The 103,644-nt window shown below is 26.6% G+C and overlaps 8 protein-coding genes across 15 annotated transcripts; 4 read left to right on the top strand and 4 right to left on the bottom strand.

The window, feature by feature from the left end:
- The first annotated feature begins 755 nt into the window (after positions 1-755).
- LOC113553925 (tyrosine--tRNA ligase, mitochondrial) lies at positions 756-4,121 on the top strand. Its single transcript, XM_026957520.1, has 10 exons — positions 756-919; positions 1,046-1,193; positions 1,262-1,437; positions 1,617-1,830; positions 1,898-1,976; positions 2,325-2,533; positions 2,590-2,656; positions 2,722-2,910; positions 2,983-3,108; positions 3,988-4,121. The coding sequence occupies exons 1-10, from the start codon at positions 756-758 to the stop codon at positions 4,023-4,025; spliced, it is 1,410 nt and encodes a 469-aa protein (XP_026813321.1). The 3' UTR covers positions 4,026-4,121.
- LOC113553926 (serine-threonine kinase receptor-associated protein) lies at positions 4,089-14,956 on the bottom strand. Its single transcript, XM_026957521.1, has 7 exons — positions 14,842-14,956; positions 14,638-14,777; positions 8,121-8,268; positions 5,540-5,667; positions 5,360-5,472; positions 5,154-5,290; positions 4,089-5,089 (listed from the first exon to the last, which is right to left on the bottom strand). Exons 1-7 carry the CDS (start codon positions 14,954-14,956, stop codon positions 4,893-4,895), a joined length of 978 nt encoding a protein of 325 aa, XP_026813322.1. The 3' UTR covers positions 4,089-4,892.
- A 6,618-nt stretch (positions 14,957-21,574) lies between these two features.
- On the bottom strand, positions 21,575-42,925 carry LOC113550983 (kinesin-like protein unc-104). Of its 3 annotated transcripts, none has more exons than XM_026952960.1 (37): positions 42,648-42,925; positions 42,400-42,577; positions 31,922-32,167; positions 31,665-31,788; positions 30,780-30,862; positions 30,640-30,718; positions 30,384-30,553; positions 30,144-30,322; positions 29,772-30,027; positions 29,485-29,487; positions 29,264-29,421; positions 29,058-29,197; positions 28,929-28,964; positions 28,618-28,731; positions 28,415-28,548; positions 28,047-28,357; positions 27,927-27,988; positions 27,659-27,861; positions 27,470-27,584; positions 27,234-27,406; positions 27,000-27,169; positions 26,783-26,926; positions 26,327-26,583; positions 26,095-26,244; positions 25,862-26,033; positions 25,701-25,791; positions 25,524-25,645; positions 25,312-25,463; positions 24,870-25,255; positions 24,614-24,803; positions 24,262-24,485; positions 24,020-24,199; positions 23,837-23,940; positions 23,553-23,775; positions 23,294-23,430; positions 22,182-22,283; positions 21,575-22,111 (listed from the first exon to the last, which is right to left on the bottom strand). In XM_026952960.1, exons 4-37 carry the CDS (start codon positions 31,762-31,764, stop codon positions 22,030-22,032), a joined length of 5,202 nt encoding a protein of 1,733 aa, XP_026808761.1. In that variant the 5' UTR covers positions 31,765-31,788; positions 31,922-32,167; positions 42,400-42,577; positions 42,648-42,925; the 3' UTR covers positions 21,575-22,029. The 3 variants fall into 3 exon arrangements, with proteins under 3 accessions (XP_026808761.1, XP_026808762.1, XP_026808763.1); XM_026952961.1 differs by having other exon boundaries at positions 24,623-24,803; XM_026952962.1 differs by lacking the exon at positions 26,783-26,926 and having other exon boundaries at positions 21,576-22,111; positions 24,623-24,803; positions 42,648-42,924.
- A 226-nt stretch (positions 42,926-43,151) lies between these two features.
- Positions 43,152-47,015, top strand: LOC113552065 (transmembrane emp24 domain-containing protein bai-like). The gene is made up of 2 exons (XM_026954733.1): positions 43,152-43,502; positions 45,773-47,015. The coding sequence occupies exon 2, from the start codon at positions 45,814-45,816 to the stop codon at positions 46,426-46,428; it is 615 nt and encodes a 204-aa protein (XP_026810534.1). The 5' UTR covers positions 43,152-43,502; positions 45,773-45,813; the 3' UTR covers positions 46,429-47,015.
- Positions 47,016-48,468: 1,453 nt separating this feature from the next.
- Positions 48,469-52,206, bottom strand: LOC113553229 (activating signal cointegrator 1 complex subunit 2-like). The gene is made up of 12 exons (XM_026956444.1): positions 52,014-52,206; positions 51,252-51,403; positions 51,003-51,189; positions 50,751-50,948; positions 50,464-50,681; positions 50,223-50,384; positions 50,020-50,154; positions 49,856-49,955; positions 49,515-49,613; positions 49,297-49,451; positions 48,799-49,184; positions 48,469-48,734 (listed from the first exon to the last, which is right to left on the bottom strand). Exons 1-12 carry the CDS (start codon positions 52,023-52,025, stop codon positions 48,586-48,588), a joined length of 1,953 nt encoding a protein of 650 aa, XP_026812245.1. The 5' UTR covers positions 52,026-52,206; the 3' UTR covers positions 48,469-48,585.
- A 10,962-nt stretch (positions 52,207-63,168) lies between these two features.
- On the top strand, positions 63,169-69,575 carry LOC113551194 (GMP synthase [glutamine-hydrolyzing]). Of its 4 annotated transcripts, none has more exons than XM_026953294.1 (14): positions 63,169-63,414; positions 65,396-65,554; positions 66,196-66,393; positions 66,461-66,555; positions 66,616-66,733; positions 66,790-66,943; positions 67,020-67,329; positions 67,398-67,543; positions 67,600-67,815; positions 67,884-68,063; positions 68,317-68,442; positions 68,505-68,738; positions 68,794-68,985; positions 69,059-69,575. In XM_026953294.1, the coding sequence occupies exons 2-14, from the start codon at positions 65,484-65,486 to the stop codon at positions 69,158-69,160; spliced, it is 2,142 nt and encodes a 713-aa protein (XP_026809095.1). In that variant the 5' UTR covers positions 63,169-63,414; positions 65,396-65,483; the 3' UTR covers positions 69,161-69,575. The 4 variants fall into 4 exon arrangements, with proteins under 4 accessions (XP_026809095.1, XP_026809097.1, XP_026809098.1 ...); XM_026953295.1 differs by lacking the exon at positions 63,169-63,414 and adding an exon at positions 63,567-63,697; XM_026953296.1 differs by lacking the exon at positions 65,396-65,554.
- Positions 69,576-70,696: 1,121 nt separating this feature from the next.
- LOC113552785 (DNA repair protein REV1) lies at positions 70,697-78,861 on the bottom strand. Of its 2 annotated transcripts, none has more exons than XM_026955712.1 (10): positions 78,588-78,861; positions 78,392-78,518; positions 76,356-77,259; positions 75,475-75,595; positions 75,247-75,400; positions 74,563-74,689; positions 72,509-72,704; positions 72,329-72,447; positions 71,082-71,735; positions 70,697-71,016 (listed from the first exon to the last, which is right to left on the bottom strand). In XM_026955712.1, exons 2-10 carry the CDS (start codon positions 78,507-78,509, stop codon positions 70,962-70,964), a joined length of 2,448 nt encoding a protein of 815 aa, XP_026811513.1. In that variant the 5' UTR covers positions 78,510-78,518; positions 78,588-78,861; the 3' UTR covers positions 70,697-70,961. The 2 variants fall into 2 exon arrangements, with proteins under 2 accessions (XP_026811513.1, XP_026811511.1); XM_026955710.1 differs by having other exon boundaries at positions 78,584-78,859.
- A 199-nt stretch (positions 78,862-79,060) lies between these two features.
- On the top strand, positions 79,061-87,140 carry LOC113554572 (cap-specific mRNA (nucleoside-2'-O-)-methyltransferase 2-like). 2 transcript variants are annotated; one of them, XM_026958473.1, is made up of 3 exons: positions 79,061-79,321; positions 79,728-79,799; positions 83,951-87,140. In XM_026958473.1, exon 3 carries the CDS (start codon positions 84,065-84,067, stop codon positions 86,213-86,215), a length of 2,151 nt encoding a protein of 716 aa, XP_026814274.1. In that variant the 5' UTR covers positions 79,061-79,321; positions 79,728-79,799; positions 83,951-84,064; the 3' UTR covers positions 86,216-87,140. The 2 variants fall into 2 exon arrangements, with proteins under 2 accessions (XP_026814274.1, XP_026814273.1); XM_026958472.1 differs by lacking the exon at positions 79,728-79,799.
- Positions 87,141-103,644: the final 16,504 nt, after the last annotated feature.

Genomic DNA, 103,644 nt, shown 5'->3' with positions numbered 1-103,644 from the left:
TATATTCAATAAATGAAATTTGAATCTGACTTTCCTAATAGGTTTCAACGGATTGAGATTTTCTGTAGTTTATGGTCGTACCTAATTATAAAGATCACCAACAGCATGGACAAAAAATTAATATACGTGGTATACACAAAATTAGTTGATGATGGTGTATAAATAATAAAGTGTCGACTTGGATTATTAAATTTTTATATGTTTAGTTAGGTATGTTGCTGATAGTAATCTATAAATACAAGTATTAACTTCTGGCTGTCAATGGTTGTTTTACATAAAAATGTTGAGATAAAGTAGTTGTTCAATTAGTCAGGTATATTCTTTGGTAAAACACGTGGCCCGACATTAGGACTACTGTGTGTGTTCCGTTTTGACAATTATAATGCATACAATTATTTCTTATTTGGTCATGCCTTTGTAGCTGTGCCTATAATTAAAATACATTATACAAATGCAAATACTGGCATAAGTTACTGCCAAGTAAGTACCTATCAATATTAAATTTATAAATTATTTTAATTACTTTACATTACATTATGAATCCTATGTATTTGATCGTAAATTGTTATCATACTCTATGCACGCTATCTTTGCTATTATCTGTCGGCAAGTTAATGATGATAATAACAATAATAGAATAATCCATTTACCGTTTCGTTACTTCGGTACGATTTCTACGATTTCCAAAAACGTATGTTTAAGAAATCCATTGGCGTTTTATCATTCAATCTTTTTGTTTTAAATTCTTTCAAAAAATGTGCCGTTGTCTGTTGTCCAAGCGTCGTTTTTTGGTCGTCGTCGGCCGCACTTATGACGTTTTAAACAGCCATCATCGTCTCCAACGATTCTACTCGAACAGGAACGTGTTGAAATTATATGAACGACAAATCTTACAAAACATGTTTCCTGATAATTCTAGGTATTAATCAATTGAAGAATTAAATGTGTATTGATGATTTTTAAAATTATAATCACTGCAAATGTCACCTGTGTGTACTGAATTCTGTCTTTTAGCAATTAATGTATCCTTATTATTATATTTCAGCAATGAAATAATTGATGTATTGACAAAAAAAAAACAATGTGTTTATGCTGGATTTGACCCAACAGCGGACAGTTTACATATAGGAAACTTACTTGTCATTATAAACCTATTACATTGGCAACGTGCTAATCATAAAGTTATAGCATTGGTCAGTCATTAATTATTTTGTTTATAGATGGTTTTATAAATTGTTCACAGTTATATTATAATTTATAGATTGGTGGAGCTACAGCCCAAATAGGTGATCCAAGTGGAAAATCAAAGGATCGAGATAAACAGTCTTCACAGACGCTGTCCCATAATATTAAAGGCATTACCCGTAGTTTACAATCCATATTTGACAATCATGCCAAATACTTTTGGAAACATAAAGATCCTCTGCCAGAACCAATGTGAGCATTTTGAGGTATTCTTGTTGCTTGGCTAGATTTTTTCATTACAATATTTTTAAATTTATAGTTAAAACTGTGCACAATTTAAGATGTATATTAGATATTTTATTAAAAAAATATTAAATAATAAACATTTATTCATTTAGTATGATTGGTTATGATAATTTGATGTTTTTTAGTATAGTCAATAACATGGAATGGTATAAAGGAATTGGTGTCATTGACTTTATGAACAATATTGGTCGAAATTTCAGAATGGGTACCATGTTGTCTAGGGACAGTGTTAAAACTCGTTTATCTGGTAGTGGGATGAGTTTTACAGAGTTTACTTACCAGGCTTTTCAAGCTTATGATTGGCTACATTTGTTTAATGAATACAAATGTTCATTTCAAGTAAGTACGAGTATGACAATATAAACATTTTAAAATTGTATAAAATAATATCTTTATTTAATTTTAGATAGGAGGAAATGATCAAATGGGTAACATTATGTCTGGTCAAGAACTAATTAGTCGAAAAAAAAATGCCAAAGTTTATGGTAAACTATAATTGTTTTTCATTAGTTAAAATTGTTATAAACTATTCTCATTGTCACGTTTTTTTATATTTATTATTTAACCATTTAATAATCAACCTTTATATTGTTGTATTTTAATTGTTATAATGTACTATTATGTTTTTGTATGTGATATTAAAATTGACATAATTTAAAAAATTTGTTTTCATGAATAAAAGTAAATATATCTTTTAACATTTAATAATTTATTATATGGTGGAAGTATATACATACAAGTTGCAAATTTTCTAGCTCTGAATCGATATAAAGCTAAACCATGTTATTTATAAGTGTGAAATATTTATTTTTATAAATATATTTTATTTACAGGACTTACAGTACCACTAATAACTACGGACTCTGGTGACAAGTATGGTAAATCAGCTCAAAATGCTGTATGGCTGAATTCAGATCGAACTTCACCTTTTGAACTATACCAGTTTATGATACGAACAGTAGATGCTGATGTAGAAAAACTATTAAAAATGTTTACATTCCTTTCATTACCTGAAATAGCTGAACTGATGAGAAAACATAAAGTAAATAATAATAAAATATCAAAAAAAATTATCTCTTTTAAAAAATTGTATTTCAGGAAACACCCGATAAACGAATTCCTCATGAATCATTGGCTCGTCAAGTTACCACATTAGTGCACGGAGGTAAAAATTATAGTATAATATAAATTTTTAAATTTTGTTAATTAATAATATCTGTATGTTTTTAGAAGCGGGTCTTCAAGAAGCATTAGTAGCTACATCAGCATTATATGATAACAGCATTGAAACCCTTAGCACATTAAGTGTTAATGATATTTTAAAAATATTTAATGGTGCAACTGTTGTTGAATTAATGCTTGAACCTGGCATAACTGTATTGAAAATGGCAATGAAAGCAAAATGTTTTTTAACAGAAAGTAATATTCTAAATTGATTGTTTAAAATTAATAAAATAATAATTAAAATTTATTATGTTTTTTTATTTTCAGGGGATGCATATCGAATAATTTTAGCCGGTGGATTTTATGTTAATCACCAGAGAATAACCAATATAGATGAAATTGTTACTTTGTCTGTACACATTTTACCGAATAACATTTCTATAGTGAGAGTTGGTTAGTAAAAATATTTATAAAATATGACCTGCCATTTGTTATATTTTATGTTTAAAAAATTGATAGGTAAAAAAGATTCCTGTGATATACAGGATGTCCTGTGAGGATTTACCCATTGTAAAATCTCCTGAAATAATGGAGATATCATAATTCTGGTTTTTTAATAAGATTCACATAGACAAAAATTACAAATTTTTCATGTTTTAATTTATTTTAATGGTTTTGTAAAAAAGTTAAAAAATATAATTTTTTATTTATTTTCAAAAAAATTAAAGATAACCATTTTGTTGAGTTCATTTTTCTGAAAATATTAACGTTTCAGCATTTTAATTCATTAATCTCGTGATTTTTAATATTTTTTCTAGTTTTTAAAAAAACTGCAAATTATTTAATATGATAGTGGTATCATTATATCAAACATGTAGTCCGCATGTTAGTATGGCCTTCTCAAAATAATTAAAAATATAGAATTCTATATTTTTGAAAATAATTAAATAAAAAAAATATATTTTTTAGCTTTTTTACCAAAACATTAAAATAAATTATAACATGAAATATTTGTAGTTTTTGTCTCTGTGATTCTTATTAAAAACCAGAATTATGATATCTTCATTTTTTCAGGGGAAATCGCTATGGGTAAATTCTCACAGGATACCTTGTATAACACAAGATACTAAAAAAAAAATATTTTAGTATATTGTAATGTATCCAAAAATTATAATTTTTAAAATAAAATTAAGTTTTGAACTTTTATTGAAGCAACTAATGTGTAATACAATATGAATTGTATTTATTACCATAATATTTTACCTTCTTGATGTTTCACATTTAAAAAAATTATTTCAGAATAATGTGTTATATTATTATTTTTAATTTTAGGTAAACGAAACTATTGGATTGTCAAGTGGATAATGTAAAATAAAAAGTATAAATTTAGATTACTGAAAAAGAAGAATTGATGTACTAGATAATAAAATACATTTTTGAAAAACATAAATAAATTGTTTATTTCAAAGTCCTTTCTCATAATATTAAGATCTTAAGTCTTGCGGTATAAATAAACATATTAATAAATAAAAAAATTATTATCAAGTTGTAAAAAATTTTAGTTACTTGGAAAATAACTTAAACCGCATATTAGACATAATCTGTATCCATAAAATTGGAACACAGTAGATACAGTCTTGTTCCAAGCAATAGTAAGTAAATAACAATATTTCACAATAATTACAATTTTTAACAATTTGTTTGGAAATAAATATAATTACAAACATTTTCGTATCCCACAGTAAAATGATAGTAAAATCAGCTTAGCTTTTAGTTGATTTTTTTTTAACTTGGTATTTTTACATAATACGACATTAACATTGCAAATGGAAACACAAAGTATTCTAATACGTTATGTTTTAATGTCAAAAGGGCAAAAGATTTATTAATTTTAAATTATAGCACATAAATGTGAGAATAAAAAAATTAAATCTTGTGGTATATTTAATTCATAATGAGAAAAATATTTTATGTTAGGGTACACAATTGATAAGCAATATTATCATGTTTTACCAAGTATATGATTCTTTTTAAATTATTAAAAGTTGAAAATATAATCATCAACTGCTATTGATTTGAAATATTAATTGAATTAGATTTTAGAATGATAAATATTTTTTTTTAACTGGTAATGTTTTGGTCATTCATTATGTGATTTATAAAAACGAAAACTACATTTTCAATAACATAAATAAATTGGCTTTGGATGAAGTGTATGCTGCATTTGATTTAAAACATTAGATGGCTGTTATTTCTTGATGGTGTAAATCTTGAGGTGAGCCAACTTTGTCTACACACTTCCACAGGCCATATGTCTTTCCAATGGTTGTCTGCCACAAACGTAGAGTTCCATCTTCAGAGCCAGAAGCATATAGCTCACCATCTGGTGAGAAACGGACACAGTGCACAGGCCCAAAGTGACCTTTGAATGATTCTAAAAATAAAATTAATTATACATATGTTTATATTCAGTTGACATTCAAAATCATCACCCTTACCAATTTCTTTTCCAGTGGTATAATCAAATTTATACATCTTAAGATCTTCCCCCCCACATACAAACATAGTCTTGTCCCTGTGCAATGATGCCGTGTTCACAAGTGTCGGTACAGTGACTTCATTGACTTTTGATAAACTATAGATGACCATAAATATTAATTAAACTTAATACTATTTAAACTATAAAAACTGGAATAATTATTACCTTTCAGCATTCCAAAAACTGACACAATTTCCATGTGCGATTGTCACAATAGATTCGTCTCTAGACACTTCTAAACTGGTTGGAATAGCACTGAATTCCATCTTGTGAATTTCCTAAATCAAATAACAAATATAGATATTTCAATAAAAAATAAAGCACTAAAAGAGCTTTTTTATGTACTTGTCCAGACAGGGGATCCCAAATTCTAACTGTCTTGTCATCAGCACATGAAATTATTCTCCTATCATTTTGAAAGAACATGACATGTTTTATACCAGATGTATGCCCGTTGAATGTAGTAACAGCTTCTATAAAAATCATTTAAATAATTCAATCAACTAAACAATTTTTGTTACAATAAAATATACCATATAAAAATATTTTTATATACAGTATATCCATGGGGTGTTATTATATTTATTTGAATATGTATAACTAAAATGAAATTAAATATATTATGAAACCTTAAAAATGCATTTAAATTTTTAAATTCATTTAATTTTCCTTCTTACTATAATACAAAAAATTATATTCCATAGTATATTATTTTTAATTATTGTGAAAATGGGATATACTTAATTATTAACTTTATTGTACATTTTATAATTGGTCTTTTATTATAATAAAATAGATTATTATAGTACTTTTTAATTTATACATAATATACATGTTATAAGCTTAAAAAATATTAAAAAGTATAGAGTATAATTTTCATGTTCATAATTAGTTAAAACAAATTCTTTATTTTATTTTTAATAATGTGCCCAATAAACAATTTATTACTAATACAATAATTACAACAAAAATTAAAGTAAAAAATGTTTAATTGTAATTCAAACATGAATACCTAACTGTTAAAATCATATTATATTTTTTCCGCAAATATATTATATATTAGCATACTTTATCAAATAAAATTTTCATAAGATTGGACTCTTTGTACTATATATATATAAAAAGTTATAATCAAGAAAATCAGTAAATAATTTTATAGTTGAGGATTAATGACATTTTTAATTTTAACACTTAAGTAATATGCATTTTATATTCACAGCACCTTTTCATTCATTACATTTATTAAGAAATGCTGTGTTTTTGTATTTAACCTTACACGGTAAAATAAACGGCTTTGAACAAAATATTATATCTTAAACTTTATTTTTTTTTTAAATTTTTTAGTTTTTTTTTTTTAAGTAATTTTTATTGAAACCTACAAATCTCAATATAATTAAATACAATATTTTTCTATTAACATTTCAAGTTCGAATTTTAGCAAAATTGATTATCTATTTATATCAAAAATTACGGTTTTTACTATAATGAAATCAATTACTAATTGTAATATAAATAAATTAAAAATCTGAATTTTTTTTTTTTATAATTTAACTTCAACTTAACATACTCAATGATAAGTTATACTTTAATTGATATTGGGAAATTTTTTTCAAGTTGCTTTTGATTACCATTTTTAAATTAATTTAAAATACTAAACACTAAATATACTACTTTTGAAAATAGATTTTAAATCAATGTACGGTGTTGTAATGAAGTTTAATTTTTCATCTTCCAAACAAAAAATTATTGAAATCTGGCAGTTTAAAAAATCATGAAAGATCTTCCTATTAGATAAGACATAATACAAAGATGTACTATAAACAAAAAAAATAGGTTATGTCCATTTCACTAATTTAAAAAAATTAATTTGATCGTAAATTCATAGCCATTATGTTAATAATATAATATTAAATTAATAATGTGTAAATAGTATAAACTATCATTATTTTATCCATAATTATAAATATAATAAAATATTAGTTATTTACTATAATTTTGTTTAGATTTTTTAGAACCTAATTGTTTTAAAAAGACTTTTTGTCTGAAGATATATTGTAACATATCTCATAAATCAACATAAGTACATTTTATTACCAAAAATAAAATATTTTGAAAATTTGAGAAAATTATCATAACATATAGATAAATTAGAATCTAATTAAAAGATTTTAAATTTGTATTTAGTATTTATTTAAATAACCTATTCCAAATTTGTAATGTAATTTCTGAAAAAACTAATTAAGTACAAATTGTACTTGCTTAAATTTTTTTTAATACATTGTACAATATTATATTACAACTTAAAACTGTAACATATCCACATTTTACAATTGAATACAAAATTACCATACTCCTATAATATTTCAAAATGCAAGTCAATAGTTAAAAATCACTTTCAAATGTAATATGATGTTACTACCTAATCTAAAATATCTAAAAGTTAAATTTTCATAATTAAATGTGTATTGGAATAAAAAAACAAATTCTTTTTAATAAGTAATATATAAAAGCCTTAGGGAAAAGAAATATATAACAATTACCTACCTCAAACCCTATATAATTACTCTTGTTTTCATAAAACTATTATATTATTTAGGTTGGGGTGGGATATGAAAACAGCTCGATGTTTTAAAATAATCCAAGGCCAATAGGCCAGTGACAGATCGACCATGTAAAGTTTATTGGCTTGAGCTACTGTTACAAACATTAGAAGTGGAGGGCCTTGAATAAAAATCACGTATACAGATAATAGTGTTGTTTAAATGCATGAGAAAACAGTTCCTGATAAGACTGGATAGTAATATATTAGAAAAAAATAACAAAGGTATATTGTCACTAAAACTCATATGCCCATATATAATTAATTTCGCTCAAATAAATAATGTTCATTAAAAATTATATAACTTTTCCTGTATAGAATACTAACCAGCTGATTTGTTGAGATCAAATATTCTGAGCAATTTTTCATTGGAGCCAGTTGCAAGGAAAACACTGTCTCTTGAGAAATTTACACTTTTTACAATGTGTTTATGTTGAAAAGATTGTACTTCACCACCAGTTTTTGCATCCCAAATCTGAAAATTTAAAATATATTAATTGCAAAATATACAAATCATATTAGACAATATTTATATTAATACAACTTATCTAATAAGCATACTTTGTTCTTATAGAATGTATTTAATAGTTATTATTTATAACTTAGATATAACTTTCAAAAATATATACTTAAAATGTTTGATTACTTTTAATTATAATGTTTATCAAAGTAATGTATTATTTTAAGATATATCTATGATCAAATAATTTAATGACTAAGAAATTATATTTAAATGATAACAGATAACAATAATTATTCATGGGTATTAAATAAAAAATATAATTGATATGTATTATTTTTTAAACAATTTTTATGCACAAAATTCTGCCCATAGTTCATAAAGTTTAAAGAAAATAATTTTGTACTTTAATTTTTTATGTTTAATTACAGGATGTATCACTGATTTTCAATTAAAATACATATAAATTATATTTATAACTTGTTTTTATATATTTTGTAGAAAGATTTCTTTTAGTTTATATTTTCAAATTCAAAATATTTTTTAATGAGCAATATTATATTCAAAAGATTTAATTCATGGGTAGTTTAGATTTCAAATGCAATACATGTTTACAAATATTTTTTAATATTAATAAAATGATAATTAATCAACGATTAATCATTAGATTGCTTATTCTTATAGTCAATCAATTTCTGAACTTAAAGATATGCTTAAATAAATGGTTAATGAAACAAACAGTGAACTTTATGAAAATATTATCATAATTTTAGAATTTAATATTTAATATTAATGTTCAATGCTATATTATTTTAACTGTATGTTTATCATCTTGATATTTGTGATAGTTTGTTTTTCTATATCCATGTAAATATCATATTAATATTAAAAAAAACATTTATTAGATAAGTCTTTATGAGCCACCACATGAGTATTCTCGTGGGAGCATTATTCTATTGAAATAAATAAATAATATAATGTTTTTTTTTTATTGCAATAACTTAATCTGCCTTGCATAATATGTTATACCCACTTTACTATGTTATTTGCATTTTAAGCTTATAACTGTAGATTATGCACCAGAGATAATATAGATAATGATGTATACATTTCTTCTGAAAATCATAACTACAAAAATATAAAAAATAAACTGATATTATTTTAAGTTATTTTCAATTCATTGGGAAATCAGATATAAATAATATACCAGAATATGATTATCAATTACAAATTTCCATTTTAAATGCATTAAATCGAATATAAAAATATAGAATTATAGAAAATAATAATTTAAATTAATACAAATGTTTTCACTTCTTACATAATAGGACTAAACACTAAACAACTTGAAAATCAACAAACAGATAATTTAATAATTATTATTATATTTTAGAAATAACTGTATAATAGAATAATTAATTTTTAATTTTTTTTTTTAATGACAAATCAGATTTTTGGATTCAAATGAAAGAAACAAATTACCTTATAATGGATTTTCAAAAAAAAAATTTTGGACAGTAAATTTTATGATTTTAATAATAAAGTTTAGTTGATTTACATCATAAGTATTTTTTAAATTTTGAAGAAAATATAAAAAAAAAAAACATGGAAAACTTATAAATTATTTAAATATAATTTTTTAATATAACATCTCAGATGATGAACTTTAGATCGTTTTTTAAATGTATGATTTTTTATTGATTTGAAATATAAATTAATAATGCATAATAATCTTGCCTTAAGGACAAAAAGGCAAGACAAGTGCAATCATTGATTTCTGATTGATTTTTCTAGGCCAAGTTATAATTTAATAAATAGATAAACTATTTTTTATGTAAATTTAGATTTTTGAAATTAAATTTGATAAAAAAAAAAAAAAATTGATTATGGTTTATATCAGGTTGATCCACTTTCAAAGTCCTTTTCCATCGCCCAGAAGATACTACACTAAAAACAGCAAAAATTGGCTTTTGTAAAACAATGCCAATGTTTAGCAAATCTTTCGTTTAACACTGCAAAGATTTCAGTATAACATCGTTAATACAAGTATTCATCAAATTTTTGTTATGTTTATATATAAGTAATTTAGTTTTTTCGACCTTTTTCAGATAATACTGTTATTGTTATTATTGCCATACCTATCATACATAGGTACCATTTTAATTTATTGTAAGTAATATGTAATTTAATATAAACAATTAATAATGTATAAATAAAATAACTATAATAATACATAAATACATTTTTATTTATTGGCAGGAGTTCATTATAATAAAGTATATTTCACGTTTTTTTGGTTAACGTTGTGTTTTCCAAAAACCTAACCTTAAAGTTAAAAACGAGGACTTAATGTATTATTGTATGCACTTAATGCAAGTATAAGCATTTACTTCAAGTAATCTATTTAAAAATGACTAAATAATTTATTCTTTCATTGTGAAAATTATGTAATTTCATAATAAAATAAAATCAAGGTTTAGAATCTATTTAATAAAAACCTGAATTTATTATTAGTTGTTTACTGTTATATAAATTATTTAAGTCATAAAATAATAAAAGTATTGTATGTTATTAAAATAAACAAAATTATATCCTGTTCTACAAACATTTATCCTTGATGAATATGAAATACCTTGCATGAACAGACTACTAATATAAAATAATATTGATTTAAAACAACACTTATTTTATTTATACATTAATTTTTAGATAATATATTATAATCACATCTAAGAATATTTCTTCTGAACTTTTTTAATTAGGTATTTAGCATTAAATATAAAAAACAATGAAACGGAATATATATAATATTTATCAAACTCCAAACACAAAATTATTCAAGTTAAAAAATATTATAAACTTAACTTTATATTATTAATTAATAAAATAATCTCCTCGTTATATAAAAAAAGAAAAAGACATAATATCTATGGATATCAACATAAATGTCATAAGCTACGGTTAAGAGAACGCTATACCCAAATGTGTTGTCTTCGTTTTCAAACTGTTTTGTGCAAGAAAAAATCACTTAGACTGTAGTGATAGTTACAACTACAAATTTATATATAATTTAGTCGAGAACATTATCTGTAAAATATTTTTTTTATTTTTTAGATATCACTGGTACAAAAAAAAAAAAATTATTATTGTTTCATTTTTGAACTTGGAATTACTTTTTTTTGTAATTCCAATATCGGAAAAATAAAAACAATATTTTACAGTAAAAGTTTTTATTTCTTAGTTATGAGTGTTATGACTATAGCCTTATTGGTTCTTTCTCACGCAAAAAACTTTTTACTATGTTTTACACTTGTAAGACGAAGACAACACATGCAGATATAGCAGGGGTGGCTAACATTTTTTGGCCGCGATCTACTAAAAATATACTTCACCTTTGAAGATTGACTTCCATAAAAAACCTAACCACCATGATTAATTTTTGTGCGCGTAACTTAAAAATAAATTCTAACACGATCAACTGTTTAGCCGCCCCTGAGGTATAGCATCCTCTTGAATAAGAAAAAATACATTAAAAACTGCAAAATATAGTTATTTCTGCTTTAAATAACAAAATTAAAACTGTCAATCAGTAATTTCTAAGAACAGCCTTTCTATAATAGTTGCGGTACCCTTCTATATCTCAAACATCCTTTAATTAAATGCTATTCTTATAATATATTTATACTGGAAACTAAGATATCCCAAATCTTTAACCAGTACAGCACTGAATCAATAATATTAAAGTAAATATTCCTTATTATTGGAACTGGGCAGTGGACCATATAATATTAATATTATTAATGTATATATTTTAAATAATATTATATATTATATATATACAGAGTAATTCTTTTATCATGAACCACTCATTATTTCAAAAAGTATTCATGTTTTTGAAAAAAATTTTTTTGCATGGTTTCAAGTTGTTAAAAAATCAACGTTTTTATTAAAAAGTTATTTTTTTAAATATTTAATTCAGCTTTTTACTTTTTTGAATGACAACATAGTTATAATTCTATATTTCAAAGCAGAATATTTTTCTAAGTATTTTGATATTAAAAATTGAATTTAGGACGAGTAGTTTATGAGAAGACAAGCGAAGTGGACAAACATTTTGGGGGAGTATACCCGTACCACCCACTCCACTCCGCGCATCAAAACTTTAAAAACTTATAACGCATAAACTACTCGCCCTAATTTCGATTTATATGTATCAAAATACTCAGAAAAATATTCTGCTTTGGAATATATGAAATTAAAACTGTTGTCATTTACAAAAGTAAAAAACTTAAAAAAATATTTAAAAATATAATTTTTTTAACAACTTGAAACTATGTAGTAAATTTGTTTTTCAAAAACATGAATTCTTTTTGAAATAATGAGTGGTTCTTCATGATAAAAGAATCATTCTGTATAGGTACGCTATTAGTCATTAATAGGTCTCAAAGATTTTTTTTACAAAATTTGTGGTCTGCTCAACTAAAAATGTTAGGAACCGCTGTTATATAATATAAAATAGTAAAATATGCTATAAAAATATAATACATTTTACAGTGAATTTACCAATATTTATAAAATTTTCATTAAGTAAAAGAGCAGAAAAATCTTATAATTCTGAAACAAATTAAACAGTCATTTTTTTGTAAACTAAATCATTTTTGTTAGTATTACTTTTAAATAAACCATTGTATTTTCAATGTATTTTTAAATTGTTATTGTCAAACTTAAAATCACTGATGAAATTATATTAATTTGATACACACAGGCTAGAGCCTTTTTTTACATTATTTTTGTTTTAATATACCATAATATAAAATACAGTAATACTCTAATAACCCAGGATTATGGAAAAATAAATTTTAATTGAATCCTAGTATGCCATTGAATTCGATAAGCAATACATACCATTTTTTAGAAAACCAACAAGTATTTAAAAACCAAAAACCTTAAAAAATTAAGGTTAGAAATTTAAAAATGTTTAGTATTTAAAAAGATGTAATTTTTTTTTCAATTTATTACTTATTTTATAATTGTTTTAACAATTGAACAGAATAAAGATATTTTCCAAAAAATATCAATAGTTGAATTTAAAATCAATCAAACAATTTTAATTATATTATTTGAAAATAAAGAAACTAATTTATATTTTCAATAATTTTAACATTATATTAACCCCAAGCCATGAAATTTTTTTTAAGTTTTATCATGACAAATAATAAATACATTTTTAATTTTTTTTATGGCATTTTATCTTATAAACCAGGGGTTGATAAGTAATTTCTGCTGGAGTTTAGAAATTAAAATAATAAATGAATAAGGCCCAAAGAAAAAAAATTTATTGTCAAATCTCATTAATAAATTATAATTGTTTTTTTCCATTTATATTCGCATTTTGAATAATAACATCTAGGTATATGTCTTCTTAATTTACTCATCAAATGATCAATAACATTTAATTTAGGCATAAGTATTATAAATTATAATACATTTTAATAAGTACTTTTGTATTTTGATGGAGTTTATTATTATTATTTAGTTGAGAATTTTATGAAAGATAACTATTAACCTATACTATATACAAAATATTACTAATATTAATTGTGGGTGATGGATGAGAATATTACGTATGTATGTTTAAGTGGCCTAAACTAGTCAGTTTTAAAAACATATTTTATAGAATTTCAGATGATATAAAGGTAGGTAGTAGGAGATATGAAGATATTATAATTATAATTGAATAAGTATATTAAACATTCCTGGCTAAGTATTTATTAAATTATTTATTTAAGAGACACAATTATTAAATATAACCATCAACATGATAAGTATGTACCATCTGTGTGTATTTAACAAAAGAGATTAAATAAGCTTTAGAAATATTTTTATAGGTAAACTTATATCAGTTTTCTTAAGCACTAATATAAGTACATTATTATTCAATAATCAACTGAGTAGCTAAAATAATAATTATAATTAAGAGGTATAGACTATGTAGATATTGAAAAAAAAATTAATGTTATAATATGTATAGTCTATAATAACTTTTTAGTCCAAGTAAACTAACAAATATGTTATTAATTACAGATGGATATCTTATTATTTATATGCTAGATATTATCAAAATGTTTGATATAATGATATTAATAGTATATAAATATACTATAAGTACAAATATAATTATTGTTACTACTTGAGTAATTACTTATATTTTAATAAAAAAAAAAAATGAATTGATTTTTGTTTAGAACTATCATCATTTTTAAATAAATAATGAAACAATGTCCATATACAATGATCTAGGAAGCAAATAAACAATAACACACAAGGAAGTTAAACTCAAGGCTGAAGCTAGTTATTTATTTCATTAAAAAATTGTATTCATACCTTAGCTTCAAAATCTGCAGCACCACTTGCAGCTACTGTCGCTTCTTTGTTCAAGGCTACCCCCCAAACGGCACCTTTGTGGCCTTCAAATGTACCAATCCAATCACCAGTATCTCCTTGTCTCAACATGGGTTTTCCATCTGAATCAACGACAAAAGTAAATAAATAAGCACATTAAATGCACACAGCGCTAAAGGATTTTACCTTTGCACGCAGATATTAAGAAATATCCATAGTCGGTGTTGTCGCTGAAATCCAAGTGTACGACAGGCCTGGTGTGTCCGCTACAGGTTAATGGTGTTTGCTTAAAACTCGACATTCTTCACATAAAATAAAAACAGTTAAATACAATAATAATTTCCGATGTGTATATGTATTTAGGACTTTCAATTAAATAGAAAGAACTCTATAAATTAAATATAAAACTTTACTGGAGGATACATTAATGGCAACACGTTACACGAACGCTACGCTAAGTCGCAAACGAGTTACTGAAGTTGTAAATAAATGTAAAAAACAGGTTGATAAAAGATTGTATCACACAGTGTGGCCGAATTGGTAAAACGGAATTCCCCTATCGTCACCTTCAAAAACAGTATGTATAATATGACTACATACATCTATGAATATGACTGAAAATAAATACCCAATAATTTTAAATTAAAATAAAACTTCAAAATTCTCGATTTTCAAAAAATCGTGTTTTTGAGTTTAAAATACTAAAAATGTATGTTTTTTGGAAATTTTTTTCCATTTAATGTGTAATAAAATAACTTGAATAATATAAAGAAGTTTTTAGTAAAACCAGAACTAATTAATATTTTTTGGTTTGAAAGAAATTTAGAAATATGTTAAAATAATAAGCAATAAAAAACAAAAATATATAATTATATATAAAGGAATCTAGGAAAAAAAGCCCCGTACCAACTAAATACATTATTCGTTATTTTATTATGATTTACATAATTAAATGTAATCATTATATTTTTCTATATATAATTGTCATTTGTATGGCTCTTTTTTAAATTTTTTAATATTGTTTTAATTATACAATGCAAATGAAAAATAACAATTAATTTATATTAACAATTTATAATGACAATTATACATAGATGCATGTAATAATTATATTTAATTATGTAAAACATAATAAAATAACAAATAATGTATTTTGTTTGTACGGGGCTTTTTTTCCGAAAACCATATAAAGATTGCGACTTATGGAAAAATGTATCTTTTCTTATGGACACATAAACATCACATTTTACCTTTGAAGAAATAGTTTATATTATATAGGTGTGAGTCATTAGGAGACCTCAAATATTTTTTTACAAAATTGGTGGTTCGCAAATCTAAAAAGTTTGGGAACTGCAACTGCTGCTCTACACAATAATATGTATTTTTCAGTAGGCTGGAGGCTGGAATGATGGACTCATTTCAATTGACAAGTAATTTTTCCTACATAATAGATACTGATAATTAATAATCAGATTTTTTATGTATTTATTGTTTACTAAAATTATAATATAGAATGTCATAGAATTAAATTTTTTTAAATAAAGGAATTTATTTTAGGTGTGTTTTTAAAGTAGCCACTCATGATTATTTTTTTGAATACATATTAAACACTAATAGTATTAGTACATACATTTTTAGGACTAAAAAAAGGTCTTGCTTTCAGGACGGAGTATAGAAAAATACGAGACTTTAACCTTAGCACCCCCCATAAAAAAATCCAAGATTCGCCAATGTCACAATTTAGTACAATAATCATATACAAGTCTACTAACTACTAAGTAGATACTTATTACAGTACAAATATGAACTGTTCAAAAATAATTCTAAAATTCTGATTTATACATTACATATACATAATGTTTGTACATGTAAATTTAGTACATAATATGTACATAGGTAAATATATATCTTTATCTCACAACAACCACAACAGCTATGAGTAGAATTTTAACCAGATTTATGAAATTGTTATTGCAATAGACTGAATCGAATATTCAACAATTAAATTCTATACATTATATGTAATATGTATAATTAAATTAGTAAATAACATTATTGAATTATTGAGAAAATATAAAATTAGCTACAATTATTTTGTTATAATTATATTAACACAGAAGCTATGTTGCTTTAAAATTGGGAAGCTATAACATTTAAATCAAAAGCTTTCATATCAATCATATATTCCTTAATTCCATATTTATAATAAATATTGTTATATTTATTATAATAATTTACATTAATTTATTTATATTATAGGTCAAGGATAGGCAAAATATTTTAGTTTTAGTATTTTATATATTAAATCATTCGATGTCCCGCACTCGTAATGTGTGCATCTATATTAATCGTTAATTACCATTTTATTAAAAATCAAACCAAATACTTAACTGTTTTTGATGTAAAAAGTGTTAAAAAAAAAAAATTCATAAGTGCTTTCTAACAAAAATCACCGTCCGTCTGGGACTCAAAACCCCAAGTCAAGATTTTTGCAAGTATTTTAATTACTCAAACCTATACGTAAAACGAACCGTCTTTTCATCCACGTATCACTTACGTAACATCACCCAATTAAAAATGAATACTACTTTAACTAAGACTATCTCCCCAATTAAAATTATCAACCGAAATACTGTATAAAAAAAAAGGGACAATAACAGCCCACCAAGCGAGCCTGATAACAATGTTTTCAATTACGACTGGATCGAGGTCGTCTCTCCCAAATCTCATAAGCAATTAAACTCTGATAAACATAGTTCGTTATCAAAAGCAACTAAAACCACGACCAACACACAATTTTCCACTCATAATAATTACAGTAAGTGCTCTATCACAGAATGAAGACACGGAAATGGAAACTAATGAAATAAACGAAATCGTCTTAAAATTACCCCCGCTAATATTTATTAAAACAAAAATCCAAAATTATCAAACATTTTGTGAAAAAATAAAAAATATAATAGATCCAACCGACGATTTTATTTGTAAAAGCTCCACCGAGTCACTAAAACTTAACATTACCTCGTCAAATGCATACAGGACTATAATAAAATTTCTAAAAGAAAAGTTGAATTTTTCACATACCAATTGAAAGAAAATAGACCATACCGGATCGTTATTAGAAATTTACATTCTACCTCTGAACCCGATTTCATATAAGAAGAACTTGAAAAAGACGGATTTCAAGCGAGAAATGTCACTAACGCTCTCCATAGAGTCACAAAAATACCACTACCCCTATTTTTTGTAGACCTGGAACCAGCGCTCAACAATAAAAATATATTCGATCTCAAAACTTTATGCCATACCAAAGTTAAAATCGAAGCACCTCGAACCAACAACTTAGCACCACAATACTTAAATTACCAAAACTACGGCCACACTAGAACCTACTACAACAACCATCCAAGATGTGTCAGTTACGGTGAAATCACAGAACAGACTCATGTACCAAAAGTCAAAACCTCCCCGCTAATGTGCGTTATGTAATAGAAATTACCTAGCAAACTATCGCGGATGTCTTGTCTTCAAAAACCTGCAACAACTCCGAAAAAAAACAACACAAACAAAATTAAAGAAAACACAAATTGTAAAAACTCCACCTTGTACAACCCACCTCTCAACAGTACCTCACACCCAAAGAATTCAAATAATAATCAAACCTACTCACAGACCACCCTACAAAATAAAAATCCGATACACACAAATAACGAATATCAAAATCAACAAAATAAAAACATAACAACCCAATTGATCTCCTTTTTACACGAATTCAAAACTCTCATTAACCCACTTATTTCACTAGGTCATCGACAAAATGCCAATTGATTACAATCAAATTCCTCCCTTATTAATATTACTTTGGAACGCAAATGGAATAACCAACAACAAAAATGAGCTACAATACTCACTCTATGACAAAAAAATAAATATCACCCTAATTACAGAAACACACCTTACACCAAATAAACATTTCAACATACTAGGTATATAACACATCGAACAGATCACCCCGATAATACTGGACACGCCGGTACTGCGATTTTAATATCCTCTACTGCTATCACACTATGTATTACCGACATACCAAAAAACCTATATACAAGCCACAAATATTCAAATAATACTTGACCATATCCCCATTACAATATCATCAGTTTATTGCCTCCCTCATCAAAAAATCACCCCTACCCGACTTCAAACATTCCTAAGAACACTAAAAAATGCATTCATTATTGGCGGTGACTTTAATGCAAAGCATACCGCATTTGGATGTAGATCAACTAACACCAGAGGACAAACATTTTACAATGCAATTTTAAATAATCACCTTTCCTTCATTTCACCCAATGTCCCAACTTACTGGCCATCCCATACAAATCGCTATCTCGACATACTCGATTTTTTCATAACCTCATTATTTACATAACAATATTAAAAACCTTGACGAACTGTCCAGCGACCACTACCCAATTCTGCTTCTCCTAGGTGGTAATCAGAAAATATTAACAACACTCTAAACTCTGGACCGATTAACTTTAATTCATTTTAAAAAAATTAGACGAACACATTTCACTGAAAGTCCGATTAAAATCTCGCGAAGACATAGACAGCGCTTCGCAATTCCTTATTACAACTATCCAAGAAGCAGTAACGAACTCAACCCTTACACCACCACCAAATACAAATATACCGATAAAAACCTACCCCAGAATTTAAAAGAATTAATTAACAAAAAACGTCAAGCTAGAAAAATGTGGCAACAAACCTAATACCCAGACCACAAACACGAATTTAACAAACCAACAAATAAATTGATAAAAGAACTACAAACCTTTAAAACCAATCAATTTCATTCGTTTTTATCATTACTTTCACCAGTCAATGGTTTCTTATGGAAATCAATCAAAAACAAAACAAAAAAAAAAAGAAATAGTTCCCCCTTCAATAAACCCTAACAACACTTTAGCCATAACCGACAACTAAAAAGCAAATTTATTCGGAAACCACCTATCCGAAATTGTTCAACCACACTCAGATATAAGTGCTAATATAACAACACAAATAGAAAATGTTCATACTTTTCTAGACAGTCCACTACTTATGTCACTACCGGCCAAACCAATTACACCACAAGAAATAAAATCATATATTACAAAACTAAGCAACAACAAATCTCCAGGATATGATTTAATTAATAACAAAATACTCAAAAAACTAACAAACAAAACCATCCTTCTTTTGACTCACATATACAACACAATGCTCAGGTTATTATACATTCCCACAATATGGAAATTTTCTACAATAATATTAATTCCCAAGCCAGAAAAACCAAAGCATTTAGTAACTTCATATCGCCAGATAAGTTTACTACCGACGTTAGGGAAACTTTTCGAAAAATTACTTCTTAAAAGTAACCCCTATTATCAAAGAAAAAAATATCATAGCAAATAACAAATTTGGATTCTGATCATATCATTCTACAATTTATCAAATACATAGAATTACCCTCAAAATATCAGCATCATTCGAAAGAAAAAAACATTGTCCAGGGGTATTCCTTGATATCGAGCAAGCATTCAATCGTGTTTGGCATGATGGACTATTGTTCAAATTAAAATCGTTTCTACCTGCTCAATATTTCCTCATTCTAAAATCTTATCTCGAAGACCGATATTTCACTGTTAAACATAATAATTCTTACTCTCCTTACTATAAAATTAAAGCGGGAGTACCCCAAGGAAGTGACTTATCACCTCTACTCTATAATATTTACACATCAGATATCCCCAAAACAAACTATACAACTCTAGCGACATATGCAGACGATACCGCTATATTAGCATCAAACAAAGATCCTAACATTGCCACCTACAATATACAATATCATTTAAATCGAATTTCCAACTGGACTCAAAAATGGAAAATTAAGATTAATAAATCTAAATCGGTTTAAATAAATTTTTCTCTTTATAAAAACGAATGCCCACAACTGTCGCTCAATTATGTATCAATTCCTATCCAAAATGCAACTAAATACCTAGGAGTTCATCTAGAAAAAATACTTACTTAGGCCCAACACACTAAACACAAAAGAAAATAATCAAACTCACGCCTACATCTCCTTTGTCCTTTATTGTTTCCTTCAATGAGCTTAAAAAACAAAATATTAATATACAAGACAATTATTATCCCCTTTTGGTCATATGGCATTCAAATCTGGGACCAAGCCAAACCATCTAACATAAGACCCATTCAAGCTTTCCAGTCTATATGTCTTAGACAAATAACTGGAGCCTCATGGTATATGACCAACGACGCACTTCACAAGGATTTTCAAATGCCAACAGTAAATAAAATAGCAACTTGACACTACAAAAAATTCCATTCTAAATTCTATTCAAACCAAAACCCTCTTATTTCCAGCATGTCCTCTAAAACCATCCCCAGCAACCCTCCAAGGAGATTAAAAAGAAAATGGCCGAGAGACGCGTTTACCTAACAAAATTTGTTATTAAAAAAAAAAAAATAACGGCTCTCCACAAACCCATCAAATTAAATAGGAGGTACTATTGATGGACGGTTTCCCCTCTCAATTCTATTCAAGATATATGTATTACTAATTTTATTATCAAATTTACTTATTGTACTTTTTTTGTACAGATTGTAAATATAGCTTTTATAAATAATAATAAAAAAAATATATTAAATAAGTACTAGATAATAGAAACAATAATTGGTTTTTATTTCACTGGCTGTAAAATAAAAAATATTTTGTTCTTAAATTATTATGGTTTTTTAGATTGAATGATATTAATTATAGTTCAACAAACAAAACTTATTAATTTTTTTCAACCTTTATTTCATAAATAATTTAATAGTATGCATTTAAACATAATATATAATAATATAATATATATTTGACTAGAGCAAAGGATTAATCTTATTTTGCATTTACTTACAAACAAAAACATGATTAATATGTATACAGCAAATGTTACAAAACAAAATATCACAATAATGATTGACAAAATCATAAAAATAGTATATTTGATCATTTATGCTTCTAACTTTGTATCGGTATAAAAAATAAGAGATAAGAAAGACCGATAATTATACAATATTGAATCAACTAATTCACAACCTTTGTTTTAAAATTTAAAATGTATTAAACCTTTTTTTAAGCAATCATACGTGTTTGGCAGCATAATAAAATAAAGCGCAACAATTCAATGGCACATTACTAAATGGTATATCGCAAAACAACAGTGCTGGTATTTAAATGTGATTAAATTTAACATTTAAGGACATACACAAACAAATATACACTTAGGTATAATAAAAAGTATGCATAAACTTTTGATATTCTTTTTAATGTGTGTCAATTGGATTGGACACAAATGCAGGCTTTTGATTTTGTCCATTTGGCATTATTTGCCGTGATGTTTTTGATCTAAAAAAAATTTGAGTGAACATTATAATATTGCGCATAAAACTATTAACAATACCTACTAACAACATACCGAATTTGACCGGCTAAAAGAGGATTTATGGCATACAGCCATTCATACACTTCTTTGTCTAATAATGTTTGCATTAAATAGCCCCTATGTTTGGTGACAACACTGAATGTAAAATAAAATATTCTTGTTAACATATTTTTCAACATAAAAAAATTATAATGTACCTACTTAATTTTTTACCTTATTGTTTTCTATATTAAAGTCGAATAAGTAAATATTCAGAATATAATATTTGTATTTATTAGTTAATAACTCTAAGAAATTACCATTATAAAATTAGATTTTAATATTATTATAAATAAGAAATGAGAATTTTTGTACTTCTTTTTTCTTTTATTGGTATAAAATATATTATGAACTGCAATATTATAATTAGGGCTGGGATTTATATGTAATGAAAAAAATGTAAAATTATGTTAAAGTATAAAACTAAAATTAAATTCTAAATAATTTTTGAATAATATACATACAAAATTGATTGTTTTTAATTTCTAATCAATTTAGTTTAAAAAATATAAAATACAAAGATATTTCTACAACCACGCGAATGCAAGTACTGACACTGTTGAAAATTGTTAAATATATTTTAATCTAATAATTGTTGAATATTAAGAAGTACAAATGTACAATCTAAGATCATTAATTTATAGTTATCGAACAGAAACAAAAAAGATAAACTATAATCAAGTTTAACTAATACTTTCATATACTTATTTTCTGTATGCATTATTCACTTACAATTTTTACGAGTACTCTAATTATCAAAGTCTAAATGTAGAATACTACTAAATCATCCAAATTGTTGAAATTTGTAAAAAAAAAAAATTAAGAATTTTACAAATAATGTTATATAATTATATATAATTTATGACAAAATATGTAAAAATATGTAAAATAAAATATATCTTATTTTATTGCAAATCACATGAAATTAATTTATCAATTTGCAATACTTAAATTATTATGTTTTAATAAAAATATGTATTTACATACAAATCCCAGCCCTAATTATAATTAATAAATACTTCTATATTTTTGTATTATTAGCACTATTTTTAATTTAAGATAAAAAAATATTATATATTAAATGAACTGAAATGTAAATACACTACCTGAATGAATTTGGTACTTTAACCATGGCTAATTGATCTTCAGAATATTCAACTTGAGCTGTAGTTAAGTTGATCAATGCCCTTTCTACGGGATCTTTTTCATCTCTAAATATAAATACATATGGGCGTCTTACTGTCTGAAAATTAATAAACATTACAATTATATAGCAACAAAACGTTAACATCAATCGATTACTTTTTACTACGAGAAATGTTTTTTTATATTTAAATTTGTTCAATTATTAGAAAAAATATTTACCACCCATCGTTTTTTCCATCCATTAGTTTTATGTTCTAATATGTTCAAATAACCTTTTCTCGAAACTACTGGACTAATTCTTATCTCTTCAACTTCTGGCACATAAAGCACGAGTTGTGGTTCAGATGATGATGAATGAGAAGAAACCATAATATCTTGATTAAGATACATAGAGTCACTCATATTTGAACCACGTTGAAAACAACGGTCCGGGGAGAATAATCTAAAATCAAAAATGATAATAAATAAAATAAAATTCAATAAAAATAACTTGGTTATCATACTCATGATTTGAAATGGTAACACAGCTTGATGAATGACTAATATTTGAATCAGGTTTATCATCAGTTGGAGTTAGTACATTAGTGTAAGATGGTAACAAATTTTCCTAAAAAAGGATAGCTTATTATTTTATTATATTACTTAATAAATTCAAAATATAATAGTATTTCACTATATCCATATACTTTAGATGGTATTCTTCCTTGAATAAGCTTGATACATTTGGTAGCCAAAAATCGTTCTCTCTCATTCATCTGCCAAGGCTCATAAACACTAGGGTCGATATTGCGCAGTGCCACAGGGCTAGGGGGTCTCATTATATCTTTAGTGGAACTTGATGCTTTGGCTATTATGTTACACACCTCCTATGATATATATGATTAATAATATTAAATATAAGCTAATATGGACAAGTACAGATAAAAACCTTTTCAGATTTGGTGATTGGTACTTTGTCAAGACCTAGTCGTTCTCTAAGAAGAATCATGTGTCGTGTACGGCCAACTTCTTCAAGTCTGGTAAGTTTCTCCAGTTCCCATTGGTGATCAAATATTAAACTGTCACCACGTGGTTTCCAACCTTCGAGATTTTCTTCACCTCGGACATATGTAGAACTTGTATCCAAAACACGTCTTTGGCGTCTTTGGACACCTGAACAAAATGTTACAATCAACATCTACCATGAAACATTACTAAAATTGAAGAAACTTTAACTACAACATCTACAAGCCAACAACTCTTGTGGTTTCTACTGCATTTTCTTTTGTCACGAAAACTACCTGGACTACCTGCTTCTGAAGCTCTTTTCAGCACAAGTTCGTAAATTCCAGATAACCGATTTGCTTCACTGTTTTTGTAATTGCCACTGAATAGATGTTTCAAAGATCTTGGTCCCGTACGCGCATCTCTACCATAAATAACCATGCTTAAGTCCTTGGTAATTATTGCTGGACATCCACAGTTTTCCAACTAAAATGTATTATTAATTAATTAATTTTAATTAAATTCTTAATCTATTAAATTCTTAATTATTGCCTCTAAATAAGCTGATATAGTCATGAAGATATGTTCTCCTCCAGTAGATATTCTATTAAGAAGTACAGAATTGTGTAAAGAACTGTCCCATGCTGCTTCAAAACGAAACATGCAACGATCTTCACCAGGTATTTCAAGGTATTCTCCTGGGAATAAACCAAGTGAAAGTACTGAATTGTCTGTATCATCATCTTCTGATTGAGGTATATTGCGAATACGACCCACAACAAGTTCCCGTATTTCTTTCCAACGCAATTCTGGAGCAGTTTCATGTACTACTGTAATACGTATGCGGCGTTGTAAACCTTGATGTAGCATAAACAGTCCACGACAAGGTAGATCTTCACTATGATCAACCACACAAGGTACATAATCCCCATCAGGACCTAATACATATATTTTATTTTATTAAAACAATAGATTAATTAATTAAATATCTTACCGAGTTCACATATTTCAAACCAAACCAATAAATCATACTTAGCATGTATGTGTGATGTGCACAATGAAGGTAATACTCCAAACTTTGGAGAACGTACTGGTAAACTAATTGGTATTGATGGAGGTAACATTCTTCTTGGAGGTTGTCGAACACTAGAATATTTATAAAATAATAATTACTCTAATTTTAACTAAATATTTAATTAAACATACAAAGTACTATCTTGTTTAGCATCATTGTGAAGAGGATGTTTTTGATAATGTCCAAAAACTTCAAACACAATTGGTTGTGTCTTTATGTATTCTATGAATGATTTTGTAACAGGAACTGTAATCTATATAAAAAATAAAATTGTATTTTATGAAATATTTTACAGATTAAATACTTACATTTTGTACATGATAAAATCCAACTGGTGTACCTTTACCACAATTTTTTACAGGTTCGGTAGAAAATGCATCATCATGTCTATGCAAGAAACTAAAAATAAAAATACATAATTTATGAAATATTTTTAACATATTAGATAACTATTTAAACTTTGAATTACTTGAATTGACAAAAAATATCAGCATATTCGTCAGGGACACCAACAGCTTGTAATAATGTAACTCTAAACGTAAAATCTTTACTAATCAACAGATGACTTGGAAGTTCTTCATCTTTGATTTCAGAGGATATAGAACTATCTCCATGACCACTATCTCCATCAGCTTCAATTTCTAAAATAATATTTGATCAATTAAAATTTCAAATAGATAACATAAAAACTATATTTAATACCATCGCCTTTATTGCTACTTTTCCCAGTGACAATTCTTTCAATAATTTCAGTATTTTTTTTTCCAGACAAACGACCTAATAAATCTTTGTCATTAAAAGAAATCTTTGCAAATTGTCTTACTCCACAAGAGTTATCAGAAGTCTCATCTTCTACAATTATATATAATATTTTATAAATTATTATTTGAATTTAACTAAGAATTATTATATTATAATACTTAATATTATATACCCGAAACTGCTTGTATAGCAACACGTAGGTAACCCTTGACATCACCTTTTTCATTAACAATAGATACTTTATGTATTAGAGGTACAGGATACATAAGATTGCTTAAGTAGATAAACGCTCTGCCAATAAGTCTAAACCATGGAAATCTATCATAAAATGGATCTCCACCTGTAATTGCTTCTATATTAAAATCTGGTGATGTAGGTGATATTTCAGCTTCGTTTTGATACATTTCTCTCATAAGTTCTAATCTTTGTCTGCAAATAAACAAAATAAATAAATAAAAGTGTTTAATAGTATAGAGTAATATATCAATAATTTAGATGTCATAAAATATTTATGGAGAAATTGACAATATATAGTGGGATAATAAATTAGCCTAATATATTCTCGAAATAAGCATGTCTGACAAACCACTTAAACATTATGCATAGGACTTATATAGGGAACACTAACCTTGAGGGTATCAAATAGGAGAAAGACTTGTTAGGGGTGCAGGCAGTTAGACATTGGAAAAAATCATCCTTGAACTCACAAGGTGATTTTTGGGGACTTTCAATATTCCCATTATATATTTGGCGCATAAGATCCAACCTTGTTCTAACACAAAGACAAGCGTTAGAATTACCCTACCTTATAACCTAATAAATATGAGTAACTCACAAATACTCACTTCAATTTATCTAAGGTCCAATAATGAGTAGCACCATTCTTTGTATCGAGTACTTCAATTGCAACATATGTACGAGGGAATGGTCTATCTATATCATCATCATCAGCCAAGAAGTCCAAGGGTAATGGAGAATACAAAGTATCTGTTAATAACGTAAATTGAAATTGAACCTGAAAATAAAATAAATAAATAAAATAAATAAATTATATTATTAAATTTATCAAAATATTATACTTTTTTCTTTAATTCGACTGATATAGCATTAGCTTCTTTTAAAAAGACAGCATTTCCCCATAAATCATCTCTCAATGATGTAAATTGATGATATTTCCATTTACGACAAGTTGTTAAAACCAATTGGTATTCTTTGTCAGTCCAATTGCATTCAGCATCAAACAATGGGTTAACTAAAATTCAAATTTAAAATAATTGATCATACTAAAACATTAATACTAAACTATATTATGTACCAAAAATATCTTCTTCTTGAACAAAATCATCTGGAGTATAAGAGCTATACATTGACATAGTCATACTTTGTTCTTCAACTTGTTTCTGTAATGCATCTATTCTGGCCTCATAATTCTATAGTTAGGAATGTCAAAATGAAAACATTAGAATTTTTATTAACTATTTATTAAATTTTATATTTTTATCACTTTGCGTTGTTCTTCAAATATTTGATCTGCCGTTTCTTTATCTTTTTTGAACTGTTCTTCAAGAGCATTTAGCTTAAGTTTCATATCTTGTTTCAGATCTATTCCTTGTTTTTCTAATAATTCAATTTGTGCAAAGTTCCAATCGACATACTCATTATTAATTGGAGTTTCGGCAGGAGAACTCTTTTCTGGTTTAGTTGCGACTAAAACATAAATGTATATACAGTTAGCCCAAAATACTTTAACTAAAAATTAATATTTCAATTACTTTCTTTAACGTTTTCAGCTGTTACTTCTGTCTTGTTCTTATGTTCTCTTCGTTCTCTAACTAAACATAATTAATGAAAATTATTTTGTTAAATAAATGATTTATTTATCAATTTACCTTTGTTCTGGATGATTAAATCGGAAAACATGATTTTTTCCAAGAATCACTCTTGAACCTGTTTTTAATACAATAGGATCTGTGAGTTCTCGTCCATTTACATAACATAATGCACCTTTTATCGGTATTAAAGTAACAACACCATTAGAATTTTCAAACCGACAATGTTCACGTTGTATATATGAACCACACAATCGAATATCTTGAGTAATTTTAGATTCTGCAGATCCAACACGTGTTACACCCTCTTTGATGTAATATATAAGACATTCAGACATAAATGGATCTTCATTTAGATTGACTAAATGTGGAGTCTTAACAAATGATAAACGATATTAATTAATTAACAAACAAAAGTTGAGTAATTTTACTTTTTGTGGAGAAAATACTCCAACTGTATCACCATCTTCTTTAACCGCTACTCCCATTTCAGCAAATACAGCTTCCCTTTGAATTCGTATTTCTTCTGTACGTTTTAATTTTTCTTCCCATGTTTCATTAAGTTCTTTTACAACAAATAAAATACAACAGTTAAATTAAATACGTTATTGAGTAATAGAAATTTTTTTTATACCAGCAATCAATTTTTCGCTAGCTTGAAGTTGGTCAACAGCTTCTTCAGCAATCATAGATGAAGGAATATTGGGTTTTTCATCACCATCCTTAAGCATTTTGACTCCGTCATCTCCTGTAAATAAATTAAAAATCATTATAAATTAACAATTAAATGTCTATTTAAAATGATGCAGATAATGGTAGCTAAGCGCAATTATTATTAATATAGTTGTTTATAGAGAATATAAGTATAATGTATTATATATGTCAAAGCCAAGCGAGCTTTATGGAAACAGAACACTGAAAGCATGAGAGGCGACCCCTACTTACGGTTTTCTTTTAGTTTCCCATAAACCATTTTACCACCTGATGTTCATAAAAATAAAAACCACTGTCACCAAACTAATTAAGTTAAATACTTAATTTGGTACTTTTAATAACAAATATTAAAACATATACCTTCTTGTACTACAATTCCTTCAGCCTTTAATAAATCTCGAAGTCTTTGAATTTCTTCTTTGAGTTCACGGATAAGTTTTGCATTAGCATCTTCATTAACAATAGCTTTGCATACTATTTGTTTTGCTCGATCAGCATATCTATAATAAAATAAAATAACATAAATTAATAAAAATTATTACAAGTTAATATTATTAATAGCTTGCCGTAAAGTAGATAATGTTTCATCATAATTAATATCTGCAGGACTAATAGCAGCAATCATTGCAGTCTTAGAGTTTCCACCAAGATTCTCTCTTAAAAGCCAAGTTAGAACAGAGTCACGGTATGGAATAAAATCTCCTTTTTTCTTTTTTTTAGAAGCCTATAATTTAATGAAATAAAAATATATAAAAAATGTCAAGTAAATATCAACAAAAATACTTACTGACTATTACCCATTTGAAAGTGAAAAGCATGAAAAACAAAATACAAAGATAAATTAAATTCATAATTTTAGGAAAATTAAAATTATTCAATTCAAATATTTTTAAACACATTTTAGTGCGTGAGTACTACAAGTAGTTTGGTTTTTTAAAAATAAATTACTTTTTTGTATTGGTAAAATTATTGTAAAATAAAATAAATTAGGTAGATAATTTATTGTAGTCACTAAAATATATTTAATTATAAGTATATATATCTATATAGAGTATAAACCATTGGCATACATACCATTTCAGCTAATCCAGATATAACTTTTCCTAAAGTAGTCAAACTTTTGTTAATATTAGCACCTTCTTTAAGTCTAGTTCCTTTTGCACCAGTTGAATCTGCTCTTTCTGAACCAGCCAAATCGACCAGTGATATTTTACTAACTTTTTCAGTAGTTAACTGAGTCATTTCATCTAATCGTTTTTGAGTAAAGAATATGGTAAAAACTGCATGGGAACGACTAGATGTTTCATTCATATTTGTTGCTGCAACTGTTCTGATAGAAAAATATAAAAAAATATATTTTTAAACATTAATAAAAAAAGACATAAACAAAATTAATTATTAGTACTTTAGATCTTTTAAAATGTTTAAACATATGAAAATGTTTACCTGGCTTTGTTGCCTTCGTCAATGAGATCATGAATATTTTGGTAAGTAGTAACAGCAAGTTTTGATAAATCTTCTACATAAGGTCCTAATAAAGGATGTTCACGAACTCGAAGATTACCTTTATTTTTAGGATTTAACAGATCGCGAACACGTTCACAGTATATTTCCATATAACTAACCTAAAATTAAAATAAAGATATTTAGTTATAAATAAAATTTTTTTAATTTTGCATGTTTAACCTCAACAGAGTATTGTAATTCATCACTAGTAGTTGATCTAATCCTGTGAAATAAATCTTTGCAAATTAATGGTATTATGCCTTCTTGACCTTCTTCTTCTTGTCGTCCCATCATAGTGTATGATTTTCCAGCTCCTGTTTGACCATATGCAAATATGCATACATTGTAACCTTAAATAATTCAAACAACTATAGATTAGCAAAAGATTTGATAATAGTAACATTAATATTTAAAAGTAAAACAATACTAAATATACCTTCAAAAGCATGCTGTAACATTTCTTCACCAATGTCTCTATACACCATAGTCTGGGATGCAAAATTTGGATCTGAAGGCTAAAATAAAAAAAACATGGAATTTTATTTAGCTGGCAATAGAGATAAATGTAATACTTACATTTTGAGACCAATAAGAATAATCGAAATTAAAGCTTTTTGTTGCATCCTTAACATTAGGTGGGAGTTTTGGATTTGTTATAGCTGCAAAAATAAAAAACATACAAACAAATATTGATTGGATCATTGATTGCTATATATTAGTTTATATAAATTCTATGAAGATAAAAATTAAAAATGTAATGATTTTAAAAAGTTTATTTCTTTATTTTTTTTACACATATAGAGTATTATAATATGGCATTACAAATAATAATAAATTAATAATTTTTTTAAAAATATATCTAAAAGAATGGATGTCAAATGTTTAAAAAATTTTTATATATAATTCATTTAAAAATTAAAGGTTACACAGAAATAAATATTATATATTTTTAACTAAATATACTTTTTATGTAATTTTACAATTATTAAAATATATACTCCCACAAAATATGGGATCAATTTAAAATTCATATTTTACTATTAAACTATAAATTTGATTTGTGTATATATCTACTTATTAATATTTACATACATATAACGGTGTGTTTGCCCCTCCCCCCATAACAAAAATATTTTTTACTTATATATTAAAACTTTGAGTTTGCAATTTATATTGGTTATGATTTTAACCCTTATTTTTATGATATACCTATCTACTTGTAAACTAATTGTTTATATTAATATAATATTGATTATTTATATTTATATAATATAATATTTGATAAATAAAAGCATGTAGTTCGTAGATTTTTTTTAATCGTTTGAGTGATAACAATTTGTGATTGAAATTTAATATTCATAGATAATATAACAAATCGTTTTTTACTTATTGTATAATATTTAGGGAGGGGCTAAATTTTTTTATCTTAACATTTTAAAAATTTTGAAAAATGAAACTTACATGTAGTGTACCCAGCCATTTCTATAATGCATTTACAATCTCTTGATGTCTCTCGATTGTTAAAAGGCCGTACTCGAACGGCTACTTTCACAGAAGACATAATTGACGCCTTTTTAAATCGTACCTATAAAATGTGAGATTATTTAAATAATATATTTTTTTACCCTAGAAGGCTATTAAACAGATTGGTATACATTACATATAAAATATAAAAATGTTTAATTAAAACAAGATTGAGTACATGAATAATAAATTACCTGTAATTTAAATATCACAACATAGGTAGTGACAATTTCCGACCTACAAACACGAACTCATCAGCATCCACTAGTAGACTACTTGTGTATACCCCTTAAGTTGCGCCTGTGCATGGCCGAAGAAAGCAAGGGTGAAAATCAATAACAGGGATGTCGGGTGGAGGTTGAAGGGTGACGTCATTTCTAGGCTTCCGCCCACTCAATATGTAGGTTGCAGGACTAGGGCAATGGATTAATGTCAAAACTCTATATAAAAACATAGACGTAAAAATATATTAAAAAATTTTAAGTATTAGAAGTGCATTAAAAAGTAACTTTGATACACAAATTATTTTTATTTCGATAACATTATTAGGTATTGAAGAATATTTATTTTATAAAACCCTTTGTTAAATATCAAGGACAGAGGTTGTAAAAATAAAGTTGGGGAGGCAATCGTATTAAAGAAGAGGTCGATACCAGTCTGTGTGGCGCCCAGGAAATGGCTTACTGCTTGTCCATAAGACTTACCCACCACATAAAATGTTATCATGATTTCTGCACATGCACCGGAGACTGTTAAATTTGATAAATTTTAAAGTTTTAGCGGTTTTATCTTTTATAAAAGAGTTATGTTCGAATGAATGAAAAAAATATGATATAATAATTTGCCACAAATATATACACAACAATATATGCCCTGCACATATCCGATATTGTATGTACTATGTAATATTATTGATTTATGAATTATAATTCATTCATATACAGGATAATTCTTTTATCGAACTACGCTCATTATTTTATTTTAAAATTTATGATCGTTTTTGAAATTTTTTTTTTTTTACATAATTTCCCGTCAAAATAAAACAACATGAAAAAATAATATTTTTTTATCATTGTAATTTTTTAAGTTGCTTACTATTTTGAATGATTACGAGTACATACATTTTGTATTTCATTTTCGGAAGCGGAATATTTTTTTGATGTATTTTAATACATAAAAATCAAAACTCGGAAGAGTAGTTTTTGAATTATACATTTATAGTTTATTAAGTGGGTGAAGTAGTAGACCAGCATTTTGCGAGGCATTATATCACTCCGCTAACCTAAACTTTAAATACTTATAATTCAAAAACTACTCATTCAAATTTTGATTTTTGTGTATCGAAATACTTAAAAAAAAAATGTTTCTGCTTCTGAAATTGAAAATATCAAAAAGTAAGAAATCTAAAATATTATAAGGATAAATGAAAAAATATTAAAAAAATATACATATTTTTTTTTAAATGTCGTTTTTTCAACTGGAAATTATATAAAAATATATTTTTATAAACGTTAATATATTTTGAAATAATGAGTGTTATTGTCTGATAAAATAATCACTCTGTGTAATATAATAGATATTATATTATTATTATAAATAAGTATATATATTAAAATATAGAATACTATCAATTAGAATTAGTTATAGTCTTATAGAGTATAATTATTTCTATAATCCTATTTTGTTTTAGGATATAATTAACCAACCAAATAACATTTGTGATATTAGAAATTCATTCAGGTTTGAACTTGATATTTTTAAAATTGTGTTAAAACATTAAATTAATTATTTTATTTTTCTTTTCATTAGCCCACTAAAAAAACTAAAAACATGTCTTTGCAATACCCAGCACACTTTAAATGGATTAACTTTAATATACATTCATAATGATGTGATTAAAAACTAAAAATCTATGGTAACGGAGGAAACAATAAAATTATTCTGCATGGAGCTTGGAAGGGTTCAATCATTTTTAAATAACTAACAATTGACAATTATATTCTGTAAATACTATTAAAACTTTTAATAATTTTTATATATTTTATGTTAAATTTTTAAATTTGTTGATTTTTCTATTTTACCTATTATATAAAATATTATTAATATTAATTTAATTAAAAATTTAAATTAATATTATTTAAAGTATATATTCTATGTTAGTTGTATGTATAAATATACTATCTGATAGGTATACATCATTTTATTTTATTTCAGTTTGTATTAAGATTCAATGGAAGTACAATAATTTTGATAAAATTATACTATTTTGTATATTATATTTCTGCGGGCGCCCTTGTATAATATGTAATTAATAAATATATATTTGTTTTTTTAGCGTTATGAACCAATCATTAACTTGGTCATTTATGTTTGTCAAACAAAAATTGTTTTTACATGGATTAAACTTCGGCGCCGATCAATGGTTAAAGCCCTAGGTAATTAACAGATTGAGATGATGGTATAGATATGTCATCTAAGGAAACTTCAGGGCACAGAACAAAGTGAAGAGTAAAGGTAGTGTGTAGTGATTTAGATGGATTTTCTTTAACTCTCCAATTATCGTACCAGTTAGACCAGTGATGCCAAACCTTTTTTGTTCGGCATGCCACTTTGGTAAACAATCATCTTTAAACCAAATGGGCCACCAAATAAAAAAGTACAATAATCAGTATATCAACATATGAAAAAAAACTGATTTTTAAATTTGTGACGGGCCACACAGAATACCTTCGCGGGCCACATGTGGCCCGTGAGTCGCGGATTGGGCACCACTGAGTTAGACCAAAGGCGTGCGCAGTCTCCGGTTTCAGGTACAGCAAGAGATTAATTCGGCCTATTCTTCAAATTCACCATTAAACCCGGCCTATAGTTTTATTTTTTTTTACTATTGAGTATTGGGTTTGGGTATCAAAATTAAAATTGTATTAATTATTTGTTTTTTTGGATAAAAAATTGTACAGTTAGGTATTAAGCCACTAAAGGTGTATTTTTCTACAAGCTTATAGTTAATATTTATTATATTTTATAATATGATAAATATTTACGATTAAAAATCATGGCTATTTCTTTTTATAGTAGACAGGTCTATTAGTTTTATACTGGTAAATTCTATAATCATAAAATATTTATCCATACTTTATCAAAAAAAATCATTTGTGAAAATATAATTTTACCGAGGCCCATTATTGAATATTTGTCAGCCCCGGTAGCCCCAAACAAAGTCCAGAGGCAGCATATTAGCACATTTGCTATGCATTTCTCAACTTACTAAAGACGTTTTTTCCTTTTAAAATATATCCTAGGAGCTCAAATTATTCTAATTAAAAATAATAATAACCCATTATACAAGCGATACAGGTGTTCCATACATGCTATTATTGCTATTACATCATAGTATTACATTGTAACCAATAAAACCACAGTTTAAAATATCAAAACGACAAAATAATTCAGGTGATTATATTTTATCACAAACCACTAATTATTTCAAAAACTATTAACATTTTTAAAAATATTTCTTTTATTTAATTTACAGTCTAGATAAAACAACATTTTTTTTTTAATTTTTTAAACAAATATTTACAATCGGTATGAAAAAAATCAATATGTAATAAATATAGGTAATACAATTTACAAGGTTTGAGTGAAAGGGGCGTTCAGTAATACTACTTCATCTTGAAAGGGTTTAAGAAAAAAGATTTGATACTACGGGATTTGGGTAAGCTTGAATGAAATTTTTTATAGTGAGTGCCGAGTGGAAGCAAGTACAGAATGGAAGCAATTTTGAGATATACAAGTCGAGTCTTGTTGCTAACATACTACGGAGATTTGGTTAATAAACGTAAGTTTATAGACTGGAAAAGTGGAAAGATTAAAAAAATGTTAGATTTGAGACTCCTTAGATTTAGATATCATAATTATTAATTCATTGCAGAACGAATTAGTTGTTTGTAGATAAAAATGTTATTATTGAGCATGGAGATGTCGGAGCGTAAAGTTGTCTATTAAACTATGAAGTTTTAATTTTAGGGATAATTTTAGTTTTGATGTGAGATCAAGGTGAAATTAAGGTGATATGTGATGATTTATTTTTATTTTTTATTGTTATAATTTTTTTTTAATTTGATACTATTTTGAATGATAACATACATTTATTTCATATTTTGAAGCAGAATATTTTTCGGAGTAAATTGATACATGCATATTGTAATTTGGACGAGTAGTTTTTGAGTTATAAGTATTTGAAGTTTAGGTAAGTGGAGTGATGTGGTAACCCGCAAAATATTGTCTACTTTTTTGTGTATATATATCATAAAATAATGTTTAATATTATATAAGTATTTAAAAATTTCAATAAATTACAAATTTTTTTCAACAGATCCCTAAAATAATTGGATCTCATGTGCTCTAGGGTCAGGCTAAGAGGGACACTCTTCCGTGGGACCCTGTTTGTGATATAATAATAAACCTACTATATCACATAAAATTATTAATTTTGATTAAAAACAAAACTTTTAACTAAAATTACTCCAAACTACACAAAAAAACATTTGTTTGTATACATAAATAAACGATAAATGGAAGAAAATAGGTCATAATTAGAAAGCTAGATTACCAAATCCAGATAGTATCATAGATTTAAAAATTAAATACTATTTACAAATATCAAGTCATTCGTAATTTATTCAATTCAATTATAACATTATTGTAACATTTAAAAATTATAGTCAATTAAAAACAAAATCTTCAAATTTATAATAAAAGTTTATAAGGTAGGTATTATAAGTTTAATGTTAAACAAATATATTTATTAGATATTTTATCTTTTTATGTTAATTTTTTACATCTGACCTTCCTTCCTCTTTCCAAGACTTTTTATCGAAAGACCACATATACAACATAAAACATAATATTGAATTGTACAATAATGATTCATTGGTACAACAATTGGTATTTGAAAGTGCTATAGCAACACCAAGTTAATTAAATTTAACATTTTAGGTTGGCAAATTTCAAATTTAAAAAATGACAGAATTTTTATTCTTTTTTAATTATCATAATATTACCGTTAAATCTAAATCTAATCTCGACACGTCAAAAATCACGAGTGTTCTGAAACTAATTAAAACGATTTGTCATATCTTTTATGTTTGTGAAGGCAACAGGTGAGAAGTAACAATTGGTATAGTGTACAGTTGATGTAGTGGAATGCTATAAACTGAATACTACTTACTAGTTACTAGAATAGACTATAGAGTGTATAGTAGTTATTAGTAGTTATTTACTAAATAACAATAAACGCAATACAGCTATTATAAACTGACAAATGATAGAATTTAAGTCCAGATAAATACCATAAATAAAAATTAAAAGTTACATTGAAAACAATTAAATAATTTATAAAATATAAAAGTAGGCGTCAACATTAAATACAATTTTGTAACATATGTAATGATAGAGTTACAAAATATCTGGGAAAACGGGAATTTTTCACGCAAATCTTCTTGACAAAATTAATTTTTTTTTTTTTTTGTGTGTGTAACTAGAAAACAAATAACCACAAATACTTGGACATTTTAACAAATATTCATGAGATAATTTTCTATACAAAATATAATTTCAACATATTTTCTCGTCTTGTGAACTATTTATAGACATTTGATATTTATCATATTTTTTTTTAGCATAAATGTCGATAAAAAAATTAATTGTTGGGTAAAAATATTTAAAAACTGAATATAAGGTGAAATAAAATTAGGTTAGATTCAAGATGCAACCTATATTTAAAAAAAAAAAATCCTATTGCAAAGAATAAAGTCAAATTCTTTATAAACGATTGAAGTTCGCATATTCACTTGTATAATCAATTAATAACTATCATTTATTCTCATCAATTTTTATTATTTCTTTGTAATTTAAGAATAAATAATTGCAACTATTTGAAATTTTTACTAAATGGTTATCTTATCATTTTCTATGATAGAATTTCAAAAATATTTCTATTCTTTTTGAATTTTTTATTGACATTTGAAATTTAAATTGTTTTAGTTTTTTTTTGTAAACATCAATAAAATTGTTTTCACTTATTTAATAAAATAAAAATTGAATACAATATCCTACTAAAGTTGTTTTCAAAACTGCATAAAAATATTATAAATGTATAGAAACAATTTATTTTTTTTAAGTATTTAGATTTAAAATTTTGATACGTATTTATCTTTGCTAAAATTATGAAAATTTGCAAATAGTTTTGCAGTAAAATAATTATAAAATGTGTAATTTTTTATAGTTAAGGCTTAAAAATTGAATACAATTTTTATCACAAGTATAGCTCGTATTGAAACTAAAAAAATCTAAAAATAAATTATTTATTTTAAATATTTTAAGTTAAAATTTGGTTTTAATTTAAACTATGGTTAAGGATTTATTATTTTATTTTTATTTGAAAATATTATTCGAGGGGACTTGAAGCTTTTCCGTGTATAATTTTATTTTATACACGAAATGGCAGTATGCTAATGCATTGTTTTCAGTAAAAATTAATTCAATCTACAATATAAGTAGTAGTAGTATAACACATATTGAAATAAATTACTTTACCTAGTAATACAAAAAAACATAACATGAAACGATGAAACATACTTAATGATATAGGTGACATTCACCGCTCAGAATTGTTTTTCGTATATAATGATATATCAAATATTGCATTTAAATTTAAAACAGTCATCCACTCGATACTTACTGTACAGCACAGGTGCACGGCGGTACATATTGTGGTTATTTTCTCACATTGTTTTTTATTAATTGTACTTGTGATTTATGATCAGAACTAAGCATTTATGTGCCACCACAATTTTAAGTAAATAGATAGCAAATTCAAAAATGTACATTGAATTTTTTCAAGATTTACAATAAGACATAAGTCCTAGATAAATTATGGTTCTAGAAGACACGGCTAAATTTTAATATTGATCTGACGAACGCACAATATTAAGCCTTCAGAAGTGTTGATAATTTAAACTTATTTGCTGCTTAGCTTATGTAAAGCTTTCAAGCTACTCAAGGTTTTGAGAATTTTGCAGTAAGCATTTTTAATGTATACAGGTTGATCGTGTACAAAAATTTAAATAGGTTTTTAATATAAAATACCTTAAGCTGATCACGTTTAATTGGGAGTGGGCATTATAAGTCTTAAGGTATTAGTCTTAGACAACCTAAAATAATAGATCCAAATAACTTGAAACGTAAGATAAGATAGATATAAGCCAGTATTTTACGGCTAGAATAATATAAAAGTTTCATAGATCAGGGAATACGCCAACCATTAATGAATATCAAAAGAGAAGCAATATAGGGGAAAATCTAGAGTATATCTTAAATTATAGAGAAATAGACAAGATAATTCATCTGAACCAATATACTTATATGTAGTACCTACCTCCCATAGCGGATATACTATAAAAATACATCATTAACAGAGAAGGAGCAAATATTAGGGAAACGGAAGGAAAAAATATGTAAGTATTTAGTTGGTAAACTTAAAAGCACTGATTATCTGCATAAAATATATGGAATTAGAGTACATAAAAAACATATTAACGTTATTAACAAAATCATGTTTATCTCCACAATGAATACTGTTACACTTAAAAAGTTTAAGAATGCAACTTTTGTATCAGTTTTTCTCTAATCAAGTCCAAATACTTTCGAGGTCCTTTATTAAGAAAGTTTTCAAAACGTTCTAGAAAAAAGAGTTAATTGTAGGAAACACATACACTCACAAACCACACCGTTTATAGTTTTATACAGAAAATGTAGTTAATGGAATGTAGTAACATTAACAAGTAGAAACAGGAAGTTAATTAGGCTCTCGAAAAGAAAAATATGAATAGTTGTTGTGTGCAAGAACTCAAATGGAGGTAGAGAAAATAAAAGAAATATAGAGGAGTATGAGATTAATACACTCAAGCAAGACTACTACAAAGAGTGGAGTGGGTGTGATAATAGATGAAAAAAGGAAAGTTTCTGTGGTAGGAGCTGTGAAAAAAAGTGATAAAATAATAAGTATGAAATTAATTTTGGGGAATAATAATCTCAACATCTAGGATGTGAGTAAAGTTCTAAAAATAAGAGCTTTAGCAAAATATATAAGAGATAATGCAAGGAATAGTATGAAATGAAAACGTTGTGATTTTTGTAAAATAAATGGACTTTTAGAAAACAATAGAAGAGGGCATGTATGAAAGAGTACATGTAGGTTATAATTTTGGAGGAGGACTAAGAAGGAGAATAAAAGTACTGGGGTTTGCACAGGCGTATAAGTTAGAAATTATAAATACTTTTTATAGGAATAAAACATTTTAAACATTATATAACTTTTAAGAGTGAAAGGAATAAGTTACAATTATTATTTTTTACATGGAGAAGTAAAAATTCCATTTTTCCTTAATTTTTTGATTGTTTTTTCCAATTATAAAAATAAATAATGTGTAAGTAATAAGTCATTTTTCAAAAATTAAAAATAAAAAGAAAAATTTTTAGTACATTTCTTACTATAAAATAATATTATTTAAATTGTTCTACTTTTTCATAATTTATATTGTTTTTCTTGATTATTTTGAAAAGTTCGAGGATTTTTTAGATTGGCCTCTTTAAAGTACAAACTAAGACCAATTTGATATCCAAAACTACCTCCATTTTTGAAAATCGGAGCATTTTATCAAGAACTTATAGTGCTCATACAAAAAAAAAAAAAAAAGATCATAATGAAATTAATACATTCAATGTTCCTCTAAGAATCTAAGATGAAATCAAGTTAGAAGAATGTATAATTGGTTGAAGTTATAAAGAGTAAATAAAAAGGCAAAAATGCAGTTAAAGAAGAACAATTTAAGAAGTATGATAACTATATGAAAGACTGTGTACAAAAGAAGGAAAAAAGAATACATGGGCTAAGATTTGAGAAGAAAAGTCCAAAGATTTTCAGAATGTATAGTGTATGACGGGGATATTAGATATGAAAGTAATGTGAAAAAAATTTTACTTATTAAATAAAAAACTTAACAAGGATGTAATTAAAGAAGTATTATGTAATTTAGGAATGGTTAACTTAATTAATGAAAAGGAAGTGTGGATTGCAGTTAGGAAGATTGAAAATAAGGAACAGTAGGATCTAATAGAGTACCAATAGAGGAATAGACGATATTAAGCAACTTAATACAGACATAATATAGTTAACAGGTTTTTTAAATTTTAGTGGAATATTTCAAAGAATGGAGGAAGTATTTTGATAGTCCAAGTTTGAAAGCAGGATGTATAAAAGTGTGGGCATTATGAAATTAATATCAATGACAGAGCTGATACTTTGTAAGAAGCATATTGTAGAAAAAAAAAATATTTGCGTATGCTGTTTATAGATTTGAATGATGAGTATAATAATAGAGTTCTGAGAAATGTATTGTGGCAGACATTGATAAGAAATGGAGTACTAAAAGATGATGAGTTATAAAAGTGTGAAAAGCAAAGGTGGAAAAATAGAATTATTTTTTAAGAGGTGTGTACCAGGGTCTTGTGTTAATTATCCTTAGTAATGGGTAAAAAATTAAAAATGTTATTAGTAGGTATCATGGTTCTTGATCTTTACAAGTTATGTTGTTTGCAAGTGAAAGTCCGAAAATGAAGGAAAGATTGGAAGAGGAATTGGTCCTCCTTTTTTTGTTTATATTTATATAGTTTTAATTGTGATTATTCCATTAATAACTTTATCAGTAAATAATAAATTTCTTGAACATTTGGTTTAGACAATTTTAGTCATATCTCCTTCTGCAAAGGAATTCTAGATACACTACTAGGAGGATGTCAATGATAACTGATAAGCATGAAAATTTCAGTTATTATCTGAACAGCTTTTAAGTGTAATATTTTTATAAATAAGTTAATTATTAGATTTTTCTAACTCTTTTTCATCTTAGAACTAATTCGATAAAATGTTTATCTAATTAGTTCTAAGAACTTAAATAACAAGTTAGATTGCATATTTACATACCAAAGAAACTAAAGTTAGTATTACTATAACATAACTGTATTGATTTGGTTCAATTTAAAGTTATAAGTAATTCTAATATTTAATGTTGTATTTTCTTACATCTAGTTGACTTGGGAACGCTTTAATGGAACATTTTTTAGCACATCACAGAAATCTACATCTATTAGAGTAACAGTATCAACGCTATTTATAGTTTCTGTAAAAGAAAGTAATAAAATAAAATATTTAAGTAATTCTAAAATTTATTTTATAAAATTGAATAGGTGGATTCTTAAAACGATACCAAAATATTTATACATTATTTCATTATTGGCGGATAGGACTGAATAGGAATAAAACTAAGACTGTTAAATAAATAAATATATATAATATACAACGTCGAATTGACAAGCAATTTCTAATGTTTGATTACAGCTACATCAACTGTACGGTTAAAATAATTCAAATCAATAATATTTTCTACCAATTGTACTAATTTATCAAAAAAAAAAAAAAAATACGACTTAGAATACTCAAAACCAGCCCATATTTTGAGCTCACCGAGTTTTCTTCGGTAGTTCACCAGACCAATCCCAGATAAAATATATATAAATACATATACTGCTAATATAATAAAAATGTTACCTTTTGTAAAAAAATTTGAACTGCAATAATACTGTTTTGTCTAATAATCAAGGAATTGTTGTAGGTACTTGCATAAGGTTTACTAGACAATAAAAATGTGTGATATGTCATTATTGTTCATTACTGATGATGCTCCCACAAACTTAAATGTTTTATGTTTTTGTAAATCTATTTCCAACTAAAATAATAAATAAAATGTATATACTATAAAAGAGCATAAGCAAAATATTTTTTTTTTTAATAGGTACCATATTTCACAGAAATTAAAATAAAATGATCTTCACAAATACATCAATCATGGTATTTTAGATTTTGCAGAACCATTACATCTATAACTTCTTGAAACCACATTTGTCTAGATAATTATCCATGGATGAGTATCATAGCGGCTATTACCTGTTATTTGGTGGTTGTAATCGTGCTATTGTCTAGATTATTATGTATAGTAATTATAAGAAATAAGAATCTGTCGTGTGTCGTACAAAGTACCTACTACCGATTTGTAATATTTTTATTGTGATTTGTGAATAAAAATGTAATACAATTTTTATAATATAATCAGTAATCACTAAAATCTGTGATAAAGCCACAATATCGGAATCAGTAAATATTTTCATGATAGGAATCAATGTTATTTATATTTTTTGTGCAGTGGGGATATATCTATTTAAATATCTTTTACCGTGGTTATTGTCGACGTCTACAAACTGTTGTGTGTGAAACTGTAAACATCATCAAAAATATTTTGTGATAACACTAGAATGCAATATTATTATGCATATGTGTAACTGTGTACTCTAGTACGAGTTACAAGTTACAACTCACGAGTCATAAAAACTCACAAACATGATTAGCATGATTTGAGACATTATACATATTTTTATAGTTATATACTACTCACGAATGATATGAATTCTTATTAAAATATGACAGTTTGTCAATAAATCCAAACGTAATTTTCGGTTTCACGTTACATTTGAAATTAACATTTTATTTTAAATACACGAAAAAATGATTACCACCATCCATACAAAAATACAATAGCCGAGCACAACAAATACAATTGAAGAACAAATCATTATTAACAGATAGCGAATTAAAAGGTAAAATTTATTTTGAATTTATATTATTTATTGTTTATCATTCAACTGTTTAAGAGCTTATGACATGGTACACCATTCCGTTGACACTTGACACCCTTTATATTGTAAAGCATCATGCATATTTAATCGTTATAAACCGTCAGTTTTATCTAAAGTTAATAGGTCTCTGGTCATCTCCTTAAATACATATGCCTATAATCCACCTGTTAGGTTATTTAATTGCTGTGTAAATGGGTAAAGTTGATCTAAACTATCATACATTTTTTACTACAAATTGTACATATTTTTTTAAATAAAATTGTGTATATTCACTTATAATATTTTATAAGTATCATTATGATACTTTATTATATAGGAGGTTAGGTCTTTTTATTTTCTTGTTCTACCTAAAAATTTACTGAGTACAGATGTTGTATTATATTCCCCATACAAAATACCTATTTGTACCTATTATTTATTGTTTATTAAACATTTTATTTATCTTTGAAATTAATTACTCTCACTTAAAAAAAATATCAATAAAATTCTTACCAGTTAAACAGATATTTTGACTCTTTGTACTACTATTAAATTATACATTTCATTACCACTCATTTTCTACATAGTATAAAACATGATATTATTGAAACCAGAAAACTTAAGTGATACCACTACCTAGTAATGTATCAATAGATATATTACATATTCCTATGTAATAGTTTTGTAAAATAAAATGTAACCACCTGTTTTTAGACATTTTTACCTTAAAAATATACTTAGAGTAAATTATATATATTTTTATCAAGAATCAGCGTAAAGATGTTTAAAATTTATTAAATGTGACATTATATTTTATAAAGTTATTACTTATATGTTTGGAACAAAAAGTTGTATTCATGTATTTTTGATAATTTCAAATTGCTTATAAAATGATTTTATTCGTAGTATTACATTCTCAAAATTTTTGGTTGAGAAAAAAATCTTTCATCAAAAATCCAGAATCCTAGCTATACTACTGATTACAGACACTAATTATAGTTAAAATTTAAAATTATTTAGATTGTATCGTTATATCTATATAAATAATTTAAACATCATTGTGTACATATATATACAGTGGAACACTGAAATTATTAATTACTAAACTTTGGAATTATCCAAATGTCAATCAATTGGACATCTAATTATCCAGACTAGTATCAGGCAAAAAAATAATTTACAAATCGTAAATATAGATATCCTTCTACTGTATAGTCAAGTCGCGATAACTTGAAAAACTTGACAACTCAAATTTTTTTTTATTCCCCTAGAAATATAAATTAATATAAATTTAAGTTAGATATCTTAAATAATACATATCTCAATGCAAATTTTTATCTCCCTTTAACTTTGAGTTATCATGACTCAACTGTATTTATTACAATTATTAGTCATAATTCCAAATTGTAGATTAGATATCCACCATTTTATGTATTTGTATAGATAAAGATGATTCCTTACAATTATCGAACGCTGATTATTAGGGCTTGGATATAAATGCCTTTAAAAATACCGAAAAATGTCCTTTCAAAAAATGCATTTATGACCTAAAAACTCTAAAAGATCTCCTAAACATATAAAAAAATGAATAAAAATTTAAATTGCATTTGCATTACCTTGTACTATAAGATCAATTTACAATTTCAGCCTTGTCTAATTTAAAACTGGATTACCTGATGTCAAGTTCAAAATGAAAATAATTTATATTACCTATAGTACTTATATTTCAATAAAGTCAACTTATTTAGTCATAATATGAGAAATAGGTCAAAAGTGTATTAAAATAAAATCTGCTAAAATATAAAAAGTGCCCCAAAAAAATGTTATCGTTAAATCACTGAGTATTTGAAACACATTTGTAGCTTGGTAAACATCATATAATAAAACATTCCAAAAAAAAATATGCAAATGCATTGAAATCTAAGCCTTATTGATTATTATTGGCTATTGCTATTATCACTGTTATTATTTATTCTTACTAATTCAGTTTTTGTCTAATGTCGTGCAATTTAGTGTGTCAATTGTTATAACGAGTGAATTTCTGTGTTACAATGTTTATTGTTAAAAATTTTAAATTATTTATATATAAAAAATAAATATAATATAATATATACCTATATACTCATACAATTATATAACTTTTGATGTGTTTTATATCAATCATCAGGATATTTGCTTATCCAGATCACCTTTGACATTAATTAGTCTAAATAATCGACGTTCAATTATAATTATTATTTTGGTTTTTACAGAGTTTAATAAGAAAATTAAACGGTTCTATTCATCAATAAATATGGATGTTAAATTGAGTTTAATCCTTATGCTAACATTTCCATTAGTAACACCAATCCGTTGGCTTATGCATCCAAATACTCAAAAATGTTTACGTGAAGAACTCAGACAAAATGTATTGGTAAAAGGTGATTATGAAATCGCACCAATTGATGGTCAGTTTATGGATTATATGGTACGGGATTCTAAAGGACACATCTTAGCTAATAAACAAGACATTACTAAAGGAAAGTTTACATTTAGTACTGAAAATTATGATATGTTTGAAATTTGCTTTAATTCCCGTGTACCTGGATATCAAAGAGGAACTTTGCAAGAAGTTTCATTAAATATTAAAACGGGTGTTGAAGCAAAAACATATGAAGGAATTGGAGAGGTGGCTAAATTGAAACCTTTGGAATTAGATTTGAAAATGTTGGAAGATTTATCATCATCTATTGTTCAAGATTTTTCTGACATGAAGCATCGGGCCGAAGAAATGCGAAATACAAACGAATCAACAAGCAGAAGAGTTCATTGGTTCAGTATGTTCAGCATTATTTGTTTATTTGGATTGAGTGTATGGCAGATCTTGTACTTAAGGAGATATTTTAAAGCTAAGAAACTCATTGAGTAATACTAATTTGTATCTATTTAAAATTACATTTTTTTCCTCTTACAGTCTTACAGTAAAATATAAAACATCAATTGTAATTACAATTTAATTTGTCTTAATGTATTTACATATTTTAATAAAAAAATTCAATAAATTATGTTTTATCATTCTTAAAGTTGTATAAAAAATTATTATTTCATTTTTGGAGGTTGAGCAGCAGACTCCCAATGAATAATTTAACATTATATCAGTGGTTAATGCTGACTCCAATGTATAAGGCATGCTCATTGATAAGTATTATACATTCATACTTGGTATAGCCAATTATTAATAATACAGCAGTTCATAATTAGGAAATGCAACAACTGAATAAGTATTGAGGATGCTTTGGGTAGTTAAGACAAACAGTACATACCACATCAGTCAGTAATAAATTTCTATGAATAGCAATATGTTAACAAGTCAATTCATTCTAACAGTGGTGATGGGGCGATCGCCCCCCTTCTAAAATTATCATTTATTACTAATTTATAAGTTTAATATCAAATTTATATTGTAGTATAGGTAATATTGTCAAAAATAAAAATTGTGTTTTCTGTATGGCTAATTTACCCAAAATATATTAAATCTACTTGTTCTACAATTTTATCGTCCTTAAATTTTATTCTTGTTTTTATGTTATTGTCTCTACTACATACAATGACTTTAGTCTTTTTTGCGTATAAATCCTTTTCCATCACCTGTTACAGGCACTATACCTCCCTCTCACCACCAAAAAAAAAAATTTATTTTTTGTATATGTGCCTGACCTGTTCTAATTATTCTAAAATCTTTCATTTTTCACTATTATTGCAATGTCATCCGTGAATCTCAGCATATCTATTCTGTGACCATTTATCTCTATTCCTAGCTGTGTCCTCTCTCTCATACTACAGAAAACTGTATAAGTATCTGTGAAATATAAAATACTTTTTAAATTTGAATTATTATTCAGAATTATGTTAACATGTACAATAGGTAAATTTATTTATCATTATTGATAACCAATTTCACTAAATGATTAGGATCAATGACAAATTTAGCTATTTATGAGTAATATCAAATAGAGAATCAATATAAGTTTTTATTACTTCTCATTATGCTGAATATGTATATATTCAACAAACTATACTAAAAAAAAGAAAATGTTTGTGTTTAAATAAGCAATATTTCACATTTATATTATTTAAAGATATAAAACTGTTACCCAATGTGGTTTAGTGATTTTTTATGTACTACTTTACTATAACTGTTGATAAAGTATGCAGTGTATAAAAATTTTATATTCTTATAGTTTATTATGTTCTTATAACTGAAATTATTAATACTATTGTATATTGTATTGTATTATTTTAAACTACTAAATTTAACAACTTATATAGATTTTAGTTTTAACTCCTAGTTTCATAAATAAATATATATATATTCTGGTATTATAAAATCAATGATAAATAACAACAAATATTTTGAATTGTTAGTGGTGTATTATAGCAAATTACTCCAATTAGTATAGATAGCTACAGTTTAGTAAATAATAAGCAACTTCTAAAATTGCTTGCGAAAAAAAATGTTTTAACAATTTTTAACTGAAGAACCCTCAATTTAATTACATAGCTATAAACAATAATTAATATGTAAATAATTATTTTATATTATAGTATAATAGTTTTTATCTATAAGCCAACAATAGATATTTTACTTCATTTTTGATTATTTTAATAAAATGTGAATTGTAGACCAACAGTGTGACTATACTATCATTTAGCTGGACCAAGTATTTTTTTTTAATAGTTCACATAATAGGAGATAGCTAAATAAAAAACAGTATTTAAAACGTAAAATATGTATAAAAAGTTATTATTTTTAATTTTTATGAATTTAAATTGATTATTAATAGTGTATAAAAGAAAATATTTATATGTAGTTTACTTAATGATATATTTATGAACTGAATATTTGATTTTAGATATTATAATATAAAAATATTTTTTAAACACCTATAAGTAAAAATGTTACGTGAAATAAGGTTTAGAATAAAACTAAAATAGAAGACATAATTTAATAAAAAAAAAAAAATAGCTTGTATTACAATTTATATTTATAAGTATTTTTATAAGGAAATATAAAAAATAAAAAATATCAAAACATTCCTCTTTGCTGTTTATTTCTTGCAGCATTTCTTCTATTATGGTTCCCACTGAATGCTTTGTTCTCATTTTTTCTTTGTCTTTCCAACTCAACATTTGACCCAGATGGGATAGCTGATGAAGAAGCTACTTGTAGTTTACCTTATATAATAAGACATGTTTAAAAAAAAATGTTGGTCCTTTTGTTTTTAGTAACAATACTTACTCCGATTGGATCTATTAGATTGCTTTGCAGCATATCTCCTAGCTTGCCGTTCTCGAACTTCTTCAGGATTTTCACAGAATGGTTGAAAATTCAATACTTGCTGCGGTTCATCATCTGAAAATTCTTCTTCTACAGATTCAGTTATAGCTTTTTTCTCTATTAAAACCCTTGGTATAACATCTGGTCTTCTCTTTTCATTTTCATCTGCTGGTTCTGGTATGACATATTCAACTTCATCATATGTGTCATCATATTCATCATTATAATATGACTCTAATTCAGCACACGTAATTTCAGTAAAATTATATTTTTCATAAAATGGTCGCATTTCATTTCGGAAAGATTTATCATCTAAGACTGCTTTAAGTTTTTTAAGTTTCTTATTTCTTAATAAAAATTAAACACAATATTATTACAAATTAATTACTATCTGTCAATAAATATCATATTTTTATATTTATTTTTATTCCTTTAAGTAATAAAGCCTACCCAACTTACCCTTTAATTGAAGGATCATAACCAGTAGCATTATCTTCATACTCTGACATCAGAGGAAGATTTAAATCATATTGAGTAAGTTCTGACGGAAGACTATCTTCTAAGACCATATTTATAACTTTTTCAGAATCCATGTCATAATATTCTAAACATTTCTAAACCAAAATAAAATATCAATTATAAGTAAATGTTATAATATAAAATACAAATTAACTAACCTTAATAAATCCATCTCCTAAATGGGGCAATAAATCTTTAACGTTATTTATAAGAGACTGCAATTTTGCATTTTCTATATTTGTACTACTGGATTGCAGCTTAAAATATAAATTCATAATTATTATCTTATATTGATATGGAACAGTGTTTCCTAAACTTTTTGTAATGGTGACTCAAAAATTTAATGCAACCCTAACTAAAAAAAAAAGTTGCCTAGGTTTTTTTTTATATGTATTATCGATTTAGTTGCCTAATTAATTTACAAATATCACGAGTCGTATCCCATAGATTGGGAAACACTGATATAGAATTATAAAAAAAAACTTGATAAAATAATTACCTCTAACTGTTGTTCTTCTAATTCTTTTTGTTCAAATTCAGCATATGGTTTATTAATTAATTCTAATGATTTTAATAAATAATCAAATCTTGTTGAGTCTCTAAAAGATTTTTATTTTTATTAAAATATTTTCAAACAAAATATAAATCATTCAAAAGTCTTACATTTCTTTGTTAAATTTTTGACATTTCTTTATATCTTTAGTTAAATTATACACAGCATTATAGTCAATAACAAATTCATTATATGATAATAACTCACTAATAACTTCTAAATATTCTTCTACTGCATTCTCTGATCTTTAAAAAGCAATAAATATAAAATTTATCGTTTTTAGAAATATAATTTACTCAAGATATATATTTACTTATTTGTAGTTTGGGTAGATATATGAATTAAACATTGTCGAACACACTTCACAAGTAATAATCTTGATGCGTGTAGTTTTTCTTGGAATTTTTCCAATTTATTCATAGAAATTATTTTCTTATAAATTAGTGGTTTTATACTATGATAGAACGAAGCTATTCTAAACAAATATGATAAAAAAATAAAATTTAAAAGTTAATTATAAATACTTAGTTAGGTTTTATATTTGTCATACATACTTAAGGTGCAATTTCTCTTGATAGAAAAAACTAGAGGCTATTGGATAAATTTCCAAAAAATTTGAAATACTATATGATGTGTCTAATAAAAAATTAACTATATCTTCAATCATGCAAAGATTTATTTCTTCTATATCAATAGAAGTTTCATTACTTTGATATTTGTGATTACCGTACTCAATGTCTAATTCAATTTTATCTTGAAACTGACTTAAACACTAGAAATTTTAATATTTAAAATGTTTAATACAAATATTGCATTTAATTAGTTATTTTATGTAACTCACTTTAATTGTAAATTGAATAGAGTTTTTTAAATTTTCTTTGTATAATTTTTGACAAGCAAACAATTCTTTAAAAATTATTTCTAACTCTTTTTTATATAATTGGCCATAAATGGAACATATATCAAACAACATGGGAATACTTATAATATTGTTATTACATAATAAGCTCCACATATGATGAGGTGACATAAAATTCTCCTAATAAAATAAAATAAAATAAAAATATTGTTTAAAAACATAGAAAATAATTACTTCATTCTCTGAGGATGTAGTTAGCCGTTTAAATAATTTATATGCAAAGTAATCAATTTCATTGTAAATGACCAACACATCACTATCTTGAGGAAGTTGATCCATCAAGTGAGGAGGAGCAGCTTCTTGAAGAAATGTACATAATCCCATAGTAGCTTGTTTATTAAAAACAACTGTAGACCAAAATCTATAATGTTAAATTAATATTAATAATAAACTCAAATATGTATTAATTTTAATAATATTTACTCTTTAAATGATAAATTTAGAAGAGTTTTAAAGTCTTGTACCAAATACTTCATCTGTTCTATCCAACATTCTTTTTGATCCAAAGCATTGGTGATAGATTTCAATGGATGAATATATCTCAAAAATTGTCTTTTTATAGCTAACTTTTTATCCTAAATATTTTTATTGAATACATGTAAAATTATTATAATATTTAATGTTTTATAATTATAGCAAATTTAGTTTTATTCCTAATTAATATTTTAATAATTTCTATTAATATTTCTATTTTGTTTATCTAAAAGTATTAAGAGGACATTATACTCATACATGTTTTACAACATAGAATTTTGTGTTAATTGATCTATTATTGGTATGATATGTGATATGTTGACATGTGATAGCACAATTTACTTATTTTAAGTAAACGAATAAGCAATAACTAAAGACGTACAAGACTTGTAATCAAGTTATTGAAAATAATAATTATGATAATAGCTATTAAATTACACAAAGCAAAATATTTTAGGATTATGTTTGATTAAGTTGATATAATTGGGTTAAAATGTTAATTCATATTTTACAGATATCTATATTCCAGTATCAATTAATCAATAAGTTTAGAATTGAGTTAAATTTTATAGTAAAACTGAAATTAGCAATAAATTAGTTTATAAAATATGTATATTATAAATAAAAAAACAATTCAGTTACAATGAGTTCATTATAAGATGATAATTAATAATTATATTAATATTATATAATATTATTTCAAAATTTTACTTCGGCAGCCATTTAGGTGTAAGCTTTGATGTAACCACTGCGATGAAATAAAATTTTTATTACTTTATAATATAGTCATTTATTTCACAGTTTCACACTGTCTTATAACTTAGAAATTTTATTTACTATTAATTATCACAGAACAATACGTTATTATGGAATAAGGACACTTTAAGGAATACAGATTCACTGAACTGACTAGTGATAGTAGTAAACTCTAAATTAACCACTATCATAGATAAAGAATAGATAAAGTAACAGGTAAACACTATCTATCTATTATCAATTAAATTATCATGTATTTTGAATTTTCATATTCGTGCAAATATGCAATGTTTCAAACGTACAAAATACTTGAATACAGCCAAATACCAATGGCTAAGTACCACGAATTAAGATATACCTTAAGGTAAAATAAAAAATCACTTTTGTTGAAAACTGGTTAGCGTAAAAGATTAAGAACAATGATTTTAGAGGAATTGTAGCTTATGGTTAATAAAATCCAAATGTGTATTGTGTACAATCACATATTCACATGCAAACATTTGTATTTTATTATAAGACACAAATACCTACATCACCAATACGTCAGTAAATTATTAAAATATAAAGTTTCAAATTTACATGAAATAAAAATAAAATACACAATAAAATTAGTAAATAAAAATATGTGTAAATTCAATGTTTTAAGTGAAGTAAAAGATACGTACAATATTTCTAGCAATATTAAACTTGACCCGTTTTTGTTAGAGTCTTTGTAAAATAAGAACTAATATAATAACTACTTGGAGTCTTTTTATAACAAGTCAAAGAATATTTTTTTTTTCAAAACTATTTTATTGTAATACTTTATAATACGTTAATATTTCTTGTTTCTTAATATAAATAATTATTTAATTGGTATTTAATAAAAAAATGTATGCAAGGTAACTATAAAATAAAAATAACAGTGTTAGGTAATTTTCCACACCACCTTTATTATTAAACGACACACAATAACATTGTCCGTATTGTTTAATAACTTTATGAGGTATTACACGAGGCGCGTTTTTTTTATTGTGGTGTCCCCAGTAGGCCTAATCCACATCGTAAGTGAGAACGCATCACATGCAGGGGCGTATTTAGGTAGGGGCTTTGGGTACCGTCACAACAAATGTGTGCCATAGAGTTATAGAATACTATAGTATTTATATAACACGGTGTTCTATGGTATTAAAAATTTCACCATTGCGCGGTGTAGAAGTTTTTTAGTTTTTTTTTTCTAGGGGAGAGGCGGCAAAATATGTCTTGCCCTTATTCTAAAATTCCTAAATACGCCACTGATCATATGAATGCATTCAAATAATAAAAAAAAATATACAATAACTTAAACTATGTAGATATCAATAATACTATAAGGAAACCTAAGAATAAAAATATGATGCTACAAAAACGGGTAATGTGTGCAATATGTGTGTTGCCGGCCGGCGATAGTCAATGTGTTGGATGAATGGATGAGAGATGAGCGCTGACGCGTAAGGGGACAACTAAATAAAAATTATTATAATATAATAATATAATAACCTAACTTAACCTATACTATAATACAAACACGTCCTGGCAACACTTGATGAGATGAGATGAGCTGCCAATCTTCCTCCGGGTTGAAACGAAGCAGAGTGCCGACACATTTCCCATCAGCTTGGTGACAAATTCTTCTTCACTAATAAATGACAAATTCTTCTTCACTAATAAATATAAATATTATATATTTATTTACAGTACACTGTACCTACTATGATTCTAAAAATTATTAAATAATACAAACAATTCCTTTCGACAGTTGATTATCAGTTGAATTTCTTTTTGCCACTGCCAAGCGTTCTCCGTGTTGAAACAAAGCCCAATGCCGACACATTTTCCATCAGCTCAATGACAAATTCATCGTCGGTGAGTAGTCCATGATCCAGCTAAATGTTTGGTTCCTATAAAACTACAAACTAATGTGCAGATTAAATGCAATAGAAAAAACAATTTTAATATTTCAGAAATATGTGTTGGTGTTCTTTTATTTTTGAATTTGAATTAATTTTAAATTTTATATTCATAATTTATCAGTTAAAAATGCAAAAAAAAAATTAAGAAGATTATAGTATATTGCCGTTTAACTTTCTGTTCGGTGGCCACCTTTTAAATTCCTCATTCTCTTTTATAAGAAAGTTAAACAGCACAATAACTATAAAAAATATAAATTTAAACTTACACAAAGACGAACTAGCTATGTGATAAGAAAAAAAATTGGTAATTTATCAACGTATTATTAAAATAAAAAGAACACCTAAAACCGTAGTACAGTATGTCATCTGAAGAAAAAAAAAACCATAAAAGTTAAATATAATTTAAGTGAATATTCATAATATACTGTACTACTGTTCGAAAAATTATAATATTAAGCAAACACAGCCTTGCGACACTTGTTATTCAGATGAGCTTCTTATTGATGCTGCCAATCGTCCTCCGGGTTGAAATTAGACAAGGATATAGCGTAATTATTTCAGTTTTTTTGTTTTTCCGATATTATGGCAAGATCTGAAATGTTTTATTTAATTTTACTATTTACCACCCAAAGTACCAAATAGATCATACTTGCTACAAGAATTCATGACAAACAGAAAATATACTACATAATTGTAAAATCATTATACATTTTTCGCTACGACCAGGATCTAAGGTGTACTTAACGACTTTATTTTATTCTTGGCAATTTCATCACTAATGCATGGTCGGTAACCTTTTTGAACTCTCAGGCCACATTCACAAATTAAAAACAGTTTGCGGACCAGATAAAAATAAAAATTTTATTTTCTTAAATTATTTACTATGAAAAAAAAAATTGTCTAGAACTTTAAAATAATAAAATATAAATAAAAAAATAATGTCAGTGTTTTAGAATTTAAAACGGGTCGTATATACAATAACCTGCCGGTTGCCGACCACTTCATTGGATTGGACGATCGGAAATAAAATATAGGTCTGTCATCGGGGTAACAGCTTGTAGAAGTCAATAAACATTTATTTTATTATACGTATAAATAGTAAATTTATTACTACCCCAAAATGATAAGACAATATTAACCTACGTAAGTATCCTTCGACGCTTTTCGGTGAAATCAAGCTGTGCCATATTAATATTCAAACGCGCACCGTCACCAAAGAAACAGTTAGTTTATTTCTTCATTCGCCTTCTTTATGCTTCGGAATGGAATTATTGAAATATTTTATGAAAATAAGAGTACTCGTCATGTACTGAAGGCTGTTGTTTGACGACTGTTCAATAAAATTATTAGAATTGTTAATCGTCTACTACAAATGACAACGATTGTCGTTTGCCATGGATGATAAATATTATGTTTTTTTTTATAGAACTCTTTGTGATTTAATAAGATTCATTATTATATTTCAGCTGCCTTGCATACGAAACTTTTGGTATCTAATTAATTTCATACTTAAAATCATAATAGTTGTATATTATCCTGAATGTTTTTTAAATTATAATTTTATAACGGTTATTAACGGTTTTATACGGTTTGGCTAAACTAAATGATTAATAATTTTAAAATTATCAAATAACTATATTAATTCGTTTTTAATCACGCGCAATGTTTTAACCTAATCTTACATACCTATTACATTAGATGCAATTACCAACTACCTCTGTCTGTAGATATTGTGTCTGATGACACCTATCATAATAGAAAAAAAAATTCATACATTTCGATTATTGTGATTTCTTGTAACAAATAGTACCTAATCACTAGTCAATGCTTTGGGAAATCAATTTACGTTTTAAACTTAAAATAAAATATATTAATTTTTATGAAAAATCCGCTACCCGGATAATGTAATCGATGTAGACGCATAGTTTATTAATTTATGTATAAATTATATAGTACTGAACTTCAAACAGTCATAATATAAGTTTCCAATGAGCATTTTATTTTTGTTTTTGCATAAAAAAAACTAATGAGAATTCCTATAGAACATTTTAAAAATTTGTAATAATAACAAAATAAAGAACATTGTATATAATATATAGTTTGAAATATTTTTAAAATAATAACATAAATAAGAAATATTCTCATAAAAAATTAGTTAAAACTTTAAGTTCTCGGTGTATAAGATTATTTGTTTTTAAACTAAATAGTATATTATAGCCTATAACACAATATAAAAATTGTTTTACAAGAATTAGTTTTTTTTTTGGGATGAAAAATTAATACTCAATAAGTCATAAAATATTGAACTTCAATCATAAAAAAGAATGTGACTTTCCAGTAAACCTTTTATATTTGTTATATTTAAAAAAAACTAATGAGAATTACTATACTAAATTTATATATAAAAGACATTATTATATGAATATCTGATGAAAAAATAATTTGAAAATTGTATAGATTTAGACAAAATTTCACGAAATTTTGATTTTAAACGTTTATAAAATTACTTATTTGAAAATAAAATACAGGTCTAATCGAAGTGGCAGCATGTACAAGTCAATAAATATTTGTTTAAAGTATAAATTTTTTACTACCATAAAATTATAGGAAAATTAACCTGCGCAAGTATCCTTGACTCTTTTTGGCGAAATCAAGCTGTGCCATATTAATGTTCAAACGTGCACCGTTGCCGAAGAAACAGCTAGTTTATTTCTTCATATGCCTTCTTTACGCTTCGGAATGAAATTATTAAAATATTTTATGAAAACGAGAGAACTTGTCATGTACTGAAGGCTGTTGTTTGACGACTGTTCAATAAAATTATTAGAATTGTTAATCGTCTCTTACAGATGACAACGATTGTCGTTTGACATGGATGATAAATATAATAATAATGTTTTTTTTACAGAACTCTTTGTGATTTTATAGGATTTATTATTATATTTCAGCTGTTTTGCATACGAAACTTTTGGTATCTGATTAATTTCATACATACAATCATAATAATTTTATATTATCCTGAATTTTTTTTAAAATTATAGTTGTATAACGGTTATTAACGGTTTTATACGGTTTGGTTGAACTAAATGATTAATAATTTTAAAAATATTTAAAAGTTTAATCATTAAACTGATATTCGATACTTAATAGTTAATAGATTATGATCTATTACATATAATAAAGAAGGACTTGCAAAATTAATAAAATTAATATCTAAATACAAGCAGTTATATTCACATTCAACTCGTTATACACATATTGTTACATATCATTTCCGTTTTGGTACCGTCCTGTTTAGGAATAATACATGCTCATACTATTTTTACTGATTTTAAAATTAATCGATAAATTCTAATTAATATGCTCAGATATTTTGCGATATTCATATATATATTTATAATAAATACATCTATTTATGGTATTATGCTGTTTATTTTATCCTATAAGTGTATAGTCAAAATATTTTGAAAATTATAATATTTTTAAGAAATGCAAACCTTAAAATTTGTTAAAATTATCAAATAACTATAGTAGTTCGTTTTTAAATTACTACAAAAAAACAAAAATCGGTTGAGCAGAAATAGTTATCACAGAAATATGAAATGAATATCTAATAATTTTATAAAAATTCAAAATTCAGAGAATTATAAAATATTAATGTGTCTTTTCGGAAAACTTTTTATTATTGTTAGGGATAAAAAAAACTTATATTAGTTGGGTACTCGGCCGGTTAAAAATTAAAAATGCTATTTATACAATTAATATAAATATAAATTATTATTCTATAAAATGGGTCTGGTAATATTATGACAATTATTATTATTATTATGCTCGCCGAATATTTTAACTTTACGATTGCGCGTTCGGGAATAAAATATGCATATACGTATACATCACTCGACGGATAGAATTATCCGGTTATTGTCCGGTGCAATAAGTTTGTATTTATTTTATATTTTTATGTCTAAAAAAAGTAAATTAAAGCTCCAAAAGTATAGAAAATCAAACTCACGTAAACATCGATTTTTTTTGTGAAACTTAGTTGTGTCATATTTAATGTCCATACGTTCAGTAACCACATCGCCGACCAAGGAACACTTTTCTTCTTCCGTCTTTACCGTGTTTCGAATTGAAGATATTGAGATATTTCATGAAAATAAGCTGAACAGAACGGCATATGCGTGTAAAATATTATATATATTAAAGTACGGTTTAACGATTTGTACGTCTATTTTTTTCTCCGTTAAAATTATTACAACCATCAATCGTCTCCGACGAATAACGAAGATTGCCATAGATGATATATTAATATGATAGATCCATCCATATCCATAGATCATAAACTGTATTATTATATTGTAATATTATTATTAGCCAGACATTTAAATTTATTCGAGAATCTGCCGTTCGAGAGACTCAATTGTGTACTTATACAAATTTTTATGCACGACAAGGCGGAGGACGGGGTGGATTGTATAGATGTTGTTCAGTACATTGAGACTAGACTCATTCAAAGTTTCTGCCATTGGCATCGCATAAATTAGTAATTAGTTGTTTTTATCGATATTTTTCGCCCGTATTATTATTGAATTTATCAATAATCAATATTCATATCGAAAACCATCATAATTATTTTCAAAATAGATAAAAATAATTAATTATACTAGAATTTTCTTCAAACTTTTTTATTGCTTTACAACTTTTATTTTATGATGATTAGTCGTCTCAAAGACCCCTGACTGCTAGCCACCACTGCAGGTGTTAATAAGTTTATGGCATAAACAGCTTAAAACTAATCTACATAATATTTTAAATACTTCTCTGTTAGTGTTATATAATAATACATAAATTGGTGTCTTTAAATAATATTTTTGTAATAACTTAAAAAAAATAGATAACTATACCTATAATTGTTATTTTTCGTTAAAATATCCAATTTTGTCAATATTCAAATTTAGTATGTACTAACAGTAACGCCGAACATGGGTATAAACTGTGGAAAATTCCCCAGAAATATTTATTAGTGGGTTGTGGGTGGGTGATAATCAAAAATAGTTTGTTACGCAGTATCTTGTATGTATATAGTTAGAAATAATTATAATACCATTCGAACGTAACTAACTAAACATTTTTTTAGTAGGTGGGTCTTATACCATCATTTTTTCCTCATCACATGAAATATAGATCGGCGCCACTGGATTTACGACTACAACCTCTGAGACTGGGAGTGAGAATATGAATAAAGTTAAAACTTTTAAGCAATAATAATAATATAATAGTAGCTATAGTTATATAGTTGTACTAAGTTATATACTACTTTTAATGCACCAGTAGTAGTAGTATAATTATAATATGTTCATGGTCTAAACTCTAAAGTCTGATAATATCATTGATATCAAAACTGGGCAAAATCGCTAAAAAAATGATTTTTAAAATACAAGTTCAAAATAACTTAATAAAAAATTTTGAAAATTTTAAATTAAAATCATTTTAAAAATTTAAATCCAAAATCTTTAAAATCAATAATTTAAAAATCCAAAAATCCAAAATTCGCACCTTAATAATAATCGTATTATTAAATATTAAAAAATTGTATAATCCAAAAAATTTTTTTAATCATTTTAATCTATTATTCCATACATTTTACCAACTAATAAATTTAATTTTTTTAATTAAATATTTTAACATGCTTAAAGTAATTTAAATGTTTTAATGTAATAATCAAACTAATTATTAAATAGACTGTACACACTAAACGACTAAACAGTATATATAGGTAAATTTAGAATATAATTAGAATAGCCATTGACTAATGTTCATTATTTAAAGAAGTATAGAACATAATATTTGTTTATGATATAATTAAATAAATATGTAGTCTTATAAACCTATGTCATTATATATATATTCCTATAATTGTAAATTTTAAATAGTCAATTTAATGGTCAAATATTATTTAAATATAAAATAATAAACAATTTTTTTTAAATAAATAAACAAATTAAAAAAGACAATTTGATTTCTGTTAACACATGTAGTTAAATACCGTTATTATTAATAATTTAATTAATAAATCAAATTTGAAAAAAAAATCTAAAAACTAACAACTTTAAAATAAAAATAAAAATCCAATTGATTTTGGATTTTAGATTTTGAAAAAAAAGGACTAAATTATGCTTATCTTTGCTTGATATAGTCTATGCCAATGGTTTTCAACCTTTTTGGACTCGCGACCCAATTTTTTAGGCCTATATTTTTCGCGACCCACGTAATAGCTTTGTAAAATAGCTGAAATTGCTTAATGCTTTGCAGTAGCACTATTAAAACTAAATAAATAAAAATTACATTTTAGTAGGTATTTTCATTTATTAATTTTCTAAGTTTAATAATTAAAAAATTATTTTTTACCTTCTATAATTTTATTAATTTAAAGTTTGTTTTATAAAGAAGACTTATCGCTACCCGATTTTAAAGCTTACACGACTCAAAAATAAGTCCTGACCCACCGGTTGAAGATCACTGGTTTACACCCTAACGCCATAAGCCGACAGCCTGTCCCCCCTCCTTCCGTGGTAGTCATAATAAGAATATTTTAGTTTTTATTCTATAATGGAAAATAAAATGAAACAAATTAAACGTGAATGCCTTAAGTGTGGTCGTGTTTTTATTAATGATTATCGTGTCAAACATGAATGTCAACAACATGCAGGTGTAAAACGTGTTATAGACTTATAGTTAATCATTTTGGAGCACCGAAAAATTCATTCGAAGCTTCAAAATCTCTATTGAAAGAATATTCACCAACTGTAAATATTTATTTACTAAAGTAATATTTCATCGATAAATATCCATATTGAGCATTCAAATTTATCACTTAAAGAATTTAACAATTTGAAATTACATTTGAGATTATGTTATATTTTTATAACACCGGACCGGGCATTAAAAAATAAAATAAAAAGGGCTATATATAGATCGGGCTCTTTTGTTTGTAGAACTTTACGGGCCGGACTCAAAATATTTAAACCAATGGTGGACCGGGCTTTTTTTCTCGATAAAACTCTTCTAGCCGAGTCGGGCTGGGTTTTATTTTGGTAGGACCTTTTGGGCCGGGCCGGGACGGACTTAAACCAAGAGTGAATCGGGATTTTTAAGAATTTTTTTCATCTCGCGAATTCTTTCCTGGGCATTTTTGGGTTTTTTTGAATGACAAATAATCATTATTTAAAACTAAAATGATAAGTTCAATGAACAGTTCAACGTTGGAATATTCACGGATAATGATAACATATTAAAATGAATATTTTAATATTTTAAATAAAAATATTTCAAACTGGACCGGACCGGGATTTTTTATCAAAAAATATTTTGGACCAGATCGGATCGGGCTGGGTTTTAGAAAAAAATTGTAGGACCAGGCTGGCCCGTAAATTTATGGCCCTTGCAGGTCTTTATCGTGTAGCGACCTATATCCGATTACATTGAGCATTAAGTTACTAAATTCGCTAATCGCTTACTTGACGACTGAGTACTTGACGCAAATACGTAATGACACTTCCGCACACACATTAATCTAGTAGCGAGCACATTAGCGATTTTGTTAGCTATGTCAATTTCAAAAGCTACTTTACTTGCTGCTTTGCTAGTGTGTAAAGTAGCCAGCGAATAAGTGACTGACTAGGTCTATTAAGATTTAAGAGGATGCCATACCCGCATGTGTTGTCTGTCTTACTAACTTACATCATAACAAATTTTTGTTCAGCAGAATACATTTTATGATGTTAGCTTTAATACTAGAGGAAATTTACCTATTATCAAATTTAAAGGTAAGAATATTATCTAGACAATGACATATGATTTTAAAATGAGTTATGAATGTTTTAAAGTTGTAATATTTTACATAACTGTAACTCACTTTCAAACAATAATATCAATAAAATCATATGTCATTATCTAGATAATATTCTTAGCTTTAAATTTAATAATAGGTATATTTACTCTAATATTAAAGCTAACATCACAAAATGTGTTCTGCTGAACGAAAATTTGTTTTGATGTACGTTAGAAGACAGAGACACCACATGCGGGTACGGCGTCCAGGCGTCCTCTTAAGCGAATTTAGTAGCAGCACAGAATAAATGAAATGAAATTTATTCTGTGGTAGCAGCGAGTAAATTCCCCCAATGTAATTAAGCCACATTCACTATTGACTATTAAACGAACAATAATATATCTAATTTGAAGCAAAAAGTTATCTTTGTCATTATTACTCTGTTAAGTGGTTTTTCATTTTTGGTATGATACCCCATTAAATTGTTCTTGTGCTAGCGTTATTTGTCAGGAGTGGTAATAGCAAGTAGCCACCGCTGTATCGGCTGTATCTATAAACAACCATTACGTAGCGTACAGTCGGTTGCTGGCACGGTTTTTGAAGACCGCTATCGGTGCTATCGGTTGCCGGTTGTTTGATAACTCAAAACATGATAAAGATTGATAAATGCAATCGCCATTTTACCGCAAGCATGGTTATGTACAATTTTTTTTCCGTATCCTGCCGTTGACCATTTTACTGACACTGTGGTCCGGTGCTGCCAATAACTATTTCCACCCGATAGTCGAGTAGAAACCTACCGCTGCTGATTATAATTACAACTTACATTGTCTTACAAAATTACATAAACTCGAGTATTTTTTGTCAGATGTACACGTTGTTTAACGAGGACGTGCTGTAGGTTAAATACCTTATGAATATTTTATTTTAACTATCTTTCCTTTGCATATGCCCTAAGAGTGTATGACGTTCGTCTGTACAATTAAAGTGCATATGCAGTAGATAATTATTATTTATTAAATTCATCATGTATTTATGAGTACGACGCGTTAAGGTGAACGTGTCAGGTTTGGAATTTGGATGTCCAGTGTTCGGTGTAAAATCGTATGACTTCGTCGAAGCCCCATCGCGATTCGCTGGTATCGGATTACGTGAAATTGGAAAAAAGCCGCAAAACGGCCTGTCATATTTCTCGTATTAGATTTCTGGTACCATTGGCTGACTGGTTGGCCGGGTGGAGGGAAACGGTCGCTTTCCACCGACGACTACCCGGTATGGTTGGTTGGCAACATTGATAATATGAGGGGAAAAAAAGGAGAGAGCAAAATATAGTACGGCGATCGGTTGTTTTTGCTCCGTTTGTCACCGCTAACGCGTTTTGATGATAAATTTTGCGCGTCCGCCGATCGAACCGACGGAACATCGTGAAGTAATATACACTCGTCCGCAACGACCACGCCGTCCGTCTGTTCATCCATTCGACAACTGATTCCATTCGATACGTTGACCGTCGTACGGTATTTTTTAATTCATTCCGCGCACACCGCCGTCTCGTTCAATCATGTCTTCGGCGTGAATTAATCATTATCAGGCGGTAAAAAAATATTGAAAACACGTTATTCTATCTTTTAATACATATATATATATATATATATTTACGTGTTCGTATAATATATTAATATAATATATATATATATATATATGTACACATATGTAATATAGTAGAAGTAAATATAATATTTATGTGTGTGGATGCTTATAAATAGAAAAGATTGTAACAGTACACAATAATATTATATATTTTATGTGTATTTAAAATACTTGAAAAATTCGATACATCTATATCTAGTTTTAATTACAAGGAACGACCGAAAAGAGTAAGTTTCATGATTGGTTTAATGGCTAAGCGATATGTATGTTCCATATTTCTATATTTTTGTTTTTCCTTTGAAAGTTTGTCTCGCTCCCCTTAACAGATTTATCACACTCTCGGTGGCGTGTGACTTTTTATCAAACAAAGTGTTTTTGCTCATTACATCCTCCCTGCCTAGAACCACTAATCTGTTAGACTTGATTTTGTTTGCTTTGTTTTTATCATACCCTTTACATTTTTGCATGTTACATATTAATTTATAATTTGATTGTGATCATAATATTTTATGCTACTTTTCATTACTAACTTGTGTTCCTTATAATTAATGCATTGGTTAAAACTGAAACATAATTTTGCATCGACACACATTAACTAGTATTTATAAGTATAAAAATCTATTATTTTCATAGTTAGAATTTAGTTAATTTTATTTTGCAATTTAATTTATTTTACCCTAGTAGTTTGTTTATTAAGAACTTGTTGTGAAGAATTAAGATATCCTATTTTATGATCTCATTTATTTTATTTAAAATGTTTTATTTTATTGATTTTGTTGAGAAATACATTATCTTATGATGCATTTTACCTATGTGCATCTATAAATAAATATATTCAATGCTAGAACAGTACTTTCTAATTGTTTTTCACTTTATAATTAGTAATTGGGTTATCTACTGTTTATAAAAGTGCGTACATTTTAAAGATTAAGGATAAATCTTAAGTTTAATTAAGACATACCAAAAATAGTAAGTGCCTACCTACCTACTCTCTTGGTTAACAAATTTTAGTCACAATTTTTAAAAATTATCTATTTAATCCATCCTAAGTATTATTTTGTTTATATTATCTGATTTATCCATAATATGTGTCATATGTTATACACAATTTTTTTTCGATCATGCTATTGATTTTTTTTATATTTAAATATCAAATATAAATATTATAGCCTCTAAAATATTCTGGATTAAATTTTTTATTATTCAATCAATACAAAAAAAAAATATTAGTATTAGCTGTCAGGTATATTAATCAAACGTGTAAATCTTATATAGTATAGACAAGATAAAATATTTAATTATAACTAACCTTTTAATATTATCACTTCACATGTTGAATGTTTTTTTTTTTATAATTAAAAAAAATAATAGTGTAAATTTTATTTGATTAAAATAATTAGCAATTAATATTCTTCAAATCAATATAACATACCCTCTTTGTTGATTCAAGAAGAATAAGCATTATAATTATTTAAATTAAATTATAAAATATGAAATATATAAGTCACACTAATCCATAGTTTCTAGGTTTAAATTATTTATTATGTCTTGTTTCTTAACAATTAGTAAAAATGTACTTTAAAATAGTTGTAAATATGTTACGTACTAAATCATATTATGACTTATTTATATCTATATAATATATTTAAGCTGATAGATGATATGCAAATTAAGTCAAGTCTTATCAATCAGAAATTTATCTTAAAATTAATGAAAACAATTGACCTTTTTTACTTAATAATTATTTTAAAATTAAAAAATATATATGTATTACATTGATAATGAATTTTAAATAAAGCAATTATGTGATAGATTATTTAAATTTAGTATATATATGTTTAATAGAATAGTCTATAATTTAAATAGTTAGTTATTCTTTACATTTGATGTATTCTTGAGCTTGATATTATACCGTCCTCCTGCAGATTGAATAAAAATAAAAGTTTGTCGCTCTTACCCTGACCAGTCATTCAGTTAATATTGAAATAAACGCATGAATCCGCAATCTGATACATGGCCACAAAAATCGATGAGAATCCGATTAAACGGTACAAACCTTCCAGTCCGTCACCTCAGTTAAGATAGTAAGTTGTAAATAACCTAAATTCATAATTAAAATTTTACAAAATCATTAGGTACAGTAGGTATACTTTTGGTTTTGGGCTTGTATGCTTTTTAAGAACACTTCCTATATAGTAAAACTTGCCTGTATCTGATAATGATTGTATTTATTATATTCTAATAAATATATTTTGTTAAATTTGCTTCTTGTTGTGTTTTTTTTTACCAAAATTTTTAATTATTTTTAATATTTAATAATTCAATTTTTTTAATATGCGAAAGGATTTTTTATTTGATATTTAATTGTTTAATATCTTAAAAAAAAAAATTATTAACTTGCTTTATAAAAGTGTATAATTTACCTATTTGAAACGTATAAAATGTGCTACACATTTTGATTTTCAATTAGCAAACCCTAACTCCTTGTAATTTGTGCAGTGTATTTAAAACTTTTTGTTCTTTTATTTTATGTATATATATATTTAGAAACGTTAGATAATTGCTTAAAAGTAATAATCGCTTTGTATATTACAGGTACTTACAGCCTACAGGTTAATTTTAAAATATTCTAATAAATTATTTTTTTTGTATTTATCTATTAAATACGTTTATAATTATTCTTATTTATTTAATAATGTTAATTAATTTTAATTATGTTTGATAGTCAAGAAAACGGAAATAGTATAATGGATCCAATGGATATATCAGTTGAAAACAACGTAGCTACTGAAAAAATTGCCATTTTGGATGCAGGTGCTCAATATGGCAAAGTAATTGACCGCAAAGTTAGAGAATTAAATGTTGAAAGTGACATGTTGCCATTAAATACTTCGGCAATAACATTAAAAGAAAAAGGATATAGGTAAGTTTTCTACTTTAAAATTTTTAAATTCATAGATCTTTAAAAAAATACTTTAATTTAATTTTAGAGCTATAATAATTTCTGGAGGTCCTAATTCAGTTAATGCTGTAGATGCGCCAATTTATGATGCAGACATATTTAGAATAGGATTACCAATCTTAGGTAAAACTGTATTTTTTGAAAAAAAAAAATTGAAATAAATTAATGTTTTTTTCAATTTAGGAATTTGTTATGGCATGCAAATGTTAAATAAAGAATTTGGTGGCCAAGTTGCTGCAACTGTTGGTCGTGAAGATGGTATTTATAATATTGATATAGATTGTCAATGTTTATTATTTAAGTAAGTCCAGAGTTAATACAACATAGTCCACATTTTTATTTCTTTTATTATTGTAGATCATTGAGCAAAACCCAAAGTGTTCTACTTACACATGGGGATCATGTTGTCAAAGTTGCAGATACCTTTAAAGTGATAGCTACATCCAACAATATGATTGCTGCTATTGGTAATGATATTAAAAAAATGTATGGTCTTCAATTTCATCCTGAGGTTGGTAATAGTTATTGGTAATTTATTTATATAAACAAATAGTTTAATTATTATTTTTTTTATATATATATATAAGGTGAATTTAACAGAACAAGGTACTCAAATGCTTAAATCATTTCTTTACGATGTGGCTGGATTAACGGGAAGCTATACAGTCAAAAGCCGTGAAGAGGAATGTATTAAATATATAAGAGATCAAGTTGGCCAGAATAAAGTTTTAGTCCTATTAAGTGGTGGTGTTGATTCTACAGTATGCGCTGCACTTTTACATCGTGCATTAAATCGAGAACAAGTAATTGCTGTACATATAGATAATGGCTTTATGCGCTTAGGTGAGAGTGAACAAGTAATGAAGTCCTTAAATGCTCTAGGATTAGATGTTAAAGGTATGTCGAAAAAATACTTAGAAAGATTATTCTTTTTGCTGTAACTTAATACATTTTTTATTTTTCAGCTGTAAATGCCACATTTGATTTTAAATATGGTACAACTATATTACCTGATTTGCATGTATCTAATCGTACTAGAATTTCTCCTCCACTATGTCAAACTAGTAATCCAGAAGAAAAGAGAAAAATAATTGGTGATGTTTTTGTCAAGGTATTAATTCTTATATTTTTATGGTGAATCAAATTAATATTTATTTTTGTTTATAGACTGCTGATAAGTTCCTGAAAACATTAAATTTGTCATCTGAAGATGTGTTCTTGGCTCAAGGAACTTTAAGACCAGACTTAATTGAGTCTGCTTCGAGGTTAGCTAGTAGTAATGCAGATACCATAAAAACACATCATAATGATAGCAAGTTAATACGTGAATTACGAGATAAAGGACGTGTCATTGAACCTTTACAAGAATTTCATAAAGATGAGGTAATTTTATAGTGGTTTTAAATGTTTTTAAGATAAGAATTAAGGTAATTCAATTTTGTTTATTTTAGGTTAGAAGGTTAGGAATGGATTTAGGATTGAGCGAAAGTATTGTGTACAGACATCCATTCCCTGGACCAGGTCTTGCTATAAGAATATTATGTGGAGAAGAACCTTTTATTGATAAGGATTTTTCTGAAACACAAGTTGTTGTTAAAATTGTTGTTGAATACAATGATATGGTTCTTAAGGTATATTTTATATTTATTTATGTGTATGTATATGTAATGGATCGATGTAAAAATGAATAATTTAACTGATTGATAATTTTTTATTTGATTATAATACATTGTATAGTAATTATTATTTTTATAAAATAAACCTTTAAATAAATGTTTTATTTGATATTGGTCCATTACCACTAATATATATTACATAATTTATATTTTCAACTGCTTAAATTTTTCAATTTTAAATAATTAATATTTTTTTAATTATTTTTAGAGCCATGCACTTTTAAATAGAATAGAAAATGCAACTTCTGAAAATGAACGAAAGTTGTTGCGAGAAATATCATCGAAACAGAAAATGTCTGCCACGTTATTACCAATAAAAAGTGTAGGAGTTCAAGTATGTGTATATATATAAACTATCTATTATAGTTTTAAAATAAATTATTTATTATCTTTTAGGGTGATAAACGTTCTTACAGTTATGTAGTAGGCATTTCTTGTACTGATCCTGAACCTATATGGGAAGACCTTTCTTATTTGGCCAGAATAATCCCTAGAGTATGTCACAATGTCAATAGGGTATGTTACATTGCTGGTTCACCTGTGGTGTACCAAGTGTTGGATATAACACACACATATCTAAATGTTCAAGTGATAGATTTGCTTAAACAAGCTGATCATGTTATTAATAAAGTAAGAAGTTATGAGCTAAACATTATTTTATTATTAAAATTTTTCTGGGATTTAGGTTTTAACAGAATGTCCAATTAGTATGCGTAAAGTAAGTCAGATGCCTGTAGTACTTGTACCTTTACATTTTGATCGAGATATTGCTTATCGTCATCCATCTTGTCAACGTTCTGTTGTCATCAGGCCATTTATTACAGAAGATTTTATGACTGGTATTCCTGCGCTACCCGGCAAACATATATCTGCTGCAGTTAGTAGATAAAAATTATATTTTGGTGTTTTTTAAGAAATATATACATTTTCATTATTGAAATTATTTTTAGCTTGTACGTAAAATGATGGATGCTGCTCAAAAAATACCTGGTATATCTAGAGTATTATATGACCTCACACCAAAACCGCCTGGAACTACAGAATGGGAATAAAAATTTGTTTCAATAAATTAATGAGATTTTGAAAACATACTTAAGGAACGTAAGTTTCATTACAAATGAAATAATGAAATTGCTCATTGGTGTTTATCAGCAGTTAAAACCCATAAGTACAGAGTTATTTTTCTAATTAGTTTTCAAAAAACAAATTATCTTACAATATTAATGATTTAACTACATTGAGCATTTATTTTTTGAAAAGGCAGTAATGGTCTTGATTGTTGTTTATACACTTAGTTTTTATTATCAAAAAATTGATCATTTGATTATTATTTAATTTTGCTAATGATAACCCAATTGTACTGTTAATTAATATGTAAACTTAAAAGGAAATAATAAGAGCCTTTTGTACAAAATCAATTCTCCGTTTTAAAACTGTATCACCGACATTTAACTAGTTTAATATGTTATCCTAAATATATTTAGTTTAATGTATTAATATATAAATATGTATGTATGTTTATATATATATATATATACATATGTATAATATATATATTTTTATTTACCAATGAAGGATTTAAATCAGTTTTATCTCTCTTTGTTAATGTTTTAAAATTGTGTAATTATTGAATAAAAAATATTAAATATAAAACATGCTTTCATTTTTTACCATTCTGTTATTGTACATAAATCTATTATTTTTCTGTGAAATATTAGTTATTTACATAAAATAATATGTAAAAAATCATAACATGCATTTGATATTGGAACCTAAGCAAGTTATAACAAAATGTAAAAAACTATTGTATATTTTACAGATTTATATAATAGAAATTGTGTGTTATGCATTTTTTTTATGTTTTAATTTTAAAAATAAATATTTATACATAGTTTTATAATAATATATATATTAGCTTTGAGCAGCTGTATAAATAAATTCTTGTATTATGGAAATGTTATAGTAAGAATTTGTTATTTGTGTTTACAAATAAAAACAAAATAATAAAAATTCCTTAAATAAATTATCTTGTTTAATTTTCTTCATTATTTATTTTAATTGTATGGTTTTCATTCTGTGAAGTAAGGAATATATTAGTTTTATAACAAAGCATTTTATTATTATCTCTTTCAATGAACTTATATTTTAGTAAAAGACAGTTTTGAACATGTTGTCAACTGAACTCTTGGATGGATTGTTAGAACTGTGAAATCCTCTCCATGCAGTTGACCATAAACCGATATGTAAGATCATATTGCTACTCGAGTTCAAAGTCTCTTGTGAAAAAGAGTGGTATTTAAAAAAAGGATAGTTTAATTAGTTGATTCTGATAAAAAAAAGAAAATCAAGTAATTTAAAAAAAATATCAACGTTCCACAATTTTAACTTACCTCTGCCTCTAATTAATATTATAATAGGTACTATTCAATATTGTCTGAAAAGAATACAATATGTAACAAACCTATAATTTATTTTAAGTGTGTCAAATTATTAATTAATTTAACTTAAAATAAATTTGATATTTTTCAGTAAGTCAGTATACTTTTTTAATAGATGAAATTTCATATATTTTTTTCAAAAAGCTCAATTTTGTACTTATTATCATGAATTTTATTTCACCATCACAAAAAAACCATGCAATTGTAGTCCTGGACTAGTTATGTAACTGACAAAATAAATGTATTATTGTTACATTAAGTGTAGTATACAATTGAAATAATTATAATTATAGGTTTTGGCCATACATTATTTTTTACGGAGGATCAAAATTATATATAAAATAGAATTATTTAAATGTAGTTTCAACTTTCATTTTAGCATTATACAAATTCAACATTGTCTCTTGAACATTATTCAATATATCAAAGTAACTTTGTTTCCAAGCCAAATCATCTTATTTTTTATTAATCTATAAAATAATAACACATTATATTATTAATTAATTAAGTAGCTTAAATTAATATTTAAATTTACCGGTAAAGTTTTCTTATGATTTCATAAGCATCTTCAGTCTTGGCATCACTTATTAAATTACATAAGTATTTTGAAACCATTATATTATCACACATTTTTGGTTCATTCTCAGTGACCACCCATTCCTCAATAAATTCTTTCATTTGATCTATCTGCACATGCTGATATAACTTTGAGCTTTCTTCTGTCATTGTGACTTCCATTATGGATGAATTTTCATTTTCATAAGATTTCAATTCATTTTCAATCTCTAAACGTAAATCTGCAGGCAATGCGTCTAGAAATGATGGATCTACTTGCGATATTTTTATATTAACATGTGACTTATGTGGAATAATGGATTTGGAGTTTGAAGTCTTAAGTTGTTTTTTAGAATTCAAATCTTTAGGCTTAAAAAAATCCATAACAGATTTTGGTTTATTTAAGTTTTCCGTAGAACTCTGGTGACTTTTATGATTGGATACTTTTGTCGATATTATTTTTTCGTTAAGTGAAATATGATTTATTTTAGGTTCAGATTTCATGTTGGAGATAAAATTTTCTATACGTCCAGGCCCTGTTACTATGCGACTTTCTAATTTATTCATCTGTATTCCTATTCCACGCAATTCAGTTGGATCAATATTTAATTGATTCATTATTTTATTGACAACTCTAAACAAAAATCAATACATGAGTATACATGCAATATTCTATTTGGGATAAGAACTATACTACGTAGTTTTGTCAGCAAATATACAATGCAATTTGTTAACTGTACCTAGTATACAATAATACATACCATTTACAATCTATATGTTAAATATAGGAAGATATTTAAAAATTTTGGCACCCTTGGGCATATAATTTATGCTCCCGCTCCCCCCCAATTAATAATATTACTTTGATATTACACTAAATATTTCATCCATTATCAGAATTCTTTAATATTAAAATCTAACTGGTCAATTAATAAATGAAAATCGTATAATAGTTAAAAAGAAGTTTTAATCTTCTTTTAATAAACAAATTATAGCATAATAAAACATTGTAATTTTTTCAAATAATTCAATAAAATGCAATTATTTTTTTTTCCATTACATTTTTAAAATTAATTTTACTAAAAATATTGCTGCCCCTGGGCATGTCCCTAAATACGAGCCTGGTTAGATGTGTACTGAACCACACTCCTGCACACAAGTCAGTTATTAAGTATGTTTCTTATTCTGAATAGAGTATACATTGATGTATTATCTTTAAATACTTACTGGAAAATTATTTTAGAATTTGATGTTGATTTAGTTAAAGAACTTGATTTAGTAATATTGTCACAAAATCCATGCCCTAAAAATTTTGCAGATTCTTTTGGTGCTTCTGAATTTCGAATCTGAAAATTGATACAATATTTTTTTTTTATCAGAAATAATTATACAATCTTATTAAAATACCATTAACTTTAAGGTAACTGTTTTGCCATTCATTTCTATATCATCAAGTCGTTTTTCAATTTCACTACATAATTGTCTCACAAAATTTTCTGACTCTTCTTTATTTTGAAACCTGATACCATAATTAACATCAGCAGATACTGACTTTGGTTTATAGTCATAGTTAAGTTTTCGATCATCTTCTCCTCGACAATGCCTACAAATTATTAAGTATCTTTATTTATTTCAAATAAAAAATAATATCATAATAAACACTTATAGTTTCAATATTAACATTCATATAATATTATTATTTATATTAATACTAATATTTGTGATCTATTTTGAGTTATTATACCAATGTTACAGACTATAGATATGATATATTTCTTTTTATTTCAGGTAATATAGTTTTACTCTAAATCATCCTTAAATAATGGACCTACAAACTAGGAAAAAATTAAATATTACCAGGACCAAATATTTGATTTAATAGTAATACTCAACCTATGTTAATATCCATAATGTTACTAAAATAAATTGTTTAAACTATCCAGTGCTATGTCAACATTATCTATTAGATTAACCCACAATAATAATATTATTTCTTAAATTTTTTTCTTATATAAAACAGCTATTCACCAATTAACTTCTAGCAGTTCAAGCCTAAGTCAGATGGTTCTGAATAAATAAATCTAAGAAGTATAGTTCTTTACAACATATTAACTAATGATATCCTTCAAACTACACTCTTTATATACCAATTGGAAATTGCACTACTACTCTAGTCACCAATAGAAAAACATTAAAATTAGCTTATTTCAGGATCAAAAATCAAAAATATATTTGCATTATTTATACAATAACAAAAAATCTGTAAAAATCATTTTCACTTTAAGAGAACATACCCATATGTCACCGCATGTGTTTTATCAATCTTTTTATAACCAATGCTACAATGTTTGCCCGCAGTTCCGATTTTATATTGTTAGCTTAAATGTTAGTATGATTTAAACTATTATTAAACACAAAGTTAAGTAAATTATCTATGATCTCTGGTTGTTTTTTACAATAATTTACTTTTAAAGTAAATTATATACATTTTTAAATATTTTTATTTTATATCATGCTCAAAAATTAAAATATTATAAAAATCTAACAAAAAAACACAGAAAATATTCTTATTTTTAAGTCTGATAATAAGTAATTTCATTCTAATGTTTAAGCTGAACACAGAAAATTGGAACTACTGAAAATTTATCTTGGTTTGGTATGCATTAGTGAGACAGAAACAACAAATGCAGACACAACATCCTCTTAAAAATATCTCTTCAAAAATGTTTTCAATTAATTATAAACAATGATGCCATTACTATTTGAACTGAGATTAAATATTTAGGTATCTATATTATAAGATGAATATTGAACCTAGATACTTCATCTCAAAGAAAAAAGAAAACCGTTCAATTCACATACCAAGTTTCCAAATATTGTAAAAGATAATTATAATAACTACCAAACTAGCACAAATATGTTATAGATCTTTTAAACAAACATTATAATACAATTATTTCTTTTATGCCTGACAAATTATAATGTCTACTGTCTAACAAAAAGTAAAAATGCAAATCTTCTAGTGGAATGTTATTTTATTTAAATGTTATTAGTAATTGGTGATTTTCTTGTCATATTGCTCATTTCAAGTATCATTTATTAATTTATCAAATTTACTTATTATAATAACAAAGTATAGATCGTAAATTCTTTTTTTTAATAGAATAAAAAACTAATGTAATAAGACAAATAAAAAAAAATTGTTTATATAATATTTTCAATTCTTTGTAGTAATTTACTTTAATATAAAGACATATTCTTAAACATTCCATTAATTCAACCAATTTAAAACAATACTTAAAATAACTGAAATGTATAGATGGAAATCTGATATTTATATACCAATGACTTTAATCTGGGAAATTTTCTTACATAATAAAATCTTATATAATATACAGGTAGTTAAAAAAACCCTTTTTTTTTGTAGATTTGTAGCAATTAGAAATACATAGAAAATTTACTTATACAATGAAAGTCCAGTCTTGTTTCCAAATTCACTTTGAAGTGTTTGTAGTGACAATGCACTTAGTTCACCGCATGTACTGATACCAAGTGTTGATAATTTATATCCCAGAGTTCTTCCAACACCTTTATTAAGTTCAATATTTAATAATTATATTTATGAACAATTCATAATAGTAAGAGTACAGATTTTTATGCAAAAAAAAGCTAAAATATATACATATTTATATAGTTGTTATTAATAAAAACAAACTAATTTTTCAAATATGTGCTTAAAGTTTTAAACCTAACCAAATCAAATATTAGAATTTAATACTACCACGTTACAAATAATTATAATAATAAAGCGATGACTACATTTTTATTTAATTAAAATATATTTAGATATGAGTTTGAATCAAAATAATTTAAGCATCACAGGAACAAATCCACTTGATACTCTAGGGTGCTCAAGTTTTTCTAAAATTAACTTGTCATATTTATTTCATAGAAGATATTGGGGGTGCTAATATTTGCACCTATGGTGAGTATATTGTATCATTTTATTTAAAATCATTACTGCTTATTGGTGTTTATTTTTAATCAAAATTCAAATATTATTTAGTTATCTACTGTTATGTGTATCCCAATTTTATACAAAAATCTGTGCTTTGATAATGACTAAAGTTTTTGTTGTAAATTACCTGGAACATCAGATATATCTATGTTTTTCATAAAATCCATAACAATACCAGGTTCCAAATAAAATTGACCATCTGGTTTGGCTTTCTTAGTAGCTAATCTGGCGAGCAGACAATTAGAGCCAATACCAGTTGAACACGGACACTGAGTTTTTTCCTATAAAATAAAAATGTACAATGTAATAGAATATACATAAATTATAAATATTTAATTTTTTAAACAATTTATACTTTTATTTCTTTTCGTAGAAACGTAGCTAATTCAATAGGTGACGCTTTTGTTGTTTCCAAAATATGCGAACAATCTAAATACAATTCATCACAACTTACAGCTTCCACATCTAATGTATATCTACATGAGTAAAATAATAAAATATATGTACTTATTTTAAGAGTAAAATTAATAAAAATGTATGTTAAATCAATAATTTTTGAAAATTCCAATTTAAAGTGGGGGATTTTTTTCTTTTTTAAGTTAATAACCTTTAGTATACTAAATTAAACTAGAAAATTAGGTAAACATGAGCTTAAGCCCTATAATATGATATAAATAATTAATAAAAAAAAAACGATCAATTTATATTCAAACACATAAGTCAAAAATACGGTAAATGGGCGCTATCATTGATTAAATATTGTATATCATGTACATTTATTATTATAGTTAAATCTAAATACTATACATATTTTTAGGTATAAGCAATTCTTTAAAGAATGGTAATTGGCAGCTAGAAAAATTGTAAAAATTTGAACTTAATTACTAATATGTTTATTGTATTTTTATAAAATCTAAAATTGTAAATGTAATTTTAAATTTTTAGGCCTGAAGTTTTTAATTTTTGATATTACCATTGAGTAAAATATTTAAGAGACTTAATCTCTTTGCCAATAGGGCATAATACAATTTGGAAGGAGAACACCTATAAATTATAAGTAATGAATAATGATACTGAGGGATACCTGGTTGTATATATAAGATACAACTACTATGGAAATCACCTATCTGCTATCATGGATATAATATTTATTACATTTAAAATCTATTGGTAATTTTAATAACATAGAAGAAAATTGATAATTTTGAATTTTGTTTAATGATTGATATTACTCACTCATTCAGGATGTGAGTGTACAAAGTATGAGCTACTTTTTTATATTGTTCAAAATTATATGGTATTAATTTTAGAGCTGGACACATCTTTAATGCTTGACCAACCAGCATTCCGTTTTTAATACCGACTTTTCTAGCTTCATAACTACAACAAGCAATTTCTGCCATTGAATCTGTTTCATTAATGCCATCTCTTTTAGTTGATCGAGGTTTAACTTCATGAACTTCTTCTTCTTCGTCATTTTCATTACCATCACCTCTCCAGCGTTTAACATACAAATCAAACTCTGTTCCGCGATCTACCCCTTCTCTTTGCTTAGACAAGTTTCCTTTAGCATGTGTAACAGCTACAGGCAGCCCTCTAAGCTCAGGTCTTTCAACCAAACCAGCAGACACAAAAAAACAATCCATATCAATGTGCATGATTATTTTGCCATAGTCAAGCTCAAAGTCATGCGATAACATATCTTTAATTCTATTTTGTTCAATCCAATTCTTCAATCGTTGACGCCCTGGATAATCTGTTTGATTCTGTTTTCGTGTATCGTTTACTAAATGTTTGAACGTTGTTGCCATAGTTGATATTAAGTGCAATCTGGAATTGTTATAAAATTCTGATAGAAATGTTGGTTCTGAAGCATTTTTGGCACGGACTGGAAAATCAATCTTTGGCTGATTGGGTTTATCAATAAAAAGTAGATAATTTTCGTAGTTTAAAAGTTTTCCATCTTTAAGACTATCAGATATCCATTCAGGTTTTACAATTTTGAACTGTTTGAGTAGTTTTAATTTAGCAGTGGGTAAATTGCTTGCTATTATATGTGTAGTAATATTAGGTCTGTGGTAATGATGGTAAATCCCTCCATTCTCCATCATTATATGTTTCAGTTCATCGGCTGAAGGCACTAAAATGAATATAAAATAGATAAATATAATCATTTTAGTATATTGTGTTACTACTAAAAATGGTAAAGATATAATATTACACTGACAGATCAATAAATAAATAAACTTTTAAGTTTATAACTATGAGCAACTACCTGTTATTATAGAATACAATAATTAGATATTAGACGGTAAGAACTTTTATACAAAAATATTGATTTAAAATATTGCAGATCAACAATAGCATAGAAAAACATATAGAGAATAGTACATTTTACAGACTTATAATAATAATTATATTCTACTTAATAACAAAATATTATAATATAATTAAAATAAGTGCTACTGAACAAGAATTATATATCTATGATAGGATAACATAGGCGCGCAAACGGGGGCAGCAGCGGCAGCATATGCTGCCTCTGAACTTCTTTTGGGGCTACCGGGGACGGCAAATATTAAATAATGGGCCTCGGTAAAATTATATTGCCTCAAATGATTTTTTTTTTTTTTTAATCACTGTAGAGTGTAGATTAGTATTATAAGTTTGTATAAAAAGTTTATGAATATTAATAAAAGATTTTATTACTTAATTTACAACTTTAATTATGTACCATATTATTACTAATTGTTATTAATACTTTTTTATTCTATCATATTATAAATAATAAATATTAACTAGGTATAAGCTTATGGAAAAAAGTACACCTTTAGTGGCTTAGTACCTTACTGGACAACTTTTTATCCAAAAAAACAAATAATCAATACACTTTTAATTTTGATACCCAATAGTAAAAAAAGTAAAACTATGGGCGGTTTTAATGATGAATTTGAAGAATGGGCCGAATTAATCTCTTGGTGCCCCTGAAACCGGAGGCTGGGCACGCCTATGTAGGATAATGTAGATATATTAATGTGTATCACAATACTTTGAGGGTAAAATACCTTATTTATGTAAACTAACAATACATATAATGATATAACTATATAAGATGGAAAATAAACTTTTATAATATGTTTTAAGTTAAAGTGAAAATAAAAATGAACTATGGACTAGAATAATGGTCTATTTTTATCCATAAACTGAAATGGTAGATATACAAACTACAATATCTAGTAATTATAAATATTATTGTTATTAGTTATACATACAAGTATAACCATTGACAAAGATCGAAATGCCTTTAAAAATTTGACTTTTCACATGGTTACTATCACCAGCAGCTTTTTCAGAGAATTGTTTTTCAAGTTTGATCTTTTTGGCTTCCATGTAGCCACCCTAAAAAAAATCAAATGATAAACAGATTTTCATCACTGTTGCACTTTTTTTTGTTTAGTACATACCCACATTTCAAATCCATTGGTTTCATTTCGATTTCGTTTCATAATGTCATAAAATCCAAAAAAATATAATAAAACTTGAAAGGTTAAACTTGTTCGAATAGTGAATACTTAATTTGTGGTTTCAAATATTCGTATTATCATTGATAGCATAATAATATTATGATCTAAGCCTTAAGGGTAATCCCATCCCATTGATTATAAACACGGACCAAGATAGATCTTAGTCCGAGATTATAAATAATAATGTACTCTCTATAATCAATGGTAATACTATAATATTTTTAATTGTATTTATATTCATTGAATTACAATCATGAATTCATAGTACTATTATTTTTCTGTAGCTATCACGTGCGTTGTGGTCACTATGTTAACATACGTTTTTCATCAATATTTGTATATACCTATCATGTACCATGTGCCATGTGGTGTTAATTTTATCAAATTTACTGTAGATAATCATATTATCACTAAGCACTAAAGTATTTTCTTGTTACTAGTTACTTTTCTAGACTATAGAGGCTTAGGGAACAACGCAATTTTAAAGTCTCATACTTTCATATACATTTTTGTTAATACTTACTCGAGTAATAAAAATCATCAGTTAAATTATTCTTAATTAAACATTTAGTTTCAGTTAATTTTGTCTGACTTGTATCTGTTGTTTGTAGTTTTTTTTTTTTTTTAACAAAGCATTATCTTAAAAACCAATGGCATTTCAATAAAAGAATTTTACAGGTACCTATAATATATTATATTTTTTTGATATTTAAAATGTCGACCTACACATTAATGGTAACTGCTGTGAAAAATAATTAATTTAAATAGAATTACCTGTGTCACTATTGATTTTATTTATGTAATCCTTAGCATTTAAAAGTATCTATAATATGTTTTTAAATATTATTTATTATATAGGTAGTAGTTACTGAATACTAACAGTAGTGTATTGAACAATTTTCAACCTCAGTCAAACTACTATTTGACCATTCGTGCATCCATCCATAGCTTTTAATTTATATTTTATTTCAGTTAATTGTTAAACTTATACAATATTTACTATCTATTTAGTTGATTATTTTGAAGTCAATTAATTTGAATGCTTATCTTAGCTTATTGTTTATTAATTTAAATTGTTCATTAGGTTATGTTAAAAAACCATGTAAGATTTGAGGCCCGTTTGAAGCTTTCAGTAGGCAATCTATTTTGAAAACTGGTTCGTATTGCTTGTATATTAATGTATAGTTTGTTATCTAGTTGCTTAATTATAGATACATTTATGTATTTGGACTTAAAAATTTAAATTAAGTTCAAATTAAAATTTTTAGAATTTTTGAATGCATTGAGGGCACTAACAAAATAATTATATTACAATATTGGTCATATTTGTGAAATTGTTCTAAACATGTCTTTGAGCTTGATAAATGTCTTATAAACTATAAAAAGCTAATACGCCTAATACCCAGAAGCGGATTTCCCAGTAGGTAGTGAAGGCAGTTTCCTAGGGTGTCAAAATTTAGGGGGCAATAAATTCTGTTGTTTTATATTAAGTTACATCATTCAAATAAAAAATACATAAATAGAAAATTCCTTATTTTATATTTGCGAAAAAAAATTGTAGGTATAACAATGTATTATTTGATTCATTATAATTTATGGACGTAATAAGTTCATAAAAATTACACAACAAGTATTACAAACGTGCATTGTATAAAAACAATTTTTGATAATCATAAATATAAAAATATAACATGTGTGCCGCTAAACTAGTGGTATTGCTATTAATGCTATTGTTGTAAACTGTCTCGTTTGAAGTAAGGCAATCCTAACAATTGAATCAAATCATTTTGTTTCATTATTTTATAAAGAAATTATAAAACCATTCACTTACCAAAAAGCAAGATATTAATTTCTAAAAATATTAAAATAGTTGAATTAAGAATTGTTATGTAAAAACATTTATTATAATATGGACTATGGTTTATATAATTATATTTTTATTATTATAAAAAAAATTTGTAATTACTTAACTTTCCTAACAATAGTTTTAATTTTGTTTTATAATTTACAATTTTATATTACACATTTATAATTTTATTTTTATGATGGTTTATAAAAATTATAATTGTAGTTTCATTAAAATTTGGTTAATATCCATTAACATTTTTCCAAAGTAGGCTAAATAACTAATAGCGAGAAAAAAAATAGTCTAAACATTTAAATCAATTTAGGTGCTATAAATTTATTATTTAGAATATTTTGGAGGAGTTATTATAAGTTCTTTATGTATAATAGGGACGGCTAATTGTTAGTGCCTTCAGTCATAAAAAGTTAAATCCGTCTGCTAATACCTATATTAATAGTTTGGATTAATACATTTTAAATTTGAAATCTATATTATTTGTACTTATTCAGTAGGTTTACTCATTTTTTATTAACATTTAAAATGTATGATAAATATTATTTATTACAATGTAACTAAAAATCTGTATAAGTATAACTTCTTAGTTCTTTAATGATTTTTCTGTAAATTATTTAAAAAATAAAATAACAAAAATAATACTATACTCTGTCCGGCGAGAGAACGACCAAAATCAGTTTTTCTGCGCAGTCCCCAATGATACCCAGCCACAATAAGCGAACCAATTTTGATAGTTTGGCGATGTGAGGGGTTGCACAGAATCGGCGCATTTTCTCGCTGGACAGACTATACATTCTATTACATTTATATCCTTTAAATATCCTACTTACTCGTGTAAATAATTGTTATTAAATTGCTTTATTATGTCTTCTGAATTGGTATATGAATGCAAATTATGATAATTAAATTACTATTCAGTGCTATTTTTAGGCTATTACAAATTGTTAATACATTCTTGAATTCTTAATTATGAATGAGCTATTTTTTGAATTATTAAAAATACTTAAATATAGCATTACTACCAAATTATACCTAATATTATCTTTTATATAAGATAAATCAAGTTCCTAACCAAGAAGTAAACCTTCAAAAAAATTGTTACTTTTAAATTTAATATATACAAAACACAGAAAAATAAATAATATCTTTATTAAAGAATTAATTTATTAATATTTTTAATTTTAATTTATAAAATATACAAATATAACATGAAATAGTTATAATTTAAAATTATTTTGCAATTATTTTAATTTCACTTATTATTTATTTTGGTAAATGGTAAATAAGTATACCTAATAACAATTTATAATATAAAATGATTATATTCAATATGTTTGCTCAAGTTTCAAATAATATGTAATAATAGTGTTTTTAAACAAAAATTGAATAATATAATTAATAAAAATAAACACATAATTGTATTGATCATTTGTAATATTAACCCTGGACTATTTATTTATTTTAACGACTATAAGTGTTCAATGTAAAGAATTGTTATGGAGTTCTATCACTAGATGACATTATTAAATCATTAATATATTATATATTATGTTTTCAAGTATGTTTAAAAATATTAGAATATTTGACGAAAATGATTATACACTTTTAAAAATTATTTCATAGATAATGACAGTTGTATTTGTATACTACAGAAAATTTAAAAGCATTGGATTAGATTTTAATTACTAACCGTGTTAAAACTGTAAAAATGTAGATGATTTACAATTAATTATAAAATTGAATATATTTAATTAAAATATATTTCATAGATGTTCCTCGGATTCTGATTTTATGTCTGCTTCTTTTAAACATGTTCTTGATCGAGTATAATAATCTGAGCTGTGTGAATTCTTCAATATACAAATAGATTTGATAAACATTAAATTAAACACATTTAAAAATCAACAGTTTTTATGAATTAATTTATTAATTTTGTATTTTTGCAGTTCCTACTTACAAATTACTACAGGTGCAACTAAAAAAAGTTTTTGAGGGAGGGGCTGAATATAATGTATGCCATATAGATCAGTGGATAGTGTGCAATTCCCTCTCCCTTCAGTAGTATTTTTTATTTTAAATAATATTTTACGTTTTATAAGATTTTTACACTACATTATTTATATACATTGTTATTTGACATTATTAATTTAGTTTCGTGTACATGTAGAAATTTTCAATACTCTGTACAGTCCAGTGGCTGCAGTGGCGCCGAAGTCCACGTTGAGATCGGGTCATGAGATATTAAAATCATAACTTTATTATGAGTAAATGTATATTTTTACATCTCTTCCCCCCCAAATTGAATTTTTTTTTACATCAATGGGTATTGAGGCCTCAAAGTTTTGATATCGTCCAACCACATTTTAAAAACTGTACTACACTATATTATACAGACCCATCTACAACAAAAAATTAATTTACAAAGTATAAGGAAATAGTATTAGACGCTAGTTAAAATCAAAAATAAAGTAGGTAACCTATTTAATCATAAATTATTGGTATTGGTATATTAGGTATTTGGGTTTCTAATCTCTAATTTATGATATATTTTAACCACAAGGCACAATTTATGATTAATGATTATATATTATATTAATATAATGATAACGCGCTAAACTCACTTTAGTATTTTGCTTTTTCTGACCAACTCATGTGCAACATAGACAAGAGACAACTTGAATTCAGCTTAACCAATCTTGTGTTATAATTTATAATATAATAAATTGACTTAATATTTTAATTATAATTCATATTGTCTGTGTTTATAGGTTGGATTTTTTTACGGTATTTAAATTTTTCTGTGATAATATAATGATCATTTTAAATTGTAATATTTTACATATTTATAAATTACCTAAAAATTAAATATCGTAATGAATATATTTTATGGACACAGATTGTATACTTATATTTGATTTTAATTATAAGTCAATTCATTCTAATATTAAAATAAATGATTGGTTTTGGCGGTTCTGCAGAACTAAAATTTACAATGTTGCAAGTGGTTCAGATAAATAAAACATGTGCGCTGACATCATCTTAATTAATTTTACATTACGAATGACAAATTTTAATAAAATAATGAAATATGAATATAAATGAAAGCCCACAGTATGTTTAGTTAACAGCAGCTGTGTTTGTAGTTGGTTAGTCTTCAGCGATGTTGACACAAAAAATTGCATGTATTAAATTATATTTTAAAAATTATCTATAGGATTATTCTTCTAGCTCTCTCAAATTATACGTATGGTATTACTGTGATCAACATATTTTTATAAGCTTATTATCTATAAAATGTGTTTTCCGGTGTTTGAAATTTTTCGTTCAATAATTTAGGGCAGAAGACAAAACACTAGATTTTTTTATATAATTACTATGCTATTATTGAAACTTTTGAAAAATTATTCGTTGTTTATGATTAATATACCATTTTATCGTGATTTCAGGTAGAAATAATAATTAGTGTATCAGTAAAACAAAAAAAAAAAATAACTAAAAGTTTCGATGGTTAAATTTCTACGCATGTGAAAACTAATCAAGCAGGATAGCGTTTGGAGAAAATGTATTTCTTAGAAGAGTTAGAACAGGTGACGACGGCGGATAAGAACTTTATACACGACAAGGTGTTTTGTAAAATGTTCGTTCTAAAGCCTGGTTGGCCATTGCCGGACGCTAACTCCATGTATATTGAGCCTGAGTGGAAGTTAGACGAGTTCCAGGAACTGAAAACTACGTTGAACCGTACTAAACAAAAATTGAACGATTTTGATCTGGACGCGTGGCACGTGCATACGGGCAAAATGAATCCGGCTGGCCAGGTGGTTAACCATGTCAGGAAGCACGTGCGCCCGGACTTCCTAACGCAGGCATGGTGCAAGTTCTACGAGATTGCGTGCAGTTCGGATCTGGTGTCTCTGGACGAGATCCACGAGGAAGGCGACATGTCGTTCACCAGCGTGCATTTGTGCGAAGCGCCCGGTGCGTTCATCGCGGCGCTCAATCATTACCTGGCCATCAACCACGAAGAGCTACGGCTCAATTGGTTGGCGATGACGTTAAATCCTTATCACGAGTCTAACGGGCACCCTCACATCGTGACCGACGACCGGCTGATGTTGCACACACTCTCGAACTGGGAATTTGGTCCTGACTACACAGGTGACATATTCCAACCAGGGTACGCCGAACACCTGTATGGGACAGTGCTGGATCGGTTCGGCGGCAAGGGTGCTTGGCTGGTGACAGCCGACGGGAGTATCGATTGTTCGGACGACCCAGGTGAACAAGAGACAGTCGTGTCCCGGCTGCACGACCACGAAACGATGGTGGCGCTCAGCGTGCTCCGGGACAACGGGTCGTTGGTACTGAAGGCGTTCACCATGTTCGAGTGCAACACCATTTGCCGAATGTACCTGCTGTGCTGCCTGTTCCGGTCAGTGGTGCTCAGGAAACCAGCGACCAGTAAGCCTGGAAACTCAGAAGTGTACGTGGTGTGCAAGGGCTACAGGGGCCGATCGGTGGCCATGCCGTACGTGCAAGCGTATTACACGGACGACCGCCGTCGGCGACCGAGCCCTGGCGGAGGCACCTGCATGTTCCCGTTGTCGCTGGTTCCAGTCGAGTTCAGGCAGCGGCTGTACGAGTGCGCCAAGCACTTTGCGGACATGCAGATGCGCACTATTGATGACAACGTGGTCGCTCTGCCGGTCCGGGAGGCACTGTACCGACAGATGAAACCAGTGCAGGCGTCCATATGCTTGGAGTTTATAATCAGGCTCTGTCTGCGGCCGATCCGGTACAAACGGGAGCTGACGTCCGTGTCGCTAAACAACTTCGGCTACAAGAACAATCGGAGAGAGCCGGTGAGAATCGGTCTCAAACCGCGTGGCCTGTCGTATGCTGAGAAGACGCGAATCCGGGATATGGACTCGCGACAGAAAGCGGCCACGCTGTACCTGGAAGTGATTCGGTGCCAAGAGTGGATGACGTCGCAACAGCAAATGGACGACGTGGTTTGGCACAGGCGCGTGCATCTCGTATACCGGCTACCGGACGTGGCGTTCCGCTTTGGCAAACCGGTGACCATGGTCAAGGGTTCTAAGTTTTGTTGCGAGGCGATGATTTTTTACAGGAAGCGTGTGTTGTCTAAGTTTCCGCGGGTCCGTAGCGACCAAAGTCCCATGGATGCCGAATGCCGGATGTGGCACTACCGCGAATTGATCGACCGGCCACTCGCGGCTGTTTGCGATCTGACAGACATTTGCGAAGAGCACGCTTCCGACAACACCGCATTACAGCACCGGTGCTTGGTGGCCATTGTGGACGCATTGCAGGCTCTGTCGGACGGCGACGACCTGATCATCGTCGGTTATCCGTTGTACACTCAGCTGTCTGTCGCCAACGTTTACGCTGTGGCCAAGATGTTCGACACTTACGGCCTGGTCAAACCCGACTCCATATATGGCCACGCGATCATGTTCCTCAAGTTTAGCAGCGCTCATCACAGCGACTGGCTGGCTGTGTTGAAAAAAGCAGTTGGATGCCTGGTGCCTGGTAATCACGGTGGTATGGCGCTTGTTTCGTGGATGCCTATGAAGGTGCTACTCGAGCAAAAGATTTACGCGGACATTGTGGCCGTCAATAACCTGTGCATCTTACACGAAATCGCACCCATTTTGCTATCGGCTTCGAGCGCTACTTCTTGTCCTTAAATAATTGTTTCCGATTAGGAAATGCTCGCGAGCCTCATTGCTAAACAAACGGCGAGGACAGATTTGTTGTATATAAATTATTTACTATTATATTATATAATATAATACCATACACAGAGCAACGTGTGTTTCTTTGCAGTATCCAGACTAGTCCGATCCGGTAGCTTATGGTATAGACGGTGCAGGGAAAACGTATCTTAAGCAATTATAATTTACGCAAAATAATAGTTAATTACGTTGTTACAAGTTAATTATATATCCAAGATTTTTAATAAACTGCTTATTATTTTTTTTTTTTGCTTCAAAAATTACATTTTAAAGTAGTATTTTTCGTCATCAACGTATCAATTTTGTACAGAATTTATATTTTTACGTCAGGTTATTTTGTTGGAACCGTGGTCACATATATAGCTTGTTCGTTTGATTACAATTTACAATTGATCCAAGGGATCCAACTGTTTTTAGTGTTTTATAATTATTGAAGACCATGTACTCTGATTTTCTTTACCTTTTGAAAGTTCACTTCAATAACGAAAGATCAGGTTTGGCTAAGTTAAATAATTTTACTTATCTTTATTCTTTTTAACGAGTGAGAAATGTGAGAGTCGTTTTCTACATTTGGTATGGCTGTATGAGTTCGTAACGACTGTTATTAATAATTATGATAATATAGGTAATGGCCATTGGGTAGGTATATAATATACATTATTGGTATAATACCAACAATTTTCCACAATTTCTCATTTCAGTTCACTAATAATTTAATTACTTTTAGAAGGGATAATATTTAAGGCACACGAAATATCTCAACATTTTTTACTGTAATTGATTGTTACAGTTTTATTTACATCACTATTATATTTTATGTAATTTTATTATCGTCTTTAAAAATAATTGTATTTTTATCAAAAACTTTATTTTACAAGTTTTCCTATACTGTGTGATAATAAAACGTGTAGCTTAGCTACAGTTTATTTTACTTGTTAAATGTTATTTATTTTTGTCAAATTATACTTTTATACATAACTAAAATTAAGATGTATGTGCCATTAGAATATATAAATCTTATTCTAAAATAAATTTTAAAATAATAAATATATTTGTTTATCCAAATATGTATGATTATTTTTTCTATTAAAACTTTTACTTTGATATACTTTTATTTATTTATAATTATAAATCATAAATTCAAGTGTAAATTTTTTTGATTTTTAATAAGTTAAAATTATGAATTACCGATATTGGTTTGGTATCTAATAATTGTATGTAATTATGAATTTAATCTTAACATCAGTGCCGCAATTAAGGTTTTTAGGGCCTTTAGGTTTTTATATTATGTAAACGTTAAGTATCTATCATCATTTAAATTAACTTTTAACTGAAAAACTACAAATTTACACTAGATAAAAATAGTTGATACGTTTATCCAGGGGAGGGGCCACAGGGACCATGCCCCCCTTCGTTAGCCATTTTTACTATTTTTTATTTTAAAGATCTATATTTATTTGTATACATGAACGCATACTACAATATGTCTTATAAAATTTTACAGTGTGTGCCCCCCCCCTCTAAAAAAAGCTAGATATGTTTAAAAATATAAAAATAATAACATATTTATGTTATAAAAATTACTTAAACAATTTTTTTTCTGCTTTTTTGATTGTCAAAGTCTAAAATGAATTTTTCTAGCTACATCAAGTTCTTCAATGCGAGCTCTTTCTATATTTAAGATACTTATGTTTGTTAGTTCGTCTTGAGTTATCGAGTTTTTTAAATAGTTTTTAATCAATTTAAGTTTAGAAAGTTATTGTTCGGCCGCAGTGGCGGTTAAACGGTGGTGATAAGGGGGATAGATCCCCCATGAATTTTTTCTTTAATATTTATATAACATGTATATTGTACTATAATGTTAATGTATTTAATTTTGTTTTATTTTTTACGCCACATCCCCCCCATGACAAAACCATTTGACCCCCACTGTTCGGCCGACTCAACAGTCTTTGGTAAACTTAAAAATATAATACAAGATGTAACAACTTCATTATACAAAGATGATATGTTGTTTTTTATTAAATATAAACATAATTTTTTAATTGTTTTTATCTCAGTTAACATCTTATATTTTATTTTATTTTAATTACTTAGGTATATTTTAAGCAGTGTTTATTACGCTTATAATTATTAAGAACAATACTATTATGAACATCCTATAGAATTTGCTTTTCTATTTTCATGGTTTTTTTTTTAAAATACCTACTTGATTAGGTAAACTTAAATCTATTTTTTACGATATATTTAGATTTGGTTGTAAAATATAGATTGTTTAGAGTTTATTTTATATTTTGTTTTCAGAAAACCCGGCCCGCTATTATCGGTTGCAGTTTTGATTAAGTGCTTGTGTTATTATATTAATATTTAATATCTTGGGCCTGCCCACAAGTTTTTCAGTGAAATCTGGTATTTCTATGTCGGGAAATGAAATTCAATTCAATTATTGAGATCCGTTTATTCCAAACAAATAAATCGGATTCAAAACATTATTGTTTAATATACTTTTTTGATCGAATGTAAACATTGAAAAAATACCATAGCTGTTTGAAACATTGTCACGAAACAAATTTTGTTGGAGATCGATTCCAAGAAAACATCCAAAAATAATGGTGTCTGGGATGAAGTAGAAATACTGTTTTGAGCACGTACTTCCATTTATTTATTTGTATGGAAACGAAAACTTATACTGCGTATTTAGACTTAATTTTTTATTACCTTAATTGTCGTTGATATTAGAAAGTAGGTAAAGCAAGTAAAAAGTAGGTTTTTCTTTTTGGGTAGTATATTTGGTAACATTTTAGACTGTGTCTGTGTTTGCCCCCTCTAAAAAAATTCTGGATATGCCACTATCTATAGCATATATGCGTTTAGCATTTACCAATTTTTCATTGTTCGTCTAACGTTCAATATAAGGGTGGAACTAATGAGTTGACCCAAATCTTAATTTCAGTTAATAAGAGTATTATAAAAATAAGTATTATATTTACTAATAATACATTATGAATTTAATTTAACTTTATTTGTATAGTCGGACGTCTGTTGTTAACAATATACCTAGGTATTTTAATTTTTAAGCGAGTTATGATCTTTTTTAAATTAAAATATTTTATATATTTATCACTTAATTAAAAGAAGTATCGTAAAAAACCGCAGGTCGATTTATTCTTATATTAAAATCACAGAGACTAAAGTTTAAGACAGCCATATTCAACCTTTTTTTATTTGGGCTACATAAAATATTACGCAGGCCACAAGTCGAAATGAACGGAAGGAAAAAATAGTTAAGATACATTCATACATCGTGTACCTATAAAATCTGATAATTTATTATAAGAGAATTAATTATTTATTTTAAATTAGTGTGAATTTTGATATTGAGATATTTTTTTCACAATTTTGAATACATTAGGTTAGTAGTTCTACGCGCTACTCTCAATGCCTCAACAAATTGTCATTGTCTTGTATTTTACGTACGACACACACTTTGACTGTTTTATTACATCTCATATTTATTATAATATAAGTTTTGAAATTTATAATTTTTTATTAATTTAATAAGTTCTGTTTGGGCCACATAAAAACAATCGGTGTGCTGCATGTGAGTATCATTGGTCTAGAATAAGGGATCCAGACAATACGGCCGATCACTTTAGAAAAAACATCATAGAAAGAGCTACAATTAAATGGCCACAGACTGTGCTGCGGTTTGCATCAGATTTATTTTCTTAGTGGAATAATGAATAAAGCGCCAAATACATCGATTCCACTATTATCGGTAATTTTATAATTAACCATTTTCAAAGTTTAAAATCAAACTATAATTATTGTTGTAAAAGGTGATTAAAAACACAAACATATTTTTGAAAAGATATTCATCGTTATAAAAGCAATGTACCTATTCATCAATTTGCTCAGCAGATTCTAAAAATGTACATGAATGTATTATATTTTTTAATATCATATTGACTTTACTATTTAGACGATCGTTACCTGATTTATATTTTTTAAATTAGTAATACCTATATTGGCTATATTATCTTTTAAACTATTGTACAAATATATTTTAATATTATATACTACGTTTATGTTATACGTGAGAAATTATTTCCAAAAATTTAAACCTACGCGGTTATATAGTTATTGCGTAGTTTGATATTCCATCATTAGTTACATATGCATTATTCAAATTGCAACGTGTTTAAAAATAAACAATTATATTATTATTCCAATAGCGTATTATATTAAATAATATTTTGTCAAGTGTATGTCGTATAATTGTAAGTTTGTCAGGCGGAGACAACACAAACGAACTCATTTTAAAATTGTATTAATAAAATATAAGTTACTGCTGTAGATATTTAAAGTCGATTGAGCTTTAATCAGAATCGTTATTTTAGCAGAATATGAAAGCAGTGGGACGTGCCTCCATACTTTAAAATGAGTTTTTTTAGTTTCGTATGTTCTAAATAAGATGCTTATAATTATTAAGTAAATTATTTAATATGTAAATATAGAATGGTAAAATAATTTGTCATAGTATAGTTCAAATTTAAAATACAAGAAAATAGAAAGAAATTTTTATCGATAATTAAATATTTTAATGTACCTTATCTATATTATATTAGGTAATATGTGAATGCTTAGAAATTACATCCGGGTTCGTCTTGAAATCTGCGTTAAATGATAATGGTTATTAAGATATTTTATGTAGATTCTTAATAATATACATATATAAGTATTATAAAAATAAAATAATAATATGATAATTTAATTTTAAATTGACTAGAGAAAAGGAGATTCATGAAATACTAAGAACATATAATATTGAAATTTTAGGGAAAGGAGAATTGTTTTAATTGTATCTGAGTATCTCAATACTATACGTATACCTGTATTAAAATCTGTATATTATAAATTTATATAAGACAATTAATTAAAATATTTCCATACTTAAAGATATCTTTTTTAATTTACAGACACCTGCAGGATGCAGATAGATGCAAAAATAAAAAAAGTATATTATGTTGTCCGCTGTTTAAGATGCCATTTTTTTTAGTTGTAGACTTAGAAGGTTAAATCATTATTTAGTAAAATTGAGAATATCATTAATTAGTTTTAAATAGTCTATTAACGAACTTGAGATTCTAGTATAGCATCGAACACTGATTATTACTCATTGCGTTGACGTTGAGTTATATGCCATTATTGCCATTATGTCATTTAGTTTACTTTTTAATGTTAACAAAACATCTATCTAAATATGTGTTTTAATTAAAATTTGCAAATAAATGTTAATAAAATAACTGCTGTTGAAAAAATTAATTTTAAGTTGTTGAACCTAAATTTTTTTTGTATAATATACAAATCTGTGCATGTTCATTTGTAGATAGTCCGATATCTATACGATCTCGAGTATGCAATGTACAAATTTGAAATGCAAATAGCATAGAAAAATGAATAACTAAAAAAAATAAATCGTCGATCTGTGATTTGATGTATTGTTAGTTATTAAACGAGTATAATATAAATTATGGTAAATTTAGCTATCTCCATTAATTTTTTTTTTCATTCATAACCTTCTTTAAATATTTATTTATCGGTAACACTTACTTAGTTACGAATTGCGTTGTTTATTACCGAATTATCCGACTAGGTACTTACCAAATATTCGTTGGTAATGTGATATAATAAGATATACGTACAATGTTTGAATAATAGGTTATATTATTTAATACATACGACACATTACGCACATGATAATAAGCCCGATCGACCACGTATGTCGTATATCTTTATACCATCTACAAATATTATAATATATTTATATAGTTAGTTATCCTATCTAAGTATTTGGTTATCAGACGTATAGACGTAACTAGGATCAAAATCCTGTAGGTTGGAGCTACAGCCTAAGCCATATTTGAATAAAAATAAAACAATACCTATATTGTTTATATCAAAAAGCCTTTTGGTAAACAAACCATTAAAAATGTGTACCGATACAGCAATACCTAAATAGCGCCATATAGATATTATTAATATTTCTAAAGAATGTAATTTTATGAATAATTTTAATATTTTATTGGAATTATCTTATGTCACTGCATTTTCAAATAAATTCAATATTTCATCACTGTATACAAATATTATATACTAGCTGTGAATTAGATGCGTTAATAATGTGTGAAGCTCACGTCAATCAAACGGTTTTCAAAGTGTATTCGAATAAATAGGTGTTTAACAGTCGCAAGAATGTAAGATGCAATGGAATGAAATGCAATGCAATGAAATACGTAGGACAGCAGCGGCGTTATTATTTAGAATGTGCTATTATATATTTATTAGTTTAATACGATCGTTTAGTTTGGCCCTATCCAATAGTTGCATATATTTTTGTGACTCCACAAAGGAAAAACATATTTTCATTTTTTAGTATAACTTTATCAAAAAGTTTGGCCACCCCTGGTCTCTAAAGTCTAGAGTAATCTATTTACTTTCTTTTTTCGCTTATTAACGCCCAGACCGAACCGTTGGATCTAGAGGCTTTTACATAGATTCCTTAAGCAATGTAGAAGCACTCTAAGAAAGGATTTTTCAAAATTCGACCTCTAAGGGGGTAAAAGGTTTTTTTTAAATAGCTATATAGGATATATGTATTTTTTAATTGTTTAATAAATGTTTGTTATTTCTTCTAAGTGGTTGCTAGGATACTAAAAATATGTCTGATTATTTTAGATATTATGTTTTTATTTAAATTAATTTTGTAATTAATAATTAACTTTATCGGACTAAATTTATGCCTATGACAATCACAAAGAATGTGGCTTTGTATTGGTAAAATAATTTTCAAAATCGGTTCAGCAGATTCATAGATTACCCCTAACAACGTCAAAAAACGACTTATCTTTATATAATAGTATAGATAGATATAGATATAGATTATATTATATATTAAATTAATTTTATAAATTTCTTTCTATATGAATTATTTTCAAGTTATTGATAATTTTTCTCGTGAAATTGTAGAACATATATCAGTATCTTAACTTTTTTCAGTATGGTACAATACGTTTCAAGGATCACATTACCTATATACTTATAACAGTAAATGCTACGTCAAGGAGTTCATAATAGTTGGGAAACGTACATTTATGATTTATCTATATAGTAGGTATAACTTATCATTATATAAACGAGAATAGTGAATGATCTGTATATTTGGATGCAACTACATTTGTTTTTGCTACAAGAATTTCTAATTTTAAACTATATACTTGGATCAATATTATAGTTTTATAAATCTTATTAAATAGATCTTAAAAATTGGGTGAGGGATACCTAATTCGGAAACTAAGAGAGGCTAAGACTTCACTACAACCCCCGCCTTAGTTGCGCCTACACTGATCAGAAGATACCTATTAACCTATTTATCTAACTTTATTATGAATAGTTACAACTTACATTTATGTTATATTAACACTATCTTTGCTTTAATTACGCCTTCCTCAATTATTTTTACCACAGAAATGTGCAGAAAAGAATATTTTAATTTTTATAGGCCATATATACCATGGTTGCCCTTTTTCTCATTTAATATTACACGGTATCAAGGTTCAAGGGTTACGGAAACATTGTTGTTTTTTCCCTATATTTCATTTAATAATAATAATACGTTGCCACCAAATCAATAACCGACCCTATTCATTCCTTGTCTCTTTGAACATGGCTCAGTGCTATTTAGAGGTAGCTAGGTATACAAGTCGTAACTGTAGGTATACCTACTGGGCACTATAGTTGGTAAATAACGATTTAAATAATATTGGTGCATTACCATAAAGTCAATAAACTAATAATTTGTTTAATTGTTTGATTATTAATAACTTGTTTATTTTAAATGATCGATTATATTTTTACCTGGTAAAATTGTATTGTTGTCTAATAATATATATCAGTAAAATAAAAAATATCATGCTTAGCTCTGTCTTAAGTCTAAAATACTAGCCAAGTTAGATGTGTGTACAATATACATAGCCTTAATAAAAAAAAAATATTTTATTTAATCTATACAACCTTGCTATGATATGTTCAATGACCGATAATAATGTAACATTATACAATGTGTTCCGAGGGAAATGACTAGACGGAGTCGCATGATATGTTATACCTCAAGTTATGAAAAAACCTTTAAATGGGGAAGAGGATAACTTTTTTATTTTTTCAGCTACGGGGAATTTAAATTCTTTTAAATAAAACCGAACCTGTTACAAATTTTCTAATGTATCTATCCTTAAAACATTTAAACTTTTTATCGTATTTTTTTTTAAATTTTAAAGTTATTTTTATTTTACTATCAACTAACTGACAAAATTAAACCAAAATGGTACAAATCATTATTAATTAATTAAAAAAAAGTTGCTTAAATCTAGCTTGAAAGTAAATCCCATACATAACTAGAAAGAAAAACGACGTATTTACTACAGTTATTATTTAAATTGTATTTTTCTATTAAATATTACCGATAATAATACTACTGATTAGTGATTACTAGTATTTAAACTTCGAAAGTTTTGTTTTTGTATTTTCTATAACTTTTGAGCAATTTAAGCTGCTAAGCGTTATTAATTTATAGGATTCTCATCAATCGATTTATGTACGAGATTAAATATTTAAATGCGGCAAATTTTTTTCTTCCCTTGGTTAGTTGTGATCAGGGCTGGGCAAGATACTTCAAAAAAAAGTATCTAAGTATAAGATACAAGATACAAAATACTATAATATTTTTTAAAGATACTAGTTACAAGATGCATGTATCTAAAATACGTATAAGATACAAGATACTTAATATATTTATTTATTATTATTAATTTCTTAATTTACCTTGGATACAATTTTTTCACGTTAAATTTTGTCATACATTATTTATATTATATTATAGCTTATAAATGTATAATAATACGGTATGTATTGATCATTACCAATATAATTTAAAATGACATTTGATACGCTTAGAATAATAATACTAATAATAGACAAACGAAATAATAGGTAAAAAGATTTACAGTTCATAAAAAATATATAAAATATCTCTGATATAATATTATTGTCAGACATCAAAGTTACTTTAATCTAATCTTAAAACATATTATTACTTATTGGGCAATTAGGAAAACTGATATATAAATGAAATACGAAACATATTTTTTGAATGTATCTATAGTATCTTATTAATCATAAAAATATACTAGATACAAGTCAATAAAGTATTTAAATACCTAATAGAAGATACATTCAAATTATGTATTTCGATACAAGATACAATTGTATCTAAGATACGTGTCTTAAATACTAGTATCTAAGATACTGCCCAGCCCTGGTCGTGATGAATGTGATGTATTAATTACTTGATTTGTTAATCTTGTGTTTTATGTTCGTTTAAGTTAGTTTGCCCGTATCTAAATAACAGATATGTATTAGGTTGGGTTTTATATATTAATACGTTTCACAGTCCATAACTAAAAAAATGAAAAAGTTAGACTTTTTTTTCATAACTCAGAAGGTAGGTAATGTATACTATCAAAATATAGTGCAGACGGCCGACCGGTACCGGTCATCTCCCTTCCCCGAGACGCATTGTATATAAGTTATAGTGGTTATAGGTATAAAGTATGAAGTTAATTGTATATGCAATATCAATATGTGATTATTATCTAACCTCCACAATATTGTACCTATATAATATATAGTAGCCCGCTCAAAATGTTTTTACCCCGTAATTTCTTCACGAACCTGCTAATTTTATAAGAACTGTGTATACTTTGCAATAATTGAGTTGGAGTTAATGAAACGATAAACAATTAATATGATAATATTAAACTGCGCCATTACTGCTTATGATTATTATGTATTTATTTATTAAAATAAACATTTATATGTATCAGGCAGATATAGAGAACGTAAGGGTTACATAATTTTCAAAATTTCTTATCAAAAACGTAATAACATTTAAGTACAACAAATATGCAATTCGTATTCACTTGTATTCGATTTTCTGGTTCTTATTTAGCGTTACAATACAATAATACGTTATTACGGTAGTACAAAAGATATTTGGCACGCATACTTTATGTGTTGTATCGCTATTAATATATATATATATATAACATAATAGTGATACTATATAGTATAACATAACATAGTCGGGCCTTAACTTGGGTTAAAGTTATGTATAAAGGGTCGTGGAGTTTTATTGGATGTTTCATGTTTGCAGGTCGTATGTTACGATGCAGTATGTAACTATACCTAATATGTAAAAAGTATAAGTGTACGTTTAAAATTTTATTGGGAAGGACCAATAAGCAGCTATACACTCGGATAGAAAAATAAATAATCTAAGTGGAATAATAAAGACAGTTTACAGTTTACTAAATACGAGTATATTTGTAATTCAAATCGGAACAAAGCGAAAAAAAATGTTCGAAAATTACATGGATGGATATAGGAGCTCAAATCCGGTTCGTTTACGATGTCCATTGTGTTACACGCCGTGCAAAGGCATATTGGAAATGTTTATTTCGGCACAAATTATGTAATGTATTAACAATCTGGATATACACAGTCATTGTCTGCAAAATACCATCGATCAGCTACGGTTTTTTTTCTTTCGACACTCGATTTATGCGGACCCTTTGTGTGTACTGCAAAACAAAACAAGTACCTACTTATATTGAAAATAAAAAACAAATTTGCTTGTGTATAATTTATGAAGCAACAATTTTTTTTTGCACTTAACCGATCGAGGACAACCTTCGAACTTGACATTTATATAGGTACGTATAATTCAACGTTAGATTTTCATCTCGGTGCGCTCGGTGTACATTTTGTGTTTTATGTTTTTTCCATGTGTATGATGTGCTGTTCATTTCATCAATTGAACATTTTTTTTTTTTTTATTGACATAAAGGCTTCAATTACAAAGATTACTAGTCTATAGTTACAAAAAGTTATAGTTTTACAATATAAAAGGAGACATTATCTTATTATTGTAGGGGTACAATGAAAAAATTGTAATATTTACAGTTTTTTATCTAAATCTATTTTTTTGAAAAATTTAAAAATGTTGACGGAGTTATGTTGACTGAAGGCTTGAACATTTATTATTACTATTATTCCTTTTGCTGTTGAACAACATTGTTACTGGGTGACACCGTATCTTTTAGGGTCATTGTAACCAACGGTAGTGGTTATGGATCGAAAGAATTTTGGCTAATTTCGTCTCAATCGATAACTAGTAATTTAGAATACAATTGTGTGTATTGCTATAATTTACACGAATACCTATCTATATTAATATCATTCGACATTTTAGTTTCAGTTGTTAATACTTGTAGATCTAAGTACCTAATTTGGTTTATCTATGTATTGATAAACGTATAAAATCTACAATCAATGTACAGCCGTACAGGAATAATGTAATCATTACAATCAATGCAATCATTTGTAAAAACACACAATCTTACAAAATAACTAGCAGGATAGTAGGTAACTGCTCCTCTGTACAGTAAATATGATTTGAGTAAACCTCGTCATTGAGAAGGTCACTATAATGAATGTGTCAAATATGAATTAATTATATTATATGTTATTGCGTAACATTTATATTATGTTCTTATTTATTATATTTAGCAGTAATCATAGCTCCTTATCACAAACACAAGCTATAGCTTGTGTATACATAAGCTTACAGGAAGTAGGTTAATCAAATCTTAACAAATTTAATGTTGATGTATAATATATGTTTTGTATTTAAAAAACACAAACAAAAAAAAAATACACTATACAAATTTATAGCGGAGACAGTCTATCAGGCCTATTATAAATATACTTTTATTAAATATTATAGTAGTTTATTTGATTATTAGTAGAATGTATAATAAAAATAACTAAACAATATTACATCTATCTAAATTTTTTGAAATTGTCATTGTGTTTATCAATAAAAATAATATACTTAAAATCGCTAAAATTACATTTAAATGTTAAAAAATACTTGACATTTTAAATTTTGACTTCTCCAAAGTATATTAATTAGATCAAATTTTCTTTCGAAATACAGTCTCAAACAGTGGCACAACTAGAAAAAAATTTCAGGGGGTTACATTATTAAAATATATATATATATATGTTATTATACTAGGACTTGAGAAATTTCGGAGAGGGTTATAACCCCTTAACCCTACTGGTTGCGCCACTGGTCTCAAAGTTAAACTTTGAAGCATTTTTCTGCTAAATATATAGTGTATCTTAAGTAAAAAAAAAAATTACAAAATCATTATATTTCTAACCATGTTCAGAATCTAAATCTGAAAATACCTACTAGGTCGAAGAAAAAAAATATTTGTGAAAATAAAGTTATAAAAAAGTTTAAACATTATATTTAATACATTTTTTAAATAACAAATATACGACCATTACCTATTTAATTTGAATACATATAAATGTACTATATTATGTGAGTTCTTGCATCGTGGAAATCATAATCCTATAATTCTACAGGCAGGTTAACTGAAATAAATTTTTAATATCGTTTTGTTACATATGTTTATGAACAAGAATTTTTCTTTAACATGACATAATAAAAATAATGAATTAAAGTCGTAATGATTTAATGTCATAAATATAAAGTTAATGGGAAAAAGTAAATATTTCTGTACAGTAACATCCAATTTCGTTTAGATATTATAGATTTATAAATATAGATCTTAAAATTTTCTTAGGTATCTAATCGTCTTATTTCATCATCGTTTAAATCATTTTAATATACTTTCGTCAGTTTTATATATTTTGTGCATGAACAATGAAATATTTATATGTTTTTTTAATAAAAATTTAATTTTGAAACATATTTTATATTTCGAGTAAAAAATTAAGCTAATAAGCAGTTCAACTCATTTTTGTTTGAGGGTACGAGCACATTTTATGGTTGACAAATGATACATTTAAAAACTTAATTATCAAAATGCATACGCTTTTTATACTTAACGAACCAAGTATTAAGTATTAAGTATTTTGCTATATTCATTTTGTGATTAGTATTTTCGGTCTTTTTCCAGATATGTTTAAAAATATGATCAATATGAAATCATTAACTAACGATTATTTTAATAATGATGATTCAATATAAATAAATAAACAATAATATAACGGTAAAATAGTATTAATAAAATATAAATAAAACTTATAGATACGTTTAAACGTGTAATGTAGGTATATAACATTTTACTTTTGTATTATAATCGATGTCAGTAGTTTTTAATCTTTTTAACAGTGCGACACATTTCATCTCCTACAAAATTTTCAGCGGCACGCCGATTGAAAACCATTAATCTACCATCTCCGTAAATACCCCCAAAAGTATAAAGGTATCCGAAAAAAATCAATAGGTGTGTTTGAACTACAATATGACTGAAATAAAACGATTTAATAACTACATTTGCACGACCGTTATTGTGGCTATAGGTATTTGCATATAATGATTATTTCATATGTACAGAAATATCATTTGCCGTAAATGGAGTATTTCACTCATACCTATTTAAATATTTATATCCAAACTGCAAAAGTGAAATTAATATTAATATACATTCGATGACACGTTTCAAGGTATATTTTTAGACTAAGTTTACAGTTTATCTGGAATATCCAAAAATTATTCGAATCTCACCGGGTCATTGAGGAATTATATTTTGGACATTCTCCCGAAAAATCACCCAAAATACGACACTAGTTGCTGTTTTGCTTGCCCACGTGGCGTGTGTCACGTATAGCTGAAAATCGTTTTTGCAATTCATGTTGAATATAGAAGATATTTATCGGAAAATCTTTTTCGGTGTTTTCCGTGTTTTTCCCATCAAATATATGCGTGGGTTTTAACATTTAAACAGTACACGAGATAACGTTAAACTGAGCAAAGGTATTCCGAATGTATCGAACTATAGACGATGCATTTCAAATAGTATGCACTCTATAAATATTTTTTGAAATATACTCGTAGGTGAGGAATTCAATGGTAATTTACCGAAACCCTCAATATCTTGTGTCTCGAAATCGTTACCTTGATGAATGTAGTAATAGTGGTATTGTACGGGTAAAAGGACGACTTAGGCCCTCAAAACTTAACCTGACAAAGTTTCACATGCTAGAGCTAAAATTTTGCTTTCTTATAAAATTATAAAATTATGAATGTTACTTGCAAACAGGACCACATATTCGTATGCTAGGATAAGTAAGACCTATAGTTTCTAATGTATTTTGGATTACGTTCGCTAAAAAATGATGTATACAATTTAGTGTTACGTATATTAGTCTAGGGTTTAGACCTAGGTGATATTTCCAGGGTCATATTTAGGTTTGGTGGCACCCCTAGCGACTCATTGTGTTTGCGACCCCTCTATAAAACAAAAAATGGGGATTAGTTTGCGTTAGTTCAAATTATAAATGTCATATTATTTCGGAATTACCATTATAACAAGCATGTTAATACATACTCGTTAATCGGCTATTATTGGCAGCACTCATCACTTAGATAATTGTTGTATTTAATCGTTTGTTTTTTTATCATCTGAAGATCTATAATAAATATAAATAGTGTGATTTGAGTTACATTTTTCTTAAATTTAAACAACGTCTGCTGAATGCTTTTGTATATAGACAATAGACATATTAAAGCTATAACTAATAAACAAATAATAATCATAATACAGTTTTTTGTTAAAATAAATATACATTTTTTTAATATATTGACAGTACAATAATACAATAATTTTATTGTATTAATATAAACTCTAGTGTAGTAGAGTATAAATATGCATAGGTATTACTATGTTTAAAAACACGTGATAGACCCTAATATTATAAATACTATAGACATCTGCTCATTTTTCGCCGGGTCGACATTGTTATTACATATTATATTTTATGACGAGCTTCACAAATTTTAATTTTGCACTATGGTCCGTATAGAACACAATAATATACAATTTATTTTGAATCAGAAATTAGAAATCGGTACATTTGAAACGAGTTATGCTCGATAATAATAATGTATTGATTAATGTCATTGAGACTTCTATCTAATTTTTTGTTACATAGTCTACCAAATAGAATACCCGTGAATATCGTATTGGCACGAAAAAAAATAACAATACAATAAAATCGACGACGGAATATTACAATGAATTCCAATAATAGGTGTTTAAAAAAAATAGGTATATATTGGGTTTTATGTTAAGAAAATCCAATCGTCTGTCTGAAGTCTAGACAAAATGTCTAATATTATAGGAATTTTTACCGAATCCTCCTAATAGTGTATTGTATGCTCGAGAAACCCCCCAAACAAATGGCTACAGACAAGACAAGACAGACAAGACATAACGGAAGCATTGTATTGAAAAAAAGTATTACATTTATTCCTACGCCGAATACAGTTTGACCAGAATTACTAAAGAATTGTGTGGACGATTTATATATCTAATAATTATAAAAGAGGTGTGGTATTAGTTCATATTCAAATCATTATTAATACATGAGTAGGTGCAATACCGCAATTACAATGGCATTATAGCGGTAATAAATATCGGTGAAGGCACGGAGAGAAATTATTACTTAAATGTATTACACCTGCACTTCGGATATGGCTTACTACAGATACGGATTGTATTTAAATTTGATTTTTTTGTCCACTTTATGAAAATATTTTTTATGTTTATAATATTGAACAAGACACATTCGTGTACATAGGTAGTATGTCACAAACTCATAAATTACAATCTATTACTCTAATATACCAATTAATATAATTAATAATAAGTATGCAAAAATCAAAATTCAGTAGTCAAGTTGGAACATCTCTCTATTATAAAAATACATTATTGGTACTTGATTCTAAGCATATAGTAAGTATAATATAATCAATTTATGCTGTGGCATAGTCGGGGAGGCTACGGTATTCGAATTATTTATCAGAAAAATAAAAATAAAACTAATATATATATATATAATACGCTATAAACTATTTTAATTTCCAATTTCCAATCTGCAATTTTTATAATTTTACTAATTTTTAATAATAACTAAATGCAATATAATTTACGAGTAATACTACAACTTATAAATTCATTAATAACTATATATTTATACTTGATATGTAGTTATATAATATATTAGTATATTACTATTGTTTATTAAGATGTTATTCTTCAAAAATACTAAAAATATTTCATCTATTCAATTTATCAGGTGATTTGTAAACTATGATTTGCGCTAATCAGATGATTTCACCGTTAGACGTAAGACGTGAGTATACATTATTCGTAGTTAAGTTCTTTATGTAGTTTTTATTTCTAGTACATAATTTTTTTTTTGTTGAGTGTTTGGTAATTTTTAACTTAAAAATAATTTTTTTTGCTATATTTTGTGGTTTAAGCTAGATCGTGTTTTTATCATTTTTAGATATTTGTAGACCAATGGAAAAATAGAATTAATTACGTATTTTGGGGCAATTAGAGTTTCCAAACTATTAAGAACATCTATACATTTTCGCTTAAAAAATACTAACTAATTTAAACAATGAATGTTGAATAATGTTATTTTGCCCAATAAACCAAAAAAGTTATATTATGTAACCACAGTCATATTGTAATATAAATTTGTGACTTCGGGGTATAGGTCAACAATATAAATGAGTTTTTAGTTTACCATATGTTTAATATAGTCTATTATTCTATTGTTTAAGTCATAAATTATAGTAATAAAATTAATTTTATTTACAACCATTATAATTCAACTATAATTTCAGAACATTAATAAATTAATTTGTGACATTTTCATATTAAATATTATATAAATGGCTAGGAATGGTGACCAATGAAATCTGTATACAATAAGTGTAATTTTTGGCGTTTCAATGATGTAAATTTATCCCTAGCTTTTTTCGTCGTGGTATATCATAATTTTGAAACGTCTATCTTTCGTGATTTACACTTATGAAACTATATTTTCTCGTCACTACTTAGTATACTCATTAGTCACTACCACCTGTAAGGCTTGAAAGAAGGTTCACTTCAATAATAATCATAATAATAATACAACTTATGACTATTTATAATTTAGTATTACATAATAATTAATAACTTATAGTACTAACATAAATTAGTTTACCAAACATGGATTCAAATATTGATCAAAAGAGAAAAAATATATACAGAACATATAATAATAAATTTATAAAACAGTACAAGTGTCTACACAGAATCAAATCAATTATTAAAAAATAAAGTGTTTCGTTTTCATTGAACAAACAAAAAATGTAACTTAAAAGCAAG

This window comes from Rhopalosiphum maidis, chromosome 2 (genome assembly GCF_003676215.2).
Source record: "Rhopalosiphum maidis isolate BTI-1 chromosome 2, ASM367621v3, whole genome shotgun sequence".
NCBI lineage: Eukaryota > Metazoa > Arthropoda > Insecta > Hemiptera > Aphididae > Rhopalosiphum > Rhopalosiphum maidis.
The sequence above is the reverse complement of the archived record's forward strand: the minus strand, read 5'-3'. Positions and strand labels throughout refer to the sequence as shown.

Bases quoted from the DNA above. Each gene is read 5' to 3' on its own strand.
- LOC113554572 (XM_026958472.1), top strand. From the start codon at position 84,065: ATGTATTTCTTAGAAGAGTTAGAACAGGTGACGACGGCGGATAAGAAC.
- LOC113552065 (XM_026954733.1), top strand. From the start codon at position 45,814: ATGGATGTTAAATTGAGTTTAATCCTTATGCTAACATTTCCATTAGTA.
- LOC113551194 (XM_026953294.1), top strand. From the start codon at position 65,484: ATGGCCACAAAAATCGATGAGAATCCGATTAAACGGTACAAACCTTCC. The intron at 66,734-66,789 runs GTAAGTCCAGAG...TTATTATTGTAG, and splicing joins TGTCAATGTTTATTATTTAA to ATCATTGAGCAAAACCCAAA. The intron at 68,443-68,504 runs GTATGTGTATAT...ATTATCTTTTAG, and splicing joins TAAAAAGTGTAGGAGTTCAA to GGTGATAAACGTTCTTACAG.
- LOC113553229 (XM_026956444.1), bottom strand. The intron at 50,385-50,463 runs GTATGTATGACA...ATATTTGTTTAG, and splicing joins CAAGAGAAATTGCACCTTAA to AATAGCTTCGTTCTATCATA. The intron at 49,185-49,296 runs GTAAGTTGGGTA...ATTTTTATTAAG, and splicing joins TATGATCCTTCAATTAAAGG to AAATAAGAAACTTAAAAAAC.
- LOC113550983 (XM_026952960.1), bottom strand. From the start codon at position 31,764: ATGTCTTCTGTGAAAGTAGCCGTTCGAGTACGGCCTTTTAACAATCGA. The intron at 29,198-29,263 runs GCAAGCTATTAA...ATTTTATTATAG, and splicing joins GAAACATTATCTACTTTACG to ATATGCTGATCGAGCAAAAC. The intron at 28,358-28,414 runs GTAAAATTACTC...TCATTTGTTAAG, and splicing joins GAGTATTTTCTCCACAAAAA to ACTCCACATTTAGTCAATCT.
- LOC113553925 (XM_026957520.1), top strand. From the start codon at position 756: ATGTGCCGTTGTCTGTTGTCCAAGCGTCGTTTTTTGGTCGTCGTCGGC. The intron at 1,194-1,261 runs GTCAGTCATTAA...TATAATTTATAG, and splicing joins ATCATAAAGTTATAGCATTG to ATTGGTGGAGCTACAGCCCA. The intron at 1,831-1,897 runs GTAAGTACGAGT...ATTTAATTTTAG, and splicing joins AATACAAATGTTCATTTCAA to ATAGGAGGAAATGATCAAAT.
- LOC113552785 (XM_026955710.1), bottom strand. From the start codon at position 78,625: ATGAAACGAAATCGAAATGAAACCAATGGATTTGAAATGTGG. The intron at 75,596-76,355 runs GTGAGTAATATC...TTACTCATGTAG, and splicing joins TACACTCACATCCTGAATGA to ATATACATTAGATGTGGAAG. The intron at 71,017-71,081 runs GTAAATTTAAAT...ATTATTTTATAG, and splicing joins ATCATAAGAAAACTTTACCG to ATTAATAAAAAATAAGATGA.
- LOC113553926 (XM_026957521.1), bottom strand. From the start codon at position 14,956: ATGTCGAGTTTTAAGCAAACACCATTAACCTGTAGCGGACACACCAGG. The intron at 14,778-14,841 runs GTAAAATCCTTT...TCGTTGATTCAG, and splicing joins CTTAATATCTGCGTGCAAAG to ATGGAAAACCCATGTTGAGA. The intron at 5,668-8,120 runs GTTAGTATTCTA...TGATTTTTATAG, and splicing joins TGATCTCAACAAATCAGCTG to AAGCTGTTACTACATTCAAC.